The 138291-nt window shown below is 47.2% G+C and overlaps 7 protein-coding genes across 32 annotated transcripts; 4 read left to right on the top strand and 3 right to left on the bottom strand.

Annotated features, from left to right (window-relative positions):
- Window positions 1-33916: 33916 nt before the first annotated feature.
- NYAP1 (neuronal tyrosine phosphorylated phosphoinositide-3-kinase adaptor 1) lies at window positions 33917-42515 on the bottom strand. Of its 3 annotated transcripts, none has more exons than XM_058710635.1 (7): window positions 42121-42242; window positions 40914-41065; window positions 38994-39349; window positions 37005-38522; window positions 35870-36088; window positions 35548-35657; window positions 33917-34966 (listed from the first exon to the last, which is right to left on the bottom strand). In XM_058710635.1, the coding sequence occupies exons 2-7, from the start codon at window positions 40979-40981 to the stop codon at window positions 34709-34711; spliced, it is 2529 nt and encodes an 842-aa protein (XP_058566618.1). In that variant the 5' UTR covers window positions 40982-41065; window positions 42121-42242; the 3' UTR covers window positions 33917-34708. The 3 variants fall into 3 exon arrangements, with proteins under 3 accessions (XP_058566618.1, XP_058566617.1, XP_058566619.1); XM_058710634.1 differs by lacking the exon at window positions 42121-42242 and adding an exon at window positions 42356-42515 and having other exon boundaries at window positions 33918-34966; XM_058710636.1 differs by lacking the exon at window positions 42121-42242 and adding an exon at window positions 42356-42515 and having other exon boundaries at window positions 33918-34966; window positions 35870-36085.
- A 3502-nt stretch (window positions 42516-46017) lies between these two features.
- Window positions 46018-56523, top strand: TSC22D4 (TSC22 domain family member 4). Its single transcript, XM_058710650.1, has 5 exons — window positions 46018-46523; window positions 46939-47972; window positions 50071-50237; window positions 55398-55446; window positions 55841-56523. The coding sequence occupies exons 2-5, from the start codon at window positions 47211-47213 to the stop codon at window positions 56048-56050; spliced, it is 1188 nt and encodes a 395-aa protein (XP_058566633.1). The 5' UTR covers window positions 46018-46523; window positions 46939-47210; the 3' UTR covers window positions 56051-56523.
- Window positions 56524-56795: 272 nt separating this feature from the next.
- Window positions 56796-76285, top strand: SPACDR (sperm acrosome developmental regulator). Of its 12 annotated transcripts, none has more exons than XM_058710663.1 (10): window positions 56796-57830; window positions 58012-58335; window positions 61479-62562; window positions 65907-66035; window positions 68137-68351; window positions 69661-69789; window positions 72249-72403; window positions 73164-73264; window positions 73806-74608; window positions 76101-76285. In XM_058710663.1, the coding sequence occupies exons 1-3, from the start codon at window positions 57777-57779 to the stop codon at window positions 61710-61712; spliced, it is 612 nt and encodes a 203-aa protein (XP_058566646.1). In that variant the 5' UTR covers window positions 56796-57776; the 3' UTR covers window positions 61713-62562; window positions 65907-66035; window positions 68137-68351; window positions 69661-69789; window positions 72249-72403; window positions 73164-73264; window positions 73806-74608; window positions 76101-76285. The 12 variants fall into 12 exon arrangements, with proteins under 12 accessions (XP_058566646.1, XP_058566639.1, XP_058566641.1 ...); XM_058710656.1 differs by having other exon boundaries at window positions 72249-72469; XM_058710658.1 differs by having other exon boundaries at window positions 72252-73264.
- A 2386-nt stretch (window positions 76286-78671) lies between these two features.
- Window positions 78672-79897, top strand: PPP1R35 (protein phosphatase 1 regulatory subunit 35). Its single transcript, XM_058710654.1, has 4 exons — window positions 78672-79011; window positions 79092-79344; window positions 79423-79559; window positions 79646-79897. Exons 1-4 carry the CDS (start codon window positions 78775-78777, stop codon window positions 79817-79819), a joined length of 801 nt encoding a protein of 266 aa, XP_058566637.1. The 5' UTR covers window positions 78672-78774; the 3' UTR covers window positions 79820-79897.
- Window positions 79898-80713: 816 nt separating this feature from the next.
- Window positions 80714-86550, bottom strand: MEPCE (methylphosphate capping enzyme). The gene is made up of 4 exons (XM_058710637.1): window positions 83605-86550; window positions 81744-81962; window positions 81439-81565; window positions 80714-81315 (listed from the first exon to the last, which is right to left on the bottom strand). The coding sequence occupies exons 1-4, from the start codon at window positions 85252-85254 to the stop codon at window positions 81263-81265; spliced, it is 2049 nt and encodes a 682-aa protein (XP_058566620.1). The 5' UTR covers window positions 85255-86550; the 3' UTR covers window positions 80714-81262.
- A 128-nt stretch (window positions 86551-86678) lies between these two features.
- On the top strand, window positions 86679-119074 carry ZCWPW1 (zinc finger CW-type and PWWP domain containing 1). 11 transcript variants are annotated; one of them, XM_058710641.1, is made up of 20 exons: window positions 86681-87205; window positions 88693-88739; window positions 89759-89806; window positions 93706-93764; window positions 94514-94737; window positions 95157-95235; window positions 96086-96173; window positions 96683-96840; window positions 97022-97144; window positions 104345-104461; window positions 105204-105324; window positions 106084-106159; window positions 106582-106686; window positions 106769-106852; window positions 107849-107932; window positions 108778-108844; window positions 109283-109383; window positions 117329-117389; window positions 117919-118053; window positions 118582-119074. In XM_058710641.1, exons 4-20 carry the CDS (start codon window positions 93737-93739, stop codon window positions 118908-118910), a joined length of 1980 nt encoding a protein of 659 aa, XP_058566624.1. In that variant the 5' UTR covers window positions 86681-87205; window positions 88693-88739; window positions 89759-89806; window positions 93706-93736; the 3' UTR covers window positions 118911-119074. The 11 variants fall into 11 exon arrangements, with proteins under 11 accessions (XP_058566626.1, XP_058566632.1, XP_058566624.1 ...); XM_058710643.1 differs by lacking the exon at window positions 88693-88739 and having other exon boundaries at window positions 86679-87205; window positions 97025-97144; XM_058710639.1 differs by lacking the exon at window positions 88693-88739.
- Window positions 119075-119592: 518 nt separating this feature from the next.
- On the bottom strand, window positions 119593-137460 carry PILRA (paired immunoglobin like type 2 receptor alpha). 3 transcript variants are annotated; one of them, XM_058710651.1, is made up of 7 exons: window positions 137005-137452; window positions 136295-136684; window positions 125164-125358; window positions 120950-120980; window positions 120381-120430; window positions 120121-120152; window positions 119593-119951 (listed from the first exon to the last, which is right to left on the bottom strand). In XM_058710651.1, the coding sequence occupies exons 1-7, from the start codon at window positions 137057-137059 to the stop codon at window positions 119814-119816; spliced, it is 891 nt and encodes a 296-aa protein (XP_058566634.1). In that variant the 5' UTR covers window positions 137060-137452; the 3' UTR covers window positions 119593-119813. The 3 variants fall into 3 exon arrangements, with proteins under 3 accessions (XP_058566634.1, XP_058566636.1, XP_058566635.1); XM_058710653.1 differs by lacking the exon at window positions 120121-120152 and having other exon boundaries at window positions 119813-119951; window positions 137005-137457; XM_058710652.1 differs by lacking the exon at window positions 119593-119951 and having other exon boundaries at window positions 120124-120237; window positions 137005-137460.
- Between the last annotated feature and the right edge of the window lie 831 nt (window positions 137461-138291).

Below are 138291 nucleotides of genomic sequence, written 5' to 3'. Positions count from 1 at the left end.
ACATCCCTTCGGTCAGAATTTGGTCACATGGCTATTCCTAGCTGCAAGGGAAGCTAGAAAATGTAAAAATAGAGACTTTATTTTGGATGATCTTATGCCCAGCTAAAACCTCTATTACTATGGAAAAATAGAAGACAGACATGGGTGGAATGAGTCGCAGTTTCTGCTACACAGTCTTGAATGTTTACTGAGCACTCTTTCTCAGAAGTTACTGGTAGAGTATACTACTGAAGTGAAGGGATTAAGCAAGAAGGAAGAAGACTTGGGATCCATGAATGAAGATATCCAACACCAGAAAGGTAAAGGGAATCCCAAGGGTGCTGGTGAAGGGCGATTGCAAGACAACAGCTGTGCGGAGGCCTACACAGCAGCCAGACCAGAGTGGAGAAGGTCAGAAGGTTGTAGGAAGGATTTCTTTAGGACAATGAAACTGATAGAAGACTTAATAATTTCCCTTCACCTGTCAGGCACAGCAACACACCTTTATTTCTGTGACAGTCTACTCCATATGTTTGAAAATAATGAAAAGACATTTATACATCAGGGGTTCCGTTAAGAATAAATACCTAGAAAACTATGCAAACAAAAAAGACAAGGCAATTATTAACTCCAAGGAAAACAAATGGAAAAATAATAACATTATAACATATGGCTCAATCGTGAATAGATTTACATAGCTATAAAAATATAACTCTAAATATCTTTCTAACTACATAACAAATGTATATTCAGAGGATAGTGACAGGGGAAGTGTGTGTGTGTGTGTGTGTGTGTGTGTGTGTGTGACTAGGAAATGAAAGCTAGATCTTACTGTACACAGTGCTAAATTAATAGATCATGGGAAAACTGAAAAATATCAGTAATTCAAAATATAACCAATTATTTGGAAATTTGGAGATAAATACCAGATACCAAAATAATCATCTGTAACAACTAAAAAAGTGCTTACTTCTGAGGAGCTAGAAATAGAGAAGGATTAAAAGAGGTCTTCTTTTTTTTTTCCTTTTTTTTTTTAATTTGAGAGAGAGAGAGAGAGAGAGAGAGAAAAGGAGTGGGGAAGAGGGGCAGAGAGAGAAAGAGAGAGAACCTCCAGCAGGCTCCATGTTCAGCACAGAGCCCGATGAGGGGCTTGATTCCACAACACTGGGAACATGACCTGAGCTGAAATCAAGAGTGGGATGCTCAACTGACTCAGCCACCCAAGTGCCCCTATTTTTTTCTAACAAGCCTTTGGAAGTATTTAACTTTTTAAATTATGTACATGTCAAACTTTATTAAAAATAAAAATATTAAAAATAAAGAAAAGGCAATTAGATTCTCTTTCTTGGGGTTTTCAGGTGAGAAATGTGGAATCAGATGGAAGGAGACCAACACTAACTGGGGTGGTAGACAGTGGGTAAGCCACATAAACCATCTGGGATAGAAGTAAATCCATAAATTCCTATTCCTAGAGTTTTTCTGGATCCAGAACTTCCTTGAGTTTCAACCTGCACTAAGCCTGACCCCACTATAGCCTCAGACCGAGGATAGTTGGTCTGTCTCAACTATTTCCCTTACTTGAACTCCACTGAGTGAATGTTTCTTTCTTGCAGTAGAAAAAGTCGTGTTAGAATAGAGGTATGTGCTGCTTTCAAAACTCCTTATTAGTTGAAAGGGTATAAAATGTAGCAACTTGCTCTTTATTTCCTCCCCCTTCCCTTCACTTCAAAGGAGATATTCCACTGTGCTTTATTCCAGTGGTCTAAGAAATTCACTAATATGGCAGGTCCTCGTATTTCTTTGGGTTTCACCTCACACCCCCATTGCCTTCATGTCTCAGCAGGATACCAAAAGATTCATGCTACTTCCTAATGTTCAAGGCCAATCAGGATGATATCAATGTAGTAGCTTAAGGTGACATTCATGGAGGAGTAAATTAGTGTGATCAACCATCCCTGTTGACCAGTGGTTTCCTGGGATTTTCAGACCATCACATGCCCACTGGAGAGCTGGTCACCCTAGATCAAGTGGACTAGGTCCCTGTGAAGATATGCTGGTACACCTGCCAGCTGCCGGATGGTGTGGGTAAACAGAAACAGAAAGAATACTTTTATCATATATCAATATACCTAATGAAGCTTGAGGTAACCCTCCATTATTTTTCAAGTCCTGTTAATCTTTGCTAGGAACCAATCTGGAGAACTGAATGATTTCAAAGCAGCCTTCCTGCAAGGCTTCCGTCCTCCTCTTTAAGGAGATCTGGGGTAATAACTGACTCAGGGATGGTTTTATGGCCAGAAGGCCTGTGACTCTGTAGCATGCTGGCTTGAGTTACATCTTTGTTCATTGAACTAAGGATTATTTTGCTGTACAAACCGAGTAGAACCCAGGCCTGCCTATCTGTTCTGTTCCTGCCAACACTTTAAGCAGAAGCCAAAACCTCAACTCAGTGTGTTAGGCTGAATTACCACACCTACTTGGCTTTTGCTTTTTTGTGGCCACAGTTAGGGGTGATATTCAAAATATTTAGCAGCTGGTTACCACATGGTCACCAGTCAATTAGAAGACTTTAGCACTAAGTCAGATTCCTGGAGGCCAACAGCTGTGCTGGATGTTAACCCTTTAGTTGATGGATGAGAGGGAGGTTTGGTGGCCTGGAGTCAGGTAGATGGGGGTGAGGCATCAAGGGACTCTAGGTAGCAATTTACCAACTGATAAGAAAGCATTTCGTATTTCAACAACCTGTATGGCCATTGGCAGAATGTCAGGTTGGCTTTAGCAAAGAACAGAGACTGGATGGTCCACCCACTTTACTTTAAGACCTGCCTCCCCTTGGGTCTAACCACCTAGTTTCTTCCTTTCCCAGTGTTATCAGTAATTTCATTTTTGTTAAAAGCCTTTCTTCCTGTTCCTGGCTGGAGCAACTATTACCGTGACCTGCCCCTTGCTCACATTCCCCATCTGTCATCCCCAAAAGAGATGTTGTTACTTAGTTTTTCATCAGTAGTGAATTTTTCTGAAGAAGATGAGGTGTAGGTGGGGGAGGCAGCCACAGCAGTGGTAACACACTGTCATTCCTTTCTCCTTCAGTCTTTGGTATTTATTCATCTACAATGTGCCAAGAACCATTAGCCTCTTCAGTGTCAGCTTGACAAAGTATAATCAGCCAAAATGTATGCAGGAAGAGAAGGAAAATGGGGGTGAGGGAAGGAACGGAGACAGAGACAGAGAAATGAAGGAAGAAGGAAATAAAGTAACAGTCTACCGTCCTTTATTTATTCCATCTTCCTTGATTATGAACCCACAGGCTTCAAGTCCACATAGTCACTCTTGCAACAGCTCCTTAGAAAATTCCTTCAATTCTTTTTGCCTATAATTCCTCTTTTCCCTGCTCAGATTTTGCACACCATCCTTGGTTTCATGGTATTTCCAAACTCCTATGACCAGATGTTCCTCATTATGAGGTGACTCATCACATTTGCTTGGTAATCATGAATGCAGTAGAAATTATTTGGAGGGGCCCAGGAGACTGGGGAGCTCCATCCTCTCAAGATATTGCTATTCCAACTGCCAAGATTTTGGTCTTTGATAATCAAGAGCTTGATTTTAACCATAGAAACCCAGCACAGTTGTGAACTTAACAAATGCAGTAATTTGGCAATTTACTGTATCCCTTTTTATTGTAAAATATTTGGCAGAAAATTTTTGTGGTAACATATTTGAAGGCATACAAAGAATACATATTACACATATTAACTATTGTGTGTAAAAATAAATGAACACTGGTAAACCCACCACTCAAGAAATAGAAGATAATCAATATTCACTTTAGGGATCTAATTTTCAGTGGTTTCCAACCACTGGCTCATAGTAAAAGATATTTCTTGTTGCAGGGCCACAAACTGGCCTTGAATGTTGTTATGTACAGGTGTTCTGAGACTAATATTTGTTTCTTTCTTTTTTTTTTAATTTTTTATACATTTATTTATTTTTATTTTTGAGAGACACAGAGAGACAGAGCACAAGTGGGGGATGGGCAGAGAGGGAAGGAGACACAGAATCCAAAGCAGGCTCTAGGCTCTGAGCTGTCAGCACAGAGCCCGACACGGGGCTCGAACTCACAAACCGCAAGATCATGACCTGAGCCAAAGCCAGAAGCTCAACCGACTGAGCCACCTAGGCACCCCTATTTGTTCCTTTCTTGATGCAAATCACCTAATGCTGTAAAAAATGTCCATTTAATCCTACAGCCTTTATACTCCTTATTCTTTTAGAATGTTTAGCAAGCAGTGGTTCTCAAATGTTGATGTACTTTAGGATCAACTAGGGAGATCTGAAAAATCCTGATGCCCTAGGCCTGCCCCAGAAAAATTAAACCAGAATCTCTGGGGATGCAATCCAGGCACCCAGGCTTTTAAAAGTACTTCAGGTGATTTTATGTGCTCTAAAGGAATGGCAATAAAGTCCACCAAAGCTTTACTTTCAATGGGTGTAGCATCTGAATACCAAGACTTTAGTAACTGTTTTATCAATCGATGGACTTCTAACTTCCCCTGCAGGGATGTTGAGATCATCTCTTCCTTTTTCTCCACTCAATTATTACAGAAGTTTCTATATCTCCTCTGAAATTCTGTTGTTTGCGACTCTACTCCTGGAATAAAATTCAGTATTTGTTAGGGTAGTTTGGTATTTTGTTTGCAAGAAATGGGGCTAACTCTGAAATTTTAGGGGAAAAAAGGGTGTGGGCATATTGTAAGGATATATGTGGGCTGGAATTGGAAATCAGAGTCTGAGGTTGGGCTGGGGGCTGATTACTGTCTCTTCTGTCTCTCATGGCCCACATAGCCTCTCTCATGTCATCCTTTTCTCTCTCATTTTCACCTCCCTAAGCAGTGAGAATCTCATTAATTTGGCTATTTTTAGACTCAGATTCTCTGTTAGCCAGCCCTTAGTCCAATCATCTGTGGACAGGGTCCACTTAGGATCACTCAAAGCCCAAGGCTTCGAGTAAAAGGGAAATAGCATGAAAATAGCAAAAGAGAAAGATAAAGTAACCATACTAACATCAGACAAAAGGGATTTTAAGCGAAAAAATTGGGGCACCTGGGTGGCTCAGTCAGTTGAACGTCCAACTCTTGGGTTCAGCTCAGGTCATGATCTCATGGTTCGAGAGATTGAGCCCTGCGTCAGGCTCCATGCTAATTGCACAGAGCTTACTTGGGATTCTCTGTTCCTCTCTCTGTGTCGCTCTGTCTTGCTTATGCTTTCTCTCTCTCAAAATAAATACACTTTAAAAAAAGAAAATACAAAATGTTATTAGAGATAAAAGGGTCATTTTATAATGATAAAAGGATTAATCCATCAGAAAGATATAACAATTATAAACATATATGCAACTAACAATAGAGACCCAACATACATGAAGTAAAACTGGCAGAATCAAAGGGAGAAACAGATAATTCAATAAAATAGTAGGAGATTTCAGTACCTCTCTTTCAATAATGGGGAGAACTACTAGGCAAAAGATCAACAAAGAAATAGAAGATGTGTTGGGGTGCCTGGGTGGCTCAGTTGGTTATGCGTCCGACTTTGGCTCAGGTTATGATCTCATGGTTCGTGAGTTCAAGCCCCACCTCAGGCTCGGTGCTGACAGCTCAGAGCCTGGACCCTGCTTTGGATTCTGTGTCTCCTCCTCTCTCTGCCCCTCCCTTGTTCATGCTCAGTCTCTCTCTCAAAAATAAAAAAACATTTAAAAAAAAGGAAGAAATACAAGATGTGGACAATGGTATAAACTAACTAGACCCAACAAACATCTATAGAATATTCCACCCACCAACTGCAGAATGTATATTCTTCTTAAGTGCACTTGGAACATTCTGCAGGATATGTTAGGCCATAAAAAAAATCTCAATTAATTTAAAAAGATTGAAATCATACAAAGCATGTTCTTCAACTTTAATAAAATGAAATTAGGAATCAACAATAGAAAAAAATGGGGAAATTCACAAATATGTAGAAATTAAACCACACAGTCATAAATAGTCCCGGGTCAAAAAAGAAATCATAAATGAAATTAAAAAGTATTTTGAGATGAATGAAAATGAACAACATACCAGAACTTAGGAGATGCACCCAAAGCAGTACTCAGCAAGGGAAATTTATAGTTGTTAATGCCTACTTTACAAAAGGAGAAAGACTTCAAATCAGTAGTCAATCTTTCACCTTAAGACACTGGTAAAAGAAGAGCAAACTAAGCCTAAAGCAGGAAGAAGGAAGGGAATGATGAAGATTAGAGTGAAAATTAATGAGCTAGGGGATAGGAAAAAAGTAGAGAAAATCAATAAAACCAAAATCTTGAAATCAAAATTTACTTATTTGAAAAGATCAACAAAATTGACAAACCTTTAGCTAGACTGAGTTAAAAAAAAAAAAAGACTCAAATTAACTAAAACCAGGAATGAAAGAGAGGTATTACTACTGGCCTTTCCAAAAATAGTTGAGGGGGAGGGATTATAAGGGAATACTATAAACAATTACATGCCAATAACTTAGATAACTTATATGAAATAGATTCCTAGAAACACACAAACCATGGAAACTGACTCAAGAAAAAAAATATAAAGTCTGAATAGATCTATAATTGGAGATTGAATTACAAAACAAAACAAACAATACATAAAGAAAAGCCCAGCCCATTTGTCTTCACTGATGAATTCTACCAACATTAAAGAATAATTAATACCAATTCTTTACAGACTCTCTTCCAAAAAATAGAGTAGGAAAGAATGCTTCCCAACTCATTCTATGAGGCTAGTATTGCCCTGATACCAAAACCAGACAAAGACATCAAAGAAAAGAAAACATATAGACCAATATGAATATGGACACAAAAATCATCAACAAATTATGAGCAAACTGAACCCAGAAACATATAAAAAGGATTATATACCATGGCTGAGTGGGATTTATCTCTGTAATGCTTGATCAGCTTAACATTCAGAAGTCAATTAATGTAATGCTCCTTATCACTAGGATAAAACCAAAAAACCATATGATCATCTCAATAGATACAGAAAAAGCATTTGATAGAACCCAACACCTCTTCATGATAAAAACATTAAACAACTAGGACTAAGGGAACTTCTGCAATCTAATAAAGGGAATCTACAGAAAACCTACAGTAAAGATCACACTTAACAGTGAAAGATGGAATGCTTTCTCCTTAAGATCAGGAAGAAGACAAGGATGTCCTCTCTCACTACTTCTATTAGACATTGTACTGGAAGTCCAGCCAGTGCAATTAGGCAAGAAAATTAAATAAAAGGCATCTAGATTGGAAAGGAAGAAGTAAAACTATTTCTATTCACAAATAACATGATCTCATATATAGACACTCCTTAGGAATCCACTAAAAAAAAAAATCATTAAAACATGAGTTCCCTTGGTGTTGGGGAAATCCCTTGATTTCGGCTCAGGTCATGATTTCACAGTTCTTGAGTTCAAGCCCCACGTCAAGCTCTGTTTGAGCCCAATGTTGGGTGTAGAGGTTACTTAAAATCTTTTTTAAAAAAATCTTAAAATATTTAAAAAATCTTAAAAATCTTAAAAAAATAAGAATGTGAGTTCAGCAAGGCTGTAGGATACAAGACCAAAAATCAATTTTATTTTTATACATTAGCAATGAACAGTCTGAAAGTGAAATTAAGAGAACTCAACTTACAATAGTATCAAAAATAGGGGTGCCTGGGTGGCTCAGTCAGTTAAGTGGCCGACTTCAGCTCAGGTCATGGTCTCATGGTTCGTGAGTTCAAGCCCTGCATTGGGCTCTCTGCTGTCAGCTCAGAGCCTGCTCGGATCCTTTGTCCCCCTCTCTCACTGCCCCTCCCCCGCTGGTTCTCTCTCTGTCTCTCTCTCTCAAAATAAATAAATAAACTTTAAAAAACACAACAAAAAAACGCCACAATAGTATCAAATATAATAAAATACTTAGGAATAAATTTAACAAAAGAAGTGTAAAATGTATACTCTGAAAACTACAAAGAACATTGTTGAAAAAAATGAAAGAAAAGTGAAATAAGTGGAAAGACATCCTCTATTAATGGGTTGGGAGATTAATATTATTAGGATGGCGATACCTCCCAATTCTTCCCGATGGCAATAATATTATTAGGATGGCAATACTTCCCGATTCAGCGCAATTCCTATAGAAATCCCAGGTGGATTCTTTGCAGATATTGACAACCTGATCCTAAAATTCATACGGGAATTCAAGGGACTCAGAAGATCCAGAAAAATCTTGGAATAGAAGAACAAAGTTGGAGGACTCACATTTTCTGATTTCAAAATTTATGACAAATCTAAGCAATATCATGTGGTACTGGCATAAGGATAGACATACAGATCAATGGAATAGAATTGAAAGTCCAGAAATAAACCCTTATATTTTTGGTAAATTCATTTTTAACAAGGATGCCAAGAAAACCAAATAGGGAAAGAATAGTCTTTTCAACAAACATTAATGGGACAACTAGATATCTACACGTGAAAGAATGCAGTTGGATTCCTAACTCACACCATACACAAAAATTAATTCAAAATGGACCAAAGATCTAAATGTAAGAGTTAAAACTGTAAAACACCTAGAAGAAAATATAGGCATATATCTTTGTGACCTTACATTTGGGAAAGCTTTCTTAGGTATGACACCAAAAGCATAAGCAAACAAAGAAAAAATAAATTGGGCTTCATCAAAATTAAAAACTTTTGTGTTTCAAAGGACATCATCAAAAAGAAAAAGACTGGGTACTTTGTTGTCTCAGTCAGTGGAGCATGTGACTCTTGATCCCCATGCTGAGTGTGGAGATTACTTAAAAATAAAATCTTTGGGGCACCTGGATGGCTCAGTCGTTGAGCACCCGACTCTTGATTTCGGCTCAGGTCATGATTTCACAGTTCTTGAGTTCAAGCCCCACGTCAGGCTCTGTGCTGACAGTGTAGAGCCTGCTTGGAATTCTCCATCTCCCTCTGTCTCTCTGCTCCTCCCCCATTCATGCTGTCTCTCACTCTCTCTCAAAATAAATAAATAAACCTTTTTTAAAAATTAAAAAGGGGTGCCTGGGTGGCTCAGTCAGTTGGGCATCCGACTTCGGCTCAGGTCATGATCTCACAGTTTGTGGGTTTGAGCCCCACATGGGGCTTTGTGCTGACAGCTCAGAGCCTGGAGCCTGTTTCAGATTCTGTGTCTCCCTCTCTCTCTGCCCCTCCCCTACTTGTGCTCTGTCTCTCTCTGTCTCAAAAATAAATAAACATTAAAAAAATTTTTTTAAATAATAATAAAAATTAAAAAAATAAAATCTTCAAAAAAAAAAAAAAGGCAAAAGACAGCACACAGAATGGGAGAATATTTTTTCCAAGTCACGTATCTGATAAATGGTTTGTATCTGGAATATATAAAGAACTATTACAATTCAATATTCTAAGAGAAATAACCTAATTAAAAATGAGCAAAGGATCTGAATAGACATTTCTCTAAAGAAGATATACAAATGGCCAATAAGCACATAAAAAGATGCTTAACATCATTAGTCATTAGAGAGATGCAAATAAAAACCCCTAATTAATGAGATACCCCTCCACACCCAGTAGGACAACTATAATTTAAAAAAAGGTTGGGGCGCCTGGGTGGCTCAGTCGGTTAAACGTCCGACTTTGACTCAGGTCACGATCTCGCGGTCCGTGAGTTCGAGCCCCGCATCGGGCTCTGGGCTGATGGCTTGGAGCCTGCAGCCTGCTTCTGATTCTGTGTCTCCCTCTCTCTCTGCCCCTCCCCCGTTCATGCTCTTTCTCTCTCTGTCTCAAAAATAAATAAACGTTACAAAAAAATTAAAAAAATAAAAATAAAAAAGGTAGAGAATAAGTATTGGTGAGGATGCAGAGAAATGGGAACCCTCCTACCTGCCTAGTGGGAATGTAAAATGGTGCAGCTGCTTTGGATAAAGTCTGGCAGTTAGTTACTCAAATAGGACTCAGCAATTTCACTTCTAGGTATATACCCATAAGAATTGAAAACATATGTCCACTCAGAAATGTGTATGTGAATGTTCATAGCAACATTATGCATGACAATCAAAAAGTGGGTGAAATAGATAAAGGGGATTAAGAGTACACTTACTGTGGACACTGAATTATGTATAGAATTGCTGAATCATTATATTATACACCTGAAACTAATATAACACTGTATGTTAAATGTACTCAATTTAAAAAAAAAGTGGCAGGGGCCTGGGTGGCTCAGTTGGTCAAGTGTCCAACTCTTGATTTCGGCTCAAAGTCATGATCTTACAGTTTGTGAGTTCAAGCCCTGCATCGGGCTGCATCCTGGCAGAGGGGATTCTCTCTCTCTCCTTCTCTCTGTCTCTGCCCTTCCCCACTTGTGCTTTCTCTCTCTCTCTTAAAATAAACAAACTTAAAAAAAAGTAGAAACAATCCAAATTTCCATCAACTGATGAACAGGTAAACAAAGTGCGGTATATCCATACAATGGGGTATTATTTGACACTATGGATGACCCTGGAAAACATGCTAAGTGAAAGAATCCAGGCACAAAAAAGACCACTCGTATGATTTCATTTATATGAAATGTCAGAATAGATAAATCTGCAGAGACAGAAAGTAAATGAGTAGTTGTCTAGGACTGGGAAGAATAGCAACATTGGGGGGGTGACAGCAAAAAGGTGTGGGATTTCTTTGGGAGATTATAAAAATGTTCTAAAGCTGATTGTGTTATGGCTGCACAACTCTGAATATACTAAAAACCTCTGAAATGTATACCTTAAATGAGTGAATTGTATAGTATGCAAATTTTAGTTTAATTTAATTTTGTTTTATTGGGGCAGGGGGACAGAGGGAGAAAGAGGATCTCAAGCAGGCTCCACACCCAGCACAGAGCCCAATGACGGGATCTATCCCACAACTCTGGGATCATGACCTGAGCCGAAATCAAGAATCAGATGCCTAACAGACTGAGCCACCCACGTGCCCTGTATAGTGTATGAATTATATGTTTTTAATGTGAATTATATCTTGATAAAGGTGATAAATATATATGTATATTATATAAAGGTTATATAATTTCTTTAGCAGTGTAGACTGTATAAGTGGAAGGCATGAAGATTTATAGCCTGCCTTGGACCAGAGGCCAAGATGGGCAATACTAAGCCAAGGCAGTGGCAGTTGAGGTGGTAAAGTCAATAGCAGGGGATTTGGTGCACATGGAGACTGAAGGGAAGGTCCAGCAAGAATCTCCCCCCAACTCTCCATGTTCAATTAGTTACCAGTCCTGCTGACCCCTAACAGATCTCCCTGTTGCCTATCTCTTTCCCTGCTGTAGACTGAATTTGTGTCCCTCCAAAACTTGTAAGTTGAAATCCTAACCCCCAGTGGGATGGTGGTTGCAGATGGGGCCTTTGGGAGGTGGGCCCTTTTAGAAGAGCCCTCATGAATGTGATAGTGCCCTAAAAGAGGCCCCAGAGGGGCACTTGGGTGGCTCAGTCAGTTAGATGTCTGACTTTTGATTTCGGCTCAGATCATGAGCTCACAGTTCATGAGATGGAGCCGTGTGCAGAGCTGCTTGGGATTCTCTCTCTCCCTCTCTCTCTGCCCCTACCCCCTCTCAAAAATGAATAAATAAACATTAAAAAAAAAAAAAGAGGCCCCAAGAGAGCTCCCTTGTCCCTTCTGCCACGTGAAGACAGTGAGAAAACAGCTGTCTATTAACCAGGAAGTGGGTTCTCACTAGACACCAAATCTGCCAGCACCTTGATCTTGGACTTTTTAGTTTCCAGAACTGTGAGAAATAAATGTCTGTTGTATATAACCACCCTTCCCCCCGCATCTACTGTATTCTGTTATAACAGTGCAACTAAGACCCTCCATTCTATCCATCTTCTAAATCACCACGAGTTTCCTCCCTAGAACTCAGATCTGATTGTGTTACTTTTTTTCTCAAGATCTTTCAAATAATGTGAACCCAGTTTATCTCACACAGCTCTCCCACAACCCCCGCCCCCAGCATGCGAGCACTTGCACAGACACATACACTCATCCTTCATTACAGCCACAGGGAACCATGTGTCTTCTTTGATCTTGCCACATCTCTCCTTTGCTCACCCCGTTCCCTCCAGCTGGAATGTCCCTCCGCCTCCACATCTACAACAAGGGCTGGAATTATCTCCATTCTTCAAGACCTGATTATAATTCCACCAACTTGACGTAAACTTTTTTTTTTTTTTTTTTTACTCCCCACTCTTGGAGCATGATATCTGGTAGAGGAGATAAACAGGACAATTGAGTTCTGTACTACAATGTGATAATATTCTGGCTGCTGTGTGCACAGTGTCCTAGAAGGACAGGGGAGGAAGGCAGAACTATTTAGTCCGTTGAAAGATTGAAAATTCCACACTCAAGTTGACTCACCAGTCTGGGGTCTTAGAACTCGTGAGGAGACACTGATCTTACCCTAATGGGTACCTTTCTACTAATCGGCTGTTTTCTTATGAGCAGAAGCTATGTTTTTGATTTCTGTATCTACAAGCACCTAGTAGGGGTCCTGGCCAAAAGTCTTGACAATCAGTCTTTAGACAAGACTTAACAAATGAGAAGCGTTGTCTAACTCACCTCGGAGGAGGGGCAGGAAGTACTTCTAAATACTTCTAAGTACTAAGAAGTACTTAGAAGAAGTAACACATGAGTTGAATCCTGGAACAAGGGTAGAGTTGAACTGGAGAGGTTAGGGGAAGAAAGGGGCTCCGAGTAGAGAAAAATTGAACAATGTCATGGAGGTGAGAAACTTGCCTCCCTTGGAGAGTTGGAAGGAAGTCGGCAGCCCGGAACTAGAGGTTTTGGAAAAGAAGGCAGAGAGAGAAAGCTGAAAAGGGCCAGATCATGAGGTCTGTGAATGCCATGTTGATGAATTTGAAATTGATGTAAAAAGCAGTAGGGACCTCCTCAAGGGTTTTGTGAGAGACGACTGGATGGGTGAAAGTGATGTTAAGGAGACAGAATCTAAATCTATAGATTCCAACGTATTTGGAGGACGCTCCCTTCTTAAAGTTTCAATTTAATTTGGTTTTGAAAAATAAGCAATATGGCCACACCATTCAAAATCAAAAAGATCTAAGGAGATATTGTGAAAAATCTCTCTCCCTAATTTCCAGACTGTGTGGTCCACAGCTGTACCTCTGCTCCCTTATCTGGGAGAAATCAAGTGTACCAGAGCTCCAGTTTGGCATATACAGGCATATCTCATTTTATAGTTCTTTGCTTTATTGTGCTTTGCAGATAGTATATTTTTCACAGATTGAAGATGTATGGTCACCCCGTGTTGAGCAAGTCTATCGGTGCCACTTTTCCAGCAGCATCTGCTCACTCCATGCCTCTGCATCACATTTTGTTAGTTCTTGGACTATTTCAAACTTTTTCATTATTATTCTATTTGTCAGGGTCGTCTGTGATCAGTGATTATGACTCACTGAAAGCTCCAATGACGGTTATAGCATTTTTTAGCAATAATGTATTTGTGTTTTTATTTTTTTTTAAATGTTTATTTATTTTGAGAGAGAGAGAGAACACGAGCAGAGAAGGGGAGAGAGAGAATCTGAAGCAGGCTCCACGCTATCAGCTCAGAGCCCGACATAGGGCTGGATCCCACAAGGGCTGGATCCCACAAACCATGTGCAGACGACCTGAGCTGAAATTGAGTTGGATGCTTAACCGACTGAGCTATCCAGGCATCCCAGCAATAAGTATTTTTATTTTTTTATTTATTTATTTATTTTTTTTTTTAATTTTTTTTCAACGTTTTTTTATTTATTTTTGGGACAGAGAGAGACAGAGCATGAACGGGGGAGGGGCAGAGAGAGAGGGAGACACAGAATCCGAAACAGGCTCCAGGCTCCGAGCCATCAGCCCAGAGCCTGACGCGGGGCTCGAACTCACGGACCGCGAGATCGTGACCTGGCTGAAGTCGGACGCTTAACCGACTGCGCCACCCAGGCGCCCCAATAAGTATTTTTAAATTAAGGTATATACATTGTTTTTAAAGACATAATGCTCTTGCACACTTAAGAGACTACAGTATAGTATAAACATAACTTTTATACGCATTGGGAAACCAAAAATTCACTTGAGCCACTTTATTGCAATATTTGGTTTACTGCAATGGTCTGGAACCAAACCCGCAATATCTCTGAAGTATGCCTGTATACAACGTGTAGCCCACTGCTTTTTCAACTGGCTTTTTTCATTAACAATGTATCTTGGAGGGGCGCCTGACTGGCCCAGTTGTGACTCTTGATCACAGGGTCGTGAGTTCAAGTCCCATGTTGGGCATGGAGCCTACTTAAAAATAATAAAATAAAATCCCTTAAAAAACAAACAAGCAAAAACAAAACAAAACAAAGCAAAAAAAAAAAAAAAACCCCAACGTATCTGAAATCTTTCCATATCAGTCCCTAAAGAGCTTCTTTGTTTTTTTTATTTTATTTTATTTTATTTTTAAATTTTTTTCAACGTTTTTAATTTATTTTTGGGACAGAGAGAGACAGAGCATGAACGGGGGGGGGGGGGGGGGGCAGAGAGAGAGGGAGACACAGAATCGGAAGCAGGCTCCAGGCTCTGAGCCATCAGCCCAGAGCCCGACGCGGGGCTCGAGCTCACGGACCGCGAGATCGTGACCTGGCTGAAGTCGGACGCTTAACTGACTGCGCCACCCAGGCGCCCCAACTTCTTTGTTTTTTTAACATTTATTCATTTTTTGAGAGACAGAGTGTGAGTGTGGGAGGTGCAGAGAGAGAGGGAGACACAGAATCTGAAGCAGGCTCCAAGGTGTCAGCACAGAGCCTGATGTGGGGCTCGAACTCACAAACTCGAGATCATGACTGTCTCAATCCATGACTAAGAGAATTTGATGCACTATTGAAGTTTTATGTCCCTGACTTAAATTTTTTTTGTCCTAGCTTTCACTCCTATTCTCAACCCAAACATTAAAAAAAATTGAGATATAATATTATAAATATATATAAATATAATAGATTTATATTTTATATATAAGTATTATATATAAATATAATAGATTTATATTTTTATATAATATATAAATATATAATAGATTTATATATAATATAAATATAATAGATTTATATTTCATATTATATATATATATATATATATGTCGAGATATAATTAACATACCATAAAATTCACCATCTTAAATGGTGGTACATCTTAAATTGTGGTAAATGAATGTACAATTCAGTGGTTTTGAGTATATTCCCAGTGTTATGCAACCATCATTACCGTCTAATTCCAGAACATTTTCATCACCAGAAAGAAATTCTGTACCCATTAGCAGTCATTCCCCATGTGTCCCTTCTTCCTATCCCCTAGTAATCACTAATCTACTTGTCTACATTCTTTCCATATAGATTTGCAAGTTCTAGATATTTCATATAAATGGAATCATACAATATGTGATCTCTTGTGTCTGGCTTCTTTCACACAGCATGCTGTTTTCAAGGTTCATCCATATTGTACCTTCACTGTTATGGTTGTACAGTATTCCATGGTATGGATATATCACATTCCGTTTTTTGTTTTTTTTTTCTTCAGGCATCTGCCGAAGAACATTTGAATTGTCTCTACTTTTTGGATATTATGAATAATGCTTCTATGAACACTCATGGATACATTTTGTGTGGACATATGCTTATAATCCTTTTGGCCTGGGAGTGTAATCATTGGGTGATATGGTAACTCTACACTCAATTCTTTGAGGAACTGCCAAATTGTTTTTCATAACCACATCCATATTTACACTAAGAAAATAATATTTAAAATATTGGAAGCCACTGATTTTTTGGGGAAGAAAATCAGAAATCATATTACTCAGAAATAACACAATTTAGGGCCGCCTAGGTGATTCAGTCGGTTGAGCATCTGACTCTTGATTTCAGGTCAGGTCATGATCCCAGGGTCATGGGATGGAGCCTGAGTTGGGCTCCACCTGCTTAAGTTTCTCTCTCTCTTTCACCCTCTGTTCTTCCCCACCGCTCTCTTTCTCTCTCTAAAATAATTTTTTAAAAGTAACACAATTTAGAGACTGAGTCAATATGGAGGTACGCTCATGTTTCCATTGTCTCCCTCCCGAAACCCCACTAAAATGATAGTAAACAATTTTCTTTTTTTTTTTTTTTATCTTTAAGAGCCTTAATGTCCATCAAATAAACAATTTTCTTTTAAGACATAAACCCCTCACAGACAAAGAAAACAGAAAGGAGAAAAAGGCAACAAAATGTTTCGAAGTTAAAAAGTGAAAGGACAGTGGTTACTGGTCACAGTAACTGGTCTCTGATCACAGCAGACCATAGAAAGCTGAGACCTAAGCCAGCTGTGGGGGAGCCCAGGAGAAAGCTGACTGGCATCACAGTACCCCAGAAAGAAAAAAACCCCTTTTTTTTAAAAAATTTTTAAATGTTTATTTATTTTTTTTTTTAAATTTTTTTTTTTCAACGTTTTTTATTTATTTTTGGGACAGAGAGAGACAGAGCATGAACGGGGGAGGGGCAGAGAGAGAGGGAGACACAGAATCAGAAACAGGCTCCAGGCTCCGGGCCATCGGCCCAGAGCCTGACGCGGGGCTCGAACTCACGGACCGCGAGATCGTGACCTGGCTGAAGTCGGACGCTTAACCGACTGCGCCACCCAGGCGCCCCAAATGTTTATTTATTTTTGAGAGAGACAGAGCGTGAGCAGAGGAGGGGCAGAGAGAGGGAGACACAGAATCTGAAGCAGGCTTCAGGCTCTGAGCTGTCAGCACAGAGCTTGACGCAGGGCTTGAAGCCACAAACAGTGAGATCATGACTTGAGCTGAAGTCGGACATTCAACCGACTGAGCCACCAGGTGCCCCCAGAAGGGCTCCCTTGTTAGAGATACCAGTCATTCCTGAAAGTGGGAGTGCAAATGGGGGTGAACAAAGAGATCAAATAAAAGTTTATAAGAAATTTGTACATGCATACTCATAGCATTATTCACGATAGCCAAAAGATAGAAGCAACCCAAATATCCATCAACAGATAATGGATAAATAAAATGCAGTACATACATACAATGAAATATTATTCAGCCTTAAAAAGGAAGAAGATTCTGACACCTGCTACAGCGTGGATGAACCTTGAGGATACTATTAGTGAAATAAGCCCAAAGGACCAATACTGCATGATTCCTAGAGTAGTCAAATAGAGACAAAAAGTGGGGTGACTGGGTGGCTCAGTCGGTTAAGCGTCTGACTTCGGCTCAGGTCATGATCTCGCAGTTCGTGAGTTCAAGCCCCATGTTGGGCTCTGTACTGACAGCTCAGAGCCTGGAGCCTGCTTCGGATTCTGTGTCCCTCTCTCTCTCTGCCCCTCCCTAGCTCACACTGTCTCTCTCTCTCTCTTTTTCTCAAAAATAAACATTAAAAAAAAAATAGAGATGAAAAGTAAAATGGTGGTTGCAGAGAGGGGGAAGGGGGAGTTGCTGTTTATTGGGTACAGTTTCCCTTTTGCAAGGTGAGGAGTTCTGGAGATTGGTTGCACAATAGTGTGAATGTACTTGACCCTACTGAACTGTACACTTAAAGATGGTCAGGATGATAGATTTTATATTAAGTACATTTTGCCACAATTAAAATAAAGTTGGTAAAGATTCTCCGCTCCCCTTCACCACTCTGAGCAAGATAACAGTTTCTCCCCAAGTCCAAGCTTAAGATGTGATATTGACTTTCTGGGGAGGTTTAAACAAGAGGAACTCTTGGCTTGAGGATGTAACACAGCAGAGGGCAGGGGGCGTAACAGGGCAAGTGAGACTTCCAGCCAGCCCCTCTCCCTCTGTTCACCTTTCTAACTGCTGGAAGCCAGAATTATGACTTCCTCTTCCCCCACTCTCCACTGATGATTGATGGAGTTCTCTCTAGAGTAACCAACTTGCTCAAGAGAAGGACCTTCAGATACTGATAATATAAATAGAGAGTTGAAGGTCACACCAGCCTGTGACATGAAAGATAGAAACCAAAGCAACAAAGAGAAAAAATGACCTTGGAAGAAGCTGGAGTAGAAAACCTCAAAGAAAGAAAAATTAATGTTGCTGGTTTTTGGATAGATAAGATTAGATATTTCATCCTTGAAGAATACAGAAGACTGTTAAAAAAGGAACATTCAGAACCAAAAAAAAAGGCTCTTAAAAATTTTAAATAGGGTATTGAAAATGAAAAATTCAGTAGAAGGATTGGTAAGAAAAGGTGGAAAAACCCCCTGGATAGTAGAACAAATGGCAAAGATATAAAAAATAAGAGAGAAAAAAATAAGAAAATTCAAGAATCCATTTAGGAGATTGATCCAACATCAAAAAACAATAGTTTTAAAGAGTAAATTAGATGGGAAGAAATTATCCAAAAATAAAATAAAATAACTCTAGGAAAATTGCCAGAATCAAAGAAACTTAGGTTCTAGGTGGAGAGATCCCATGCCCCATATGTATTTAATACAATTAAAATAAATCTATATTAAGACAAAGAAATCTTGAAATTTCAGAGCACATAAGCCAAATCAAAGATCCTGCAAGTGTATAGAGAGAAATAATAGGGAATCAGAATGACTTCAGACTTCTCAACATTATTGAAAAGTAGAAGAACTATTTTATTTTATTTTATTTTATTTTATTATTGAAAAGTAAAAGAACAGTTTTTGTGTGTTTATTTATTATTTTTTTATTATTATTATTTTTAATATATGAAATTTATTGTCAAATTGGTTTCCATACAAAAAGAACAGTTTTTAAAAAGAAAGAAAAGTAGAGGCATTTGTCTGGCTTGATTGAAGAGTGTGTGACTCTTGATCTCAGTGTTGTGAGTTCAAACCCTACATTGGGTGTAGAGATTACTTAAATAAATAAAACTTAAAAAAGAAAGACAATAAAGCAATGCCTTCAAAACTCTGAGGAAATATACATACATCAAATCATTATGTTGTATACCTAAAACTCATACAATGTTCTATGTCAATTATAGCTCAATATTTTTTAATGTTTATTTATTTTTGAGAGAGAGAGAGAGACAGAGTGTGAGCTGGGGAAGGGACAGAGAGAGAGAGACACACACAGAATTGGAAGCAGGCTCCAGGCTCTGAGAGCATGGGGCTCTGGCTCACAAGTGGTGAGATCATGACTCGAGTGGAAGTCAGACACTTAACCGACTAAGCCACCCAGGCGCCCCAATTATAGCTCAATTTTTTTTTAATTTTTTTTAACGTTTATTTATTTTTGAGACAGAGAGAGACAGAGCATGAACGGGGGAGGGTCAGAGAGCGGGAGACACAGAATCTGAAACAGGCTCCAGGCTCTGAGCTGTCAGCACAGAGCCCGACGCGGGGCTCGAACTCACGGACCGCGAGATCATGACCTGAGCCGAAGTCGGCTGCCCAACCGACTGAGCCACCCAGGCGCCCCTATAGCTCAATTTTTAAAAAGCAAACCTTCCATGGAGAAGCACAATATTAGTTTTAGCATATTTTTGTTGAAAAACTATTGTTTAAAGAGACTGATTACTAAATTAAAAAAAAAAAAATTCTGAGGAAAGATGATTGCGCACCAAGAATTCTGTCAATCCAAACTGTCAATCCACTTAGGGTAGGACAGTTTCAGGTATGTGAAATCTAAAAAAAAAAAAAAAATCTCCCTGGTGCACTTTCCTAGGAAGGGTATGGGCTTCCATAAATTGAAGGACTAATCCAAGAAAGAGGAACCGTGGACTCAGGATTAGGAGCAGGGAGAGAGGTAACGGGTGTCCCAGGGTGAGAGCTGTGTCGCAGCAGACAGACAGGCCTTCCTTCTAGAGTGTAACAGGAAGATGAAGAGCTGTAGGACAAAGGTCTCCAAGAAAAAGCTTAAGCTGATGGATCACCTGCTGGGGACTGAATTCCTGTTAGGTTCCTAGAAAGCAGACAAACAAAAACTTGAGACAATTAACTCTAGGGAAAGAAAAGTCCAAGAAAGAAAATACAACCATAGTCTATGACATGGCTCAGGTTAAATAATATGTATATAATAATATTATTACGAACACTGAATTCTTCTCTGATTAAAAACTAGGATATGACTTTTTTTGGAAGATTTTATTTTTAAGTAATCTCTACACCCAACATGGGGCTTGAACTCACAACCTGACAAGCATTGAATGCTCCATCCACTGAGCCAGCTGGGCACCCGAGGGTGTAACTTTTTCAGGGAGGAAGAGGAAGAGTTGTATTTGGGGATGGAAGTATAAGAGTTAAATTCTCATTTTCTGTTTTATGAAATTGTACAGAAAGCTGAAAAAAATCAAGAAATGGCTGTACAAGCATGTTACTGAGAAACAAGGAGGTACATATCAGTAGAAATGGCTGAAAGACTTGAAAACGATTAAATCTGAGAAGCGGGTCCAGAGTGTAATGAGGTGAGCTTGCTTTTCTTCAGTCTTTTACTCTTTGACTTTTAAAATCCTGTGCATGTCTGACTTGATAAAGATAAAAACAAATTAATTCAGTAAAAGGGCAGGGGAAGGAACAATAAAATGGAAGAGAAATTTAGGTGGAAGGATAGAACATTCTGTCCGTTTGCATTTTAAATTAGGGGCAGGGCACATCAAACTATTTAATATGTGCAATGAATAGTAAAAAAATGTACTTAGGATTTATATGAGACCAATTATAAAGCAAAGACTGGGAGAGACCGATGGTGAGAGAGAGTTTGTGAAAGAGGAAGAAAGAAAGGAAGAAAGAAAGAAAGAAAGAAAGAAAGAAAGAAAGAAAGAAAGAAAGAAAGAAAGAAAGACGAAGGGCAGGGAGAAAGAGAAAACAACACCAAGACACAGAAAGACAGATGGAAACACGAAAAGACAAACCTAGGTACACACATGCAAAGTGACAACGTGGAGAGACATTACAGGAAGAAATCCACAGATACACATGGGAGTGTATACACCCGTGTGCGCATGGGGGTATACACTCCCATGTGTGCGCACACAATCAAGTAATGATGGAGACTCAAATCTTCATAGATGACATCTCGAGCTTTTGTAGAATATCCTAGAATGAGCTTATCACCACTGAACATCACCCCCCCCACCACACACACAATGGAACTAACCCTCCTCTGCTTTCAAGACTCAATTGAAATCTCCCCTCTTGTTCAGAGTCTTGTCAGACACACTACTCTGGGGCCATTGCTCTGTCTCTGTTTCTTCAAGAAAAAGAATGTCTTGTCTTATCACTCATTTGGGGAAAAAAATTCATAGATGGCCTTGTGACATTCTTACATAGCCATATTAAGCTGTTGCTGTTTCTGTCTTGAACTGCTGTGTAGCTTTCCAATGTTCATTGTTGCACACTGGGGACAGGAGAACTGAGCCTTACTCATTCTGAAGAATCTTCCATTGGCCCAGCTTTGAGGGAGACTCTAGATTTGAATTCTTTCTCTGCCATTCACTTGCTGTGTGGCTTTGGGCAAATTACTTGACTTCTCTGTGCATCAGAGTCCTTATCTGTAAAGTAGAGCTACTATGAGCTTGAATAAGATTGCCAATAACCTACCATATTTGACCAACAAAAATGGCAATTTTACACAGCTCAACCTAACAAAACCGCTGCCTCTCAGGTGACATGAGGATTAAATGCAGTCTTCTGCATTGTACGCCAGGAGCATCCTGCTACGTGAAAACTAGACCTGGGAGTGAGTCACTCAGACCTTGTACAACAAAGGCAATACCCTTGGAAGGCAGAGCAACCAAACAGAAAGAGCCTGGATTATCCTGGATCATCTAGGTCCGCTGTGGACTGATTATGTCTAGATGCTTATATAATCAAGAGTTAACCTCCCTTTTCGGTTCAGCCATTGTTGTTTGGGTCTTTTGAAGCACTTAAACTGATATCCTAATGAATGAGCGGTGTGTGTGAGGGAGAAAGGAACCAGGTACTTCTGCAAAGAGATTTCTGGATGGGATGGCATTGACTGAGATGAGCAGTCCAAGTCACGATGGGTGGTTTGGGGGGACATGTTGTTTTTGAGGTGGGCCTAGGGGGAAACTGCGCTGTTCCTCTGGAGCCCAGGAGAGAAGTTGGAAATATTAGTTTGGAAATTGCACGTGTATATACAATTACAATTACTGTAACCATGGGGAAAGTGTGCTCATCCTGGGAAGACACGTAGATACAGAAAAAAAGGATTCTATTTGCCAAGTGTATCAGGAAATGGTGAGGACACTGATACTCATGCCTATTATGACCACTGACAACACACTTCTCCATGTGCCAGGCAAGCCCTGAGCTAAACACTTCAAGTGGGTCATTTTTATCCTCAGGATAACCCCTTTGGTGGATTTTATTAGTCCAATTTACTGATGAGAAAACCAAGGCTTAGAAGGCAGAGCTGGGATTTGAACCCATGTCCGATCAACTTCAAAGTCTGTGTTTCTAACCGTTACTCCATAAATCTAAACATAAACATAGTTTTTTTAAACTTATGTTCGCAGGTATATAGAGTTGTCAAAATTAATCATACTGTAGACTTCAGGTGCATGCATTTTATTGTATATAAATTATGTCAATAAAGCTGACTTTTAAAAGTAGAAATGTGATTTTAGAGCTTGCATTGTGCCTGCCATCAGGGTCAATAGCCAATGGTTAACAAAAAAATAATGTAAACTTCAAGTGCCAGTCAAATGATGAAGGTTGGAACTTTAGGAAGGTTTTGTGTAATTCCTCATCCCTAACAGTCTGAATTAGAAATATGAAATCTTGGGGTGCCTGGGTGGTTCAGTCGGTTGGGCGTCCGACTTTAGCTCAGGTCATGATCTCACAATTAATTCGTGGGTTCTAGCCCCACGTCGGGCTCTATGCTGACAGCCTGAAGCCTGCTTCGGATTCTGTATCTCCTCCCCTCCCCCCTCCCGCTCTCTGCCCCTCCCCTTCTTGCACTCTGTCTCTCAAAAATGAATAAATGTTAAAAAAAAGAAGAAAAGAAATATGAAGTCTTACTGGCACACTCAAAAACAAAAACACACAGATTTGTGAACGGAATAAAGATGTTAGATTTTACAATAGAAATCTCAAGGTACCATGTTCTTTCTCTCTCTATATATATTTGTATACGTATAGATAATATATACTTTCTATTTATTATTATATAATATATGCTTTTAATTTATGATTATATAATACATATATAATTTAATATAAAATATATATTATTTTTTCAATAAGCTCTACACCCAATGTGGGGCTTGAACTCAAGAGCCCAATATGAAGAGTCACATTCTCCACCTACTGAGGTAGCCAGGCACCCCTGTCAAAGTACCATGTTCAAAGTGTCAAGATACTCTAACTCAAGGCTTCTTGACCTCAAAAGTCAAGGTTTATCAACCTCAATGCTATTGACAGTTCAGACCAGATGCTTCTTTGTTGAGAGGGGCCGTCCTGTGCATTGTAGGAAGTTTAGCAGCATTTCTGGCCTCTACCTGCTAGATGTCAGGGGCAACCACATCCTCAGTTGTGACAACAAATAATATTGCCTGATGTCCTCTAGGGGGCAAAATCGCCAAGTGGAGAACCATGCTCTATCTAACTACTGATTAGCACACCACCGGAGTGGTAGAGTTTTCTCTTGGGTTGCAATACCAGCAGGGTTGGGGACTCGTGTCCACTGGGCCCACCTAGTGGATGCACCAAGCATCCCTAGGTCACTTTCTAGCCAACTGGGTTCATCCCACTCACCCTTGTGGGAGGGGCTGCTGCTTGCCTCCTTAGCAGGGCACTTCCATCACTGAGCCCTGTCAGTCCTCCTCTCCGTGCACCCGGTCCAGTGGTTCTGTGCTGCCTCCTCATCTGCACCTCCAGGAGCAATGGCTGGCCTCCTTGCTGTCCTCTTGTACCCTCCTCCACCCCCAACACTGTAAATTCTCAGTGGTCCCCCCCTTCTGAGTATAAAGAGCGGTGGTCTGTTGGTGGACAGGGCAATGCCCCCTGCCTCTCCTTCAGAATGGCAAAGGAAGGGAAATGCTCCATCCACGGCAGAAGGTGTGGGCTGGGGGGCAAGTCTCTTTCAGAGCAATGATGGAGGGTGGCAAGGTTAGGTGGAAAAGAGGTGGACGACTCACATCCACACCCCAGGAGAGAATTTTAGAAGCTGACTGTCCCTCCCCAGGTCTGATTTGTTGTCAGGGACCCCCTCCCACCCTGAGCATGTGGGTTTTTCCCCTTAAAAAGTTCCTGTTAGAACCACCTTTATTCCCTTACCATAGGGCCTCCTAGCTGGGAGAGATAGACCGAAAAATGGAGAGGGAGGGGAATACTTTTCCCCCATTGACTTTCTCACTCAGCCCCAACCTCAAAATGGGGGGGAGGGGGTATGTTCTTCACTTTTAGATTTACATATCTCTAAGTAGACCAACCATGACAGTTTTATGACCCAAATACAAGAACACATTTTATGTTACTCAACGAACAAAATGACTTCAGATCTTAACGGGCAGGGAAATCAATAACACATATAATTAAAAATTTCCCTCTAGCTTCTAATTTTTCCAGAAGGTTTCCCCTCATTACTCTGAAATTTCTGGAATGTGTACATTGCACCGTCCCACCCATCCCTGGGCTTTAAGGCAGGAATGTCACACACAATCAGCATAAGGTCACCACTTGGTCAGTGGAAATTTTTTTAGATGGCGGTGACACCATGTCTGGTGCTTCCTGCCCAGGGTTTCTGACTCACAGCCATTTTTTGGTGGCAGAAAATTGCCCTGGGGCAGATGAGTCCCCAGCCAACATGCTCCTCACTGCATCCTAGGGGCAGTTTGGAGATGGCAGAGGACCAATGGAAACTAGAGCATCAGAATGGTCTGCCACTCTGAAGGCACATGCATTACGGGCACCTGGGTCTGACTAACAAGGGACAAGAGGCCCCAATCCCCAGGACTTGTAAACTGTAGAGGTACCTAGAGGAGGCATCCAAGCATATGCAGGGAGTGTGGCATTCTTTAATATAAATGGCCCGGGCTATCTTACAAGTCAGAGTTATGGGAGCAAAAGAAGCAAAGAAAATGTGACAAATTAGAAGGGAGGAAGAACCATAACAACCAGACGCAACTCCCAGGTCTGGATAGAATCTACTTCGATAATTCACACGTTCAAGCCTTAACCTCTGATGTGATAGCATTTGGAAGTAAGACTTTTGAGAAGTGATTAGGTTCAGGTGAGGTCATGAGGGTAGGACCCTAATGATGCGATGAGTGTTCTCTTAAAAGGAGAAAGAGGGGCGCCTGAGTGGCTCAGTCAGTTGAGTGACTCCTGATTTTGCCTCAGGTCATGATCTCACAGTTCATGACATCAAGCCCCACATCTCGCTCTGTGCTGACAGTGTGGATCCTGCTTGGGATTTTCTCTCTCCCTCTCCCTGCCCCTCCCTCCATCTCCCAACTCATGCGCTCTCGCGCACGTGCGCTCTCTCTCTCTCTCTCTCAAAAAAAAAAAAAAAAAAAAGGTTAAAAAGAGAGAGAGAAATCAGACCCTCCCCCTACTTTGTTCTCTCACTCTCTTGCTCTCTCACTCTTTGATATGTATGGATACAGCAAGAAGGTGGCTGTCTGCATGCTAGGAAGAGGACTTTGACCAAGAACCAAATTGGCCAACACGTAGATCTTGGATTTCCCAGCCTCTAGAGCCCTGAGAAATCAACATCTGTTGTTTGAGCCAACTAGTCTATGGCATTTTGTTATGGCAGCCACGTTAAGACACCAGAACACTTTGGGGCACAATTAGGAAAATGTATATATGGCCTGGGTACTAGATAAGATGAAAATCTATTGATACGGAGAGGTGGAGACCACGAATGGGGAAAAGCAGCTTTCAAAACAGCATGTGCAGGATGATCTTGTTTTGTTAAAAAACATATGCATAGAAAAAAATCCTGTAACATTATACAGCTGTTAAATGGTAACCTCTGGGTGGTGGAAATATGATGTTTTATTTTTGCTTTTCAGTATTTGATAACTTTCTACAATGAATATTGCTTCATAAAAATAAAAGGTTATTTTTAATTGGAGAGAGAATAAGTTCTGGGAGGGGTTTCCTAGAACATTGGCTCCCAACCCTCATTTTTTTCAGAGGAAAATTTTTGACTTATCACATTGACTTAACACACACACACACACACACACACACACACACACACACACACAAACACGACTTTTTATGTGGAAACTTTCAAATAGACCCAAGTGCAGACAGAACATTCATCCAGCCTAACAATGATCACCTCATGACCATTCTTGTTTTGTCTTTTCTGGCATGTACTTTCTCCATTTCCGTTCTATTTTGAAGCAAATTCCAGACCCCAAAGATTATCCCATTAATATTTCAGGATTATCTCTCTTAGGACTCTAAAAATATATAACTGCAATACACCAGCACACTTAAAAAGTTAATAATAATTCCTTAATATCATCAAAAATCCCAAGTGGTCATTTTCCCAATTGTCTCATAAATGCAAGGAGCAAGTGTTTGTTTGTTTATTTATTTGTTTAGGGTTTTTTTTTGTTTTTCTTGGGTTTTTTTGTTGTTGTTTTGTTTTGTTTTTTTTAAGTTTGTTTGATTGAACCAGGATCCAAATAGGGTCCATAGATTGCAATGGGAGACATGTCTTTTTTAGTTTCTTATAATCTACAGCTTGCTTCTCCATCTCTTTATTCCCCTGGTAATATATTTGTTAAAGAACCCAGGTAGCTTGCCCTGAGGCGTTTCCCACAGTCTCAATTTTGTTGATTGCATTTTATGGTGTTCAACGCGTTCCTGTCTCCTCTGTTTTTCCCATAATTGATGGTGGCATCTACAGGCTTTGATCATATCTCTAGGCTAAGTTTTGGGGGGGTGTGGGTGAGAACACTTCATAGGTGATGGCACATTCTTTTATCAGGAGGCATGTAAAGTCTGGTTGTCTCTTATGTGATATGGGATGTTGTCTGTTGTTGAAACTCAACATTAAAACTTGGGATCCATTACTTCATGGTGATATTCTAAATCTAAAATTCTGTCTTCATTTATTAGCTGGGATATTTCTGTATAGAGAAGCTTTATAATTCAAAATAATGAATTGATTCTCTAACACCCTCCAAAGGTGAGAAATTTTTTTGTGTCAGTACGAGCTAATGAATTTAACCCTATTTGTCTTTCATTCCATTGTAGTTTTTACCCTTCTTGATGCTCAAATTATCCTATCCTTTGACCATTGGGAGCCTTTTCAAATTTGCTCCCAGGTCTTTTTGACATGACCCTAGCTACCTTTGATAGAAATCTCTCTTCGAGCTGAAATATGATCTCAGTAGGCAATATGGACCATGAGAAATAAGGTAGAGTATTATTCCTGAAGTCCTTCTTTTCTCTCCCCTGGAGTTTTAATGTGTTACCTCTCCAGTGGGGGGTCTCTCCATGCAGCTCCTGTCTCCCTCTTGACTTGAATGCTCCCGGCCCCTCTCACCTCTGGCTGGCTGTACTGTCCTAGAGTTCCCTGCTGTGCTGGGTCTCAAAGGGTAGAAAGTCAGTGTTGGAAATGCCTTTGTGACTCCTGGAGGGGACATGTAGTCCCAGGTGAGTCCACGTGAGTTTTACCAGGTATCGGGCAGGCAGGGCTGGGTCTGGGCTGACTACCCAGGGTGCGTTCATCCTTCTATCCTTCATGTGAAATTTATATAGTGCCAGCACAGCATAAGTTCTTGAAACTGCTGACTCTTCACAGGTCTCCAATCTTAGGTAGTGTAAGGACTCACATCAGCCTCAAGCACCTGCCGTAGCTTGAGCCCTTCCTACCCTAACTCTGTTGGTTCTTGCCCCTTCCTCCAGCTCTGCTGATGTTCTGATCTCTGTCCCTACCCCTCAAGGAGGCGCATGCTATCTGAAAGCAAGAAACTTGGCTTTGAGTGCTGATCTGGGATTTGAAGACTCACATGCCAGCTCCATGAGGCTGATGCTTCATGCCTGCCTCTGCCTCTTGTTACTGAGCACAACTCCCTCACCTTCATCTTTCTTGAACACCTAAAACTACTTATTTTTTTTTAATGATAAATATATTTTCTGATTTCAGAATGGAGATATACACATAAAACTTCAAGCAATACAAATTTTTATTTTTTTGTTTATTTTTGAGAGACAGAGAGAGAGAGAGAGAGAGAGAGAGAGAGGTGAGTGGGAGACGGGCAGGAAGAGAGGGAGACACAGAATCCGAAGCAGGCTTCAGGCTCTGAGCTGTCAGCACAGAGACTGATGCGGGGCTCAAGCCCACAAACCGTGAGATCCTGACCTGAGCCAAAGTTGGGTGTTTAACCTACTGAGCCATCCAGGCACCCCTAAGCAATACAAATTTTTAAAAAGTAAATTAAGCCCCCTATCTTCTCAGACCTCAAATAATCACCATCAACTATTTAATGTATCTTCTTCCAGATCTACACAAAAATTTACAAATGATTTTTCTAAAAATTTGCAACTTATGAATAATTTTTTCTTTATTCACTTACTAATTTATTGTGAACTTTCTTGTGTCTAGAACATCAATATCTTCTGCATTCTAGTTAACAGCTTCATATTCCATTGTTACCATAAGTTAGTCCATGCCATACTGATGAAATTGGGGTTGTTTCCAATTTTTTATCATTTCAAACAATGCTGCAGTTAGCACGCTTGTGCATTTAGCTTTGAATGCTTGTGTAACTATTTCCATAGGATAAATTCCTAGAAATGGAATCTGAGTCAAAACTATGGATACTTAGAGGCATCTGCATGGCTCAGTTGGTAACGCGTCCGACGATTTCAGCTCAGGTCATGATCTCACCGGGGTGAGATCAAGCCCTGAGTTGAGCTCCGCACTGAGCATGGAGCCTGCTTGGGATTCTCTCTCTCTCCCTCTCTCTCTCTACCCCTCTCCTGCTGGTGCTCTTTCTCTCTCTCTCAAAAACAAAAACCAAAAACAAACCAAAAAACCCCAACTATGTACATTTAAAATTTTGGGGTGCCTGTGTGGCTCAGTTGGTTAAACATCCAATTTCAGTTCAGGTCATGATCTCACGGTTCGTGGGTTTGAGCCCTGCATTGGGCTCTGTGCTGACAGCTCAGAGCCTGGAGCCTGCTTCAGATTCTGCGTCTCCCTCTCTTTCTGCTCCTCCTCTCTCAAAAATAAATAAACATTTTTTAAAAATTAAAAATAAAAATTACCACTGAGATGCCCTCCAGAAATGAGCCCCAGGTCTGGCTCTGTGCTGACAGCTCGGAGCCTGGAGCCTGCTTCGGATTCTGTGTCTCCCTCTCTCTCTGCCCCTCCCCTGGCTCACACTCTGACTCTCTCTCTCTCAAACATAAACATTACAAAAAAAATTTTTTTTCATTTAGATTTCAATAAATAGTATTAAACTGACCACCAGAAAAGCTGTATTTATGTTTACACAACGAGTGCTTGTTTTCTGCATAACAACCGGAGTGATGCTATGAATTTTCTTCAGTTTTGTCTGACAGGCAAAAAATATTTGATTATTGCTCTATTTTGCATCATATACTGTTATAGTTGCACATGTGTGTTGGTAATTTTTGTGCCTTTGGTGAATTATCTGCTCGTGTCCTCTGTTTGGGTTGTTTTTTCCTTTTCTTATCAACTCACACATCTTTCTCACATACTGAATCAATCTGTTTCATGTGTTAGAAATCTTTTCCCATGGGGTGCCTGGCTGGCTCAGTCGGTATAACTCATGGCTCTTCATTTTGGTGTTGGGAATTTGAGCTCCACATTGGGTGTAGAGATTACTTACTAATAAAATCTTTTAAAAATTGTTTATAAAATTTAAATTTTTAAGTTTTATTTCACCTCATTTTTTAAATGTTTATTTATTTTGAGAGAGAGAAAGCACAGCAGGGGAGGGACAGAGAAAGAGGGAGAGAGAAAATCCCAAACAGGGTCCGTGCTGTCAGCACAGAGACCTATGTGGGGCTCGATCCCCCGAACCATGAGATCATGATCAATAGTCCATCGCTCAACTGACTGAGCCACCCAGGCGCCCTATAAATAAAATCTTAAAAAAAAAAAAAAAAAAGAAAAAAAAAAAAGAAATCTTTTCCCAGTTGAATATTTGTAGCTTAGTTTTGCCAGATAGAAGTTTTAGTTGAGAACGTGTTTGAACTTAAAAGTCTTTCAGTTTGTTTCTGGTTTTCATGCCATTTAAAATTTTTTTTTCAACGTTTTTTATTTATTTTTGGGACAGAGAGAGACAGAACATGAACGGGGGAGGGGCAGAGAGAGAGAGGGAGACACAGAATCGGAAACAGGCTCCAGGCTCCGAGCCATCAGTCCAGAGCCTGACGCGGGGCTCGAACTCACGGACCGCGAGATCGTGACCTGGCTGAAGTCGGACGCTTAACCAACTGCGCCACCTAGGCGCCCCTTTCATGCCATTTTAGAAAGACCTCCTCATCCCAAGGTTATAAGAATGTTCATCCACTTTTTGCTTTTAATGTTTTGTTTTTATATTTAAATCTTTTGGCATAATGAACGAAATAGAAATCCAGCTTCTCCCATTCTCCCTTGAGTAGCTAATTGCTCAAGAAACAACCACTAGGGGCACGTGGGTGGCTCAGTGGGTTAAGCATCCGACTTCGCCTTGGGTCATGATCTCACAGTTCTTGGGTTCTAGCCCCGCTTTGGGCTCTGTGCTGACAGCTCAGAGCCTGGAGCCTGTTTCAGATTCCGTGTCTCTCTCTCTCTCCCCCTCCCCTACTCATTCTCTGTCTCTGTCTCTCAAAAATAAATAAACATTTAAAAAAGTTTAAAAAAACACCCCTGAATAATCTTTTCCCCCATCCTTAAAATACCACCTTTATCATATATATGCTAAATTCTCATGTGCATTTGGAGCTATTTCTGGATTCTATTCTGATGGGTGTGCCAGTCCTGTACCAATCTCAGTACACTGTGCTTTTATTTCCACTTTTAATATTTGGTAGGCCAGGTTCCCCTGTTACTTATGTTTCAGAATGTTCCAGTTTTTCTCATTATCATTCTGGATGAACTTTTGCATTGTTTTGTCAAGTTTCTCAACTTATCCTTTTGGAATTTAGACACTGCATTGAATTTATGGGTTTAGGGAAAACTGACATCTTTTATATTGCGGTCTTTTCACTGACAACAAGTTATTGCTCTGCTTATGCAAATATTCCTGGTTTAAGTAACTCAAAGGACTTTAGTTTTATTTATTTAAAAAATTTTTTTAATGTTTCTTTATTTTTGAGAAAGAGAGAGTGCAAATGGGGGAGGGGCAGAGAGAGAGGGAGACACAGAATCTGAAGCAGGCTCCAGGCTCTGCTGTCAGCACAAAGCCTGACACGGGGCTCAAACTCGCAAACTGTGAGATCATGACCTGAGCCGAAGTCAGACGCTCGACTGACTGAGACACCCAGGCATCCCAGGACTTTAGTTTGATTGATTGATCAAATATAAGTTCTGCACATTTCTTATTAAAGCTACTCCAAGATATTTTATGATTTTGGTTGCTCTTATAAGCAGGCTGTTTACTTACATTAATTTTCTAACTAATTATTAAAAAGGTATTGAGGGGTTCCTGGGTGTCTCAGCCAGTTGAGTGTCCAACTCTTGATTTCAGCTCAGGTTGTGGTCCCAAGGTCATGGGATTGAGCCCTGCATCAGGCTCCATGATGAGTGTAGAGACTGCTTGGGATTCTCTCTCTCTCTCTCTCTCTCTCTCTCTCTCTCTCTCTCTCTCTCTGTCTCTCAATCTCTCTCTCCCTCTGGCCCTCTCCCTGGCTTGCCCTCTCTCTCTCTCTGAGATTAAAAAAAAAATTTTTTTTTAAGGTATTGGAAATCGTGACATTTCTGTCCACATGGATGGGCCTTGAGGGCATTAGTCAGACAGAAAGGCAAATACTCTATGATCTCACTCACATGTTGAATCTAAAACAGCAACAAAAAAACCAACAAAACTCACAAACATAGAGAACAGGTTGGTGGTTGCCAGAGGTGGTTATTGGCCGGGTGGGCAAAATGAATGAAGATGGTAAAGAGTACAAACTTCCAGTTACAAGGTAAGTAAGTCCTGGAGTTGTAATGTACGGCATAGTGACTATAGTTAACAAGACTGCATTGTATCTTTCAAAGTTGCTAAGAGGGTCAGTCTTAAAAGTTCTCATCACAAGAAAAAGAAATTGTAACTGTGTAGTGATGGAGGTTAACTACACTTACTGTGATGATCGTTTCACAATATATATTCACAATATTCACAATATATATCTAGATCAAATCATTATGTCGGACGCCTGAAACTAATACAATGTTATATGTTGATATATGTCAATTTAGGAAATAAATAAAAATGTAAAAAGCTATTGCCTGTTCATATTTTCTTCTTAACGCTTATCTTCATCCACACTCTCCTGTATAAAACTCAGTCTCAGCCCTGAGTATTATTTCTATATTGATGACTCCTACTATCTACAGTTGTCTCGTCTCTCCCAAACTATTGTCATTTCTTCTCTAAGTCGGTGTTTCCCAAATTCCAAAATTTCTCATACCCTGTCATAATTTGCCATATTCTGTATATCATACCTGTACCATTATTTAACATTCTTCTTTAAACCAACTCATTAGAAATAAATTTAGCCTCATCTTGTGCAACAATACCCATGAAATAACAAATACTTTCATGTGCCTGGTTATAATTTCTCTAATAGGAATGAAAATAAATAGAAAACTGTTAAAGCTTTTTAAAAAAAATGTTCTTCTTGGGGTGTCTGGCTGACTCAGTCGGTAGAGCATGTGACTCTCGATCTTGGGGTTGTGAGTTCAAGCCCCACATTGGGTGTAGAGATTACTTAAAAATAAAATCTTTTTTTTTTTTTAAAGAAAAAAAAATGTTCATCTTCAGATTGCTTAAAAACATCTCTTGTGCCATCCACCACACTGTTCTAGCTGGTAACAAACCTTTCAGCCTGGATATTAACCATTGCTTCCAATCCAAAATTCTTCCCTCAAAAGAATCTTGCTTTGCTCTGTCAAGGAGCTCCAAACTTGGGCTTCAAGGATCCCCCCTTTGGCTCCTTCATTCCCCAGCAGGGGCTGTTCTTTCAGCTGCATCACTTCTTATCCTCTCCCGTGATTGCTTCTTGAGGCTGGGCATCTTGCTTTGATGCCCATCTCTCCGAACCATCTTCATCATGGTTGACTCATTGCCCGTTGCGTTATTTACACACATTGCCTGCCCCACCTCCATCTCCTACTCTTCTGCAGGTAATCATACTGTGACCTTGGGACGGTCCCTCCTCCCCCTGCTCATCCAAACCTTACCTGTCCTTTTAGGCCCACTTTCCAGGAAGCCTTAGATTACTCTAGCCACTCCCAGCCCCCTTACTGCTGTAGCACTGTCCGGTGTTGTCCCAGGTGTCTCCTCCCCCTTAGTAGACTAGAAGCTGCTTGAGGGCAAGCTTCAGTCTGAATATTCCTTCTGTATGAGTGTATTGCCAAACACATATCAGATGCTGGCTCAGTAAATGCTTGCTGAATCACAGCATGGTGGCATTCCCAAAGACTTACCTCAAACTCCACCTCTCCCTGTTACTTGCCACAGCCACTCACCCCTCCCTGCACCACCTCCAACTCCCACCAACCATGGGGCAAGAGGGAAAAGATACAGGTGTAAGAAAAGCGGAGCACACTGAAATAGAAGAAGCCAGTTCTAGGATCGTTAGTCTTTTAATATATTATTCTGAAAAGAAAGGAATTAAAAAAAAGTTCCTGACATCTCTTCTGATTTTTTAAAATTTAAATAAATACCCTACCCACCCCCCACCCGCTAAAATGTCCCTCCTTCCCCATCATCCCGCCCATCCCTGGTGCTAGACCCTCACCCCAGAGCTAAATAAGATGCCTGTTTCACAGCAGGCCACACTCACTACCAAATTCTGGCCATTGGTAAGTACTGTAATGAGTCTGCGGCCCTCAGCTCACCGGAGCCCCTCCCTCCCTTCTCTCACTGGGCTCCCCACTCCAGACTGATCCCCAGCTTGGGGGTGGGCGCGGATGGTGGGGCCTTCAGGCATTGGGGAGAGCGCCAACTTGGTTCCCTTTAATTGCCCACCATTGTCTGCTCCCTGCCCAGGAGTAGGTCAGAAGGGCCCAGAATTGCCCTCCCAACTAAAATAAATAATGAAATAAATACCCCCTCCCCACTCCCGGCTCTTATAAAAGAGCCCCTCTACCTCACACTCTAGCCCCGTCCTTCACTTGACCCGCCCTCCTTCCTCCCTTCCCTTCCCTCCTCCCCCACGCTGACTTCTGGCTTGGCCTTTGCCCTCTCAGGAGGAGGAGTCTACCTCGCCCGGCTGGGAGAGCAGCGGAGGCCCTCACTTCCAACCTCAAACAAACCCTCCTCCCCCAAATCTCAGGGGGCGCGGCTGGCGCCCCAAGCCCGGTGGGCCTGGCGCACTCCCCGTCTCCGGGGGTTAGGGTGGAAGGCAGGGGTTCTCCCTGGCTTTCTCTCACCTGGTCCTTCAAGTGTCCCTCTTTCAAGGCAAGTCTCTGGCACCCCCGCCCCGCTCCCCAGTCCGGTGCCCCGGCCTCCCGGCCTCCTCAGATGGCAGTGTCCCAGAGGACCGTGTGCTGCCGGCGGCAGGGTGGGGTGCCGGACTTGCGGGGCTCGGGCCCCCGCCGCCAGCTGGGGAGGATGGGCATGCTCTCCTGCTTGCAGAGGCCTCGGTCGGGGCGGTGGCGGGCCTTGATCTCCTTGCACACGCAGCGCTTGCGCTCTATCACCTCCAGCAGCTTGCCATCGCGCTCACGGGCAGGCTGAGGCGGTAGGGGCAGCGGCAGCGGCAGCGCGGGGTGGGTCTGTGCCCCTTCCTCCCGCCGCCGGCCCGCGACGAGGGGAGAAAGGAATAAGGGGGGGGGGTCAAGGACCTCGGAGTGACCAGGTCCTGTCCCCCACTGCAAAGACCGATGCCTTTTCCCAGAAACAAGTTCATGTCATGCCCCCCAAGGCCTCTGTCCTCTCCCCTCTAGCTGGGGGTGGGGAGTGGGTGACAGGAACCCAGCCCTTGCACCCTTGGCCTCACAGGGTACCGGCCAGGCTGGGCCTGTCTCACCCTGAGGAATGAGCACCTTTAACAAACTGCAGAATGCATTTTTTGAGTTGGTCCCGCCCCATCCCACCCCAAGGAGACACCTTTTCCTAAATGCACAGAGGGACACTGCAGGCCAGTGGTGGCCCTGCCAGGCTGTCCATCTGATTAATACAGGCTCTTCCCAGGATCACTGCCTCCCCCCCCCCCACCCCAACTCTCCTCTGAACTCCTATTAGACTGTGCCAGCCCCAGGCTGACCTCCTACTTTTCTTTCCATACGCAGGCTTTCTTCTCTACCTGCTCCTTCACAAATAAAAGAAAACCCAACTCCATCCTCCTCCTCCTCACCTGGCTTGGGGCATCCCTAGGCTGGCTGCAGGGCCGGGGTGTGTGGAGCGCGGCCTGCCGGACTCCAGAGGTGGAGGCGGAGCGCCCCAGGCGGTAGCCTCCCGTGAAGTCTGAGGTGGAAAATGAGAAGTGAGGAGGGGTCGGGGCCTCCAGGTTCCCTTCCCGAAGTTCCCAGAGGGCAGCCCCTTCCAGGCTGCCCAGGACTCAGCAGAGGAGGAAAGGGAATTGACATGTGGTGGTAAAATGGAGGGCCCGGGGCATGGACCCAGAAAGATTTCCCCCATCCGGCCCCATCTGTGTCCGGGTGTGGGAAGGGTGTCACCTCCATTGCGGTGGCAGGCAGGAAACGTCTGGCAGGGTATGGGCAGCGCCGTGCGGCTCCCTCCTCGGTCCCCTCCATGGTGGATCCTGGCCAGCAGGCCCTCTGCCCCCTGACTCCTCACCGGGATCCCTGATGCCATAGGGCCCCTGTCCTCACGCTCCACCTTGCCTGGACCCTCGGCACTGCCGTTCCAGGCCCGGGCACCATCCTCGAGCTCTGCTGGGATGACAAGGGGAGCTCAGTGCCTACACATGAGAAGGGTCTTGCTGTCCCCCCAGCAACACACACCATGGCATGCAGGGACCAGAAGTAACTGCCCCTTTGGAAGTCACAGCTGGGAAGGCAGGGACGCTACCTCACACTGCCCACACACACACACACACACACACACACACACACACACACACACGAGGGACCCCATTACTGCCACTTTCCTCTCCACCCACTGGTACCATCCCTGGGCTGAGAATCAGATATTTGCTCTTGTCAAACCCTTTTCTGTGGTCAAAGGGGACTCCCCTGGCCCAGCTTTAGCCCCAGAGCCCCTCCTGGCCTGATAGGGCCAGAATGACCACCATCTGAAACAGAGACCAGGAGCCCTGGTCTTCCCCAGGAGGGGGAGATCCCAAATCCTGAGCCAGGAAGTGGGAAGGGGGAGGTTGTTGGGGGAAGGGCTGCAAGTGAACTAAGCTCAGCTCGGAGAGGAGGCCTGGCAGAGCATTGCGTTGCCAGGCAACGGTAGGGGCCTCCCTCTCCTCTCCCTCCTGTCTGGATGGGTTGCCATGGCAACAGCTGGGAGGCAGCTGTGTTTAGCCCTTCGTGTGCGCACACTCACAAACACACACCCCTGCAGCCTAGCAAAGGGCAGGGCAGGGAGTAGAGCAGGACCGGGCAGGAGGCTACTCTTGGGGCCAGATTCCAGCCCCTTCCCATTGCAGATCTTCCTTGCCCCTCCAGTGCACATGTGGGGACCCCCTCCCCTCAGTCTCTTGCATGCCCTTATTCTCTGGTCTCCTTGAAAACTTCCCACTTCAGGACAATGGGTTGTGGCTTCCAAATAACCCTTCCAACACTTCCCTGAAATCATCACGGGCATCCCCAGTCCCCCACCCCCAAATTCCTACCCCTCACTCACTGTCCAGCTCTTTTGCCTTCCTCCCTCCATACAGGACCTTCCTCTGTAGAGCCCAGCCTGCCCCAAATGTCGTGGCGCCCATCTCCTCTTCTTCCTCCTCTGGTGTCCCTGCACTGGCGATGACATGGGCGCAGGAGATGCTGGCAAAGGCACCCCCATCGGTCCCTTGCTCCTGAAGCTGGATCTTGACCATGGGGGATGGGGCCCCCATTCCACAGCCCTTATTCAGCACCCCCCCAGCCTTGAGGCTCTCATAGGCAGGGGGTCTCTTGAGCCCAGCTGCTGCAGCTGGGTAGGTCCAGAGGGGAGTCAGGGGGCCTGCGGTTGGGTCCGGAAGGCTGTGCGGGGAGGCCAGGCAGCCACGATGGTGGAGGACCCCAGCTGCTGCGCCCATGGCCCCGCTGTGGGGGCTGGACTTCCCAGGCACTGGGGGCCTCGAGCTGGTGCACAGCATCCCATGGAGGACTGAGATCTCCTTCTCCGTCTTTGGCTCCCCAGCACCCAGGGGCGGACCAGCTGGCAGGACGGAGTGCGTGGTCACCTTGACCGCCGAGTACACCATGGTGTAAGACACAGCCTTGTCCTTGGGGGGGCCAGGGAGCAAGGCGGCTGGGGCAGGAGGGGCTGCCGGCGCCCCTGCCGCCTTGGGGCAGATCATGCTGTGGGAGTTGGGGAGCTCCCGCTCCCCCCGGGGCTGGCCAGAGCCCTGGGGTGGCAACGGTGTTGAGTGGCTCCGGGCCCGGCCTGAGGGTCCCAGCAGCAGCAGGTTGGCAGCAGGAGGCGGAGGCGGCGGGGGAGGCGTCTCCCGCTCCCGGGCAGGCACTTGGGGAGCTGGGGTGGAGCCCGCTGGCTCCTTCGAGTGGCAGAGGACCGGTAGCCTTGAGACCCCATCGCCAGGGGTTCGGGAAGCAGGCTTGGCTTGGGGGAAGGCCAGGAGCGGAGGACGGTGTTGGAGGAGGTTGGGGAAGGGTGGGGGGATGTCACAAGGAGTGGTCTTGGTAGGTGTCCCATCCCTCCGGCTTGGGAGGGCTGAAGCTGGCCGGCGGTGGGTGTGGGGCTGCAGGGCCTGAGGCTGGTGTGGCGAGGAGGTTGCGGTCAATGGAGGGGCCCCATTGGCCCGGCCTTCCCCTGCCTCCTCGGGCAGTGGGTACTTCATCTCCTCGTATATAGCCTCGCTCTCCTCCGAGTCCGAGTCGGCACCAGCTGGAGGGGTCGGGCCTCTACCCCCGAGAGGGGGCCCAGTCAGGCCCCCTCCACTTCGCCCTCCTCCCCTGAAGACATCCCCCACCATCTCAATGTACACGGGCTCCTCTTCCTGGGCACCCACCTCAGGGTCCCCAGCTATGCAGGACCCCCTACTGAGGCGCTGAAGGGGCAGATTCCCCCCTCGAGGAGAGGGAGCTGAGGGGCAGGACTCATCAAAGGAGACAGAGAGCTGAGTGTTGGGGCTTCGCCTGGGCTTCTGTGGAGGAACCTTCCGGCTGGACTCTCGGCCCTCTGGGGTTGGCTTCTGTGAGCCTGGGCAGAATGGGAAAGAGAAAAATAAACTGGGCTCTTATTGGGGGAAGGAGATGGGCAGACCCCCTCTCATCTCTTACCCCATCTGCAAGGACATATCTGCCTCTTTATTTCCCCCACGTTCCTCAACTGAAAGCACATAGGTTCCTTTGCTACCAGCCAGCTCTATCATCCTTCCAATGAACTCCCTGGAATCTGCAGCTCCCACCCTAAATTCTGTTCCACCTTCACGTGTCCCTTCCAGGCCACCCCCTCCCCAGGAATGGGCTTTTCAGGGAGCTTCCCCTACCCTTGAATGGTTCATCTCAGGCCCTTCCAAAAAGAAACAACCCTCCCCCCACTCCCTCTGAGAATGGAACCTTCCATTCCCTTGGTTCTTCCCTGAATGGACCCTCCCCTGTAGGCCTCTCTTGGCCTGGAATGGATCCTCCCAGCTCCCCCAGCTCCCGGGAAGGGTTGGGGGTATCTCACCTGCTTTCTTGCCTGGGGGCATGTCTGCCCCCGACCCTGCCATGCTGAGCTTGGTGCTAGGATGTCTCCGGGGCTTGGCAGGGGGTCTTCGGGCACTGCTGTCCTCTGTGAGACCCCCACCTCCTCCCCCAGGCCCAGCCCCAACACTGTCCATGCTGCCCACTGAATGGCAAGAGAGTGAGCGTGGGGCCATGGCGCTGCGGCAGGGGTGGGGGGTGTGCTCCTGGGAGGCTGGCATTGTCATGAAGCCCATCCTGAGGGAGCGGCGCAGCGAGGCGATGTCCCGCACGCGGACCCCAGGCCCTGGGCCGGCCCCGGGCCCCGCGGAGCCTGCAGGGGCCACCTCCTTACTGGAGCTGGAGAGAGAAAGATGGAACAAAGGTTGGGCCTCAGGCCTGGGCCTCCCCCTCCTCTACCCTAAGAGGGGTGTGCAACCCTGTGGCCTCCAAGGAGGAGGAGGAGGAGGAGGAGGAGGAGCCTCGAGGAGAAGGAAGAGGAGGAAGGGGCCTGGGGTGGGGATGGGAGGCTGCCCGAAGGTCCAGGGCACTAAACTAGAAACGTCAGGCAGAATCCCTAGGCTTTAAAAAAGACAAGGAGATTGGGGAGGAGAGGCGAGCAGGGATGAGAGAAGGGATGAGTATGTGTGCAGAGGAGTATCGCTGGAGCTGTGTGATCCCAGCCTGGGCATATCTGGCACACGGCACTCGTGTGGACGGCTTCATGCACAGGTAGAGAGATGCACACGCAGGCAGCACAGCCCTGTCTGGCACATACACCTGCCATCACGGCCCTGCTCCTCCCAGGCTCACGCTGGCCCACACCTGGTCTCTGGCCTCCCGTCACGTCCGGCTACCACGGCCTGTGCTCCCACACCACACCGCGCCTCCATTCCCAGATGAGGGCCGTACAGCCGCATCAGCCTCCTCCTGCTGATCCTTTTCCTCCCTTCCCCTCTCTCTTCCTCTCCCTCGGTGCTGTCCTTTCTGTCAACCTCCCAGGCTCACCTCCATTCCCTTTGACTGTCCCTGAGCTTCTGTGTGAGTGAAGGGAGGGGCGGCTGGCGGGGAAAAGGGGAGAGCCACTGTGGGGTGGGCTCTCATTAAGGCCCTGTCTACTAACCCTTCATTAGGGAGAGATCGCTGTAGTCATAGCTCTGATTAATCTAATTAACAAAAAGAATTAAACTCCACAGTTTCATGGAGGGAGAAGGGAGCAGGGAGGTGGCTCTGACTCAGGCTCCAAGAGGCTGTGCAGTCAATGGGAATGAAGAGAGAGGGGAGCGAGAGCGGAGAGGCCAGGATCCAGGTCCCTGGGAGGGCAAGGAGAGAGGGCAAGCAGGGAGAGGTCCCCAGCCCTGGCTCTTCTGCAGGACCCAGCCTTCAAGTCTCCTACCACACACACACACACACACACACACACACACACACACACAGACACACACACAAAACCCTGTCGCTTGGCCCCCTCATCTTCCCCAGCAGAGGAGGCTGGGAGGGAGGCAAATGGATCTTCTCTGGTGCCCCTCAAATGACTCAGTCCCTGGACCATGAGGGTAGCAGGGTCTGCCCCTACCAAGGTCAGGTGACAGGGGCGCCTGGAGCCAGCCCCACATAGACAGAAAGGAGACTACAGGCCAGAGGTGAGTCAGGAAGGGGTGACTCGGGCCTCCAGGGGTGGGGAAGAGCCAACAGGGTGCTCCTGAGCCAGAAGCCCCCCATGAGGCCAGGATGAGGGCTGGAGCCAGGAGCAGGGTGGGGACAGGGTGTATGCAATGCCAGCAATTCTGTACTGAGCATAGACTCTAAGATCAGACTCATGACGAGGCTGTTGGAGCCAGGAAGGGCAGAGGGATGTGGTCCAGCCACCGGGGAAGCAGAGGTGTGGGACAGCCCAGAGGGCAATCTGGGTCCGCAGCCTTACCTCCTCTTGGCCTCCTCCTCCTTGTGCTGCCTCCACTCCAGCTTGGTTTTTCGGTAGAGGAGGTTCATGTCGTGGGGCAGGAGGTGGGGGCTGGGGGGCCCTGCTCAGCGCCACCAGGCCCGGGGGGCGGCCCTCCCTGGGTCCCGGATCCACTTGGTGGAGATGAGAAGGAAAAAAAGGAAGATGTGGGGTGGGTGGGGGCCAGGAATGAATGAGAGAGAGAGAGAGAGAGAGAGAGAGAGAGAGAGAGAGAGAGAGAAGCGGAGATGTGACTTGGGTCCTCAGAGAGTGGAAAACAGATGGAAGCACAGAAAACCCAACACTGCCTCTAGGACCCGTAGACAGACAGACATAGGAGGACATGTGTACACAGAGTCACACACCCTGACAAAGATGTCCAGAGCCACAAACACACATTCTGGAGAGATCAGCTCGACACAGATTCCCATCCTGTAAATACATCCTGATCTACCACACAGACAGGCCCCACAAATGCACAGCAACCCCACAGCCACACAAACACACATTCAGACACACAAACCACCAGGCCACAGAACCCATATCTACAAACAGAGGACCAGACACATAGATCGGCATGGGTAAACACAACCTAGCATCAGGCAGACACACACAGACATAAACACCCCCGACACACCCACAGCACACAGAGCCCTCCAGACACACACAGATCGGCTACACAGAACTGGACATACCTACAGACAAGGAGTTATACTGGGGCCTATTTGCGTACATCGCACCCCACAGGGGAAGGGGGGACAGTCTGAATCCCCACCCCGTCTTGGGCCCCGAGGCAGGGGGTGTCATGAGGGCAGGGTGGGGATGCTGGGGAAGGGGTGGGGGCACTCCAAGTTGGGTATCTACAATACTACCCAAACATCTATTTCCATTCCCTGCGGGCAGGTTCCCCCTTCCGGTCCTCTGCCTGGGCCCGGGCCTCGGTCCACCCCTATTCCTGCAACACTGGCCCCTCGGTGACCGTCTCCACCTCTCTCCATGATGGCCCAAATCACCTTCTTCCTCCTCCAGGATCTGGGAGGCTCCCGGCTTCCCTCTTCCAGTCCCTGCCCTCAATCCCACCCGCGGGGTCTCTAGTCTGGCCCCACAGCTACCTTCTGAGCTGCGGCCTCCATACCTGCTTTGGTTTCCCTCCCCCCAAACACACTCTCCTTTTCACCGTCGGCCTCACCTCTCCTCCTAGGCGCCCCTCCTCACTGCCGTCCTCTCCCTTCCCTGTTTGTTCCAAACCTGGCGGCTTCATTCCCCTCTCCATCCAAGGGCCCCAGGTTCCCGGGCACCCCTCCCCTTCCCCTTGTCCTGCTACCCTGGGTTTCTCCGTCTCTCGCCCCGCCAATCCTCACTACTCCCTGTCCCCCCATCAAACCTCCCCGCACCAAGGCTCCCCAATTTCCACATCACCGTACCTGGCCTGCCGGGCGCCGGCCCCCCCATGCCGGGCTCCGCCCGGAGCAGGAGGAGGGAGGAGGAGAGACAGAGAGAGACCGGGGGGAGCCGAGCTGGGCCCTGCCGCAGAGACAGCCCCGCCTCCGGGTCCGCCCCCAGACCCGCCCCCGGCCCCAAACCCACCCTTCCACACCCTCCAAGGACGGAGTGGGAGCGGCCGCGCCGCGCTGCGCCGCCAGGCTGGGGTGGGAGGCACGGGGGACGCCGAGCCCGCGGAGGCTGCGGGGGGGACTCGGAGAAAGGGCGCGGGGCGCGGGGGACCTGGCGCCGGCCCGCCCCCGCTTTGAGGCGTCCTCTCTTCGTCGCCCCTCTGCCCCTGCACGGCCGGGCGGTGTTTGGTTCGGTGTCCAAAGCCCCGGCGGAGCAAAGTGGGGCGCAGCGCGTAGCGGCGCCCCCCGGTGGCAGCCCGGGTCCTGCACCCCCGCGCGTACCCCGTGCGCGCTCGGCGCTTCCCGGGTGCGCACCCCGCGTCGGGCCGGGGCGAGGCTGCGGCTGCGGGGCCCTGAGTGCAGTGGGGTGACGAGGCCGGCAGGGGGTGCCGCTTTCCAGGCCGAGGGGCTCGGAGAGTAGCGAGCCCGACCCTCCGAGTCTCTGCCCAGCAGGGGGCGGGCTCCCTTGGCTGCACCCCATCTTCCTGCCGCCCCCTCCCCCCACAGGTGCGGGGAGGGCACCGGGGCTGACTCGCCTATCCCTGAAGACTCCCGGGCGCCCGGACCTCGTTTCACCGCCTGAGCTCAAAGGCTTACTCCAGTCCGCCCCCGGAGCCCAAATCATCCTTCTCCAGTAACTTTTGACTCGGCAGCGGCGCCCGCCAGGTCCTGGGTGCCCCAGGGGTCGACCTTTGACTGGGACCACCGTAGCAACGGTCCGGGTGCGGACGAGGCGGCCGTTCAGGGTCGCGAGCTCGCGCCCACTTCCTCAGTCCCCCATCATATTTCTCTTCAGCTCGGAGGAATGCTCCCTCGGAAATCCCTTTGCCAACACATTAGCTGCAAGAAGACCTGGGTTCTACCCCTAAGTGGCTGAAAAAGGGACCCCCGAAAGATATCCACCCCTAATTTCCGGAACGTGTGCACGTTACCTTATATGGCAGATCTTTGCAGATGTGCTGTGTGGCTTTGGGCAAATCACACAACCTCTCTGAAAGATGCCTCATCTCATATTTACCTCCATAAAGTTGTTGGGGCAGCAAAAGAATTAATACAAGGAGCTTTTTTTTTTTTTTTCTTTTTTTTTTTTTTTTTTTTTTTTAATTTTTTTTTCAACATTTTTTATTTATTTTTGGGACAGAGAGAGACAGAGCATGAACGGGGGAGGGGCAGAGAGAGAGGGAGACACAGAAACGGAAACAGGCTCCAGGCTCCGAGCCATCAGCCCAGAGCCCGACGCGGGGCTCGAACTCACGGACCGCGAGATCGTGACCTGGCTGAAGTCGGACGCTTAACCGACTTTGCCACCCAGGCGCCCCAATACAAGGAGCTTTGTAAGTCGTAAAATACATTAAAGGGCTATTATTGCCCCCCCCCCCCAAAAGGTAACCCATTAAAATACATAACAGCCCTTTCACATTGACACCTTAGTGTGAATGAGTTTTTATGTATTCATGCAATAAACACTTGGCGCCGGGACCAGCAATGTCCCAGGGCCTGTAGACGCGGAGGAGTCCAAGTTGAGGCTGAGTGTCTGAGTTGGTAGGACGGGGAGCGTCCAAAGATAAATTTTGAATAGTTTGTAGCGAGTCAGCGCTGAAGGAAGGAGGATCTGGGGGCGGAGCAGCAGGGCGGTGTTCTGAATATTGCCAAAGGGGAGAGAGTTGAGGAGTGGGGGGTTTGTGTGGGCGGCTGCTTCCTGGACCTCAGGACTTGGGAGGACCTGGGACCTGGCTGTGGTAGCTATTGTTACCATGGAGGGATAGAGGCAGGGTGCAGATGCATTTTAATAAAGAAATACAGAATAAATATATAAACGTGGAGGCAGGAGGCATTATTTTTTTTCCCTAACCCTGAAGAGTGGTTAAAAATTTCCATGAGCTAAAGCTGAAGAAGAAGGGGATGTGTCAGCCAGTCCTAGTCTCCATGCCATCAAATACTAGCTCCGAGGCCTAGGGCAGATAACCGAATGCCTAGGAGCCCCAGTTACCTCCGCAGAAACACTGGAGCTAAACCCTGCAGCTCAGCCCAGGACTGTTTTGAAAATCCATGAGATAACTATGTAAAGCCGGCCAATATGAGGAATTTTTAATGTGCTCAAGAATAGTTCTATTTGACCAAAATGAATCAGAATCCATTTCCTAATGAGCCCAAGAGTGAAGGCAGTTGTGGCCTTTAGACACTGCTTTTGCTCGGATGGTTGATTGAGGGTGCCAAAAAAGAGAAAATGGCGGTTGGGGGGGGGTATTTTTTCACACCGAGCGAGCACTCAGTAAACCCTTCAAGCCTGTGTGAGGATTCTCCATGGCAAAGGAGGGAGGGGATGGGAGAGGTGGGGTGCTTTAGGTCCCCTGGGTTTGTCTTCAGGTGCATCTGTGTGGGTGGCTGTGTGTGCATACGCACACATGTATATGTGACCAGGGTTGGAGAGAAAGTGCAAGTCCAAGTGGGCACCTTTCTGAGCACATCTTTGTTTCTCCACGTGAGGGCCAGACAAGGGCACACCTGAGTGTGCAGAATGTCCCAGCTGCACCACTGACAGCCTTTCTGAACCTCCAGGGTCTCAATATCCACATCCAAAAAGAGGAATACTACGGTGCCTGGGGTTTGGTTCAAATACTCCAGCACAATGCAACAAAAGATATTGGGAGTATAGATGAGCAAAGGTTGGCTGTGAGTTGATCATTGTGGAAATTGCATGATGGGTACCTGGGACTTTATCACATTCTCTCTACTTGGGGGCATGTTTGCAGATTGTCATAATAATCCACTTTTTAAAATAAGGACAGGGGCGCCTGGGTGGCGCAGTCGGTTAAGCGTCCGACTTCAGCCAGGTCACGATCTCGCGGTCCGTGAGTTCGAGCCCCGCGTCGGGCTCTGGGCTGACGGCTCGGAGCCTGGAGCCTGTTTCCGATTCTGTGTCTCCCTCTCTCTCTGCCCCTCCCCCGTTCATGCTCTGTCTCTCTCTGTCCCAAAAATAAATAAAAATAAAATAAATAAATAAATAAAATAAAATAAAATAAGGACAGAGAAGGGTAACGGGACCTTCCTCATACCGTTACTGTAGAAACCAGTAAAGATACATTAACAGCTGCAGCAGCACCCAAACACTGACTGGGTGCTCATGGGGTGGCACCCAGTAGAGTCCCGGGTAAATTCCTTCCCACTCTTCTGTGGATCGGTAGGCCAATGGCAGCAAGTGCCTACAAGTAAGGGAATCCCTGGCCTACCCGCAAGCTCCTCCCCTTTCTCTCCGCCCTCCACAGCCCCTCCCTCCGAGGAAGCGCTGGGCTACGGCCCAGCAGGTGTGGGGTTAAGCCGGTTCTGGGGGCCCCGGGAGCAGCAGCCGCCGCCGCCGCCGCCGCAGCAGCAACTCCACCAGCAGCGGTGCTGGCAGGCCTGGCCCCGGGCCAGCTGGCCAGGAGCCCCAGGAGGCAGTGAGGGCGGAGGAAGGGGAGGAAGAGGGGAAGGAGGAGGAGGAGGAGGAGGAGAGGAGCAGTCAGCAGGCCCGAGGAGGCAGGACTTCCTGGTGTGGGGGTTGTCAACAGCCCAGAAAGAGAAAGGCAGAGAGACAGAACCGACCGGAGCCGAGAAGCGAAGAGAGACCCAGCCGGGCCACGCGGAGGAGTTTTGGGAGACCCACTCGCCCCAACCACCCAGGCGGCTCCACCTGGAGGATCGGGGGCGGGGGGCGGGGGGGGCAGAGCCGCCTCTTCCCGCACCGGTCTGGACACCCTTGGGGCTTCAGAGGCCGCGCCTGGGTTCCACCAAGGAGGCGGGGGATCCTTCTTTTCCGGAGAGCAAACTTTTTACTGAGATGCCTTGTGGGGCAAAGTGCGGTCCCCGAAGAGAACTGGACAGCCTTTGATTCCCGCCTGCGCCCCCCGCGCTGCTGGGGCCAAGAGGCCCCAGGGGAAGGACAACCCGACATCTTAGGCGGCCGGGACCCCCGGCCCAGCTCGGTGGCCGAGGCCGAGAGGTATGGCTCTGGGCTGGGCGGGGCGCTGGGGCAGCGGGGCAGGGCCTGCCCCAGGGATGGGGGAGCTGGGGTGCGGGGGCCCGGACACCCGGCAGAGGCCTCCCAGCGGCGGGGCCAGGCTGAAAAACTGCTTCACCCCTGCTCAACCAAGGCCCTGGAGCCCCCCGCCCTCGGGTAACTGGGTCTTGCGAGTTTGAATCCCAGGGAAGAAATGCCCAACTTTGGGTCTGGGCTGCCTCTTCCAACTCTGTGGAACGGCTGGGATCTCCTGGTCTCTTTCGTCTCTGTCTCTTTGTCTCTGGGTCTCTGGCGGTTTCCCCTTCCTCCCCCATTCTGCTCCCCAGAGAGGAAGCCCCAGAGGTGGCCTGCCCACAGCTTTCTCACAGTCTCTCTCTCTCTCTCTCTCTTTTTCCAGTTTGCAAACTCAGCTCTGGAGTTGGGCAGCGCCAGTGGCAGGAAAAACCTGCCCCTGCCCCCACCTCCTGCCGCCTCCCCTGCCCTGTGCTCCCTTCACCAACCCAGCACCCCCAGTTCCTGCAGGGCCCTCCGGCCATGTCGGACCCAGATGTCCCCAGGGGCCCTGATGCCCCCGCCATGTGGCCCCCCTGTTCCAGGGGTGCCTGAGCCCCTTCGAGGAGCCCCAGCTGCACTCCCGCCCACCTTCGCCGAGTCCTACCCCCAGGGACCATGAGTGGGGGCAAGAAGAAGAGTAGTTTCCAAATCACCAGCGTCACCACGGACTATGAGGGCCCAGGGAGCCCAGGGGGTTCTGAGCCCCCTGCCTTGCCCACCCCCACTGGGCCCCCACCCCGCCTGCCTAATGGGGAGCCCAACCCTGAGCAGGGGGGCAAGAGCACCCCCCGGAATGGCTCCCCACCGCCTGGGGCCCCTGCCTCCCGTTTCCGGGTGGTAAAGCTGCCCCACGGCCTGGGAGAGCCTTACCGCCGAGGCCGTTGGACGTGTGTGGATGTTTACGAGAGAGACCTGGAGCCCCCAGGCTTTGGCCGGCTCCTGGAGGGAATTCGAGGGGCCTCAGGAGGCACTGGGGGCAGATCTCTGGATTCCAGGTTGGAGCTGGCCAGCTTGGGCCTGGGTGCCCCAACTCCACAGCCAGGCCTGTCTCAGGGCCCCACCTCCTGGCTCCGTCCGCCCCCCACCTCCCCTGGACCTCAGGCCCGCTCCTTAACCGGGGGGCTGGGCCAGCTGGCAATGCCTGGCAAGGCCAAGGTGGAGACACCCCCACTGTCAGCCTCCCCACCCCAGCAGCGCCCCCCAGAGCCCCGGACTGGGGATAGCGCGGGCCCATCCCGGGCTGCCACGCCCCTGCCATCCCTGAGGGTGGAAGCGGAGGCTGGGGGCTCAGCAACAGGGACCCCTCCCCTGTCCCGGTCAAAGGATGGAGCCCTGCGGCTAAGGATGGAGTTGGTCACTCCAGAGGAGATGGGGCAGGTAAGAGCTGGGTTCTGGGGTGCGGGAGACACCTGAGGGGTGGTGCTTGCCCATCTCAGCCTGGGCCTTCCTGCCTCCACCTCCATGCCACCCTCTCCCCACCTGTCTGTCCCATCAGGTAGCCTCTCTTTTCTCTTCCTGCCCTTTCCCTGGGAAGCCCATCCTTCTCCCCACACAGCCTTTCTTTTCTTTCTCAGGCTCCTTCTTCCCCTACATTCTGCACCTTCTTTCTTTCTCTTTAGCCTTTAATTTGTTACCTTTGGCCCAGGTCTCCGTTTCCTAATAGCCCAGTCCTGTCTCTCCATCACAGAGATGTGGCCTCCTCACTTTGGCCCTTACCTTCTGTCTTGGTTTCACCCCTTCTGGCTTCAGGCATTGAGGGTGGAGGTCCTAGGTGGGGCTGGGTGCTTGGGCCTCTGGGAGCTGCCGAGGTTGGCAGGGAGGGGTAGAAAGTGGTCATCCCACTGTCTCCCTGGCTGACTTGTGTGTCTTGGGACCCTGCATCTAGGCCTCTCCACTACTGATAACTGGGGTGGCCACTGGGGAATGGGAGAAAAGCAGGAAGCAGCCCAGAGAGAGTTAAATCCTTTGCTCTTTCTGCTTCCTGTCTCCAAAAGAGGAACAAGTCTGGGCTGGGGGGCAGGATGCTTGGGTCTCTGGGGTGGGGGTGGGCAGCCAGGGGTGTGGGGGATGGATGTGTCTGTCCTGAAGGAGAAAATAACACCTTGGACTGCAGAAGAAAAGGCAGGGAGTGTGAGAATGAGAACTTTTCCCCCTTCCTGGCCTTGGGCACAAACCACAGTATAAAAATAACCTGGGACTGGATGTCTGGGCCCTGTCAGGACCGGTCAGGACCGGCTCCCCCACCCCCTCCTGGCCTCAAGCTCACATCTCTCATGCTGCGCCCCCTACTTTTCTTGAGTCAGTTCTTACTCCAGGGGAGAAGATGCTGTTTCCTTTACTGGTCCCTGTCCCCATGCTGTTTCAAAGCAAGTCCCCTTTGCCCCAGTCCCTCTGTCATTAAGCCCTGGCCAAGCTTCCCTTGGACCTGCAGACCCTGCCCATCTGTCCTTAGTGCCCCCAGACCCCTCTCCTCAACCCACATCCTGTGTGCACGTGCCCCGAAGTCTGGCTCCCCTCTCTCAGGAGGAAGGCTGGGAGAGGGCGGGGGAACACCACCTGGGCCCCCTTCCTCTGCTCTGTCCTTCTAACCACTCTGGACTCTCTGTTCTTGGCTTTTCCGAGAAGCAGGGGCCTCCTGGGGCCTCACAGAGGCGTCTTGTTCCTGTGGCCCCCGCCCTTTTGCAGCCACCCCCAGCGCCTGTTGGGCTGTGTGGGTCCATGCCCAGGCTCCACCTCCCCCCCCCCATCTCCGCAACCTAACCGCTCCCCCCACCCCCAGGGCCCAGTGCAGGAGCAGAACCTCACCTGAATCTGAGAAGTTTGAGAGTAGAGACTAGAAAAGATGGGGGGGGGGGGGGGCGGGGGGAGGACCAGTTTCTGAGGATTCATTCATTCTACAAATAGTTATTGAACAAACTATAAGCTCTACCCTCTAGAGCTTACCTTTTAGTAGCAGGGAGGCAAAAATACTTTAACTTCAGATACTATTAGGTGCTATAAAAAAACAAACAAACAAAAAAACACACATAGAACAGTTCAGTGGAATTCACTAGTCCAGTGATGGGGAACTGCCTCTCTGAGGAAGTGCCATTTGAGTTGCTTTAGTAAGTCAGATGACAGAAGGCCCAGACACTCTCTGACTAGCCTCCGATTGGGGGGTCCTGGTTCAGCTGGTGGAAGGGTACTGGAGTGCCTGTCAGACCCCCTCTCTAGTATTCTAGTACCCCGTGAGCCACTTTTTGGAAGCTGCTCACACCCAGTCTTAGTGATGCACACTGTTTCCCTTGCCTCTGATACCTGCCTAATGCCTCCACCAGACCTGGGCGTGAGAGAAGGGCTTTGGGTCAGGTCTCCTGGGTCCTCGGAAGAGAACGGATGTATGTGGGGAGAGATGAGGAAGACTACTAGGCAAGCTGTAAGGTGGCCGGTTCTTTTCTTGCGCTTGATGTGATGATTCCTACCTCTCTGCCTCCAGGTGCCCCCACTCGACTCTCGCCCCGGCTCCCCAGCCCTTTACTTGTTCCCCGATGCCAGTCTGGTTCACAAGTCTCCAGACCCCTTTGGAGCAGCAGCAGCCCAGAGCCTCAGCCTGGCCCGCTCCATGCTGGCCATCAGTGGCCACCTGGACAGCGATGATGATAGGTAGGTGGGCTCTGGATCTCCACCCAGCACCTGGGCCAACTGCATGAAACTGCCTGGTAGGTGTCCTTCCCCCAAGTTGAACTTGGAGAGGACCTCTTCAACAGTGAAACCTGGCCTGGGCACAACCACTGGGCAAAGTTGATTTGGGACCCACTCCCTCTCTGTGGAGAGAGCTGGGTGGGACTCCCTGGCTTAGGATTGTCAAATCATAGACTTTTTTTTAGAGTTTGAAGGGAGTCATTGTTGTCAAATTCCAGAGCTCTTGCAGATTTAGCGATCATTTGGCCAACCCTAAGAATTTACTGGCAAGTGCGCTGGAGAGGCAAATAGGGAGTGGGTCTCCTCCGGGTTCCCACCTCCTTCTCCCTACTGAGGAGAATGGAACGCCAGCCTTTGGAGGTAACATCCTTAGACACTGTGTACACTACTTTAGGATCCTAGGGGTTCTAGTGCCAAGAAAGCACGTCCCTGAGGTTCTGCTCTCTGCACTCGGAACACCAGGAGGGCTGAGTCCTCCCTGCAGCCACCAAGCCAGAGCCTGGAGAGGATGGCTGTGGGGCACAGGGGAGGCACAGGAGAGCAGGATCTGCAGGAGTTTGCCCTTCAGGGGAGAATGTGCGTCCAGTTTGGCGGCACGGTGGGCAGAACTTCCTGTTTCGAGGGCCAGGTTTCAACATAGGAATGTCAGCAAGCTGAAAAGGGAGGAACGAAATTGCGAGTCAGATAGGCACGCAGCTCCCTTCTGGCTGGGGACTGATAGAAAGGCTTGGGAGTCACCACTTTTATTTTGGAGGGAGGAGTGGGACTTCCTGTTTGAGGCTCTGGGGGGAGGGACTTCCTGTTTGGAAGGAAATAAGGGGTGGGGCTTAGCCTTGAGTTTTATGGGTGATGGGGAGACCTCTTCTAGAAGGGAGTCTCTCCTGCCTGCTTGCGTCTTTCATGGCGCCATCCCACCCCGAATCAGGGACTAAGTCTCACCAAAGAAAAGGGCTTGTAGCCTTGGGGAGAGGCGGGAGGCAGAGAGGAAAGAGAAGGGGTGGCCAGGAGCCAGTGGGATGGAGGGCGAGGGGCCTGGTGGTGGCTCCTCCAGAGTGAGGGACACAGTGGGGCAGGGCATTGCTGCTTCTGGGCTCCCCCGCTCTCAGGAATGTGTGAGGTGAGGTGTGAGGTTGGCCAGGGCCGGGGAGTCACCTGCCCCCATGGCTGCTATTCTCAGAGCTTCCCACCCTTATTCCCTCCCACTGGGAGGTTCCCTGGCATGAGGGCTCCCTGTCCTTCCCCACCCATGTTGATTTCAGAGCCAACCTCCTACTTCTCCTTCTTAGAGGGCTCTGCCTCCAGGAGTGTCCTCAGCTCTATTCTTTTGGCTTGTCCCTCCCTCCCTCTGTCCCACTCCCTCCCCACACCCCAGTCTGACCGGTCAGGCACCCAGGCTTCACTTTATCCTGCTCCACTCCAAGCCTCTGGGGCTCTGGCCCAGCCCAGCCCCTCTCCTGCCCCACCCTGCTGGGCCAGTAGGATTGGGTTGGGCCATTCCCCTTGGTCCCCTGGGATGAGCCATGTGGCCCCCACCTCACCTCTGTGGTGTGCCCAGAGCTGGCAGGAGAACAGGGTCTGAGTGGCATGGAACCTCCCTTTCAAAGAGAAAGTGGGCTGGGGAGTTGAGTGCCTGGATCTCAGATGGGGAATGGGGGATGCCTGCCAATCTCAGAATCTGGGGATGGGAGAACAGAGGGTGCCTGGTGAATTCAGACTGCTCATGTACTGCTGGGTGGCAAGAACCATCGTGTCCACAACAGGGCCTGGCAGTTGGAAGGTACTTGAATAAGTGGATAGATGGATAAATAGTTGGGTGGATGAGGGAAAGTGTGGGTAGATGGCCAGCATGGGGATTCCAGGCATTATAGAGAATGAATCCCAGGGACTTGGGAAAGAAAAAGTACATTTATTTATCTAGTGCCTCCGCTGGGTCAGGTGCTACCTCTCACCTCACTAAAGCAACCCCATGATCCCCACTTTCCAGATGAAGAAACTGAGACTCAGAGAAGAAAGGTTTTAGAAACCTGCTCAAGGTCACCAAGCTAGTAAGTGACAGGACTGCATTCGGAGCCTGGGTCTGACCCCAAAGCCACATTCTCCACTCTCCTACTGGGATGCCTATGTCCCAAGAGAAGAGGAGGAGGCAGCCCTCTCTAGGATGCCCTTTCTCTCCAGGACAGAGGCAGGGACAGCTCTCCCAAGCTGGGCAAGGAGCCAACCCCCCTGCCCCCCCCCCCCCCACACACACACTCTGGCCTGGCCCCACCCCAAAGGCACCACAGATCCGGGAGGGAGTATACAGAGGGCAGCCGGATGCCACTTTGTTGGCCTCAGGCCCATCCCCTGCGGGCTCCTCCGAACATAGCTAGGGAGTAGAGCTGGCCCTTGTCCCCAGAATCAGAACCTTTCCACCTCTTCCAGGTGTCCTGCTTCTTCATCTGGTCCTCATTTTGAGGATGTTTCATTTGACCTTCAAAAAGGAAGACCAGCCTCTAGGGCTGTCCTTGCCCCAAGACCCAAGGGTCCCACAGAGCCAGAGTCCCCAGTTGTGCATACCATGCATGCACAACCCCAGGGGGCGCCACTCACATTTGAAATCACTGTCAAAACTTGGAAGTCATGTGAGTTTTCTGAAAGATGGCACTAAGTGTCTTGAAAAGGGGGGCATTTTGTTCTAATTCACACGGTCGCCTTTTGGGTTTGCGGTGGGGGCTGATCCCACCCAGCTAACTTCAAGCTTCCTGGTCCTGGCCCTGCCCAGGGATTCCGGCACAGTGCCTGCAGCTTGCTTGCTCTGGGCGCTCTCAAGGGGAGCGTTTGGGTTGCCGGCCAGAGTCCTGGTCCCTTGAAGTATTAACGTTAGAATGTGACAGTGGAAAGTGCTGTCAAAAATTCTCCGGCACTAGACAAACAGGAGATAGTCATCTATCAGCCAACAAATGTTTATTGTGGTATTATTCCTTTATTTCTGGCAAGAACAAACAACTTACTTGGCATCTTTACCTGAGTGTCCGCCAAGCAAGGCCAGGGTTCCTATTCCTGTGAATCTTCCCCTCTTTGGTCTCTGTGTGTCTTGTGTGTACTGGGGAGGGGGGCAGGGGGCGGTGACCTGTGGTGGCCCAGGCTCCACCCAGGTGTCTCAGATTGAAATAGCTTTAAAATTGCCACGGCTCTCCAGCTGGCTGGCTCACCCTCCACTCTTAAACTTGTCCTGTCCCCCCAACCCCAGGAGTCCCTGGTGTCCTTCGCCCATCCCACCCTGTCCTGCTCTCTCAGGCCCTGTCACCCCCTTGGTTACTCCACCTGTCAGCGCCTTCTGCACCCAGAGCTTGGACAGGAAATGGAAAATTCCCAACTCCCTTGTGCTCCCTTCCTGGCTGCAGGGCCTCATCCAAGGGTCACCTTGAATTGAGTGCTAATTCCCCCCACAGGGAAGTGAGTTGGAACCGACCATCAGGAGAAAGGGGAAAGGGCTTGCAACCGGAGCACAGGAGTGCAGGATGCCGCATGTTGAGATCACCCACTCTGAGGGGGGCAAAGCTGAGGGCTGGAGGACAGGACCATGGGTGATCCTGCAGCACAAGGGGGGGCGGGCCTGGGTGTAGAGGTGGCCCCAGGGCTGAGGTGGCTGAGGGAGAGGTTGGTCAGGTGCGGGTCATGAGCTAGGGCATGAAGCAGGAGGCTGAGACCCAAGTGGTGACAAGAGGGAGACTTGGGGGATAGGGCGAGGCCGAAAGGCTTGTGCAGACTCTTGGCCTCCCTTGGCCTCAGAGGGGCAAGACTTGCTTGAGGGATCCTGAGGCCGGCCCTGGAACCGTTCGGCCGGGCCTGAGTCGACCTCTGGTGGCCGCTTAACAAACTGCAGCCAGGCCTGCTCTCCCCTATCATTGGCTCCCAAGGGCCTTCAAAACGCTTGCTCCAGTTCTCCATGTCCCATCTCCAGCCTCACTTTCCCACCTCCCCTCAAGTCTTTGTTCCCTCCAAGACCCCAGACCCGAGACCCCGGTTCCAGATCCATAGGCTGTGCTTGTTTATCAGGGCTCTGTTTTCATTGCTTTGGTAACCTTTCCATTCTTCTCCCTCAGAGACCTTCTGGCCAGGCCCCAGGGTCACCCATGATGTGGGCTTTGTGTCTGGAGCAGGGGGTGCTTACAAGTCCAAGGAAGATGACAAGTTAATCCGAAACACCACACCACCCACCCCCATCCCAGCAGAGTGGAGCTGAGGGCTTGAGGGAGACCAGTGTTAGTTCAGAGGGGATGGGATGGGTGGAGAAGTGGGGACGTCTCCCTAGGCCAGGCTGTCCCTCACCCTTCACACCCCTCTCTGACCCAAGCCTCAGGCCCCAGAGTCCCTCCCCCGACCCAGCCCACCAGCTGACTTCCCTCAGCCTGCCCCCTTCCCTCTGCTCTGGGATTGGTGCCAGGGTGAGAAGGGGACATTGGCACTGACCGTGTCTGGGAATTCCCGCCCACCATGGAGGTTGGTGGGAGGGGGTCCCCGTGTCCCTGAGGAGCCAATAGCAGCCAGGCTTTGCCCTGGGGGGCGGTGTATATCTTTCAGACCAGCACCCCCTAGGCACTGTCTCCTTTCCGCCTGCCTGGCACCAGCCAGACCCCGCTCTGCCCCGGGGGGCTCTGAGCCCCCCAGGCAGTCCATCTGATACAGCCCTCTCCCTCTGGGGGTTGCCTAAAGCCCTTTCCCTTGGGAATGGCCCAGCCAGGCATCTCTGTCAAGTCCCTGGTGTCATCGTATGAGACCCGAGTGGTGGGGATGGCTCCAGGGCCTCCCCGGAAAAGGGGCTGTGTCTCCTCTCCTTGCTCTCCTCGGGGAGCATCCCCCATCCGAGGGGCATCTGCACCCCCACCTCACCGGGGCCTGGGGGGGCCTGGACAGCGGCCCTCACCCCGCCGGGGGATGGACAAAACCCTCCTCTCCCTGATTCTCTACTGTCACAGGTACAGACAGGGGTGTGGGTGGGAGGCTGCAGTGAATGGGGCTTGTGGAGGAGGCCAGAGCCTGCTCTGAGAAGGACCTGGAGGGCAGCTGGCTGCGGTGTCCAGGCACCTGGTTTGGCACCTGCTCTTGCCCCTCACCTCTCATCTCCCTGTGTCTCCCCAGCGGCTCCGGAAGCCTGGTTGGCATTGACAACAAGATCGAACAAGCCATGGTAAGAGAAGCCATCTTGGTCCCAGGTGGTCCCAGCTCATGTCCTGCTGCCCGTCCTCTGCTGTCCTCATTAGGGAATACTAACTCCCAGCTCCTCATCTGACTCCCAGCTGGGTTCCCTTGGGTTCTTCACCCCCTCCTGTCTCCACCTGAACTCCTGATTTCCCTTGGTCTCTGACCCAGCCCCCATCTCTGTCTTTAAGCCCTAACTTTGTCTCTGTCCCCTCTTTCCACTCAGTGCCCCCCGCCTTCCCCACCGCTTCCCTGCTTTGCTGCTTCTCCTGTGGTCCTTCATCATTTGGGAGCAGGGGCATCTCTCACACCCAGACCCTGGAGGCACTGGGCAATTGGGGTGGCCTGGGACCCCTGACCTTTTGCCTGTCCCGGGCCCCCAGGACTTGGTGAAGTCCCACCTCATGTTTGCGGTCCGGGAGGAGGTGGAGGTGCTGAAGGAGCAGATCCGAGACCTGGCCGAGCGGAATGCCGCGCTGGAGCAGGAGAATGGACTGCTGCGTGCCCTGGCCAGCCCCGAGCAGCTGGCCCAGCTGCCTTCCTCGGGGGTCCCGCGGCTTGGGCCCCCTGCGCCCAATGGGCCCTCCGTCTGAGCCTCCCTTCCCTCACAATGTGCCTTTGGGGGCTCCCACAGCTGCCAGGCCTTGTGCCAGCTGCCTGCCCCCTCTTCCTATGCAGCTTTAATGCCTCCTGATCCCTGGGGATGGGAGTTGAAGGCTCAGAATTGGCCTGTCCCCGCCCCCCACAACTCTTCCTCAATCTCCCCCTAGTGCCCAGGGACTGAGCTGCGGCATCTCCAGGCCTTGAAGGAGGAGGGAGGGCTTCAGGATGGGGTGTTAGATGGAGCCCTCCTCCCTCCCGAGGTGTCAGTGTTCTGGGACCCCTGGCAGTAGATGGCTGGGGGCGTTGGAGTCTCCCTGGCAGACACCCCATCCCCACCTCACTCCCTCAAAGTACCCCCTCTCCTCTGCCCAGGGGAGGGCATATGGACAGTCTGCGAGTTCTGGGATTCAGGTTGTTATTAAAATAATAATTATAATTAAAAAAAAATCCGAAGAAACTTGAATCTGGAGGTTGGCATCTCGTTGCTTGTGTCCAGATGGGGCCTGCAGTGGCATTTCCACTCGTGGGGGAAAGACTGAGGCCGTGGGCTCCCTTAGAGATCTTGTGCAGACTGGGAAGGTTTGAATGTGGCTCAGACAGAGTGGTCCGGAAAAAGAGTTGTGGAAGGGGGTGAGGGGAGGGTGGGGAAGCCAGTGGCCTGGGTCCTGGGAAGGGGCAGGCAGGCAAGACAGAGGGAGTGGAGGGGGGAGGAGGGGGGCGTCAGCCCACGTGCTGGGGGGGGGCAGGGAAACAATGAGGCCTTTGGTAATTGTGCAGGATCCACCCCCAGCTTCCCAGCGTGTCCCCTCTGAGGGCTGGATCCCGGTGGTGGCTTGGGGGCGGGGCCGGGGGCCCTGAATGGGCCCCTTGTCTCAGCGCTGGGTGTGGGCCAGGCTCCCCGGGCACACGGTGCCCTCGCCAGGCCTGGCTGGCCTCTGTGGCTTCCACCCCCAGCTGGCTGAGGACGGGCCCTGTGGGTGAGCAGGCCCCTCCCTGAGAGCCTGGGCTGGGCTCCCATCCCAGGCTGCAGAGACAGGTAGAGAGAAGGACCCCATCTAGTGGGGAAGGGGGAGAAGCAGCAGCCAACTGTCTCAGAGCACCCTGACCCCAGACTAAAGGGGACCTGTGGAAGGAGAGTGGGACACTGGAGGCCGACCCAGGTTGGACTTTCCACCCTTTGGCTCCCTGCATTTATGACCTTGGGCAGGTTCTTTGTTTTTTTCTGAATCTCAGCTTCCCTACGGGTAAAATGGCTCTGACAGTAATACCTACTGGAGGGTTGCTGTGATGATTGCATGACATCATACCTGGGAAATGCCCAGTGAGTATCAGGTGCTCAATAAATGTTAGCTTCCCTTCCCTGGACCTGGGGGAAGGAGAACTGAGGGCTCCGGGATTGGTTCCGGGGATCCTGGAAGGGCCTCGAGGGGTGGGGTCAGGGGTAGGTAGGCTCTCACAATGGGCTAGAACTCTGCCTTCCTCTGAGTTCTCATCCACTTTGACTCCTCTCCCTGTCTCAGGGAGGGGAGGAAAGGCTTAGGATGAGTTGTCGGTGAAAGTTTTCCCCCTAGATTCTCCATTTCTTTCTTCTTGGCTGCACTTGAAGCTTCTAAGAGACCCCTTAGGTGGTGGCCACTGGCCTGCAGCCTGGTCCCCTCCACCCTTTGTACCAAATGCTTGTCCTGCCCCCTACTTGGTGCTTGTGTATTGGGAGAAATGGCGGTGGTTATGAGGTTCTTCCGATGGATTTGGCGAAAGATTACTTGCTGGGTGAGTTTCAGAGAATGCTCCATCCTCATGACATGCTGGGGTTGGAGGTGCTGCTCCTGGAGGTCACGGGAACCCATCTGGGGAGGAGGCCGGGACACCTACTGCCCCTTTCCTTCTGTGCTTGCCTTTCTGCCGACCACTGTGCCCCTCTTGTCTTTCCTCTCCCTGTCTTGGTTCTTAGGTTTTCTTCTGGAAACAAAAAGCTAAGTCAACCTTCTTGGAACACCATGATTCCCAGAAAAGTGTATTGAAGGTGGAGAAGACTCCCAAGGTGGTTGAGACTTTCAAGTTGGTTGAGCCCTGCAAAGAGGCTAAGATTTCCAAGATGGAGGAGTCCCCCGAGGTGGCTGATGCCTGCAAGTTGGCCAAAGCAACAGATAGGGCTAAGGTGGAGCCGGGTCATAGGGCCCGATCCCTGCTGCAGCTGCCCCGGACAGCTGTCAAGTCTGTCTCCATGCTCATGGTCTCGGCCCTGCAGAGCAGCTGGCAAATGTGCAGCTGGAAGGTTAGCACCATATTTCCCTGGTTCCCAGTGGTCCTCCCACCCTCCCAGAGCCCCTATGATTCATTTCTCCCTCCCATCACTTGTTCAGCATTTATTTTGTGTGCCTTTCCTAAGTGCCAGGCACTGAGGCAGGCAACCGAGGATACAGGGTGAACAGGACTAAGGGAGCCAAGGGAGCTACAGACAAGGTCATAGGCATTGGGGGTTCAGTGTCTTAAGGGTGTGACATGGGAGGTCAGTGGTCTGCGGGAGCCCAGGGAAGGGACATCTCATCCAGACCTGGGAAGTCAAGGAAGGCCTTCCTAGAAGAAGAGAGGGTGAAACTGAGGCCTGAAGGATTGGGCCTGCCTCAGGTGGGTTGAGGAGGGAGTGGGGGGAGCATTCCATGAAGACAGAATAGCAAGTGGGCTGGGGTAGGGAGGTGCTGGCCCAAGGTGATGGGTATGGGCAATCCTAGGGCCAAGGGCCAACTTGTGCAAGGCAGAGTGAGTGGCCATCTGTGGAGTTTGGCTTTGACCCTAAGAGCAATGGGAGTCCTTGTACGATCAGATTTTAATTTAGAAAGCTTGCCTGCTGTCATATGTGGTAGCTATTCTGGAAACGGTTGGATAGTTTCTTATGAAACTGAACATGTAATTATCTTATGCCAAGCAATTGTACTCTTGGGCATTTATTCTAGATAAATGAAACTATGTGCACACAAAAATCTCTACATGAAATGTTCCTAGCAGCTTTATTTATAACAGCCCAAACTAACCCCAGTGTCCTTCACTGGGTGAACGGTTAAACTGTGATATATCCATACTGTGGACTACTTCTCAGCCATAAAAAGAAATAAATTATTGAAGTAGATGAGTCTCAGGAATTAGTCTGAGTGAAAACAACCAATCCCCAAAGGTTATAGCTATACTGTATAATTCTATTTGTATTATATGTCACTCTTGAAATAACAAATTGTAGAAATGAAGACTCGATTCCTGGTTTAGTGCTTGCCAGAGATTAGGGTTTGGCGGGGGCGGGGGGCGGGGGGGGGGCGGAGGTGGCAGGGAGGTAGGTTGTTTATAAAATGGCAACATGAGGAATTCTTGTGATGATAGAAATGTTCTGTATGTTGACTGTGGCAGTTCGATAGGTGAACCTGTGTATGGGAGATAAAATCAGGTAGAATTCAACACACACACACACACACACACACACACACACACAAATGAGTACAAGCAACAGGTGGGGGAGCAGGTGTGTGAATAAGATCAGTGGACTATGGATGTCAGTATCCTGACTATGATACTATACTGTGGTTTCGCAGGATTTTAATATTAGGGCAAACTGGGTAAAGAATATTATGAGGACTCTGGTATTTCTTGCAATTGCATGTGACTATAATTATCTCAAAGTCAGAAACTTAATTTTAAAGAGGGAAGTGCCTGTGGGCACCTGGGTGGTGCAGTTGGTTAAGCATCCAACTCTTGATTTTGGCTCATGTCACGATGTCATATTTTGTGAAATGGAGCCCTGCATTGGGGTCTGAATTGATAGTGTGGTGCCTGCTTGGGATTCTCTCTCCCTCTCTCTGTCTGCCCCTCATCCCCCAATAAATAAATAAAATATTAAAAAATAAAAAATAATAGAAAGGGAAGTGTCTAGATCACTACCAAACCAATTTATTTTGGCCTTGAATGAAGTATTACAGCATTTAATAATAATAATAATAATAATAATAATAATAATAAAAATAATAATAAAGTTCACTTGGCTGCCCTGTGGAGAGAGCAGGTCAGAAAAGGACTAGAGGAGAGGCAGGATATTTAAGAGGTAGAACTGTTGGGATACCTGGGTGGCTCAGTCAGTTAAGTGTCTGACTTTGGCTCAGGTCATGATCTCGTGGTTCTTTTTTTTTTTTTTTTTTTTTTAATTTTTTTTTTTCAACGTTTTTTATTTATTTTTGGGACAGAGAGAGACAGAGCATGAACGGGGGAGGGGCAGAGAGAGAGGGAGACACAGAATCGGAAACAGGCTCCAGGCTCCGAGCCATCAGCCCAGAGCCTGACGCGGGGCTCGAACTCACGGACCGCGAGATCGTGACCTGGCTGAAGTCGGACGCTTAACCGACTGCGCCACCCAGGCGCCCCATGATCTCGTGGTTCTTGAGTTCAAGCCCTGCATTGGGCTGTCTGCTGTCAGCACAGAGCCTGCTTCGGATCCTCTGTCTCCCTCTCTCTGCCCCTCCTCTGCCTTGTACATGCTCTCTCTCTCTCTCTGTCTCTCTCTCTCTCAAAAATAAACATTAAAGATTTTTTTGGGGGGGAGCACCTGGGTGGCTCAGTCGGTTGGGTGTCCAACTTCCACTCAGGTCATGATCTCACGGCTTGTGAGTTCGAGCCGGGCATCGGGCTCTGTGCTGACAGCTCGGAGCCTGGAGCCTGCTTCAGATTCTGGGTCTAACCACCCCCCCCCCCCCCCAACGCTCTGTCCCTCCCCCACTCATGCTCTGTCTCTCTCTGTCTCTCAAAAATAAACAAACATTAAAAAAAATTAAAAAACAATTTTTTTAAGAGGTAGAATTGTTGCACCAGCTGGTTGACTGGATGATGGTGAAGGGAGAGAGACAGAAGTCAGAGCAGGCTGGAGCCATTCCCTGGGATGGAGAATGAAGGAGCAAGGAGTTTAGGGCATTGGGACAAGATGAGTTGAGATGCCAGTAGGACATCTGCACAGAGGTATCTAGGAGGCAGTGGGATATACAGGCCTGGAGGTGAGGAGGGAGCTCTGGACTGGAGATAGAGATCGGGTGCCATTCTGACCTTCATTTGAACACAATCCCCATGAAGCCCTAGTGAGGACTCCAAGGTGAGTCAGACATGGTCCCTGTCTTTCAGGAGCTCACATTGTAGTGTAGAAGGCAGACAGGTGCACAGAACAAATAGTGTACGAAATGCCACAAGATGGGCCAAACATAAGGGTGGAGACAAAGACCATCCAATGCAGTCTGGGAAGGCTTCCTGAAGGAGGCAGTGCCTGAGCGAGGTCCGATGGAGGAGGTGGAACTGTTTACTGGCAGGCGGTTGCTGTTTATCTGGCGGTGCTTCCACCAGCGGTTTCTCCCTAGACCAAGCTACTTATGCACATTTCTCTCTCTTTCATAGTCATCTGTGAGTTCTACCTCCATTTCCTCCCAAACGAGGTCTGGGTCCCCAGTGGATACGTCGGAAGCTGAGATGCTGCGGGAAGTGTACCTGATACTGTGGGTCATTCGGAGACAACTGCGACAGCTGGCCCGCAGGCAGGAGAGGCGGAGGCGGCGCCACATCCGGGCCCACACTGGCTCCCAGCCTGACACGGCTCAGGGCCTGAAACAGGATGCCCGGAGTCCCCTTTAGGGGGGAACCCCACATCCTCAAAAAGCCCCACCTCAGTCTTAGGTAAGGTTGATAGGAGAGGTTAGGACAGCAGGCCAGGAGTTGTGTGTGAGAAGTTTTCATACTGTCACCTCTCTCATCGGGAGCCTAAGCCCAGGTGTGGGGTCCCACTTATTCCCCTTCATTCCATTTATTCAATTTGTAAAAAAAAAAAAAAAAAAAAAAAAAAAAATTATCAAAAGTTGGGAAATAAATATCAGATATTTCTGAGTAAATGGAGAGTGTGTTTGTGGATAGCCAGAAGCAATGAGGGGAACTCAGAGGGGGCACCTCAGGTCCTGCCCCAAATATGCAAGGGAGAAATTTGTGGGCTTGGGGGAGCTTTGGGGGGGATCAACACATCCAGGCCCTAGGCCCAAACCTACCTCCAGGGGCTGAATTGCCTTTGGCAACCCTGCCAGGCCGGGAGTGCAGCACCCTTTACAGAGACACGCCACTTCGCATCCGGTCCTGAGCCCATGCTCTCCCGGGCAATCTTACAAGATGGGTGTTTTGCAGAGGTTAAGTGGCTTGTGTAAAGCCGGAGGGCAAAGATCTGCTGGAAACTGCCGGCTCCAACGGCCAGCGCACTGACGAGCCCCTCTGGCGCTCGAGGGCTCCGCCGCAGCGAGGGAGCCGGACAAGCGACGGTGGGGAAGGCACGCAGGCCCAGCTGGCCGCGCCCCTGCCGAGAGCGGCGCAAAACTACACCTCCCAGGGTTCCCAGCGGCGCCAAGGGCGGGGGCGGAGGCGCGGGGACGCAGGGGAGACCGGGGTGGGGGGGTGCGGCGGCTGGGCAAAGGCGCCCCAGGGCCGAGAGTCCTGCTTCCCGGTAGGGTGTCAGCCTGGCGCCCCGGGGCGAACGGCCCGGCGGGAGGCCGAGGCGGTTGGAGGAGGCTTGGGGGGGGGGGGTGGCGGGAGGCAAGAGGAAGGAGACCGTGGAACCGCAGGTCCCCTCTCGGACTTAGTCCGCCCTTTTGCTGGTCCACGCGGAGGCGCAGAGGTGGCTCCCCAAGGAAAAGCAGGGATATGTCACAAGTCTGCAAAATTAGGGGATTTCAGTGTTCACGGGCCTTGGGGGTGGCTTGGCGAAGGAGGAAGGGATGACAGCAGAGGCCCCGGGGCGGGGTGGTAGGGGGGAAGGGGAGGAGGAGGGAGGGTGCGGCTGGCTGTGTTGCTGGGCCTTGCTCACGTAGTGGTTAGTCGTGAATAGGCGGTGGGCGTGAGCAAAGCGGGGATTGGGGGATAGGGGGTGGGCGGGGGTAATGAGGAGCAACCGGGAGGGTTGCTGGAAGTGCCCAATTCACTAGAAGAGTCAGCAAACTACTCCCCTCACCGCTTCCCGATCCCTCACTGCTCTGGAGGAGTTGGGCCCCCTTGCTGGGAATCCGGGGCATCTTTCCCAAAAGTCGGGAACTGCACCTGGCTGCCCAGTCCTATAGCCCTGCTACCCTGAGCCTATTAGCTGTCCACCGCACCTCAACCTTTACAGCCACAGTGATACCAGCCACCACTTATTAAGTACCTATGGCAATTATTTTTTATGTCCTGTTCTAAGTAATTCTCATAGCAGCTTTATGATGAGGTATTATTGCTTCCGTTTTTTGTAAGAGAAACCAGGGACAGAAGGGTCATGTTTAATAAGATCATGCCGCTTTCATTGATCCAATTAATGAGTCCAGCTCAGAGGGGACATGTAACATACATGTTAAACATACACACACATACCTGTTACACTGCAGGCGTTCAGTGCATTAAGTGACTTCACTGGGAATCTGTCTTGAGTTTAGTTAGCACGAAGTCAAAACCTGTTTTCAGGTGTGGCCTCAAAACGGGCTGATACACAGTGGCTCATTTCTGGAGCTTTCAATTACCAATTATTCCTCACATCTCCCTATGTGCCAGGAACCATTCTGGGCCTGAATGGCATTGGTACAGGGTCTGTGTCCAGAGGTTGGAATGGTTGCCTCACTGTTTAAGATTCAGGATCAGCCCCTCCAAGTCCTCTTCCTACTGGGGACCTTAAGGTTTCAGTGAGAGGGTGGTGGAGCAGGGTTAAGGGTGCCCCTGAAGGTCACTGGCAAATAGCCTTGCAAGTAGCTACAGGCCCAGGAGCCATTCCAGCCTTGAGCCTGTGGGCTTGTGGGAAGGAATACTGCTCTCATTTTTCTTTGGCTTCTTTAACATCCTGGGAGTGGGAGGGGAGGAAAGGAAGAAGGTGAGTTCAGCCAGCAGCCAAGGGAGCTGTTTGCACCTCCCACCACTCTCTCCCTCCCCAGACATGATGGAGTCCTGTCTTGACTTGGCCAAACAGGGGAACAGAGACTTGCTTGAGAGAAAGGGGCGGGATGGAAGACAAGTCCACAGAACTTGCTTTTCCCAGATGTCTCAGTGCACCCAAGTGGCTTCCTTCCTCCAAATCCTAAATAATCCAGCCTAGAGCCGTGGAGAGGAACTTCCCAATGGGGAGGGAAGCAGAAGTAATCTCCTGGGGGTAGTGATTTGTGGGGAAGGATGCTTACTCACCCCAGCCTGGCAAAAAGAAGTGTGGGACAGAGTGACCTCCACAGAAATCTGCCTCCTGATGACAGTCTTGTGAAAAACTCCCACCTTGGACACCCTCCCCTCCCATCCCCATCAGACCCCAGGCCCTTCTCCTCCATCAAATCTGTTCCACCCCATGAGGCAGATGTGGTAGGACTAGGGATAGTCTGAGTTGGGACCACCGTCCTTCTTTCTTTTCAAAGCTTACCCATCCTATTAGAAGGGCGCTGGGAATTTGGGCAGCAAAATGAGAGTGCTGGTCCCACATGCCCTTGCTCTCTGCCCCATCTCCCCTTCTCCTCCGAGATCATCGGATTTCCTAAAGATTCCAAATCTTTTGTCCGGCTCCACCACACAGCAAAACGTGTCACACCCCTGCAGAAACCTTCCGGTAGTTTCCAATCATTCTTGGAAGAAAATCCAAACTGTTCCCTTTGTCTAAAATGCCCTTCTCTCAGATCTTGGCACGGTGGGCTCCTTGCCAGTCTGGATTCTGTACAAATGTCACCACGTCTTCAGGAACCCTTTCCCTGACAACCTAGAGATCAGGTGAGACCCACCATTTGGCCATCTTCTGCCTTTCACCATGCTTTATCTTTACCTAGTACTTAACAGTATCTGAAATTATATTTATTTACCAGTGTACTTGCGAGGCAGCTGTGAAATGCATGGGAAGTGGTTTAAACTAACACTTCCTGGATGTGTAACCTTGGGTGAATCTGTTAACCTCTCTGAGCCTTGGTTTCCTCATCTGTAAAATGGGGAAAGCAGTTGTACCTGTATCACAGGGTTGTCATGAAGATCCAGGAAGTGATGCTCAGCACAGTATAAGGACTCAATAAATGTAGGCTGTTATTATTATAACAGTTAAGAGTGACAGTGTACGGTTACTATCCCCATGGCCCAAAACTGTACTGAATAAAACAGAAAGTAAACCTTCACCTATTATGTGGGAAGCACACTCCCACCAGCTGTCTTGTGGGCGCCATGCCATTTTGGAAATGACCAAGAATGCCATGTGCAGCGAGTACCAGGAAGAGCACTTGATAGAGAGTCAAAAGCCATTGGTTCTGGACTCGGTGTTGCTACCACTTCACCGCAGGACTTGGGCTGGTCACCTTACTTCACTGGGCCTCAGGCTCTTCCAAGAAAATAATGGATTGAACCAACTGATTGCTGTGCTCCCTGCCAGCTTCCAGGGGTTCTGCTTTGAGTCCTGTGCCCTCTTTATCCACCACATAGCCTTCAGGGTTGGGGAGACACATGGTGCCTTCAACTTCCCTCAACCTTGTTTCCTAACAGGCCAAAGCTGCCGCGAAGAGAGTTGAACCCAGGGAAAACATTCTTGGTTTAAACCTTTGAACCCAGAGACAAAAGTCTCAGCCCTGGACACCAGATCTTCTTTTCACCCACGTCACTCTCCCTGCTTCACCCTCATCCGCTGTCATATCTGAGCCCTGAGGAGGGAGAGCCAGCCCTCACTTCCCCTACAGGCACGAAGGCTTTGGCCTCAGTTATTCTCAGACATGCAGACAGGGTGTGTGTGTAGCTGCATGTACACAGATGTGTGTGCCTGTATGTACTTGCGGGTATCTGTAGCTATATTTTCACTTGTTTCCATTTTTCCCTCAGGAGCGGCAAGACTGAGATTAACTGAAGGAGAAGACTGTACATCCCAGGGCTGAAAATGCTGTCTGCCCCTTGCTGGAGCTGTCTATCTGCCCCGTGGGGTCATTCTGGGGTGCTGGGAATGGCCTAAGGGTAGGAATCTCCTCTTCCCTTCTTAGACCTCTTTGTTTCACGAGTTGAGCCCTCCTGTCCCACACCTGTCTGCCCACCTCACCTGGGATGCTGTATCCCTGCGAAAGCTGAGTCATGGCCTGTTTCCCTTTCCCTCAGTGCCTCCTGCAGTGAGTGGCTGTAGAGGGGCGGGTTTTGCAAGACAGGCTCAATGTTTTGTGTTGAAGGAGTCTGTGCAAGGGCACAACTGAGGTGTGACAGTGGCTGGCCCAAGCTGGGACAGATGAGGCCCTAAGAAGGCTGGTCCCCAGGATGCAGGGGCAGGTCTGTACTACCCTTCTCTGGCTTTCTCTCTGCCTCTACATTTACCCATGTGGTAAAAATAGGCCCAGCTGTTCTTCCTTTATTTATATGCTCCGACAGGTTTTTCGGCTGGGTTATGGGTCCTTTCTAGAGGCCCACAGAGTTTAATATCGAATTTAAGAGCCTTCACTCTGGAGCCAGACTACCAGGTTTTAAGTCCTGGCTCTACCACTTACCAGCTGTATGGCCTTGGGCAAGTTACTTGACCTCTCTGTGTCTCAGTCACCTCATCTGCAAAATGGAGGTAATGTAGGAATGTTGTGAGGATTTAATGAATTAATGCACAGAAAAATCTTAGAATAGTACTTGCCACATAGTATGTGCCGAATACGTTTGTTTTTATTATTATTTCTTATTGATATCTAGAAGCTCTTTATATATCAAGGGCATTAAGCCTTTCTGTGATATGAGTTGCAAATGTTTTAACACAATCCTCTTTTTTAACTTTTTATTTTGAAAGAATGTGGATTCACATGCAGTCATCAGAAATAATATAATATTGAGTGCCTATATACCATTTATTCAGCTCTCCCACATAGAGGTGGCACTTTTTAAAAAATTACTTGACATGTATTTAATTTCTTTTAAGATTTTTTTTTTCAACGTTTTTTATTTATTTTTGGGACAGAGAGAGACAGAGCATGAACGGGGGAGGGGCAGAGAGAGAGGGAGACACAGAATCGAAACAGGCTCCAGGCTCCGAGCCGTCAGCCCAGAGCCTGACGTGGGGCTCGAACTCACGGACCGCGAGATCGCGACCTGGCTGAAGTCGGACGCTTAACCGACTGCGCCACCCAGGCGCCCCTAATTTCTTAAAGTTTATTCATTATCGATGTGAGATCTTATAGTATTTGTCTTTCTCTGACTTATTTCACTTAGCACAATGACCTTAAAGTCCATCCATGGTGTCACAAATGGCGGGATTTCCTTTCTTTCGGTGGAATAATATTCCATCATATATATTGGATGAAATCCAATCCCCTTACCTCAGCTGGTCCATCAGTGAGCTTCAGGTTTCTTCCATGTCTTGACTATCGTAATGTTATGATGGGGGTGCCTGGGTGGCTCAGTTAAACATCCGACTCTTAGTTTTGACTCAGGTCATGATCTCACGGTTGGTGAGTTCAAGGCCCGCATCAGGCTCTGCTCTGACAGCATGGAGCCTACTTGGGATTCTCTCTCTGCCCCTCCCCTGCTCGCTTTCTCTCTCTCAAAATAAATAAATAAACATGAAAAAAATAATGTTATGATGAACATGGGGGTGCAGATACCTTTTTGAGTTAGTGTTTTTGTTTCTTCTTCAGATAAATCTCCAGAAGTGGGATTGCTGGATCACATGGTAGTTCTATTTTTAATTTTTGAGAAACCTCCATACCATTTGCCATAGTGGCTCCACCAAGTGACATTCCCACCAGCAGTGCACAAGTGTTGTGTTTTCTCCACACCCTCACCAACACTTATAATCTCTTGTCTTTTTAAAAATGTGTTTGGGGCGCCTGGGTGGCACAGTCGGTTAAGCGTCCGACTTCAGCCAGGTCACGATCTCGCGGTCCGTGAGTTCGAGCCCCGCGTCAGGCTCTGGGCTGACGGCTCGGAGCCTGGAGCCTGTTTCCGATTCTGTGTCTCCCTCTCTCTCTGCCCCTCCCCTGTTCATGCTCTGTCTCTCTCTGTCCCAAAAATAAATAAAAAACGTTGAAAAAAAAAATTAAAAAAAATAAAATAAAATAAAAATGTGTTTTAATGTTTATTTATTTTTCAGAGAGACAAAGAGAAACAGAGTGTGAGTGGGGGAGGGGCAGAGAGAGAGAGGGAGACAGAATCCAAAGCAGGCTCCAGGCTCTGAGCTGTCAGCACAGAGCCCGACACAGGGCTCCAACTCATGGACTGAGAAATCATGACCTGAACTGAAGTTGGACGCTTAACTGAGCCACCCAGGAACCCCTCTTGTCTTTTTGGTGGCAGACATTCTAACAGGTATGAGCTTATTTACTCTTATTTTTCACCAAACAAATACAGTTTTGAAATTTTATATGGGGTTAGAGAGATCTTTGCGGTGTAACTTGGAGTACGTCGTCTCTTCATGTAAGTCCTTTTCAGGGTGTCCTGTAGCCCTTAGAATGAAATCCAATCCCCTTACCTCAGCTCCTGGCGGTGGTCCCTGTCCATGTGCCTGACCTCCTCTCTCTGGGTTTCCCCTTGCTGTCACTTCCAGTGTGCTTGGTTGGTTTCCATTTATTTCCTCCTGCCCCTGGGCCTTTGCAGATGCTGATTCTTCAGTTTTGAAAGTTGTTCCCCCACATTCTTCACCTGGCTTGCTCCCATTCCCCCTTCAGAGCTTCTCTCCCCCTCCCTCAGAGAAGCCTTCCCTGAGTCCCCGCCCCCTCCCTGGGCAGTGTCCCAGGGTCCCAGGCTTACCTTAGCACAGTGCCCCTCACGCAGAGGTGTTCAATGGATGTTTGGGGTAGGGAAGGCTGACTCATTGGGTATGCACTACTTGGTCCTGGCCTGTCCACTCGATGGGCTTCAGGGTTCAGACTCACTCCCTTTGGGGTCCTGCCTTTGGCTCCCTGACTCTGCTCCCCTCCCCAAGAAAACCTTTAAGACCCAGAAGCAAGCAGGGAGAAACACAAAGCCTGGGGCTGGAAGAGAGAGCCAGGGGAGATTAAGCACTGTCCAGACGGGTTGTTGACTCCTTGTCTCGGGTCTACCCCACAGAAAGTGGGGGTTCAGAGGTGACCGGGGAGAAGCCCGGTGTGAATAGACAGGAATTGGGAGTCACAGGTGAGAACTCTCCTCGTCCCTAACAGCCTACTCAGATTTGTTTTTTCCCTCACCACACTGTCCTTTACCTGCTCTCCTCTCCACCCCATCCACAGCTGTGGCTCCACTTGTGTGTCCCTGCCCCTGAGGACAGGCTGCCACCCAGGACTTATTGGGGCAATACCTCCAGGCAGTACCGACAGGTGCCGGGGCACCTGTGCGGCACTGCCTCTCCTTTCTCCTCTCTGATGGCCCTGACTCCATCCTTTTCTGTGTCCTTCCCTCCTCCCATTCCCTGGTGAATGTCCAGGAGGCTCTGGAACCAATCAGGGAGAAGTCAGGACCTTCCACTCTCGATGTGAGCGGGAGCAAAGGAAGTAGGGGTCAGCACCACACAAGGTGGCTTCTCAGTCCCTTCCTCATGAACTCTCTGAGCAGAGAACCTGGCACCCAGCAAAATCAGTCCCCTGAACCCAGGGCAGTGTGGGAACGGGACTCAAAGCCCTCTCCTGTACCTTTTCAGGCTTCACGGAGTGCCGGGGTTGACTTCTAGAGACAAGCAAAACCCTCAGGGGGCAGATAATTAGCAGTGCACAAGAGATACAGCCAACTCAGAAAAACCCATCCTTCCTGGCTGTGTGACCTTGAGCAAGTGAGTTAACCTGTCTGAATCTTACTTTCCTTATCTGGAAAATACAGTAAATACTTAATGTCACACGGCTGCATGAATGTGAAGTGCCTTGCACAGGGCTTGATACATGGTGAATTGGCAGCAGGTGAATAGGTCTTCTAAACACACCAGAGAAGTGGTTCTCAGGGTGTGGTGCTAGACCAGCTGTACTAGCCGCACCCTGAAAATGGGTAGAAATGTAGACTCTCAGGCCCTACCCCAGACCCACTGAATCAGAATCTCTGAGGGCGGGGCCCACCGATCTGTTTTAACAAGACAGAAGTTTGAGAACCACTGCCATATTGAGCGGGAATGCAGACTATTAGATTCCGAAGCTTTCAGACACATCAGAATCACCTGGGAACTCGTTAAAAATACAGATTCTGGGGCACCTGGTGACTCAGTCTGTTGAGTGGGCAACTTCAGCTCAGGACGTGATCTCCTGGTTCCTGAGTTTGAGCCCCACATGGGGCTCACTGTTGTCAGCACAGAGCTCGCTTCAGATCCTCTGTGTCCCACCAACCCCCCGCCTGTCTGCCCCTCCTCTGCTTGTGAGGGGCAAAATAAATAAACATTGTGGTGCCTGGGTGGCTCAGTCAGTTAAGCATCTGACTTCAACCCAGGTCATGATCTCACGGTTTGTGAGTTGGAGCCCTGCCTTGGGCTGTGCTGACAGCCTGGAGCCTGCTTCAGATTTTATGTCTCCCTCTCTCTTTCTGCCCCTCCCCCGCTCTCTCTCTCTCTCTCTCTCTCTCGTTCTCTCAAAAATAAATAAACATTAACTTTTCTAAATAAACATTAAAAAGGAGAAAAATAATACAGATCCCTGGCCTCAAAGCCAGGATTGAAATGAGGCCTGGGAATTCTATTTTAACCTGAGATGGGTTGGATGGGGGGGCCATGCACCAGAAGCTGCCCTGGGGAAAGGTCATGGAAGGCCCCTTGGGTAGTTGAAGGCTCCAGCCGGGGGTCCTGGGGACTTCCTTTGGGTGGGAAAGGTGATATAAAGCTGGAAACTGAAGGAATTTGCACTTTACCCTGAAGTCACTGAGGAAAGGATAGGAAGGGTACACAATGAAGGCAGTGCGTGCCAAACCTGGCCACCGGCCCAAGCCCGTGACGTCACCCCACAACCCCTGAGGCCCTGGCCGCCCCGGGGGTCTCTGCCGCCTCCTCCCTCGGTCCAACTGGTGTAGGTGCGGGGAGACCCGGCCCCAGGGCACCAAGCTCCGGGTGGGATGTCCGGGTGGGACGACAGCGCGGCACCACGCCGGCCGCCGCCGAGCTGGGGGACCTGCGCGATCCGCCACCTCGCTCTCCTGAGCTCCAGGTGGCGCTGGCGTGCGCGGACGCCCGATCCGCCCAGGCTTTGCCACCGCCCTCTCGCCGCGCCTCTCTCGGCCCCAGGGTAGGAGCTGGCAGCGGCCTGGAGGGGCGGCGGCCACGGCGGCGGAGGGGCGGGAGGGCCTCCTGGCAGTGTCCGCGAACAGGGAGGCGTCCCTGTGTGAGCCTCAGACCCGAGCCCCTGCCCCTCCTCGCCGCGGCCCCTACGGAGCCCCTGCCCTGTGTCCTCGGGGTCCGCCCACCGTGGTAACTTCGGCCGTTGGACACTGGTTCCACCGGACAGTTAATTTCTAGTTAAAACAATTCCGGGCTTGGGTTGAGCGTCTTGAGGCTTGATTTCGGCTCAGGTCTTGATCCCAGGGTTCTGGGATCGAGCCCCTCGCTCCAACCCCCCACCCCTCCACACCCCCAGCTCTCTCTCTCTCTCTCTCTCTCTCTCTCTCTCTCTCTCTCGTGCGCGCGCGCGCGCTCTCAAATAAAGCCAAAACAACAACACAACACACACACACACACACACACACAGACACACACCCCTTCTCAACAAGCTAGTGAAACCTGTCCCCTGCCCGGGAACAGCTAGCCTTTCTCACCCTCTTGCTCTACTGTTCTTGCTGCCATGTCCACCATCACCGGAGCTCGCACTTCATGCCTAACAGAGCTTTGCATCCATCACCTCATTTAGTCCTGAAGGCAGACCGTCTCTTAGGCCCTAAGGCCATCACTGCTGGTTTCCAAATCAGTAAATTGTGGTTTAGAGGAGTTCAGTAACACCTCTAAGATCCCACAGTTAGTGATATTGGATGTCACTGATCACTGCTTTCCCCATTTCCCTGACTGAACCTAGGGGCCCCTCCTCCTTCTCTCTCGAGGAGCCCCCTCCTCTGTCCTCCAGGGCCAACGGTTACTGTTGTGTAGGTTGTGCACTGCACAACTCTACAATCAACAGACATGTATGGAACCATTAGGGCAATTTTTCACCACATAGCAGTAAAGGGCTTCAGGAAAGGGGCACATTTTTCTAATTTGCACAAAATTGCCTTGTGGGCTGCCCCAGTGTCCCTGCACCATCTCTCCAAGTTTGTTCCTCCTCTTCCCAGCAGGTGCATCTGCCATCCTACACCGAATTTGGCTTTCTACAGGACCATGGAGGTCTTCATAGAGCCTGGCCCAAGGGATCTACTCTCTTCTGATGGATAGTGCTCTGTGACATGACCTGATGCTGCTCCTCAGTGGGACCTGTACCTGTTAACAAGTACATGCTTACATGTGTGTGTGTTGCGGGTCACCTCATCGGCCAAAGCATAACTACCCCTTGCAGGTGAGAGTGTCTTGTAAGCAAGATGAGATTTTCCTGGTGGGATTTCTGGGGAGTACAGGACAAGTGGATGAGCCCTATGAACCAGGCATGTTGATCCTCCAAGCTGATATTATAAGAGCTATAAAGAGGACTCCCCCCACCCTCCCAGAACCACACTGGGCACCCTGCAGATTTGAGGGTGGGCAGAGAAGATCTGGAGAGGATGGATATGGTCTCAGGAACATCCAGCTCACTGCATGGATGCCTCCAGCGTCAAGTGGGGCAGAGATGATGCTGGGAGTGGAGTGATAGAAGCTGGCCTAGGATCTAGAGAAGAGGAAGAGAAGGATATGGAGGACCAGTCTCTTGGAAGTGGAGGAGGGGAGAGATATCTAGGCTGCATTGGGTAAGGGGGAACACCCTGAGCTGGGACCACTGGCCTGAAGGTAGAGAAGGAAGAGGAGATTTTGATCAGATTGGGGAACCCTGGTCTTGGTGCCCAATGTCCCAGCTTAGCTTCGGGCCATGGTGGGGCTCTCTTGGAATGATGGCTTCCCATTCCAGGGCTTCTCCTGTTCCTCCATTTGACCTGTGCCCTGTGTTACCTCAGCTCCTTGCTCGCTGGATGACTCCCAAAGCACGGAGCTTGCTCCTGGCAGGAGATCTGACCTGCTCCACCACTCCAGCTCTCACTGCACCCACTTTATGCTTCTAGGGTTTTCTCTTTTGCCAAGAAGCAGTTGATCTCCAGCATCCATCCTCAGACCTGCCACTTTTAAGTTGCATCAGGATACTCACTGCTTCCTGCGGTGCCTGGTAGGCCTGGCTGGTTGGACACATCTATCCAGTCATCCTGAATTGCCACTGCTGGCTGGGGGTTGGCTGGGGAGACTGCCATGGCTGGTGGGGAGGGGAGATGCTAGAGTCCTGGGGAGAAGTGAGAGTCTTGGGAAGGAGAGAGGAAGGGGCTGGTTGCAGGAGATGCCAAGGGGAGGGGACCATCCCCTGGGTGGTGGCAAAAGACTGAACCCTGGGTGGTGGCAAAAGACTGAACTGTGTGTGTGTGTGTGTGTGTGTGTGTGTGTGTGTGTGGTGTTTGGGGGAGGGGATGTACTGCCTGGAACAGAAGCTGCTCAGAGATCAACTAATATAGTACCTCCACCTTTAATAATGAGAAGACTAAGGCCTAAAGAGGAAAGAGATGGTGTTGCTGGAGGGGGTGGGGGTGGGGGGGAGTCCTTTGGCTTCTGGACCCAGGCTCAGTCCTCTCTGGGATGTGAGTCCCTCCTATTCCTCTCTCTGTCCCCAAGCGTGGACTATGGACCTGGGGCAGCAGATGTGATATCTGTGCCCACAGGCACATCTTTGGCGACAGCAGTGTGGAAGGCCTCTTTCTCTGCCAAGTTCACTTCCTGCTGGACTACCTGGTTCCTGCTTGTGGCCCCTCAATCCCTCCAGCCTAGAACCAACCCAATTCCAGATCTTTGCTCAGCTCATTGGTGCCAGAGCAACACGCCTTTCTTCAGCCTAGGATGCAGATAGGAAATGTGCTGGGCATTTGGGGGTTTTCTTGGGGTAAGGACTGATACAGTGCATGGCAGAGAGGAGCTTGTCAGGGGTGGGGTGTGGGGGCTGGGTCCTAATTCCTAGGGCTCTGCTAGAAGCCCAGGTTTTGGTCTCCTAAAACTCAGTGTCTAAGGCCTCAGTTTCTTGAGCACGCTTCCTGGTTGCCATGGTTGCCTGATACTTTGGACATGATCAGTGACCAGCTGTGTGGCCACTCCCTGGACCTTGAGATGTTGGAGGCCGTTGGATGGGCATTGCTGGACAGAGACCCTCACCATTAACTTCTTCACACAAGACTTCCCCTAATGGCCCCTCCCTCTGTGCTGATATGGCCCCCATCCCTTTCCCTACATGGAGGGACCCCAGTGAGTCATTCCTCTATAATGCCAACACCAGGCTTCCCTCCCCAGTGCCTCCAATACACCACCTGTCTCCCGCGTCCCACTCTTCCTCCTCCTGTCTTTACCTGTTTCCCTTGGTAACTCTCTGGAGCCTGGGGAAGCCTTCTCAGGACAAGATGGTCCTTCATGACCAGATCCTTCTCACCAAGGGGCCTCCAATCTCAGCCCTCCAAGGGATCGGGATGCTGCCAAGGTGAGAGTGTGGGTGAGATCCTGGGGAACACGGTGACCCAAGCCCGAGGTGCTGCCCAGACTTTTCCCCCAACTGTATTAGTTTTCTGGGGCTGCCATAACAAGTTACCACACACTCAGTGCCTTAAAACAACATAAATTCATTCTCTCATGGTTCTGGAGGTCAGAAGTCTGAAATTAGTTTCCCTGAGCCAAAATCAAGGTGCAAGGAGTGCTGTGCTCCCTCCAGAGGCTCTGGAGGAGAATCCATTCTTTGCTTTCGTCCAGCCTCTGGTGGCCACTCTGATCTCTCTCACATTGTCTCCTCTTTGCTGCCTCCCTCTTTTAAGGAGACTTGGGATTGGGCCTCATGTCTCTGGGAGGTCATTATTCAGCCTCCTACACCACCCTTCACCCAAATGCACACACTCACAGTTGTTGATCACTTGGTCTAGGAGCTGTGGAAATCAGCCAGGAAAGGAGTTGAGAAGTAGGAGAGGGCCCAGGACTAGCCCTAGGCCAAAGGCTCAGTAGCTTCTGGGTGGGCCTACCTGGGAGTGGGAGGGGGGAGCAGCAAAGTCTGGGGGGAACTGCCACATTTCTCCCCAAGTTGTACATCCCAAATAGTATTTGCCCAAAGACCTCTTTTATGCCACCTGCCCCACTTGCAGGTTGGGAAGCACTAGGGGTTATGGGTAAGAGCCTGGGTAGTCAGGCCCTGGGGCCGAGGTAGGCTGAGACATCACCACTTACCAGTTGTGGTTCTCAAAATGTGGGCTAGGGCCAGCAGCATTAACATCATCTGGGAGTTTATTAGAAATGCAATTTCTTGGGGGGAGTGCCTGGGTGGCTCAGTTGGTTAAGCATCCAACTTCGGCTCAGGTCATGATCTCATGGTTTGTGGGTTCAAGCCTCGTGTCAGGCTCTGTGCTGACAGCTCAGAGCCTGGAGCCTGCTTCAGATTCTGTGTCTCCCTCTCTCTCTGCCCCTTCTTGGCTCATGCTCTGTCTCTCTCTCTCTCAAAAACATATAAACATTAAAAAAAATAATAAAATAAAAATTTTTAAAGTTCAATTTCTTGGGCCATACTACAGACCTACTGGATCAGAAACTCTTTGCTGGAGCCTGGCATTCTGTGTTTTAACATGCCATCCAGGAGATTTTGATGCATTTTTAAAAATGTTCATTTATTTTTGAGAGAGGAGGGGCAGAAACAGAGGGAGACACAGAATCTGAAGCAGGCTCTAGGCTCTGAGCTGTCAGCACAGAGCCCAACGTGGGGCTCAAACCCACAAACCGTGAGATCATGAGCTGAGCTGAAGTCAGATGCTTAACCGACTGAGCCACCCAGGCACCCCAGCTTTTATTATTATTTTTTTGGCTCAGCATAACCTAGCTAATTCATCCAAGTTGTTGTGTACCAATAGTATGTTCCTTTTGATTGCTGAGTGGCATTCTATAGTATGGATATACGATAGTTTAACATTTATTTGTTTGTTTGTTTATTTATTTAGGCTGATAGCAGACAGCCCAATGTGGGGCCGAATTCATGAACCGGGAGATCACGACCTGAGACGAAGTTGGTCACTTAACCAACCGAGCCCCCCAGGCACCTCCGTAATTTAACTATTTACCTGGTGAAGGACATTTGGGTTGTTTCAAGTTCTTGGCTATTATGAATAAAGCTGCTATAACCATGTATATGAGTTTTGAAGTGCTCAGGGCTATGGAATTAGCTACCACATTCTGGGGGCCATGGGTGCTTACTGGGTCCATCATTGTTTCTAACGGCTTTTCAGTGGACAGAACTAGGATACGCTTTTCAATTTAAACTACAATACACCAGGGGTTCATAAGATACTTCCTAAATTCAATATGGCAGAGAATTTGCATGACATCATTGATTTTATATATGTATCTCTTTTCTACTAGGTGAAAATTCCAGTTCTGATACTGTTAACATAGGTATGTTTTGTCCTACACATTTTTACCTATTTCCCACATGACTACTGAATATAACTTAAGGTTTTAGGGCAGGTGTTTTTTTTTTTTTTTTTTTTTTTTTTTAATGGCAGTTAATTTTGTCCTTAGGGTAGATCTTTGGGATGTACAGTTAAATTTATGTGTTTTCAAGTCATTCAGAAAAGTTCCCTTCCGTATTAAGTTAGGCCACCATGTAGAAACACATTTAGGTTCATTTATTTCATTTTACTTTCAACTTTTAGGGATTTTTAAAAAATATTTTTTATTCTTTGAGAGAAAGAGAGCGAGCATGAGCAGGGGAGGGGCAGAGAGAGATGGGGACAGAGGATCCAAAGCAGGCTCTGTGCTGACAGTGGAGAGCCGGATGCGGGGCTTAAACTCACTAACTGTTACATCATGACCTGAGCTGGAATCAAGAGTCTGACCTTAAGGGACTGAGCCACCCAGATGCCCCATAGGGGCTGAGTTTTAAAAATTAATTTTTGTCATATAGCTATGGAAAACATAGGCTTCAAAGTCAAACACACAAAACAAAGTATATCAAAGTCTAGCCTCTTTTGCTTTCATTTTGTTCACTCCTTCTTACAAAGTTTTTGAGTTATATTTCCACTTTAAAAAAAACGCAGGAATTTACATTTGTACCTCCCCACTCCCTGTCACAAATGAATAGTAGAGGAATTTGTATACTTTCCTGCTGAAGACAGAATAGCCTCTAGTGTTTCACCCCTGAGATCCTCAGAAACATTTTTTTCTTTCTTTTTTTTTTAATGCACGTAGCTATCTATGCCTTCTTCCACAGCAGTTTTCAGTACGATAAAGCACGTGAAAACACTCAAACTGCAAAGTGGCAGACAAACGTGCCTGTTGACGGAGTAATAACCCATCTGGGGAGAACCTCAAGAGTCATGAGCCCAACTTAGCACATTTCACACAAGACAAAAGAGGCTCACAGAACTGAGAGGACCTGCCCCAAGGAACACAGGAAACGGGCAAGCGATCTAGTCTCCTGCCCTGCAATCCCCCGAGCCTTTTTTTTTTTTTCTTTTTAAAAACTGTACTCAACATACAGGTAACTATTTTTATTTATTTTTTATTTAAGAGAGAGAGAGAGAGAGAGAGAGAGAGAGAGAGAGAGAGACTGTGCGCGAGGAGGGGAGAGGGGCAGAGGGAGAGAGAGAGAATCTCAAGCAGCTTCACACTCAGCGGAGAGCCCCACCCCTGCTGGATCCCACAACCGTAGGATCATGACCTGGGTCGAAATCAAGAGTGGGTCGCGCCCCTACAGACACCAATTTTATTTTTTTTTTCAACTTTTTTTTTTTTAAATTTATTTTTGGGACAGAGAGAGACAAAGCATGAACGGGGGAGGGGCAGAGAGAGAGGGAGACACAGAATCGGAAACAGGCTCCAGGCTCCGAGCCATCAGCCCAGAGCCTGACGCGGGGCTCGAACTCACGGACCGCGAGATCGTGACCTGGTTGAAGTCGGACGCTTAACCGACTGCGCCACCCAGGCGCCCCCAGACACCAATTTTAAAGAGACGAATATTTTAGAGAGCCCTCGAAGGGGAAAAAGTCACAAACGGCTGCAAGGCTGAACGAGGCAGTTCTTGCCGAGGCAACCATGAACGCCCAGAGTCCCGGGAAGAAGCCGGGTCTGGGGGGTCAGAGAGCTTCTCCCTCACTCATACTGGGAAGCTCCCGTCGCAGTTGGCAGGCGACGAAACACACGGAGATGCCGTGAAGGGACCGAGTAGGGAGGGCCGACGTGAGGGCGCCTGACCGTTCAGTTAAAGCTGTCCCATTTGGCATAAAAAACTTGACACACGCACACTCCGGCTTCGAGCAGAAGTCAGATCAAGACTGCAGGAAAAAGACGCCACATCCAGGTTTCCAAAGAAGAAATGGTCCTCGTGAGGACCCGTAGGGCCTCCACGGGCTCCAGCTCCGAAACTTTGGCTTAGGGGTGGGGCCGAGGTTTTGTGGGCGGAAGGCCTCGGGGAGACAGGGAGGGGGAGTAACGGAAATGACGCTTAGAAGAGCCGACGGGGTGGGGCAGGGGCTGGTCTTCCCACCCCGTTTGGGTAGGGGCAAGCGGTTTCCGGTAGCGACGTCTGGAAGGGGAGGGGCGGGGGAGAGGGGCGGTGAGTTTGTGTTCTGTGACCCCTGGCCTCCAGAGACCTTGCACTCTGGTAGCCAGACCAAGATGATGGGCTGTGAGGAGCCAGGGCTGGAATTGGTCGAAGGGGAGGAGGCCGTGGCGGCCCCAGGGCCACCCCCGGAACCCCGCGCCCCGGAGCCCAGAGCCCCTGTTCCCGAGCCTGGCCTGGATTTGAGCCTGAGCCTGAGCCCGCGGTCCGAGACCCCCGAACGGCCGACCTGCAGCCCTGGGCGGCGGAAGGGGCGGGCGGACCGGCGGGGCGGGGCCCACAAGGGGCGGCAGGTGAGCTGGAGGAAGGCCTGCCCGCCGGCCCGCAGACGAGCCCGCGCCCACCTCTTCACCGCCCCACTCTCTGCTCCCAGGTACGCTTTCGCTTGGCACCGCTCTCCCCTGTGCGGTCCGAGCCGCTGCTGGCCGCCGCCGCACCCAGCGAGAAGCTCTCGGCGCCGCAGGACCTGGGGGCGCCCGCGCAGCAGAGCAGCCTGGCGTTGAGTCTCGAGTTGCAGGCCGCGCGGGCTGCAGCCGAGGGCCAGTTCGATGCCGCGAAGGCCGTGGAGGAACAGCTGAGAAAGTCGTTCCAGACCCGCTGCGGCCTGGAGGAGAGCGTGGCCGAGGGTGAGAGAGAGACGGCCGGCGGGGCGCGGGAGTGGGGTTGAGAGGCGCCGCTCACCTCCGCTCCCCCTGCGGTCTCAGGGCTGAACGTGCCGCGCTCCAAGCGGCTCTTCCGAGACCTGGTGAGCCTGCAGGTGCCGGAGGAACAGGTTCTGAACGCGGCGCTGAGGGAGAAACTGGCGCTCCTACCACCGCAGGCCCGAGCCCCGCCCCCAAAGGTGAGGGACCTGGGCTTGAGGTTCGGCCTTGTGCCCTCCTCCCCTTCCCGAGTGTAACCTCACTTTGGGCTCCCAATTCCCAACAGGAGCCACCTGGGCCAGGGCCTGACATGACCATCCTTTGTGACCCAGAAACATTATTTTATGAGTCTCCACACCTGACCGTGGACGGTCTGCCTCCTCTGCGTCTCCAACTCCGGCCCCGCCCTTCAGAAGATACCTTCCTCATGCACCGGACACTGAGGCGATGGGAAGCCTAGACGTGAAGGCTCCCGGGATTGCTAGTTCGTATATTTGTGTTAAAACCTTTTTCAGAATAAAGTGGCTTTGCTAACAAATGGGACTCTTCTTGGGAGCCTTAAAATGAGGTCAAGCCTCAGGTTGGAAGCGGTCTGGAAGTCAAGTTTTTGGTCTTTTAGGAACTTGGTAGTGCTAGCAAGTTAACACTGTCCCACCCTCCCCACCCCCTTCAGTCGCAGACACTGCATTTGTTCCTTTGTGCTACTTATTTCGGGTCACTTTAACATGTGGGTCTCAGTCTGTAACCCTTTAGGGAGGCCTTCTTCCCTAAAGGCTCAAGGAGCCTGCAAGGCAACTAGCCATTCACACCCAGTTATTTAAATTAATTCCTTGCTTCTGCCTCTTAGAGCCTTCTCAGCTTGTTTCACCACATCCACGAGTGCTCAGTAGTTGTTGAATGAATATTCCAAGTTCCAGAAACAGCTTGACAAGCTAAAGAGCTTCATGTTAAATTGCCTATTCATCTAGTTGCACATTACAAAACAGGTGGGTGGGTAATCCTGGAGCAGGTGGGCAGTCTGGTCCATACTGCCTTTTTTCTAGTTCTACTTCAACTCCACTGTTCATTCTTCCTAAGTTGTAAATTTGCCTCTGTCCAAAGCTCCCACAAAATAATTTTTGTCAGTGAGATTTTTTGGGGAGGGGAGATGGCCTCTTTTCTCAATTTCCACTTAAGAATTCATATTATACCCCTTCTTCCAGACTAGAGTTCTGTGTGTGGATGTCACTAGCATTCAACACTCACTGAAAACTCTGTCCTCTTCCTTGTGACTCTAGTTTGGGCAGAGGAAGCACAGGTTCTACTGGGTGGCACCATCCCTTCCCCACCAGCTAGAAAGTGCCAGAAACCAGTGTGGGGGCCACTGCCCTGAACATCAATTTATTGTGCTGTTCTTACATTCCAGACCCAACCCCCTCTCCCAATGGGGGTCAGCAGAGGGAACGATTTTCACAGTACCTGCATGCTTCCCTGCCAAACTTCCCCCTCTTAACCCTCAGTCCATCTATCTGTGGTCCACTGAAACGCAGCTAGGGACAAGGGCTGAGGAGAAATGGGAATCTCCTTTGGAGAACAGAAGGAAGAGGCTAGAGAACTTGATACCCCCCACCTCCCACACCCGAGGAGAACAGGTCAGCAAACAGTCCATGCCATCCAGCCCAGTAAGCTGGGGGGTGGTGGGGAAGGGTGGAGATGAAGATGTCGGTAACTCCAGCACGGATGGGCTTGCTGCAGAGGTGGAGGGAGGAGGCTGGGCAGCAACATAGGAGAAGCTTTCTTTGCAGATCCGAGAAAGGAAACGATTTTTGGAGCCAGAAAGGAAAGACCTTGGGGTACTTTCCTTTTCCCCCAGGTCCTTAAGAGCAGTGGGTAGCTTCTTCACACTTTCTGTTCAGGGGGCCACTTAGTGGCTGGGGGAACGGGCCTTGTGGAACAGGTACACAGAACGCTGGAAGCCTGAGGAGAGAGTACGCAATTAGCAGGGGTTGGCAGGACTTCAAGACTCCACAGGGTCTGTAGCTTTCTTTCAGGGCCAGCCTCGACATCCCTCCCCATTCTCACCAAATCAGCCAACCTTACCTCTGGAGGTGTTGTGGGGTGTAGCCACAAGCTCATAGCTGCAGAAGCCCACCTCTGGGGAGGTCAGGTAGGAAGTGAACTGCTCTGGCCTCAGCTGGATTCGATAGTAGTTCTTATAGATTGTTTCCTAGGGAGAAGGGCAGGGGACCACTTCAGTTTGCTGGCTTTTCCCTGGCGTGGAATGATGCCCACCCAGGGGGCCTATTCACCTTGTTCAGAAAGTACTTCTCTTTCTGCTTCCTTGAGGCCTTTCTTGTCTCAACTAAAGGAAGGATATCCCAATTTCCACCAAAATCCCAACTCACCGAGAGAGTCTTTCTCTTGCCATAAGATGACCAAGGTTGGGGTTCTAAGACCAGGATGCCCCCAGGACGTAGATGCCGGTAGATCCTGCGAAACATGCGCTTTAGCCCCTCATCTCCCCAATTCAGGTGCACCCACTTGGTGAGGCTGAGGCAGAGCACGACATCATACTCGGGTGTTTGGGCCTCCACCAGCTCATCTCGATCCAGGACATAGTTACCCTGAGGGCAAGAATTGGGAGCAAGGTCAACAGAGGCAATAAAAGAACCACTGCCCCCACACAACCCACCCTGTAGCCTCTAAGACAGAAAGTCCTACAGCCTCACCTTAGCCCTTGGCCACAATCTTCTCTGACACTTGTGAGACTAACTCCCAAATGGTGCCCTCTTTGAGTCTCATTTTCTTTTTTTCTTTTTGTAAAGTTTATTTATTTTGAGAGAGAAAGGGAGGGAGGGAGAGAGAGAGAGAGCGAGCAGGGAGGGGCAGAGAGAGAGAGGGAGAGAGAGAATCACAAGCAGGTTCTGCACTGCCAGCACAGAGCCCAACACGGGGCTTGAACTCACAAACTGTGAGATCATGACCTGAGCCAAATTCCAGAGTCAGACTTTGACTGAGCCACCCAGGCACCGCCCCCCTCCCCAAGCTTTTTTTTTTTTTCTTCTTTAACTTTAGGTAGGCTTCACGTCCAACATGCGGCTTGAACTCACAACCTGGAGACCAAGAGTCCCATGCTGTATCGACTGAGCCAGCTTGGGGGCCCCAAGTCTCATTTTCTTGCTTTCCACCCTCCTGCCCTTTTCTGTTGGTGGTAAGCCAAACATAAAAAAGGAGCCTGAATAATTTTAAACTGAGCAAATTACCCACAAGGTCTCCAAAACTGGTGTGAAACTTCACAGAAAAAACACAGGTTCTCTGGAGACTCCATCCAGTACTTATTCCCACCCCACAAACATTGATCTGGGAGACCACTCAAGTCAGCTGAGTGACTCAACGTTGCAAAAGGACCTAACTCAGGTTTGAAAGGGAACCTGTAGTTCCTTCCCTGTAGTTGAAGCTGGCAGAGTTCCAGGCCTGTTTCCTTTCTCTGAGAGAAGTGAAGAGCCCCATCCCTTAGGAAACCTTTTCTAGATGATAAGCTCATCCACACCCTCTGCAAAGTCCATTCTTGCAGGCTTAACCCAACACACTGCCAACTGTTCCTGCAGACGGCCTAACTGGAATGTTTTATGGAGAGCTACGTGCAGTCAGGAGACAGACACTGAAGACACAATACCCCCCTCCTCCTGCAGAGGACTTTGACTCTTCCCCATTCCACCATCTAGGGTCAACATGAGATGATCTAAGGCCAAGACACTTAGGGTCCTGATCACCAACACTCTTCAACCAAATCTGGATCTAAGTCCCTCTCAAAATATTAGTCAGCCACTACCCTCCTCCTCCTCCCACCCCAAGACATTCCATGTCTGACACCTATCCCTTCATGCACCTTCATTCAGTGGGTTGGAGAGCAAACTTTCGGTCTGGACCAAATCTTCTACTAGTGAGCATTGGCAATAGCCCTCAGGGGAAAGTGGACTGGTCTGGATTACAGGCCAGGCCGGGAGCAGGGCAAAAGGAGTCAGACCCCATCTTGGGGCCAGCAGTCATGACAAAGGAGCCCAGGTAGAGCCCCCAGCTTTCCAGATTATAGGAAAGTGCCACTCGGCAGAGGCAGTCACAGATTCAGACCCCTCTCTTGATCTGGTTCTCCCAGCAAGGAGTGCATGCAAAATCCCTCTGGGTCATAACTTTCCTCTGTTTTGTTCCTATTTAATCTCATCTTCACTCCTGGCCCCTATCCCAAGAGCCTTCAGACCCCCTTACCGTGACGAAGACAACATTGTTGGGGAAGACTGATGTGTCTGCTCCATCCAAGGGCACTTGGGGTGCAGCAATGGGACCCCGGCTAGCTGTCAGTGAGGCTGGGAAGCAGCTTCTCTTTCGGACGGTTGTGGTCCCTTCCTCACTCTCTGCCCCTGGGTCCCCCTCAGAAGTCTGGGGTGGCAGACGCAGCTCCTCTGACAGGTAGTGTCGGATGTTTTGGCGGGCAGAGTGGATGAGCCGGGAATCGATATCCAGGCCCACCATGAGCGATGGGCCCCACTTACAGGCAATGCTCAGGGTCAGGTGGCCCACATTGCAGCCCAGATCTAGGACGTCCCGACCCCGAAACCACTCAGGCTTCAACACTCGCAGGCGCCCATCCTCACAGGAAGGATTGCGGTAACCATAGTACTTGCAATAATTCCCATACTGGAACTTGCACTGTTGCTTTTTGAAGATTGCTGCAGGTAGTGGGTAGAGGTGGTGGTGGTGGCGGCCTCCCCCACTCCCCCGGCCCTTTTCCTTGGGAACCTGGCCTCCACCCCTGGCCCCTGCCTCTGACTTGCTGGAAGTCCTGCGACGTTTGCGATGTCGTGAAGAGGAAGACGGGGGTGCAGAGGTAACTGAGGCAGCTGGAGGGGCTGAAAGGGAGCCTGAGGGACCCTGTAGGGCAGATGGAAGGGGAGACACGACCTCATCCCTGCAGTTGATGGCTGTGTTGAGTTCATAGGGCTGGGGGGCATCCCGGTTCTGGCCCCTATGCCGCTGCTGCTGTGTGGCGCCCTCCCCATGAAGTGAGGGAGTGAGGGGGGCTGTGGGAAGTACAGAGTGGCTATCATTCCCTCCAGATGCCTGCTGTTGCTGGTGGTGCTGTCCCCGGTGTCTATGCCGCTTCCGACCAGTCTTGAGTGGCGATGCAAGTACTACCTGGGCCTCATCAGTGCAAGTATTGAGACTGAGCGGGTCAGTAATATCTTTGGGGATGAGGATCTCCACTGGATCTCGCCCCTTGGCCGGAAGTGGAGATGACTTAGGGGTCTCTGCATTGAGTGCGCGGCTCACTTCCTCATCCAGGAGACTATTCAGGTTCAGTGGATCAAAGATATTGCCTCCCAGGAGAAAGTTGGAGGGTAACACAGAATCACAGTCCGAATTAACCCGCCTGCGCCTCTTGAAGGCTGGATGTTTGAAGCCTCCACCACCCCCCCCTACATTACAACTATTTCTCCTTTTGCCCCCACCTCCCCCAGGGGGCCGGTGGGGCTGATAGCCATTACGGGGCCGAGGAGGGGCAGGGGGACCCAGTTCTGTTCCGCCCCCTCCCCGTCGCTCCTCCCCGACGTCAGGGGGAGCGGCTCGCCCGTGGGGATCGGACAAGCGGGCCTCCCCGTGCGACTGCGCCTGGGGGCTGTCCCCTCGATGCTGCTGCGACTGGCCTCCCCGAGTGGATGCAGCCCCAGAAGCCGGGGCCCCCGCCGAATGAGCGCGCGGGCCCGGCCCACGCTGCGTCCCGCCGCAGAGCTCCCCGGAGGCGGCCTCTCGGTGCGGTTGCACCGTGGGGCCGCCCCCTCCGCCCGACTCATCTTTGAGCGGCGGCGGCGGCGGGGCCGGCACCAGAAACGGCTCCTTCTCCGCCGCCATCTCGATCATTTCCTCCCCTTATTCCGTCCCAGGCGAGGGCAACGAAGAGGGGACTAGGGGGCTTAACCCCCTCCCTAGAGCCCGCTCTCTTCCCCCCCCTTCCCCGAGTGCGCGCGCAGCTCTGCTCTTCTCGCCTGGTCTCGCGCCTCCCCCGAAGCGCGCCCCACTCGCCCGCGAGACCAAAACAAGATGCCCGCGAGAACCGAACAACTCGAGGAGTCAACCGCGCGTGCGCCGAGCTCTTTCTCCTCTACCACTACCCGCTTCGCCGCGAGCGCGCACTGCTAGAGCGCGTTCCTCTTGCCCCTGAACCACGCATGCGCACTCCGCCACCACCCTGGTTGCGCGCGCATCAGAGTACGAACCAACTTAACGGCTCTGGGAGTTTAAATATAGCCCACCTCAGCCCTCCCCAAAGCCCACCACCCCAAATTGACACCCTACTTCCCTTCGCAGCTATGTCCGTCCCTACTGATATCCTTTGTCTCTGCCGCGCGATCCCACCCACCGTAGGCGGGGGACGGGGAGCTGGTGTGAAAAGGTCTCCTTGACACCCGACCCTTGTTCCTGAGGAATGAGTCTCAGCGGTCTCCGCCCGGCTCTAAACCCAGCAACCTCCCTACCCCGCCTCCTTCCTCCCCCTGGCGGGCAGCGCCTGCGCACACCCTTTGGGCTTGCGCGGGTAGAAACAGCACGTGCTGGAGATGACACCCCGCCCTCCACCCTAGAGGCGGGAACTGTTACGTCGCTTCCTCAGATTTGGTTCACGCAAGCGCGTCAGCACGACCCGAAGGGGCGTGGCCAAGAGAGCGGGGCGGACCTCATGAATTATTCATATTTGGTCCCCCCCACCCCTCCCCCGCCTACCTACTTAGAAAGGCTTCCGAGGGAACGGAGGGGTAAACCTAAAAGTAGAGGAAGAGAAGGAGAGGAGCGTACAGACGGCTTTCCTACAAACTGTCCTCAGCGAAATACAATAAGTCATTGTAACTCACCCCCCTGAGAAATATTCTCTGCTGAACTGAAAAGAAAAAAAAAAAAAGGGCACTAAAACAGCCGATGTTGTCCAACTTCCTCTTCCCCCGAAACGGCCGAGTCGTTCTCTCGCTCCTCCGCCTTCCCCAATCGCGATCACCTGAGGACACCACGCCCTCCTTTTCGCCTCCACACTTAACAGCCCTGGCACCAACACCCCCTCCCACCACCCAACGCCTGTGTGCGATCCCCCAGCCCTCGGACTGCGACCCGACGCCCACCACGGCCACCAATAGCAGTACACCCCCAACTACCACCGCCACCTCGCACGCAGGCCTTCCCAAGCACACGGTGTCTTCGTGCAGCCTTATATAAAAACGAGTGTGGGCGGGGAAGAGGGTTGGTCTGCTTTGGGCCCCCTGCCTCGGCCAATGGGGAAGAAGCTATTCGGCGCCCTTTCCACAGGTTGCGCGTTCTCCCTGCCGCCAGGGCTTAGGGAGCGGGTCCTGGTGGCAGAGAAGGCGGGAGAGGCGAGAGTGGGCTTGCGGATAGTCTCAACTAAAATATCAATATAGGGCGTGGAGGAAACTAAAAGTTAGATTAGGAATCAAGAAACGAAAGGAGGAAGGAAAAGGCAGTATGGGACAGACAGAAAAGTTAGTAAACGGAAGATGTGCTTCACGAACGATCAGGCGCTGCTCCCGTCGCCTAAGAAAGTGAGGCCACCGAGGATTATGGGATTTGTAGTTTTACGTGTCATTTGGTTGGAAGATGGCGGAAATGACAGCTGCGCAAACGCAGAAGCAGCTTCAGCTGCGCTTGCGCTTCAGTCCCCGGACCACTCCCCTGGGGTGGGAACGGTGCTTGTGCGTGGCCTCGCGCCTTTCCTTGTTGGCGGGAAAACTGAGCCGAGGTTGGGGGGCTTGCAGAACTGCTGCAGTGGCTCACTCTGCTCCTCGTCTTTAGGCCCTCCTTGCTCCAGAAGGTAGCTGGCTCTTCTCTGGTTGTAGATGAAAGGGCTGGGCTCTGCTAGTCCTCTGTCTCCTGAGGAGAAGTTTTCTGTTGAGGGCGACAACGAACTCTTACCCCTCCTTAGCATCTCCACCCCCCCGCCCGCAAACCTACCCTCAACAAACAAAAGTAATCCAATATCCTGGAGGGCAAGGACGGAGTGAGCGGGAATGAGGATTCTGGTGCTTCCTCCAGGGGTGGGGGTGCGGGCGCAGGCGGCAAGCTGAGGGAAATAATCTCCTGGGGCGGGGTGTTCTTGAGGTGGAAGAGAAGCTAGAAAGGTACTGTTTTACCCATTGAGGGGAATCAAGGACTTTTGACTCTGGTAACTCCGATATTAATTGCTGCCCTTAAGAGAGAATTGGTGAGAGAAAAGAGGGAAAATGGGGATCACCAAGAGTTCTAACCGCTGGTTTGAAAGGCGGAGTTAGAGTTTCAGACCTTGGCACCCATGTGAGGGGAGATGGAGCAGGGATTTAGGGGTTCCTGGGAATGTGAAAACAACACACAAAGGCGGATGTGAGGTGGCTAAGGGGCACCTGTGGAAGTGTTGCCGTCGGCAGACAGCAAGGTTTAGAATATCAGCACTCAGGAAAGAAAGCCTGTGTTTTGGTGCGTAGTGGCCATATCTTTGTGCTTCCTTGCCCTTTGAACTAATAAGCTTTAGTTCACCATGAATTTATTTTTTAAAGAGCTTATTTATTTTGAGAGAGGGCATGCGTGGGCGCACGTGTGGGGGAGGGGCAGAGAGGGAGAGAGAATCCCAAGCAGGCTTGAGGTGAGGATGGGGAGGTGGGGTGGAGGGTGTTTGAATCTCATGAGCTGTGAGGTCATGACCTAAGCCTAAATCTAGAGAGGGGGGCTTAACTGACTGAGCGACCCAGGCACCCCCCCCCCCCCCCATTAATTTATTGATAGGATTCTGTACAAGGTTTAGTTCAGGTAGTTACCACAGCAAATATCTTGTTATGTTAGGTATGGGTAGTGAAAGTAGCTGGAATCCTGTTTTTACACTCTTGTGAAATCATGCTCGCTGAGGAAGAAAAAAAAGGAAAGGCGGGGGAAGGAAATAAACTCTATGGTTCTTAATGGTGGCATGAGTTGCCTGACTAGTTCAGTTGATAAGAGTATGAGACCCTTAATGGTGGCATGAAAGTAAGCAGGAGTCCACGTGCCATTAGACATTAATGCCAAAAGGAAATCAGACTCAGCATAAAGGAGATTAAAAACAATTTTTTTTATGTTTATATTTGAGAGAGACAGAGCATGAGTGGGGGAAGGGCAGAGAGAGACAGAGACACAGAATCTGAAGCAGGCTCCAGGTTCCAAGCTGTCAGCAACAAGCCTGAGGCAGGGCTCAAAACCCATGAACCTCAAGATCATGAACTAGAGTTGGAAGCCTAACTGACTAAGCCACCCAGGCGCCCAAGCATAAAGGAGATTTTAAATATAGTTTTCTAGGTTCGTGGAGTCTGTGTGGACTGTGTGTCTGAGGACAATTCTAACAGGTTTGTTTTTATTCTCTTCAACCAAGGAGTCCAGGAACAATATAAAGAGGGAATAACTGGGTAGTTAAGAGAGAGAAATTTGTGAACACATTCTAAGTGGGGGGAGGGGGATTAATGGTTTTGGGAAAATATTGACAAGACTGAATTGTTGTTTAGCTAGATCAGTTCTCAAGCTTATTGGTCTCAGAACCCTCTTGTGTTCTTAAAAGTTACAAAGGACTCCAAAGATTGGTTAATAGCTATGTATCTTTTATTTATGTTGATATTAACATATTAGAATAAACGGGGAAAATTTTAAATTATTTTAAAATCATAAGTTATAATTAATAGTAAATGATAATGATATGTTGACCTAAATAACTTTATGGAAAACATATTTTTCCTAAATGAAAGAAAATTTAGTGCAAAGAATGGTGGTGTTTTACAGTTTTGCAAGTCTCTTTCATGTCTGGCTAATAGAAGACAGCTGGATTTTCATCTGTTTCTGATTTCAGTCTGTTATGATATCTTGTTTTGGTTGAAATGTATGAGAAAATCCAGCCTAATACAGATAAGCAGTTGGAACAGGGAGGGGGGCCCCCAGAGGTCTTTGGATCACATTTTGAAAACTGCTGAAGGAGATGATTTCAACTTAAAATCACCGATGGCTTTCAGTGTTCTAAGCGAAAGAAAACTTACTCTTTTTTGGAACACCTCATTCGCCTTACCTTTGTTCCCTTCATTCATTATTTCTAAGTTCTTTTTCTGTTCTTATTCATCCTCCTTTCTTATGTTGAGTGGTGGATCTGACTTATGGAACGTTCTTTTACTTTCATACTTAAAACTTTATTGAATTTTCTCCCTCTCTGTTTCATTTGAAGTAAAAACAAAAACAAAACCCCTCAAATGTTCTAGAGCCCCCAGTTATTTAGTAGCTAGTCAGAATGAAAGTTGGTGGTATTTTGTGTGCTTATTAACTGTCTGGTTTTAAAAATATTTCTCTCTCTTTGTGCTTTGTTTTAATATTCCTTATGTGGAAGGAGAAAATTCATCTGGAACAGAGGACCAGAGACTTGAGTTGTCATAAAGTGAGTGACTCCTGGCTTTTCCTTCTCTATTAACCAGGTTAGAGATTTTCTTTAAAAGTAATGTTCTTCATCACATCCTCCACTCTAGATTAAGGGGAACTATTATGTATCACTGCTTATAGATTTACTTTATTTTGTTAAGGATCCATGATTTTATCCAGTTGGTTGGAGCTCCAGTAACACACTTTGGCCTAGAGAGGTCAGTATAGGTTTAGATAATGATTTGAACCTAAATACTGGAAAATTTTTGCATTTTTAGGTGGATCAAAACACTCTATTTAAGGAATTTGGAATTTAAAAAAAAAAATCACTTTTGAAGTGGTAATATAGGCATGTTACAAAATTCTAGAGATATAGAAGGGGGTGTATTAAAAAGCACCCCCAGCCACCCAGTCCTACTCCCTAGAGGTTAGTGTCTTGTGTATTCTTCCATAGATAGTTTGTGGATAAGTTTAAGCATATTAGGTAGATATGCATTTAAAAAAATCAAATTTTGTCATTTCAAATACGCTAATTTTCATTTTGCTTTTCCCCTTTTAGTATAGCTCATCTTGTAATTTATATTACCTTCATAGGGACTTCTCATGATCTTTTTTAGAATTCTGGAGTCTGGAAGAAAATGTATTTGTCATTTTTGATCAAATTAATATTCATTTTCAGCCTAATTGTATTCAGTTTTTAGCTTCTATTTAGAATTATCAGAAAGAAGACCAATTTGCTGCAGTGTTTCTTCCTCAATATCCCACATGCCTTTTTTCCTAGAGTAAATAGACTTAGGGGGTTGGTGGTAATGAGTTAAGATGGAAACAATGAAAAAAATATGTTGCCCTCAATATATAGGAAAGGTAGTTGCTGCAGAACAGCACATCTGAATTATTCACATTTATAGAAGTAAGACAAGGAACAAAAAATATCAAAAGATAGTTTGAAAATACATTTAGCCATGCTGTGGACACACTAAGTCAAGCCCCCAGTACCTTTTGAATTCACCTTGGGATCTAGAGAGAGGAACTCTATACCCTGAGCAACCAAATGTTCACTATAATTTGGTCATTTGAAGGTCTTAAGTTTTTCACCTTTAAAGGGACATAGATAGATAGATAGATAGATAGATATCTCATATATAAGATCCATTTTATGCTACTTTTGTGTCTGTTTATAATGGGAGATGATAGAGTTGGAAGACTGAGTTTCAGGTCCAGGGTCTTCAAATTACTCAAAACCAACAGCCAGAAATAAGATCATTGAGAAGAATAGATGTGTTATTAGTAGAATTTAGAGGCAAAAGTCTGGGTTCATCCTGTCTCTATCATGTATTAACACTGAGGCTTTGGGAAAATCACTTAACTGCTTTTTGCCTATTTTTTTTATCTGTAAAAAGATGAATTGGCATTTTATGACCTCTGAGGACCCTCCCAGAGGTACAATGCTTGTTATAATTGTTATAAAAATAAGAATGGCTTATATGCTTTAAGCCTAAAGAAAACTGGGTAGAAGAGTTATAAGAAGTTTAAGCTGATAAAACAAACATATTTTCCTTCTAATTAGTAGAAATAGTATCAATAGTGGAAGTGTAAACTGGAAAAAAATGTATAAATTATTGCAACTTCACAAGAGGAATCTTGGAACTCTGCTGGGCCACGAATGGCTCATAACTGTGTGGAGACAAATCTCTTCAGCCTTTTGTGTGACTAGATGTCTCCCCATTCCCAACCCTCAGTTGTCTATCATTGTGAAAGGCCTGGTCCTTAAATCCAAAGTATCTGGAAACAGAATTTTCTGTGTATTTCAATGTGTACTTTTAATGTGTGCTTTCCACATGTGCTATAATATCAAAATGGTTGTGAAGCACTGGATTAGACTCTTGGGATATAGCATACCATAGTTAATAGCGTAAACTTTATTTTTAAAAAAAATTTTTTTTTCAATGTTTTTTATTTATTTTTGGGACAGAGAGACACAGAGCATGAACGGGGGAGGGGCAGAGAGAGAGGGAGACACAGAATTGGAAACAGGCTCCAGGCTCCGAGCTATCAGCACAGAGCCCGACGCGGGGCTCGAACTCACAGACGCGAGATCGTGACCTAGCTGAAGTCGGCCGCTTAACCGACTGCGCCACCCAGGCGCCCCAATAGCGTAAACTTTAAAATCAGGAGGGTTCAGGGGCGCCTGGGTGGTTCAGTCTGTTAAGTGTCTGACTTTGGCTCAGGTCATGATCTCACGGTTCGTGGGTTCAAGCCCCGCATCAGACTCTGTGCTGACAGCTCAGAGCCTGGAGCCTGCTTTGGATTCTATGTCTCCCTCTCTGACCCTCCCCCGTTCATACTCTGTCTCTCTCTGTCTCAAAAATAAATAAACGTTAAAAAAATTAAAAAATAAAATAAAATCAGGAAGGCTCAAATCCTGAATTACTATTTATCAGTTACCTATTATCTCTAAGTCCCTCTAAGCCTAAATTTCTCCAAGTGTAAAAAAGTACCTATCTCATAGATTTACTGGGAGAATTAAGTGAGATGACATATGTAAAGGATAAAGAATATGGTTGATGCTCAGTAAGTGTCACCTATTATTATTAGTCACGATTTTGATGGTGATAATGAAGCATACTGATGTAGCATAGAACATCTGCAAGTAGATAGATAGTTTCAGGATATAGAGTGGAAAGTATTAGATGCCTATGACTAGCTTCTCTGGGGATGGCTGCTGGTTACCAAATATTTCTGAGCCTTGAATAGGGATTGCTAGAATCTAGCACATTGGAAAATTTATTGGACTAGAAGATCTAAGTAAAGATTATAGTGATGTTAAAAAGGGGGTTAAAAAGGGGGTTCTTTATGCATAGGGACCTCTGAATTAGGTCAGAGAATTGCCAGATTATTTGTGTTTTAAGTATTTAGGAAAACCTTGTGAGATGAGTTTATCCTTTTGAAGAACACTCTCACTTTTTAACTCTCAGGACTGTTCATACTCTTGCTGCTGCTGCTACTACTACTACTACTACTACTACTACTACTTTTTATACTTCCATCTATTAAAAACAGGCCCAAAACTCAGTTGGTTATGTTAAGCCCATGTCACCAAACCAAGACTAAACAGTTTTGGCTCTCCCAGAAATAGAATTTTGGTTTATAGTCAATCAGGAATCACTTGATCAGCACTATTTAGGTAATCTGCCTAATAGACCCCTATCATCTCCTATAGGAAAGTAAACTTGCAATAGGTAATTTGCTTGTTTGCCTAGTGTAACTTCCTTGTTCCAGCTCCCTTCTGCCTGTAAAAACTCTTTCATAGAAAAAAAATTTTTTTTAAATGTTTATTTTTGAGACAGAGCATGAGCGGGGGAAGGGCAGAGAGAGAGGGAGACACAGAATCTGAAGCAGGCTCCAGGCTCTAAGCTGTGAGCACAGGGCCCAATATGGGGCTCTAACCCACGAACCACGAGATCATGACCTGAGCCGAAGTCGGATGCTTAACCGACTGAGCCACCCAGGCACCCCTAAAAGTCTTTCATTTTGTACAGCTCCTCAGAGTTTTTTCTATCTGTTAGATCAAATGCTTCCCAATTCATGAATCACTGAATGAAGCCAATAAGATCTTCAACATTTATTCAGTGAATTTTTTTTAACATATCACTACCACTACTGACAAGTGCCGGCCTTACGTTGGACATGACTCTAGGCACTTAAAACATGAAGGAATGTTGCTAATCTTTAAAACAGTAACTCTCATTATCCCCTGGCATGTGATTGGCACTGCTGAGGAGGTAAAAGTACAAGAGGGCAGAAAATGTAGTACAGCAGTCCCAGGTAAAGATCCTAAGCCCAACAAGACAGAGAGAGAAGAAAGTTTAAAATCAAGTTCAATCAAAGTCACAGCAGTTAATTTCTTTTTTCTAACAGAGGCACAAAGAAAGTGTAGCTTCTGAGCTAAATGATGGCAACGTTGCAGAGTAAAGAAGGTGAGTCAAGGATGAGGGAGATTCATTTTTTTGTACATTTCCCTCATTTTTTCCTTCTTTCTCAGTCCCTGGTAATGTAGATACACTTCCCACCAAAGGGAAGCTCAGTCTATATATATTTGGTATACACTTTGTTAAAGTTACTACTTTTCTAGAAACTTTGAGTGAAATATATACAACTTAGAAGCAGTCTAGCTCAAGAAATATATGAATTCATAGGGAGACAAAAGACATTTAAATATCTATAATACAAATTTGAATGTGATAAATGCCAGCAGAGAAGTATTAAATGTTATGGAAGCTCAGAAGAAAGAGATACTGTTTATACCTGGGAGGATCAGTGTAATTTTCATTGCACTAGTTTTGTTTTTTTTTTTTTTCTTACAACTTCCTGATTTTCTGTAAAATTTTCTTTAAAGTTAAATGAACAAATTTTTAAAATTTCACATTTGAATAATTCAGCTTTCTGTATGTTTATATTTGTCACCTTTTAATTACTCAGTAGTTCGTAAACTTGGCTGAATAATCTAGGTGGCCTTGCAAAATGACAGATTCCTCAGCCTCACTCCCAACTGTTTATTTAGAATTTAAGGGGTGGGGTGGGGTGGGAAAGGAGAGGCCTAGTAATCTGATTTTGTTAAAAGCTCTCTCCAGGTAATTCTGATATGGCCAGTCAATGGGCAGTGCAGACACTTTCTGTGCTAGACTCTATGTTTCATAAATCCATTTGATGATCAAATTTCTTTCAGAACATGGGAAGGGGTCAAAGAAAACCTTCGCCCCACCTGTACAAAAAATGCATAGCCTGATGTGCTATAGCCCTAACTCACCCAAGGAGGAGATCCTGGGGATCAGTTCCTCAAAGGACAGGTTAGAGAAGAAGGAGGAGAAAGCAATCACAGAAAATGGTCCAAGCAGTGGCCAGGAGAAAAAAGGAAAGGCTCAAGACAAGCAAGCAGAGAAGAAAGAAAAGGTATCAGTCTCATTGATGGGTTCTAGTGGGACAGTTTCTTCTAGACATCCAGTCTAGACAGTCTTTTCATGTAGGGGAACTTTACCCTGTACTTTAAGTTTTTTTATTCCTTTATTGGGTGTTCTATTTTCTTAAAGAGGTGAAAAATGTTTTGAAGAAAGCCTTTAGCTGGAAATAATAGGTGGGTAGGGATTGAGGTGGAATGGAGGTGAAAGTAAATGTGGTCAGAGGCTTTATAAAATTTTCCTTTTCTTTGATTCCTTTATTCCCAGGAAATCTGAGACAGAGTTTATAGAATCCTTAGGGACAATACCTTCATGCTCTCAGCCTTGTGAACTTACTGGCTGATCTAAAGGCTGGTCAGAGAGGAGACCTGGGAAAAGATGAATGGTTTTCCTTCTCTGCCCTTATCTCTGCAGGAAAAATTAAGTCTCACCAATGCAGAATTTGAGGAGATTGTCCAGACTGTGCTACGGAAGTCCCTCCAGGAGTGTTTGGGTATGGCTTATAGTGAGAGAAAAAGAGTTTCAGTTAGACAAACTGTTATCTGAAGGGGTAGAGTAAATTGACAGCTTTTCTCCTTCCCTCCAGTTTCCTATAAGTAAGGAAATATTAGATGTCTTTGAAATATTTTTAAATATTTCATCTATCAACAGGACTATAGCGAAACTACCTTATGGGGTACAGACTTCTAGAAAAATAGATTAAGTTGAAATAGATTACGTTGACTTCAGAATATAAATACAGTCTCAGATAGTTTTTTTAAGTGTAACTTAAATTCACTTTCACATGTTTACAATATACTTAGAAAAGATAAATTGTATTTACTAGATTTGAAGAACTTAGTTTCCATCTACCCTTGTGTATTTGTTTCCAATACTTTTTTAACATATGCTCAGGGATTTGATTTTTGGAACAAAGAACTCTACAGTGTACACCCTGAGGATTTTGCCATATGTCCTGAGGCTAAGGAGAATAGTCTGATGTTTTCGGCTATTCTTAGGTGTACTTCTATTCCAAGAGAAAGTTTGAGGAACAAATGGTCTAAAACACATTACATAAGATTTCTTTTATGTACACAAAATAAAATTGACATTACTTGGCTATCCTGGAGCAAGGCGGATCAATCTGGAAAGACTTGCCAAAAGATACAGATTTGTAGTTTTTCCTGAGAATTTTAAGGCTTAAAGGTCTATGATCGGACAAAACTCCAAAGATGGACTCTTTTAGGCATCATTTTAATGGAAGGTTGCAGTTTAGAAATAATGGAGTCATTATTTTCTTTAATTGTGTCTCTGCTTATAGTATTTTGTTTTGGGAGAGATGGGATCTAGCCTTGATTTTTCAGAGACTTCCTGTGCCCAGCCCATAAGATGTGCCCAATTAGACAAGGAACCAGGAATTGCTTCTTCTACTGATAATGATAATGCTGATGGGTAAGTTTATCCCAGTGAGGCAAGTTGATCACAGGGTAGACTTAGCATTGGTAAATGGTTATCTATCTAGTCATTTTCTTTATATTTTATTTTATTTTTGAGAGAGAAAGAGAGAGCGTGAGCAGGGGAGGGGCAGAGGGAGAGGGAAACACAGAATCCGAAGCAGGCTCCAGGCTCTGAACTGTCAGCACAGAGCTGGATGCGGGGCCCAATCCCACAAGCCATGAGATCATGACCTGAGGTGAAGTAAGACACTTAACTGACAGCCACCCAGGTGATCCAAGTCTATCTAGTCATTTTCGTATCTCTATGGATTTCTCTCAGCTCAGGACAGATACCTGTTTGAACTGGGAAGAGTAGGCAAATAGATGGATAAGATGGCCTCTGGAGGCTGTGGAGAGCCTAGGATTTTTCTGTACTCCTGACTTTTATCCTTGGGTTTTTTCAAACAAAGGTATGACAAATGGCTCCTTTTTGCCTTTTCATTAAAAAGAAAATCTTATTTTCAGAGAGAAGGTAATGGTACCTCATATTCTAGAGATTTCAGCCACTAAGGAAGCTGGAGTAACCTCTGTGATAGAGACACCTAAGCCAGGCCAGCCAGATCCTCCACCTTCTGAGAAGAAATTCAATAGATTCTCCTTAAGCAAAGGAAAGAAAGGAGCCCGTAAGTATAGTCAGATATACTTTGACATCTGGCTCAAGTACTTATTCCACAAAATTAGGGAATGGGACAGTGGGCAGGCTGAAAATTTTCGACCCAGGTCTTGAAACTATTAGATTATGATCCTTCTTCCTCCTTTCACTGGCCCTCACTATCTATAGAATGTTTTGTTTTATCTTCCCAGAAGATGAGAAAATGGAGAAAGCCCAAAGTGGACGTGAGCCCAGACAGAAAGCTCAACTGAAAAAAACAGTTCAAAATCATTCTCAGATCAGAAACCAACAAAAAGGAGAAGTCAGTGGTTTTGGTGAGTTCAGCATGATTTGGAAAACCTACCTGGGTTTGAAAATTGGAGATGGAGGACAGAGGCAAGGGTTAGGTTGCTAGAGGGAATTCTGCAAACACAATAATTTATCTCTCACAGCTACTTGTAAGAGATACACTGCTGTGAAAGAGAAGGCTTTCATTTATTCAGTTATTTAGTCATATAATCCATAGTTGTTGGATGCCTACTGTGTACCAGGCATTTTAGGATGTGCTGAGTAAATGTAGAATAAATTAATATATGCCTGCTGGAAGGGAAATAGGCTTGTGAGGAAGGCAAAAAAGAAAGCTACAAGGTCGGAGTAGACTTGAAAAAGTTTCCAAGAAAGGATACTACTTTTTTCTTTTTTGATTTAACTTTATTTTTTATTTTTTAAAATTTACATCCAAATTAGTTAGTATATAGAGAAGCAACAAGAAAAGATACTACTTGAGCCATGTGTTGAAAGTATCATTTAGTAGGGTGAACTGAGGTGGGGATGAAGGTCAGAGTGATATTTATTGGCAGAGTTATGGAGGAGAGCTAATGATTGTAGCTTTTAGGTACCTTGCGGGGGATAGAATGTTGTAGGGGGAGATAAGGTTATAGGCATGCAAGGGCCAGATCACAAAAGGCCTTACATGCCAGGCTAAGGAATTTGAATTTTATTTTAAAGGCAAAGAGGAACCATTGACCTCTTTAGGGGAAAGTTGGTAAGATTTGTATTTTAGAAAGCTCACTGTGCCACTGGCATGGGAGATGGATTAGTGGGAGCATGACTAGACCCACAGAAATAGTGATCTAAACAAGGAAGATAGGCAGTAACAGTGAAGAGGAAGAGACACATTTGAGATCTTTAGGAGGAAAGATCAGTATGATATGGTTACCAGTGGGATCTGAGGATGATCCTGTTTTCTGACCTAAGTGCTTGAAAGAACCATTATTTGAAATGGAGAATATAGAAGAAAGGGCACATTTTCAGACAGTGAATTAGCTTTGGACAAGTTAGAGGGTCTGTGATGAGCTTTTGCATCTAAGAAAGAGGTCTGGGCTGGAAATACAGGTTTGGGAATCATCTGCATCAGTAAGAATGGATGAAATTTTCTAAGAGGAGGGTGTGGAGTGCAAAGAGAAGAGCAATGAATAGAAAACCCATAATGTTTAGGGGAAACATAATGTTTAGGGTTAAGCAGAGGAAGAGCTGCACAGGAAGAAAACTAAGAACTAAGAGAAAACTCAGAAAGGTAGAATCTAGGAGAGTATGGCATCACAGATGCCAGGGGAGGAGAGAATGTCAAGAAAGAGGGAGTGTTTAGCCTTGTGCTGCTACAGAGACATCAAAGAGGGTAAAAATTTGAAAATGCTCAACGATATTACAGTTAGGAAGTCATGAAAAGTCAGAAAGACGGGACACGGTATTTGAAGCAGGCTCCAATCTCTGAAGTGTCAGCACAGAGCCTGATGCAGGGCTTGAACTCACAAACGGCAAGATTGTGACCTGAACTGAAGTCAAATGCTTAACCAACTGAGCCACCCAGGCGCCCCTAATTTATTTTATATTTTAATGTTTATTTATTTTTGAGAGAGATTGAGTGAGGGAGGGGCAGAGAGAAAGGGGGACAGAGGATCCAAAGCGGGCTCTGCGCTGACAGCAGAGAATCTGATGCGGGGCTCAAAGTCATGAACCGTGAGATCATGGCCTGAGCCAAAGTCAGATGCTTAACCACTTAACCGACTGAGCTACCCAGGTACCCCTTTAAGCTTTCTTTAAAAAAAAAAAAAAAAAAAAAAAAGGGACTTGGCCTGTGTGTCATGAGCATATGAATAAGTTGAGGGAAAATTATTTATAAAGGAGGAGAGAGTAAAGGGAATGAGAAGAGAGCCAGAGGGTTTATTCTTACTCAAAAAGGACACCTTAGCCTTTGGCATTGGATGGAGGACAGATAAACATGGATATAGATTTATTTATTCTTTTAACAATAGTTATTAATACCTTATGTTCTATTCCAGGCATTGTGCTAGGTACTGGAAATATAGTGGTGAAAAAAATAGATAATCCTTCCTTTCATAGAATTTACCATTTTAGTGTTTCAGGTGATAAACAAATATAGAAAATAACCATGGTAATATGGGGAAATTTTAAAGTGTTTTTCTTTTAAATTTTATTTATTTTGAGAGAGAGAGAGGGGGGGGAGAGAGAGTCCCAAGCAGAGAATCTCTGTACTACCAGCACAGAGCTCGAATTCACAGTGAGATCATGACCTGAGCCAAAACCAAGAATTGGATGCTTAATTGACTGAGTCACCCAGCTGCCCCAGTATTGGGAAATTTTAAAATGAGAAATAAAATATATTAGACAATATGTTAGTAAGCTTAAAATTTTGAAAATAAATACACTTAACAATCTGGGGGGAAACAGGCTTGCACCAAAAACAGGCTTGTGCATACTTGAAAGAAAACTCTAGGAAGACTATGTAGACATCACACAAGATAGTCCAAGGCAATAAACTACTTTGTGTGTTATAATAACTTGGTAACATAAGGAGCCAGAGATGTACATCTAATTTGGGAATTGGGCGGCCTGGGTGATGCCATTCCATCTCTTGCACCTCTTGGTATGAGGGCAAGGATTGGATTTTTCACTGGGAGATGGAAAGTCCACTCCTTTGGCAGTGCTTGTTGAGTCGAATGTGATTGTCGTGAATGTGTAAGCCTCTTGCTATAAATGAACCACTCTTCCTGTTTCTTACAGTTGTCAGGGAGAGATGAGTCCTCCCACAGTAGGAAATAGAAGGGGCGGTATCTGATAAAAACAATCAGTTTGGGGGAAGTGAAGGAAAAGAATGGAATGTCATGGCAGGAAATAACAGAGACCTAATCAAGATTGGGCCAGTCAGGGAACACACTTGTAAGGAAATGACATTTAAGCTGAAATCTGAAGGAGGAGTAGGATGCGGAGAAAGAATTTGGGAAGGTGCAGTTTGGCATATTCCAGGTTTTGAAAGGAAGCCAGTATGATTGGAGTTCAGAGATCAAGGGGAAGTAAGGCAAGAAAGTGGCTCTGGATTAATGTACAAAGTAAGAATTTTAAGTGCATTGGGAGCCACTGAGGAGGGGTTTTTGTTTTTGTTTTTAATGTTTATTCATTTTTTAGAGAAAGAGAGTGAGTAGGGGAGGGGCAGGGAGAGAGGGGACAGAGGATACAAAGCAGGCACTGTGCTGACAGCAGCAAGCCTGGTGTGGGGGTCAAACTCACAGACCATGGCCTGAGCCGAAGTTGGACACTTAACCAACTAAACCATCCAGGTGCTCCGAGTGGGGCTGACATCATCAAATTAATGTTCTAAAAGACTCCCTTTGTGATTAATTGAAAAATGAAGTATGTAGTGACAAGAGTAGACAAGTGAGTCCTAGGATTAGATACTTTGGTGGCTTAGATGAGGATGTTGAAAGTGGAAACAGAAGTGGATGGTTTTAAGATATGTTTTGTATGTAAACTTGTCAGAACTTGGTAATGAATTGGATATGGGGGGAGGTGAGAGAGAGGCAAGAATATGTTAAGATGATCAGTTTCTGGCTTGAGCAGTTACTTGAGAGGGGTGAGGAAAAGTAGAGAAAGAACAAATTTGTGAGATAAGATCAAGCACTTGGGTTTGGGCCCATTGGGTTTGAGCTCTTTGTGACACATCCAAATGGTGATTTCAAAGAGTAAAGTGGCTGTAGGAATCTGGAACTCAGAACAAAAGCTAGATGTATCATTCATCTGTATGTGGTCAGACATGAAGATGGGTTTCAAACCTATAGGAGTGGGTGAGTTTGCTTCAGGAAAAGTGTAGCATGGGGAACTAAGGCCGTGACTGGGCTTTGGAACCCCAGGGTTTAGAGACGGAATGGAGAATGAGGAAGGAGCTGCCAGAAAGATGGGGGGAGCAGGGAAATGAAGAAGGGGGAGATCATAGAACCCAAGGAAACTGGTGTTAACTGAAATACTTGTAGTTTGTCTGTGACATCAGTTTTCATTATCATAGAACTGTGTCATGAGCCTCAAGCAGTTTTCTGGAGCACATCATCCTCTCTTCTAAGTTGTTTGAGGGGAAACTTTATTTTATTTATGTTTATTTCTTTATTTATTTTGGGAGAGAGAGTGTGTGTGTACGTGCAGGAGTGCAGAGGAGAGGCAGAGAGACAGGGAGAGAGAGAATCCCAAGCAGACTCGGATTAGTGCAGAGCAGGAGGTGGGGCTCAATGTCATGAACCATGAGATCATGACCTGAGCAGAAATCAAGAGTCTGACGCTTAACCGACTGAGCCACCCAGGAGCCCATGAAAGGAAACTTCAAAGAATTGTGTGTTCTTTTATTGGAAATTTTATCTCAAGCCACAAATCCTTAGTTCTACATCATTAGGATTCGTTTTTCCTATTCATTTTCTCAAGAATATTCATTCTTTTCACAACCAACCATTTATTTTATTGATCTGTGTTTACTTTTATGGTCTCTGGCCCCTTTTCCCACTCTTTTTTTCTAGTCTTGGTAGATCACCTCTATAAACATCAAAAACAGTTACTGGGAGCTGTTTTTTGTTTTGTTTTGTTTTGTTTTGTTTTGTTTTGTTTTTTGGACAGTGTTGTTTTGCTTTTAAGTATACAAAGTTTCCAGACTTATATTTGTCATATCAAAGATACAAGATGCCAGCATATAGTGACCAGAAGAAAACCAGGTAGGAAGCCAGTACAGAAGCTTCCAGTGGACCTGGGCCAGTTTGGCCAGTGCAGAGTCCTGCTGCCACTTGTCTGTCCATTGGTCCAGAGGCAGGGCTGGTGGGTGGCTTGGTGGCCGCCCTCACAGGAGGCCTGTGCATGAGTCAGGTCCCATGGGGGCTCTCTTGGGTAGCCCAGCGCATTAGCTTCCAACTCTGAATCATAGTATTTCTGTCTTGGTCCTTGATCAACTTTCTCTGGTTGCTGAGGCAGATGGTACAGATCTGTTTGGGCTGGATGTTCTTGCCATCTCGGGTTGGGGCAGCAGCGTAGAAGAAGGCAGGCCTGGAGTGACACACTTGGCTGCCGGTTGCTGCAGCCCTCGCCTATGAGCAGCCTGGGAGGTGCGGGTCTCCGTGGCCCCCAGTGGCAGCTGTGGTGCTGCACGCATGTATGCATCCCGGGCTGGACAGCTGTCTTTTCAGACTAATGTATCACTCTCAACCAGTACTTTTTTCTTCAAAATAAAGTAATTCAAAACCTTAAATATGAGATACTTTGAAAGGACCCAAATGTAAGTCAGCTGCTTCTCTGAAGGATGATTTCAGTGGAATGGAGGGCATCCCTTATGTTCAGGCATTTAAGGTAAAACTTGACAGCGGGAGAGTGAACTTACGTGGAGAAACATGTTGGTTGGTGTTGTTAATTATGATCCTAGGGTGTATACCTATGTGCATGGTTATGCTCTGCTTCTTTAGCAATGCTCAGTTTCTATGAATGTAGGCACAGAAAAGGTAGCATGTGTTCATTCTGGGTTGTGTTTGCCGAGCTGAGTGGGAGGAAAAGTGGAGGGCAAGAGAGTTGAAGATGTCTGCACTAGAATCTAAGGAGTCAAACCTGAGTAAGAACAGAGTGAAGAAAGGAGGTTGCCACTAGACTGGCAGGAAGTTAGAGGCCAGTAGATTGGTGACCTGGGTAAAGTGAAAGTTGCTATAAGGGTCTTTGAGCAAGTGAGATGGGAGACCATGCATTTTCATCAGAGAGGAATGTTTGGATCAGTGCTTCAGGGGAGTGTATGGTTCCTAAGGATGAGTGGATGGGGCATGCAGGAGGGGGAGTGCACCACTGAAGTGGAGTGCGTTACTGAGGTGGCATAGAGGAAAAGGTCAAGGAACTCAGAGAATGGGGTGCTTTTTGAGTTACTCCTGTGAAAACAGTGGCTGTCTGGAATGAGGGCAGGAGGTGGAAGGAGGAGGAGAAGGCTGAACCAGATGCCAGCATCTTTCCAAGGGAGATGAGAGGGTGGCATAGTCCCATGGCATAGATCTCAAGGGAGGGAGGGTTTTTATGGGAAGGATAGTAAAGGTCTGGAAGTGGTGATGAGGAGTAAGGATGATGTTGACCCCACTCTCTGGCCTGGGGTGTGTGAGAGGGAACAGACTCCACTTAGAGAGCTGTGGGTGGGGTGGAGTTGGGCAGGGGCAGTGTCATTGGTGCATCACCAGGTTTCAAAAAGCAGGTGGATGTTCAGAAAAGTTGAAGATATGTGGACTTTTTGCTGCTCTTGTCTAGAATTCCAAAGAACATAGTGGAAAGGTTTGGGATGGAGAGAGGGGAGGCTGTGAGGAAAATTGGGTCAACTTAGAAGATGTTGGTGGGGATAATGGTTTGGAAGGTAATAGATAAAAGGAATGCTTGGCCTTTGATCAAGGCCTGAAGTCAATAGTTGATTGAGTTGATAGACTTATCTCTGTCTTTTGGAGGAGGGTAATCTCAGGACTGTTGGTTCCAAAGACTGCTACCAATCACTGCAGTGATTTGGTGACAGGTAAATCAGTTGAGATTCAGATAGGAACTCTGGATGTTGTACACGAAAGATGCTGGTTAGCCCTTCAAAAGAACTTTCCAGTAGTGACAGGCCAGTGGAGAACGAGGCACGAGCCAGAAAGATGCCAGCCAACCTTTTCAAGAACTGTTAATACATTGGGGTGCCAGGGTGGCGCATCAGTTAAGTATCCAATTCTTGGTTTCGGCTCAGGTCATGATCTCATGGTTTGTGGGTTTGAGCCTTGCATCGGACTCTATGCTGGCAGCACAGAGTCTGCTTAGAATTCTCTGTCTCCCTCTCTCTCTGCCCCTCCCCTGCTCACTCTCTCTCAATAAACAAACAAACAAACAAGCAAACAAACAAACATTAAAAAAAAGAACTGTCAATATGGGAAACACTTGCTTTTTCCCCTGGGGGGAAGGAGAGATGATAGTATGGTATAGGAGAAAGATTGAGATGTGAGACCTGGGATCCAAGTTCAGCTCTGCCACTGAGTTAGATTGATCTTCAGCAAGTCAATTATCTTCTCTGAGCTTAGTTTTCCCACTTATAAATCTAGGATTAGACTATTTGACCCCTAAGGCTCTATGATTTTAGTGAAGGTATATCGATTTTAGTTGGACTGAAGAAGGAAGAGCATATTTTTGTCTCACTTTTTTTTTTTTTTCTGTTGCAGGTCAGTGTCTCGTCTGGGTCCAGTGTTCCTCCCCAAACTGTGAGAAGTGGAGGCGGCTTTGTGGGAACATTGACCCCTCAGTGCTTCCAGATAATTGGTCCTGTGATCAGAATACAGGTAGAATGGACTGGAGAGTTTTTTGTTTGTTTGTTTTTATTGTTCTTTCCTTTCTTTCTCTGTATGTATCCCTTAGATTAAATATGTCATAGATGTAGTTATAATCCCAGGGGTCCTTGTAGTGTTTGGGAGAGAGGAAGGGATCTTCCTTGTCATATCAAGATGAATCTGGCATAATGGGCTAGAAGAAGACACCCTGAAGAGTTATATTGTGGGAAGGGCCTGGAATCTAAACGTACATTCTAAGTGGATTCCATCTTCTTCAGCATTAGTCTGACCCTGCTGGTCCTGATTAGGTTATTGGTGTTGGGTTGGTGGATAAGAAGGGATATGGGATCCATGGGGAAAAGTGGGTGAGAGAGACAGCCAGTGGTTTAGAATTCTAAAATGTTTGAAACCACTTGGAAGAGTATGATGATCTAACCCAGCCCAGTTATTTTAAGGATGAGGTAACAGAGTCTCAGAGAAATTGCTGTCATGATGTTATGTAGATGGAAGCAGGGTCAAATAATGTGGGTCAGGCAGAAGTTTGGAATCTCTTTCTGTAACATACATGGAGGCAGCACTCTTATTCTAGCTGTAGCTGCATTTCCTCCATGGGTCTTTGTTCTTTGTCCATACCTGTCTCCCAGTGCCCTTTTGGTCCCACCTGGTGCATACTCTTGTCCTCTCTCCTGCCCTCGTCTAGATTTTTACCTGATGAGGTTCTTTCCTTCCCTTCATTCCTTCTCTTTTTTGGCAGACTTGAAGTATAATCGCTGTGACATCCCTGAGGAGTCCTGGATAGGGCATGAGAGTGATGTGGCCTATGCCTCCTACATTCCAGGATCTATCATCTGGGCCAAGCAATATGGTTATCCTTGGTAGGGCACCATGGCATAGCGCATCCTTCATGAACTTGGGAGTGGTAGATTCAAGCAAAGAGGGAAAGAAATAGAAAGCATTTATAATGGAAATGGTACCTGCCTTAGAAAGAACATGGGATGAGGGAAAAGATAAAGTACCAATCTGGGAGGCTTTGAAAGAACGTGTTTTCTAAAGGTTTCACAGTGGAGGTGGTATCTCCCTGGAAAAAAGCATCTGACAATTCTACTCTGGGTGGGCAAGAAAAAGGAAGGTGGCTTTATGGAATTTTTAAAACATTGAGATATGAGAGATATATAAAGTAGAGAGGACAAAGAAGGGTGGGATAGTTTCTTCTTTGGAGATGTCCTAGTCAGAAGAATTTTTCTCAGGGTTGATGGAAAGCCTAGGTTAAGATACTCTTACTAGAGGGCGCCTGGGTGGCTCAGTTGGTCAAGCATTTGACTCTTGATCTCAGGGTCTTGAGTTCATACCCCACATTGGGGTCCATGCTAAGCATGGAGCCTACTGGAAAAAAAATATATATACTCTTACTTGGAAGATTCTGAGCTTCTTTGTATACTGATAGAAGTCACTTTAGTCATTTGGTAGTGACTACTGGGGGAGATCACCAAGGGTGGAGGTCTATTTTTAAGATCCTTTGTTTGCAAAACATATTGCTCTTTTATATACATGTGTATTGGTGAATTGGTGTTCTGTTACTCTAAACCATGTAAACCCTTCCTCTTCTGTTCCCTATACCCATCTGTCTTCTCCAGGTGGCCAGGCATGGTAGAATCTGATCCTGACCTGGGGGAATATTTTCTTTTTGCTTCTCATCTTGATTCCCTGCCGGTGAGTTTTCCTGGCTTAGGGTATGTAGGTGCTTGGGCCAAAATAATGAACAAATCCATCCTAATAGATGTGCAGAGTTAGAAACATAGACATAGCCAGAAGACATGAGTAGAAACCGACACTTAGCTAGAGTGACAAACACAGAAACAAGTACCCACATATAGAATACAAACTTGTATCTAATTAAATATTTAGTCATTACCAGGACATTTATGATTGTGATAAATATGCTTTGGTTGGGATTCTTGATGTCAGGATGGAAGAACAGCAGTCTGAGGTGGGTGGGACAGGTTTATGGCATCAGATGAAGCCCAACACCTCTTTCCTTGTGAATCCTCAGTTCTTCCTCCACCTTTTTGGGTTGGAGGGCCAAAGCAAAGAGAAGGACTAGGGGCCATATGAGAACCATTTTTCTATTTCAGTCTAAGTACCATGTGACATTTTTTGGAGAGACAGTTTCTCGTGCTTGGATCCCAGTTAACATGCTGAAGAACTTCCAGGAGCTGTCCCTGGAGCTAGCTGGAGTGGTAAGCAGCCCTTGGTGGTCAGTTGTGGTACAGGTAACTTGAAAACTAAATCTACCCTTTATTAAACCTGATTTTGTTCCAGGAGAAGCTGTGTTGGGAGAAAGTCCCATGTCTGACCAAGTGTGCAAGGGTGAGGTTATTCATGAGGGACTCTTCTTTCTATCAGGTTTGCAGCAGGATAATGACTTTTCATAGTCTCCTTCCTTACCTGCAGGAGGGGGGCCTTCCTGAAGACTGTGGTTTTCTACAGTTTAGCCAAGGCAGGTGTGGCAGAAATGAGGACAGGTTAACTCAGATTTCTCAGTCTTGGTACTATTGACATTTTGGGACAGATAATTCTTTGTTGTGGAAGTCTGTCCTATATATTTTAGGATGTTTAACAGCATCTCTGGTCTTTACTGGTGTCTAGCCAAGGGGTGCTACTGCCCTTGGACTCAGTCGTGACAACCAAAAACATTGTCTCTAGACATTGCTAAGTATCTTCTGGGAGGCAAAACCTCTCCTGGTTGAGAAACTAAAAATATTAATTAAAAATATTTCCTCCCTGTAATCACTTTGGATTCAGTCAGCCTTAAAAATGAGCAGAGGGTTACCTGGGTGTCTCAGTCAGTTGAGCATCTGACTCTTGATTTTGTCTCAGGTCATGAACTCATGGTTCATGGGTTTGAGCCCCCACTTGGGCTCTGTGCTGTGAGGATGGAGCCTGTTTGGGATTTTCTCTCTCCCTCTCTTTCTGCCCCTCCTCTGTGCTCTCTCTCTCTCAATAAATAAACTTAAAAAAAAAAAAAAAAGAAATGAGAAGAGGCCTACCAGCTCTGGGGCTTTTGAAAATCAGGCAGTGAGTATTAAATCAAGCAGCTGGATCTGAAGAAACATGTGAGAAGCTCAAAAGTGGAATTACCTGAGTTCCTTTAATCTTGCCTTTTCACATTTCCATGAGATTTACTTTGGAGAGGCCACCAAAATGTTGGTTGACAATATTGCTAGGAATTGGTGAAAAGTGTGTTGGGTGATAAAGGGAGATTATGTCTCTAAGCTCAAAAGATTAAGAATAGGAGTATCATGTCAATATCAGGAGCCAGAAAAGATCATGTCTGGTGAATAGCAGTCTGTTGGAATTATTTCTCTACTATTTATCATTGACTCTAATCTTCTCTTTCAGAAAAAGTGCAGGAACAAGGATTGCAGTCAGAAACTGGGAGTGGCCCTGATGATGGCTCAGGAGGCAGAACAGATCAGTATTCAGGTGGGAGAGTGTTCAGACTACATACCTGCTCCTCTTTGGGACCTGGGACACAAAGCAAACCATGTACTGTCTACTAAAGAAAAGTGGCTTGTCCTTCCCCATCATCCAGTCTTAGTCTTAGAACTAGTCTTTTCTTTCCAGGACAGATTACTTTAGCTCCTTAAATCATTTATTCTTTTTCCTACCCTTGGGCAAATGGGATCTTCTCTCATCCTACATAGAGACAGTTTGTAGTAGGGGGCATCCTACCTCCATATTTAACTTTAGATCTCAGATGTATGAGTCTTAACCTCTCTTTTATGCAGTGTTTACCCTCAAATTCTGCCTTTGGGTGTGCAGTGGAGAATGACAATTATAAGTAAACTGGAAAAAGAGATTATTATAAGAATATATTGCAGCATATAATTATATAACATAATGTAAATATATAATATAAAAATAATGTTATAATGTATTATAGTTAATCTTCGTAAAAATTTAGATAAACAGAATATGAAATTTTAAGTGAAAATGGTATGGAATATGAATATAAAGTATGTAACTAAAGTCTTTTTTTTTTTAGCATTTATTTATTTATTTTGAGAGAGAGAGAGCTCAAGCAGGAGAGGGGCAGAGATAGAGGAAAAGAGAAAGAATTCTAAGCAGGCTCCGGGCTGTGTGCTATCAGCACGGAGCCGGACATGGGGCTCAAGCCCACAAACTGTGAGATCTTGCCAAAGTCAAGAGTCAGATGCTTAACCAACTGAGTCACCCAGGCACCCCCATAACTAAAGTCTTGAAGACAGAGGGGAAAAGTCATCCTTGGGAGAATAGTGGATGATGCTTTTGTTTCTTGGTTCCCTCAGGAACGGGTTAACTTGTTTGGTTTCCGGAGCCGATACAATGGATCTGACAATAGTCGGGAAGGAAAAGGTAGGATCAGTAAGAGGATAAGGATTAGTGAGGGAGGTGGGGAGAGGATGTAGAGAGGGAGATGGTCCTTCATGAGGGCAGAACTGAAACTTCATTTTATATCCGATATCATCCATCTAGTTCTGGATTCTAATAGGAGGCTCTCCATGAATGCCATTGACCCAAGTATCTGGGAGGGAGGGATGGATGGATAAATGGATGGGTGAAGAGAAGAATGGAGAGAAAAAGAGGATGGGGAGGGAGGGCACATGTTAAAGAGTGGTGGGTGTTTGGAAAAGGTGGGAACCATGATAACCTAGGGCCGTGTTTTGTGGAAGAAATGCCACTGGGACATGAGAGGCAGAGTTAGAAGACTGCTTCTCTGGGATCAGCTCCATTAACTCATCATCTAATTTATTGGATAAATTCTTTAGCCTTTCTTTCCTATTCCTGTTCTAGACATAACGCTTACTGGGGCTAACAGCCCAGATTCCCACGTGGAGAAAGAAGGGGAAGAGGCCGTGTTGGAGGAGGTAGAGGAGGAGGAAGAAGAGGAAAAAGTAAGAGTGATCTTAGGGATTCCTTTTAGGAGATTCCTGTAGGACGTCTGGTTAGCATGGATTTATATTTACTATGGAACCATCCTATTCCTGCCTCAGGGTGGACCTGACTAGCTGGTCTTATCTTCTAGGGGTCTTCAGGGAAGGAGACCCTCTTTTTTTCTCAGTTATTCTCTCTAATGTCTCACATTTCTAGCAATTTATTTCTTGATTATCATCCCAGTTCCTAATGTAGTTTTTGGTTCTTACTAGAGCAATTTCAGAGAATAGCAGGGTGCCTCTGTTTACACTCTCTTCTCCCCTGTGTACACACTTAAGATATTCATTCACTTGTTTCCTTTGGGTATTTTCAAGCATATGAAATATAGGTTTTTTAAAAATATTTAAAGACTTTTTTAAGAGTGGTTTTAGGTTCACAGTAAAATTGAGAGGAAAGTACAGAGTTTCCATACCCTGTCTCCATACATGCATAGCCTTTCCCATTATCAACATCCACCAGAGTCATGCATTTGTTTCCAATTGATGAACTGACATTGGCACATTGTAATCAACCAAAGTCCATAGTTTACATTAGGGTTTACTCTGGTGTTGTTATAGTCTGAGTTTGGACAAATATATAATGATACATATACATCATTATAATAGTATCATACAGAGTATTTTCACTGCTCTAAAAATCCTGTGTGCTCTACTTATTCATCCCTCACCCCGCAACCCCTGACAACCACTGGTCTTTTTATTGTCTCCATAGTTTTGCCCACTCCAGAACATCATATAGTTGGAATTATGTAGTATGTACCCCTTTTCAGACTGGCTTCTGAGAAATATGCATTTAAGTTTCCTTCATGTATTTCATGGCTTGATAGCTAGTTGTGTGTGTATATATACATAATATATATACCTATTTACATATACATATTTTATATATATATATATATATTTATTTATTTATTTATTTATTTTTTTTTTTGCTGAATTTTTCCATTTTCTGGATGTATCACATTTATTTATCCATTCACTTACTGAAGGATATCTTGGTTGCTTCCAAATTTGGACAATTATGAATAAAGCTGCTATGAACAGCTGCTTAACAGGTTTTTGTGAGAACAAGTTTTCAACTCCTTTGAGTAAATAGCAAGGAGCTTGATTACTGGATTGTATGGTAAGAATATGTTTACTTTTGTAAGAAAACACCAAACTGTCTTCCAAAGTGGCTATACCATTTTGCATTCCCACCAGCATTGAATGAGATTTCCTGTTGTTCCACATCCTTGCTAGTATTTGGTATTGTCAGTGTTCCAGATTTTAGCCATTCTAATAGGTGTGTACTGGTATTCATTGTTGTTTTAATTTACGTTTCCCTGATGACATATGATCTGGAGCATCTTTTCATATTCTTACTAGCCATCTGTATATTTTTTTTGGTGAGTTGTCCATTAAAGTGTTTGGTCCATTTTTTAAATTGGGTTGTTTATTTTATTTTTTTTAGTTTTAGGAGTTCTTTGTATATTTTAGATAACAGTCCTTTATCAGGTGTATCTTCTACCAATCAGCCGATTAATTATTTATTTCATGGATCATGCCTTTAGTGTTATATATAAAAAGTCATTGTCAGGGTGCCTGGGTGGCTTGGTCGATTGAGCGTCTGACTTTGGCTCAGGTCATGATCTCACGGTTTGTGGGTTTGAGCCCATGTTGAGCTTTGTGCTGATAGCACAGAGCCTGCTTCAGATTCTCTGTCTCCCTCTTTTTCTGCCCCTTGCATGTTGTCTCTCTTAAAAATGAATAAACGTTAAAAAAAAAAGTCATTGTCATACCAAAGGTCATCTAGGTTTTCTATGTTATCTTCTAGGAGTTTTATAGTTTTACATTTTACACTTAGATCTATACTACATTTTGAGTTAATTTTTGTGAAAGGTGTAAGGTTTATATCTAGATTCACTTTTTTGTGTGTGCATGTCTAGTTGTTCCACCATATTTGTTGAAAAGACTCATTGCGGGGCGCCTGGGTGGCTCAGTCGGTTGGACATCTGACTTCGGCTCAGGTCACGATCTCGCAGTCCATGAGTTCGAGCCCCGCGTCGGGCTCTGGGCTGACGGCTCAGAGCCTGGAGCCTGCTTCCGATTCTGTGTCTCCCTCTCTCTCTGTCCCTCCCCCATTCATGTTCTGTCTCTCTCTGTCTCAAAAATAAATAAACGTTAAAAAAAATTAAAAAGAAAAAAAAGAAAAGACTCATTGCCTTTGCTCTTTTGTCAAAGATCAGCTGACTGTTTTTTTAGTTTATTTTTATTTTTTAATTTTTTAATGTTTATTTATTCTTTGAGAGAGAGAGAGAGAGAGACAGAGCAAGCAGGGGAGGGGTGGAGAGAGGGAGACACAGAATCTGAAGCAGGCTCCAGGCTCTGAGCTGTCAGCACAGAGCCTGACACGGGGCTCAAACTTAGAGACCATGAGATCATGACCTGAGCCGAAGTCGGTCACTCAACCAACTGAGCCACCCAGGCGCCCAAGCTGACTGTTTTTATGTGGGTTTATTTTTTGGGCTCTCTATTCTGTCCCATTGACCTATTTGTTCTTTTGCCAATTCCACAGTCCTGATTACTATAGCTTTATAGTAAGTCTTGAAGTTGCCTAAGGTCAGTCCTCCAGCTTTGTTGGCTATTCTGGGTCTTTTGCCTTTCTACATAACTGTAGAATCAGTTTGTTGATATCTACAAAATAGCTTGCTTGGATTTTGTTTGGAATTGCATTGATCCTATTAGATTAAGCTGGGAAAAACGAACACTAAACAATATTGAGTCTTCCTATCTACAGATGTGGAATATCTGTTTATTTAGTTCTTTGATTTTATTCATCAGAATTTTGTAGTTTTACTCATATAGATCTTGTACATATTTTGTTGAATTTATATGTAAGTATTTAATTTTTTCGGTGCTAATAAAAATGGTATTGTGTTTTTAAATATCAAATTCCACGTGTCCATTGTTGGTATATAAGAAAGTGATTAACTTTTGTATATTAACCTGTATCCTGCAACCTTGCTGTAAACACTTAATAGCTGTGGAGTTTCTGTCAATTCTCTTGGGTTTTCTGTATTGGCAATTATGTTATCGGCAAACAAAGACAGTTTTACAGTTGACCCTTGAATAGCACAGGTTTGAACTATGGAGGTCCACTTATGTGTGGATTTTTTTCAGCAAATACACTGGAGTACTGTAAATGTATTTTCTCTTCCTTATGGTTTTAATATTTTCTTTTTTTTACCTTTACTCTAAGAATACAGTATATAATATATATAATGGACAAAATACATGTGAATTATCTGTTATTAGTAAGTCAAAAGTAGGCTACTAGTGCTTAAATTTTGGGGGAGCCCAAGTTATACACAGATTTTCCACTGTGCAAAGGGTCAGCACTCCTAACCCCTGCATTGTTTAAGGGTCAACTGTATTTATTCCTTCCCAGTATCTATACCTTTTATTTCTTTTTGTCTTACTGCTTTAGGTAGAACTTCCAATATGATGTTGAAAAGGTGTGATGAGAAGGGACATCCTTGCCTTCTTCCTGATCTTTGTGGGAAAGTTTCTAGTTTCTCAGCATTAAGTATAATGTTAGTTGTAGGTTTTTTGGTAGATGTTCTTTATCAATTTGAGGAAGTTACTCTCTTTTCCTAGTTTACTGAGAGTTTTTACCATGCATGGGTGTTGGATTTTGTCAAATGCTTTTTCTGTATCTATTGATATGATTATGTGATTTTTCTTTTTTAGCCTATTGATATGATGGATTACATTAATTGATTTTCTTTCTTTTTTTTTTTTTTTTAATGTTTATTTATTTTTGAGACAGAGAGAGACAGAGCATGAATGGGGGAGGGTCAGAGAGAGAGGGAGACACAGAATCTGAAGCATGCTCCAGGCTCTGAGCTGTCAGCACAGAGCCCAATGCGGGGCTCGAACTCACAGACCGTGAGATCATGACCTGAGCCGAAGTCGGACACTTAACCGACTGAGCCACCCAGGCGCCCCTACATTAATTGATTTTCAAATGTTAAACCAGTCTTGCATACCTTGAATAAATTCCACTTGTTCATGGTGTATAATTGTTTATACATTGTTGGATTCAATTTACTAATATTTTTGGCCATCACTATGGAGTATTTTTGCATCTCTTTTCATAAGAGATATTGCTCTGTAGTTTTTTTTTTCTCATAATGTCTTTGTTTTGATGTTCAGGTAATGGTGGCCTCATAGAATGAGTTAGGAAGTATTCTCTCTTCTCCTTTTCTCTGAAAGAGATTATAGAGAATTGGCAGAATTTCTTCCCTAAATGTTTGGTAGAATTTACCAGTGAACCCATGGGCATGGTGCTTTCTGTCTTAGAAGGATAACTACTAATTACTGATTCAATTTTGTTAATAGATACAGACCCTATTCAGATTGTTTCTTCTTGTGTGAGTTTAGGCAGATTGTCTTTTAAGGAATTGGTCCATTTCTTCTTGGTTATCAAATTTGTTTGAAAACAATTATTCAGTAGTGCCTGGGTAGCTTAGTTGGTTAAGTGTCCGACTTGGCTCAGGTCATGATCTCGTGGTTCATGAGTTTGAGCCCTGCATTGGGCTCTGTGCTGACAGCTCAGGCCCTGAAGCCTGGTACACATTCTCTGTCTCTCTTCCCCTCCCCTGCTTGTGCTCTGTCTCTGTCTCTCTCTCTCTCAAAAATAAATAAACATTAAAAGAATTTTTTAATAAAAAAAAGAAAAGAATTGGGGCGCCTGGGTGGCGCAGTCGGTTAAGCGTCCAACTTCAGCCAGGTCACGATCTCGCGGTCCGTGAGTTCGAGCCCCGCGTCAGGCTCTGGGCTGATGGCTCGGAGCCTGGAGCCTGTTTCCGATTCTGTGTCTCCCTCTCTCTCTGCCCCTCCCCCGTTCATGCTCTGTCTCTCTCTGTCCCAAAAAAAATAAATAAAAAATGTTGAAATAAAAAAAAAAAAAAAAAAGAAAAGAATTATTCATAGTATTCCTTTATTATCCTTTTAATGTCCTTGGACTCTGTAGTGATGACCTCCTTTTTATTTTCTGATTTTAGTCATTTGTTTCCTCTCTTTTTCTTAGTTAGCTTGGCTGGAGGCTTACCAATTTTATTGATCTTTTCCGAGAACCAGGTTTTTGTTTCATTCGTTTTCTCTACTAATTTCCTGTTATTAATTTCATCAATTTCTACTCCAGTTCTTATTATTTCTTTTCTTTTGCTCACTTTGGATTTAACTTGTTCTTCTTTTTCTAGTTTCCGAAGGTTCAAACTTAGACTGTTGATTTTAGATCTTTCTTCTTTTCTAATAAATGTGTTCAGTGCTAAATTTCCCTCTCAGTACTGCTTTCTGTGTATCCCACAAATTTTGATAAATTGTGTTTTCCTTTTCATTTAGTTCATATTTTAAATTTCACTTAGTTCAATATTTTAAAATTTCTCTTGAGATTTCTTCTTTGAGCTATGTGTTATATAGAAGTATGCTATTTAATCTCCATGTATTTGGAAATTTTTTGGTTATCTTTCTGTTATTGATTTCTAGTTAAAGTCCGTTATGGTCCAGGAGCAGACATTGAATGATTTCTATTCTTTTAAATATATTAAGTGTTATTTTATGGCTCAGAATGTGGTCAATCTTGGCGAATGCTACATGTGAACTTGAGAAGAATATGTATTCTGCTGTTGTTAAAGTACTTGGAGAATTGACCTCTTTATCATTATGTAATGCCCTTTTTATCCCTGATAACTTTCCTTGTCTTGAAGTCTGCTCTGTTTGAAATTAGCATAGCTACTCCTGCTTTCTTTTGATTAGTGCTAGCATGGTGTATTTTTCTGTTTACTTTTATAATCTCTCTCTCTCTCTCTCTCTCTCTATATATATATATATATATATATATATAGCTTTATGTTTAAAATTTTTTTAATGTTTTATTTATTTTTGAGACAGAGAGAGACAGAGCATGAGCAGGGGAGAGGCAGAGAGAGAGTGAGACACAGAATCCAAAGCAGGCTTCAGGCTCTGAGCTGTCAGCACAGAGCTCGACGCAGGGCTTGAACCCACAAACTGTGAGATCATGACCTGAGACAAAGTCGGACGCTTAACCAGCTGAGCCACCTAGGCGCCCCTATAGCTTTATGTTTAAAGTAGACTTCCTGAGGACAACATATGGCTGGGTCTTGTTTTTTAATCCTGATAATCTGTGTCTTTTAATTGGTGCTTTTAGACTATTGACATTCACAGTAATTATTAACATAGTTGGATTAATATCTGTAATATTCGTTACTGTTTTCTATTTGTTGCCCTTGTTCTTTCTTCCTATTTTTGTCTTCCACTCTGTTTCTGCCCTAAGTGGTTTTAATCGAGCACCTTATATAATTCCATTTTCTCCCCTTCCTTAGCATATCAGGTGAGGTGTTCTTTTCCTTTGGCTTCTTTCAGGGCTTTTTCTTTTTTTAAGTTATTAAATTCCAGTTAGTTAACATACAGTGTAATATTAGTTTCAGGTACACATTATTATACTCAGCACTTCTGTACATCACTTGGTGCTCATCACAACAAGTGCACCTTAATCCTCAAGGCTTTTTCTTTATCTCTGATTTTCTGTAGTTTGAAAATAATATGCTTAGGTATAGTTGTTGGGCATTTATCCTTCTTGGTGTTCTCTGAGCTTCCTGAATCTGTGGTTTGGTGTCTGACGTTAATTTGAGAAACTTCTCAGTCATTTTTGTTTTCAATATTTCTTGGGTTTCTTGCTTTTTTTATTATTATTATTTTTTTACATTTATTTATTTTTGAGAAACAGAGTGAGACAAAGCACGAGTGGGGGAGGGGCAGGGAGAGAAGGAGACACAGAATCCGAAGCAGGCTCCATGCTCTGAGCAAGCAGTCAGCACAGAGCCTGATGTGGGGCTCGAACCCACAAACTGTGAGATCATGACCGAGCCAAAGTCGGAGGCTCAACCGACTGAGCCACCCAGGTGCCCCGGGTTTCTTTCTTTTTTTCTTCTCTGGTATTCCCACTGTGCATATATTATGCATTTTATAGTTGTCTCACAATTCTTGGATATGCTGTTCTTTTTTTTTTTTTTCATTCTTTGTTCCCTTTGCTTTTCAGCTTTGAAGGTTTCTGTTGAGATATCCTCAAGTGCAGAGATTCTTTCCTTGTCTGTGTTCCATCTACTAATAAACCCATCAAAGGCATTTTTTTTCATTTCTATTACAGCATTTTTTAAAGTTTATTTATTTATTTTGAGAGAGAGAGAGAACAAGCGAACGAGCAGGGGAGGGGCATAGAGGGGGTGGGAAGAGAGAATCCCAAACAGGCTCTGTGCTGTCAACACAGAGCCCGACATGGGGCTTAATTCCATGAACCATGAGATCATTACATGAGCCAAAAACAAGAGTTGGACACTTAACTGACTAAGCCACCCATGTGCCCCTAATTTACCAGGCCATGCTAATGGCCTAGCTTTATTTCCTTCTCTTGTACATAAAGCCTTGTACTGACTAATATCAAATAGAATGGGAAGAATGAACATTAAAAAAATTTTTTTTTTAAAGTTTATTTTTGAGGGACAGAGCACAAGCAGGGGAGGGGCAGAGAGAGAGAGAGGGAGACACAGAATCTGAAGCAGGCTTGAGGCTCTGGGCTGTCACACAGAGCCCAACTCAGGGGTCAAACTCACAAACCATGAGAACATGACCTGAACTGAAGTTGGATGCTTAACTGACTGAGCCACCCAGGCACCCTGGGAAAGATGAACATTTTTATCTTGTCATTGATTTAAACAGTATCAGGCTCACAGAATCCAATTTGATTTCCCTTACCCCACCCATCATTTCTGTAGCATCCCACTCTATTAAAAACACAATTATGTGACTTAATTTATATTTTCTTATTTTTCTCTCCCATTTTCAGGACTCAACTTTGCCCAGTCCCAAGCCAGCCAAAATTCAGACAAAAAAACCCAAGGGAAGAGGTAAGCAAGCCAGCTGGGAACAGGTATGTGCTACCATTAAGGCAGGGCAGAAATAGACAATGGGAAGGGTCTGCAGGTCACAGGATCTTACTGCCTGTCTCAGCTTTAAAATCTGCAAAAATGGTCAAGGCTCCTACTGTGTCATCAGGGAAGCTGTCCTCTGCCAAGTGAGTACATCTCCTCGCTTCTGTGCACTGATTATAAAATATTAGATTAAAGGTGGAATGAATGTCTTATATTCTTAGCCAAGAAGGATGGCTTCCTGGAGAAGGCAGTCTATGAGGAAAAATGTAAAGAGAAGAAGATCCAGAACAAACAAAAAAACAACAACAAGAGAGACAGAGAGAGAGACAGAGAGAGGAGAAATATTTGGGGAAAAGGAAGGAACCAAAAAAAACTCACTAGATTGAGAATGAGCAGAGGATGTGGGGCACAGACTAACTGTGGGAAGTCTATGGACCCTTGCCGAGCTGTCATTTAGAGAGAAATAAACAAATGTCCTTCATGGTTGTTGGTGGGGGTGATGCAGGCATAGCAGATGGACGAGATGGGATCCTGCAAAGGAAGACAACGAAGAGATCTCTGGGAAATGAATCTGCAGCAACGCCTGTACGCATAATGGGAAGGAAAGAAGGACACAGGAATTCAGAGCCTGACCAGCCAGGTAAGGCTGAAGTCCTGGGAAAAACTATGGGAAATGAGGTTCAAGTCTGTGTCTCCCTTCCCTGGATCGTTTCTTAACTTTATAGCTTTTTGTTACTTTTAAAAAGAACAAGAATTAAGCATCTCAGATGGTAGAGTGCAGTACACACTGTAGAAACATAATGGTTATTGGTTTGATTTGATCCAAGCATAGGAGAATGGTGAGGAGGGGGGAACAGACATTTATCGAGTATTGCTGTGGGCTGGCTAGATAGACATTTGCTGGCTCCCTTGAATCTTTCAATATCTCTGTGACTGGACATTTGCCATTTTAGAGATAAGGGGATTGAGGCCCAAAGGGTTTATAATTTGCTGAAGACCCATGACAAGCATATGACTAGCATATGGCTAGAATCCAGGTCTTTCTGACTTCAAAGCCCATTTTATTTCTATTGAGAAAGATCATATTTCCTAGAGATATTTTTGTAAATAGGAATGTAGGGGTTTGACTTGTAAAAAGCCAGGACAGATGGCCTAATAGGGCTCTCAGTTTTATCACTTTTTCATCCAGGCCCTAAGAAAAAATTTAAAGCTCCCCAAAGCAAAGCTGCAGGAACCAACTTCCCTGAGGACAAAGAAGCTAGGATGGAGCCAAAGGGCCCGACCCCACCAGCTCATCTTGGGGCTTGTCCCATGGTGGGGAAAGAAGGCTCAAAGTGTCCTCAGGAGGCTGGAAGCGTCCCCCATGACAATGAAGCCTCCAGTGACCTGGACCTGGAGCAACTCCTGGAAGATGTTGGAGAAGAGCCGGAGCAGCTGGAGGAGCCACAGTGTGGAGATGACCCTGGGGAGTTCACCACGACCTTCTTTGAGGAATAGCTGTGTGCTCCTGCCTCACCTGCTTCCACAGGAGCAGCAGAGAGAGCCCCTCAGAGGGTCCCTGAGAAGCTACTAAGTGTGGGGTTTGTTCCTCAGCTACAGGTCAATTGGCTAAAGTCACGGCTCTGCAGTTTATGTGTTAATAAAACAGGTTACCGGCTTAAGTGGTTCCATTCGTCTCTAACCACATGCTTCCCTTGGCTTCTCTCCCCCCCCCCCCCCCCCCGGTCCCTGTGGCATGTCCCTGTTTCTGGTGGGAGGCCGGCACAGTACAGGGATCTGGGAAGGCAGTGAGACCCAAGTCCTGGGAGGAGGCCGTCGAGAAGGGCAGGTCTGGGTCCAGACCTGGCTCAGCCACTTACTAGGTGTGTGGCCTTGAGAAAAGCACTAACCATTCTGGGTCTTCTCTTCACGCCTCCGGTGAGTGCATCCAGGACTGTATAAGGTTGTTGGTGATGTTTACATGAGTGATGCACTTAACGCGGTACATGTTATGGTAGCAGAAGTAGAATGGTTAGATAAGGGGGCGGAGTCTGGGCTCTGGGCTGGCTGCCAGTGTTTGGGGTCCCCCGCCTGGCCTGAAGGCGGTCACTGAACACCAGCACTGGAGGAGGGATCTCGGGTGTGAGCTACTTTTACAGCTCATTTTTGGCGAGAAGGAAAAGACAGAAGATGCCATCAGTTTCTCCTTAGGTGCCTTCAGGCAAATCCTACTAGTACTTTTATTTTTGTGGGCAAGGGTTGGGAAGTTGAAGAGGGAATGGAAGCAGATGGCTCTGTTTCTCTCTGGTCCTTGGTGGCCTTCCACACCCACTGGCTTTTGTCTGTGTCTGGCCAGGGTTATTACTAGAAGCTGTGACCTTCTGTGCAGCTTAGTCTCAGGGAGTCCCCATTCAGTCCTGCTCACTGGGCCTTTACGATAGAATACAGGGTCTCCTGCGGGCTCTCCTTGGGAGGGGTGCAGGGAGGGACTGCCGGTGACGAGGAGCTGGAGAGGGTGAGGGAGGCATAGAGGATGCCACCGTCATCCTGGGCTTCACCCTGGTGAGAATGAAGAATAAGGGCGTGAGTGGAAGGGGAGCTGTCCCCAACTTAGAGCGGTAACCCCGTAACTGAGTGCCCCACCAACACCACAGTTCCTCTATTCCATCTACCCCACCTTCTCCAAACTTCTTTTTAATTCCTTTAGGCTCTAGTCTGGGCTGCTTACCTTGGGGTCCAGCTTGGGCTCTGTTTTTTGTCCTAGAAAAATTCAAGGTGTGCTGGGGTCAGGTGGCATGTCAGCCAGGGCAGAGAGATGCGCGGGGGCCTTGGGGAGTGAGATCATCTGCTAGGTCAAGACCAGGGTCAGGCCAGAGGGATGGGTGGGACAGGGAAAGAGGAGAATGCTGAGGCAGGTGTGTGGGCAGGGGGTGTGTGAGGAAGGGCAGACCAAGGTGGAGAGAGGGGAGTGTCACAGTAAGAATTTACCTGTAATCCCGATGTTCTCATACTTCTCCTCAGTGTTTTGGACCGATTCCCTGTGTGCGAAGGAGAGGGCGGGAAGTGCATTAGAGGCTGGGCAGAAGTGGGTTCAAACCTCTGTGGGAGCTCTGCAACCCCCTGACACTCAGGTGAGCCAAGGTTTGAGGCTCTCAGGAGGCCTGGGAGAAGATTGAGAGGCAGTTAGCCGTGTAGCCAGTAGAGGTCCTGAGATTCCCTTGAAGATAGATCATCCCGGAGAAGCGGCTTTGTTGGAAGAGCCATCAGAAGTGTGGTGATGGTCGGTGCCCAGGTGGGAAGGGAGAGAGGGGAGGGAAGGGGCTGGGAGAAAGAAAGAATGGAATAGGGAAGATGGGCTGGAGGAAAGGGGAGGATGAAGAAGAGAGCTTTGGAGGGAGGGAAAGAGGGAGAAGGCCTGGTGGTGGAGGAGAGAGAGGTGAGGCTAGAAGCTGAGGAGGGAAGTGGCTCTGAGAAAAGAGGTGCCCACTGGAAGGTGAGGAGGAGAGCTGCTGTCCCCATAAGGACCTTCCTGTTTCCCAAACAGGACAAGGACTCACCCGGCTACGGTTCTGGCTTTAGTCTGCAGACCTGTAGGGGAACAGCAGCATGTCAGGGTGCCATCCACAGAAGGCATCTCTCCTCCCTGCCTTCCTGCTCTGTGTGCTCTGAGACCACCCCTAGAGACGTCAGGGCAGCGGAACAGCTCTGTTGGACCCACCTGGGACTCTTGAGTGGCACCTGCTGGCACTCTGAGGCTGCCCAACCCTGTTCCATGGTAGTCCTCAACACTAAATCAAGAGAATCGCTCTTGCCTGCGCGCGCTCTCTCTCTCTCTCTCTCTCTCTCTCTCTCTCTCTCTCACCCTTTCCCTTTGCTTCCTTTCCCCTTCCTTGAATTCCTCACCCATCCCTCCACCTGCTCCTTCCACTGCTGAGCCCTGGCCCACCCACCTCCTCCTCCCCCTCCTTTGGCCCTTATCATAGACTCACAGCTCTCTCATGCCCTGATACACTGGCTTTCCATGTTTCTCTCCCCTCTCCTGAACCTCATGGCTGGAATCTGTGTCTGCGCTGCAGCCAGTTTCTCTCCACCCTCTGCCACTGAAACCTCTGCTGTCCCCCTGCCACCATCTCCCCTCCTGTCCTTCTGAGTCTGTCTACAGCATTTCCCAAGGATCAGCCCCTGGTTCACAGACATCCTCTCCACCACCCAACACTATCCTGGGAGGTCCCATCATCGACAGGGACAGCCCTCTGAACACATGGGACTCCTATGTCCCCCCCAACTCTAGTGACCTCCACTCCACTCAGCCATACCCTGGACTCCTTTTTATCCCTGGGATTGAGAACTCTGAAATATTAAATGCCAGCATCATTTTTATACTACAACTTTCTTTCCTTCCAGCTCTCTTTTACCATCAGCCTGTTTGGTATATCTGTGTTTTGACCCTCTGATAATCCACTTTCTTTTGGGCTGTCCAAGCTCCCTGATGATCCTCTACTCTCTACTCCTGCCCTTTCACTAGCTCCTTGACTGCCTGTATTCCCCTATCCTTATGCCACACTTAGCTGACACAGCTCTAATTCTGGATGTGGCTGATGGCAGAGAATGCTATTTGCTTACCTGATATCCATTCATTTCTTACTTTTTTTTTTTTTTTTTTTTTTTTAAATTTTTTTTTAACGTTTATTTATTTTTGGGACAGAGAGAGACAGAGCATGAACGGGGGAGGGGCAGAGAGAGAGGGAGACACAGAATCGGAAGCAGGCTCCAGGCTCTGAGCCATCAGCCCAGAGCCCGACGCGGGGCTCGAACTCACGAACCGCGAGATCGTGACCTGAGCCGAAGTCGGACGCTCAACCGACTGAGCCACCCGGGCGCCCCCATTTCTTACTTTTTAAAAAATATTTTATTTTTAAGTAATCTCTATACCCAACGTGGGGCTCAAACTCACAACCCCGAGATCAAGAGTCACATGCTGTAGTGACTGAGCCAACCAGGTGCCCCACCATTCATTTCTTCTTACTTAGTTACAGAACGTTGATTTTATTTGGGGTGGCAGTATGCTGCCCTACTGATAGATGTGGGACACAGGAGTACATCCTAGCCAGTAAGATTCAAAGGGAAGTTGGAGGTAAGATTTTCAGGAAGCCTCTTTAAAAGGAGGACAGACAGCTGTGGCATCGTCTTTTTTTCCTTCCTTCCTCCTGTTTCCTGTCTGGGTTCAAAAATAATGGCTGGAGTCTGAGCAGCCATCTTGGATCATGAGGCAACCTTCAGGATAAAAGCCAGTGGCCAGGACAGTGAGCAGGAAAATAGAAGTCTGAGTGCCTAAGGACAATGGCCTCTGCTATCTGTTTCCTCATCCTTTTATATAAGGGAAAACAATAAACTCAGTCTTATTTAAGCCCTGTTACTTTTGGTCTCTGGTGCCAGCAGGTGAACATAACTCCTAATGAACAAGTCCCAGAGGGTTCTAACCTGCATGAGGAAAAACATGCGGCGATGCTTTTACACAGTTTATGGCTTCTCATCTGAGTTGAATTCTTAAATACTGTCTTCCATTTCCTCAATGACTATGTCACATTTTTCTTCATCTCTAACCCTCTTCCTGACTCTAGAGACAACCACTGTGATTTTTCCTCTGCAGAATTAAAAACAATTCCTATACCTTTGAGTTTATCAATGTTTTTATTCATGGCTTTTATGTTTATGTCATATATAGGGAGATCATCAACACTCCGTGGTTATAAAATAGTCTCACATGCTTTCTTCTGGTGCTAGGGTTCTTCCCCCCACATTTAACTCTTTGATTGATCTCCATGGAATTTATTTTGGTGCAAATTATGAGATAATATTATTTTCTCAGATGGCTGTTCAATTGTTCCATCACCATGTATTGAATTATTCATCTTTCCCCATTGATTAGAAATGCCAGATTTTAACCTACTAAATTCCTGAATATATTTTGACCTGTTTTGTCCTGCCTATATTTGGGCTTTTCTCTTTTAATACATTGGTTTATCTGTGTATGAATATGACAGCATCGAATCATTTTAGTTATTGCAGCTTAATAATTACAGGTGCTAGTGCTCACATAGTCCTTATTCTGTGCCAGAATCTGTTCTCAATGAATTACATTTAATTGTCGTGACAACCCCCAGGGTGAGTACTATTATTATTCTCATTTTACCGATGAGTAAGTTGAGGCACAGAGTAATACAACCACTGCACCAGAGTTTCCCCAGCCAGGATTTGAGGGCAGGCAGTCTAGATTCTATGCTGCTCACCTCTGTGCTTTAATATCTGATAGGGCTAATCTCCTCTCACTGAAATCTTTCTCTAGAGGAATTTCAAATTAGTATTGGAGGGTGTTGGGGTGTAAATAATTAATGTCTCTAGCCCTGTCCTCTCTGTTAGCTATAAATGCATACATCCAAATTTCTGATGAACCTCTAGGCCCAGATGCCACACAGGTATGTCTAACATGTCCCAAGCTAAAGAATCAGTATTCCCCACCCCCCCCCCCCCAACCCTCCGCCCCCAAACACGGTCTTTGACCTCTTGTATTCTCTAATTTGCTTGGTGGTTTCATCCAAGTTCTTCCCACTCCCTTGCCCCTGCACCAGCCTGATCACCAAATCCTACTGATTTTCTCTCTTGAACTCTTCCAGAGTCTGGCTCTATCCCTCCACCTACACTGTTACTGCCTTAGATTGGCCTGGCCCACCTCTGGCGCCTCCATCCCGGATGTATCTGGATGGAGAACTGCTTCATGTTGCCTCTAGGAGCAGAGGCTCTTGGGTGTGATTTACGAGGTTCTTCTCCCATCTCTAGCCTCCTCCACTGCATGGAGCTGCTTAGAGTTCTCCCACTGCTTTCCCGTACCTGCAGGGACAGTGACATCTTCACCACCCTCACCACTTGCCTGGCTAATTCTCTTATACTCTTTGAGACTTTCTGTAGTGTCACTTCCTATGGGAAGTTCTCCATGATTCCCCTCCTCTGTCCTAGACTACCACAGCTCTTTCCAAATGAGGCAGTCACCTCCTTTCCTCTCCCTCTGCCACTGAGTTCCTTGAAAGCACGACCCACACTTTATTTACACTTGTATCTCCAATTATAAGCCAGACCCTGCAAGATAAGCCCTCAACCAATGCTTGCTGAGCTGAGCCAACTTCCTTTCCCTTCTGCTCTCTCCTTACTCTTCCAAGAGCTGACCCTCCCCTCCCCGTGAATCAAAAGATGAAGATTAGGGGCGCCTGGGTGGCTCAGTCCGTTGAGCGTCCGACTTCGGCTCAGGTCACGATCTTGCAGTCCATGGGTTCGAGCCCCGTGTCGGGCTCTGGGCTGATGGCTCAGAGCCTGGAGCCTGCTTCCAATTCTGTGTCTCCCTCTCTCTCTGCCCCTCCCCCGTTCATGCTCTGTCTCTCTCTGTCTCAAAAATAAATAAACGTTAAAAAAAATTTAAAAAAAACAAAAGATGAAGATTGATGATAAATGATTAAGTCAAGAGACAAAAATTAGAAAATGATCAGATTTGTGGGGCAGGACTGGTCTGGAGCAATGGTTCTCAAACTGGATCACACATAGACACCACTTGTTGAGATCTTTAAAAATGCAGATTCCCAAACCCAGACCTCAAGGCCATCAGGGATCTGCATTTTTAAATGCAGGATGACCTGGGGTCATTCTGATACTGGTGGGTTCTGGGAAACATTCAGTCGGGAAACTTGGGGACAAGTTGGAGGCGTAGCCCAGAACCACTTACCTTCGCTTCTCTTCCACCTGAGGAAGACAATCAGTCCCAAAACTGCTATTATGAGCACAACACCAGCCAGTGCCACCCCGACTGCAGCTCCCACACTCAGGGGTGAAGATGCTGAGCTCCCATTGTTCTCTACGACATTGAGGTCAGCTGTGATGGTGGCTGCGGTGGTGGTGCCCTTGGTGGTCGCCTGGGCAGCTGAGAAGACACGAGAATTTAGCAGATTCTCCTCTGGAGGCTTGAGGTATTTGGATGAAACTGTTACATCTCATTCCCTAGTTTGGGGAATATTAAGGGTGGGGAGGAACTCCAAGAAGAAATTAAAAACATGAATGGAATAGTCAATTCCTTAGAAAAAGTACCAAAACCAGAAAGAAGCCAGCCCTAAGAAAACTCAGAGGAAAAAATTAATGAAACCTACGTAGGAATAAATTTATTAGGAAACAGGACAACAGAGAGAATAATAAGTGCAGGGAGTGGTTATTTAGGGGAAAAACAAACAACAAAAAACAAGAAAGAAATAAAACAGACAAGACTCTTGCAAACCTAACAAGAGTTTGTTGAAATCATTTGTGAGTGTATGCTCATTATAGGTTGATAAACTTAAAAAAAACTCTGAATTGGATGATTTTCTGAAACAAACAAAAATTTCTGAAAATGGAGTTAAGAAGTAAGACACTTTCACTGATAGGTAAACAAAGAAGTGAGGACTCTTGGGGCACTGGCCTGGCTCAATCAGAAGAGCAGGTGACTCTTGGTCTCTAGGTCATGAGTTTGAGCTCCACACTGGGGGTAAAGATTACTAAACAAAGTAAATAAACTTAAAAAAAAAAAAAAAAAGGAAATGAGAGCCCTATTAAAAACTACCTATCATAAAGATTCCAAGCTCAGGAGGCTTTATGGGTAAATTCTTTTTTTTTTTTTTAATTTTTTTAAATGTTTATTTTTGAGAGAGACAGACAGACAGATAGGACTGTGAGCAGGGGAAGGGCAGAGAGAGAGGGAGGCACAGATCCGAAGCAGGCTCCAGGCTCCCAGCTGTCAGCACAGAGCCTGATGTGGGGTTTGAACTCTCAGACCGTGAGATCACGACCTGAGCTGAAGTCAGATGCTTAACCAACTGAGCCACCCAGCTGCCCCTATGGGTAAATTCTTGTGAAAATTTAAAGAACAAATAATTCCCAGATGGATTCTAGAACACAGGGAAATATGGGAAAGAGGCAATTCTAATTCATTTCATAAAATGATAACATAACCCTGATGCTAATTTATCTCTCTATCTATCTATCTATATTTTTTAATGCAGGTTAAAACAACAAAAGGCTGGGTTTTTTACCGATCTGAGTGGAGGAAAATACCCAGTAATTGAGCAGTGGAAGGATAGGTGGGTACAACCTTTGGGAGTGCCTTTGTAAAGTGTAACATACCCAGGTGTGCCCTTTGACCCAGTGCTTTCAATGCTAGAAATTTATCCTGTGGAAATGCTGGGCAAGTGTTCAAAGGCCTGTATTTAGGGGTGTTCCTTGCAGCTTTGGGATGCCCCAACAAGCTAAACATCTTTATTTATTTTTTTACTTGTTTTATTTTTTATTTTTAAGAATTTATATCCAAACTAGTTAGCATATAGTGCAACGATTTCAGGAGTAGATTCCTTAGTGCCCCTTACCCATTTAGCCCATCCCCCCTCCCACAACGCCTCCGGTACCCCTCAGTTTGTTCTCCATATTTATGAGTCTCTTCTGTTTTGTCCCCCTCCTTGTTTTTATATTATTTTTATTTCCCTTCCCTTATGTTCATCTGTTTTGTCTCTTAAAGTCCTCATATGAGTGAAGTCATATGATTTTTGTCTTTCTCTGACTAATTTCACTTAGCATAATGCCCTCCAGTTCCACCCACGTAGTTGCAAATGGCAAGATTTCATTCTTTTTGATTGACAAGTAATACTCCATTGTATATATAGACCACATTTTCTTTATCCATTCATCCATAGATGGACATTTGGGCTCTTTCCATACTTTGGCTATTGTTGATAGTGCTGCTATAAACATCGGGGTGCATGTGTCCCTTCAAAATAGCACACCTGTATTCTGTGGATAAATGCCTAGTAGTGCAATTGCTGGGTGGTAGGGTAGTTCTATTTTTAGTTTTTTGAGGAACCTCCATACTGTTTTCCAGAGTGGCTGCACCAGCTTGCATTCCCACTAAACTTCTTTAAATAGGACACTGAGTAAGTAGATACATTGTGATACATTATGGCATGGAGACACTCTGTGGCCTTTGTGTGTGTGTGTGTGTGTGTGTGTGTGTGTGTGTGTGTGTGTGTGTGTTTGTTCATTTTTGGGTGAGAATGCAAGCAGGGAGTGCAGGGAGAAGGGGACAGAGTATCTGAAGCGGGCTCTGACCTGATAGCAGCGACCCCAATGTGGGGCCTGAACCCAGGAATCAAACCATGAGATCATGACCTGAGCCGAAATCAAGAGCCAGACACTTCACTGACTGAGCCACTCTTGCACCTCCCTGCAGCCTTTAAAAAAAAAAAAAAAGCGTAACTGTACATGTACTGAACTGGTAAGATAGGGGAATAAAAATAAGTTGTAGAGCAGAATAGTAATGTGGTTTGATTCTATTTGTGTTATGTATCTATATCTGTATCTATATCTGTGAGAGAGGACATTTCCGCAGAAAGAAGTAGTGGCTGGAGAGATAAAGTGCAGAGGGAGGAATAGACTTTTCATTCGACTCCCTTCTGTATTGTTTGAACATTTTTAAAAAGGCAGCATAAGTATTACCAGTACCTTTACTATTTTCAAAATTTAATGTTTATCAAAGTTACATAGGCACGTAAGTTAAAAAGTCCACACATTCCATAGTATATAAAGACAGCAGCCCCTGCATAAGCCTCTCACTCCCTTCCCACTCTACAGAGTCAACTGTTTTAGCACCTTTTAGTGCTAAAACCTTTTAGCTGTTTCTTTTGACATTAACCTTGTATTTCTAAATCACAAGCATACACTGTTGTTACTTGAATGGTTGGAAGTATTGTTGATTTACTTCCTACCATTGAAATCGAGGATTTAGAACTCTCACACCCCTGTTTTCTCCTTTTTACTGGACAGTCCAGCATTCGATGTTCTTTTCATGAGATGGGGTCTTCACTTGGCTTTTGGGACACCATTCTCTTGTGGCTCTTTTCCTGCCTCTCTAGCAGCTGCTTGTTGATTCCTCCTTTTCCCAACCTATAACAGTCATGGGCCCTTCTCAGTTCAGTCCTAGGACCCGCTCTCTATCTACACGCACTTCCCAGATAATTTATCCAGTCCCATGGCATCAACTATCAGCGACAAACTGATCCCACCCAAATTTACATATCCAGGCATCTCTTCCCTGGCTCTCCTGAATCCTGTATCTCACTGCCTACTTACACCTCTGTTTATCTTGTAATGTCTCAAATTACAGAACTCTTGCTTTCCTCCCAAACCTGTTCCTACCGCATGTCCCCCTCTCAGTAAATGGCAATGCCATCCTGTAAGAAGCTCAGGCCAAAAGCCTCAGAGTCACCCTTGCTTCTTCTCTCTTTCTTACCCCCCACATCCCATCATCTGCAAATCCTGTCTGCTCAGTCTTCAAAATATAACCAGCATCTCACCTGCCCTTGTTGTCACCCTTCAGGCACATCACCTCTCACTGGTGTCCCTGCTTGGTGACCTTGCTCATCTTTACAGTCTTATTCTCTATACAACATCTGGAGGGACACTTGTACAATGCACATCAGCACAGCAGGAAACCCTCACTAGACTCATTACACTGAGTAAAAGTTCTTTTCTTGGCTTTCAAAGCCACACTGGACTGGCCCCCCCACTGCCTGTTCTGATCTCACCTGCTGCCACCATCAACCTCTTTATCTGATTCAGCCACACACTTGTCCCACCTCATGGCCTCTGCCCTTGCTGATCCCTCTTGACTGGAACATTCTTCTCCAGACCTCTCCCTGACTTCCTACAGATTTGTGCCTAGGCTGGATTTTTATGCTGGCTTCTCTTAGATCCACTCCCCAGCTCCTCTCCACTTGCTTTGTGCCTTTGGAGGCTGGTCTTGGTGGACTCAATCCATGGGCTCTCTCACCAGCTGGTTCCTAGTCACTAGCCAGTCAGAGTCACCATCCAGAGATGGAAGGAGAGAAGAGGGCAGATCATGGCATAGCCCTTGGTCCCCTGTCTGACAGGTCTTATATTAGGGTTTCAGAGACACAGAACCAATGGGATATAGAAACAGATGTGGAGTTTTGAGGTGTTGGTTCATGTGATTATGATAGCTGAGAAGCCAGAGTTTGCTATCTCTAAACAAAAGGCCCAGGAAAGCTAGTGATGTAGTTCTAGGCCCAGACCTGTGGGTCTGAGAACCAGGGGGACCAGTGAGATTCCAAAGTCCCAAGAACCAAGAGCTCCAAAGTCTGAGAGCAGGAGAAGTGGAGATCCCTGCCCATCCTCTACTTTTTTGTTCCTTTAGTTCTCTCAAGGGTTTGGATGATGCCCACCCACTGCTAGACTCTTCTGGAAATACCATTACAGACTATCCAGAAAGAATGTCTTATCAGATCTCTGAGCATCCTGTAAGCTCACTCAAAACTAACCATCCCAGATATGTTGACTCTATCTCCCCAGAGGCTACAGCTCATCACTGGGTCCCCCTTCTTCCTACTCTGTTCCTCAGTCCTGGGGATGGTCTCAGGGGTCTCCCATCCCTGACTGGTTTCCCCATCCTGTGCCCTACTCTAAACTCTCCCCAGTCATCCTGTTTGAGCGGCTGCTTCCTGCCAGGACTCTGACTAATGTTCCCAGAGGCTTTGATGTTCCGTCTGAATAGAGTAGCACCCTTAGCAACCTTTATCCCTCAGATTCTGCTCCAGTTCCCTCCTTTTCTCTTTTCACCACCAGTGTACGTGCAGAATTAATTTGTTGGCTTTCCCTTGAGTCTTCTTGCTCATCCACACTTATGTACAAAGAGCATTGTTGTACACATGATTTGCTCTTTTTTTTTTTTTTTGCTGCTGTTTCCCCAGTGTCCAGATTAGCACTCGACATATAGTAGGTATTCAGTCAATATTTGTTGAATGAATGCATGAGATAATTTTCTCTTAGAATTTCAAGTCATTCAACCATTGTTTTCCAGCTTCCTCTGTTACTATGGAGACCGCCAAAGCCATTGTGATTCTTGAATCTCCTGCAGCCTGTTTCTTTCCTCCTTGGAAATTTGTTGGATTTTCTTTTTATCCCTGACATTTTGAAATTTCATGTTGTAGTGTCCTGAAGTACGTCTTTTTATTTGTAACCATTTTTCTGGGCTTCTTTGTTCTGGAACATTTCTAGAGTTATCTAGGATATTTTCTTTCAATGGCCTTATCTCTTCTCTGTGTCTGGAACTCCTGTTATTCAGAGGCTGGAGCTCTTGGGCCAATCCTCAGTTTTTCTTATCTTATAGTTTCTGTATTGAAAGGGCGGGCCTAGCCAGCCGACTCCATCTTGTTCTGTGTCCTTCACCTTGACCACACCTCCTCCCCTTGAGTAACCCCCCCCCCCCCACCTGCCTAACAGGACTCGGACCCTTCCCCAGCCAATTGGCTGAGGCTATAGCCATTACCTCACCAACTGCCCCTAGGCCCCAATAAAACCTTTGTCCTTTTGAAACTCGCTGTCTCTCCCCGGTATCTCACTGCTGCGTCAGTGCAGGTAGGGGATTGAGCTCGAGCTAGCTCGAATAAAGGCTCTTTTGCTTTTGCATCGGACTCGGCTCCCTGGTGGTCTTTGGGGATCATGAATTCTGGGCATAACAGTATGACTTTACTATGGCAAATGGAAGAAATGACCACAAACTGGGTGACTTAAAACAATAGAAGTTTAGTTTCTCACAGTTCTGGAGGCCACAGGTCAGTGAGCAAGGTGTCACGGGCCGCAAAACCTCAGGAGGCTCTGGGGGAGAGTCTGTTGCCTACTTCTCCAGTTTCTCGAGGCTGCACCACTGAGTCTCTGCTCTGTGATCATATTGCCTTCTGTGATAGGTTCCCTCCACCTCCCTCTTAGAAGGAGGCTCCTGTTTGCATGTAGGGCCCATCCAGCTAATCCCAGGTTTCTTCACCTCAGAAGTCTTAGCTAAATCGTATCCCTTACCATGGAAGGTAATAATCATTAGTTTTGGGGACTGGGATATGAACACGTCTTTGTGGGGGCCGCTATCCAACCCACCAGTTCCCAAATCTGTGACTCTTTGTCTACCTTCTGTGAGATTTCCGTCAAGTTTTTCTTGCAACTCTTTAACCGAGTTTTCTATATTTGCCGTTATATCTTAAATTTTCAAGAGCTCCTTGTTTGTTTGGAAAGCTCCCTCTGTTATACAGGCTTGCGCTCTCTTAACTTTCTGAGGACGGTAGTTATCTGAGTTTCATTCTTCCTCCATTATTTTGATTTTTTCCAGGAACCCCCTCCCCCCTCTCCCCACTGCATTGGTTTTGCTGTGTATTTCATGGGGGAAGGATTCCTTAAGTGTTGAATGCAATCATATTTTTAAAAAAATTGTTTTTAACATTTATTCATTTTTGAGAGACAGAGAGCATGAGTGGGGGAGGGGCAGAGAGAGAGAGAGAGAGGGAGACACAGAATCCGAAGCAGGCTCCAGGCTCTGAGCTGTCAGCACAGAGCCTGACGCAGGACTTGAACTCACGGACAGCAAGATTATGACCTGAACTGAAGTTGGACGCTTAACTGAATGAGCTACCCAGGCACCCCTGAATGTAATCATATTTTTAAATGGCGTCTCTAGCCTCAGGCATTCCAGGCACAGCAGAGACAAGTGGTCAATCATCAGGACTGGGGGATTCCATGCGAGGCCAAGACCCCATCTTGCTGCCTTGGTTGCCAGTGTGTTGCCATGCTTGGTTGCCACGCTGATTGGTAGCTGTGTATGTGGTCTGGGAGAAAGTGCTTGTTAGCTAGTGGGCTGTAGGATGTTAGGCTTTCTGAATCCTTTCTGAGCCCATCAGATAGATTTCCTAGAGAAAAATCTCCTGATTTCTTGCCCATGGTAGGGTAGGGGATACCAGCTGGGCTATCCTGAGTCCTAGGAGGCATCTAAGGGGGTAAGGCATTTAGGATCTCATCAGTTCACCAAGTCTCCAGTTTTAAAGACTGAACCCTTGCCCCCAGGTATGCCTAGGACTGCCCCCAGAGTCCCTCTGGCCCATTCTTTCTAGAAAGCAAATCTCCAGTCTCTGTTGGGTGGGGAGGGGGTGTAGAAGTTTCCCTGCTTCTTTTTATTGTTTTAAAACTTTTAAATGTTTATTTATTTTTGAGAGAGAGAAAGAGACAGAGTGTGAGTGGGGAGGTGCAGAGAGAGAGGGAGACACAGAATCTGAAGCAGGTTGCTGACAGCGCAGAGCATGACCTGGGGCTCGAACTCGCAGCCTGACCTGGAGCTCAAACTCTCAAACTGAGAAATCATGACCTGAGCTGAAATCAGCTGCTTAACCTACTGAGCCAACCAGCCGCCCCTCCCTGCCTCTTAAATACATTATCACCTAGTCCTCCACCTTTCCAACCCCCTTTTACTCCCACTGTCAGGGGTTCTGGGGTGGCTCTTCCTAAACCGTTGAGGGGTTTTGCAGTGTAAGAATTGCCTTTCTTTTGGCGCTCCCCACTGCCAAGATTATGCCAAGATTAAGATTATGGTTTAGCTCCCCTGGTCTCCTAAGCAGATACATTAGTCTATGTCTTTCCAGCTTCCCAAATATTGTTTTTCACCACATAGCTCACATATTTTTTTGTCCCTGTGGATTTTTGTCTTAAAAAATTCTCTTTGGGGGGCACCTGGGTGGCTCAGTCGGTTAAGCATCCAACTCTTGATTTTGGTTGAGGTCATGATTTCATAGTTGGTGAGATTGAGCCCTGTGTTGGGCTCCATGCTATCAGCATGCTTGGGATTTTCTCTGTCCATTTCTGCCCCTCCCATGCTCTCTCTCTCAAAATAAATCAATGAACTTAAAAAAAATTATCTTGGGGCGCCTGGGTGGCGCAGTCGGTTAAGCGTCCGACTTCAGCCAGGTCACGATCTCGCGGTCCGTGAGTTCGAGCCCCGCGTCGGGCTCTGGGCTGATGGCTCGGAGCCTGGAGCCTGTTTCCGATTCTGTGTCTCCCTCTCTCTCTGCCCCTCCCCCGTTCATGCTCTGTCTCTCTCTGTCCCAAAAATAAAAATTAAAAAAAAAAAAAAAAAAAAATGTTGAAAAAAAAAAAATTATCTTTGCTGTTATTTAGGTAGGGTTTGGTAGGGAGAGGATGTAAACATGCATATAACCCACCGTCTTGGCCAGAATTTGTGCAATATTTTATAGTGAAAATTTAAAAAGATGAATATTCAGAAATAATGTTGCATATTAATAATAAAAATAAAAGATTTAAAGGAAAGCAATATCTCTTGTGAGATATTGACATGGTCTTTAGAAGAACACACCCAAGGTTATTGAGGGCTATAAATAAAACAGGAACCATTTCTGGGTGGAAGATTGTATATTGCACTGACTTCTGTTTTCATCAATTGCTTTCTAGATTTAATGCAATTCCAATGTAAGTGCTACCAATAGGTGTTTTCCTCAGAACCGGGCAAACTTATTCCAACATTTATGTGAAACAATAGGCCAAAACAATAATAAAGTTTTTGAGGAAGTAATGTGGTTCTGATGGAAATAGTCTTGTCAGCCACTGAAACATGACCAAGTTATAATCACTAAAACAGAGTGGTAGTGATATAAGAAAAGACAGAACAGTGAAATGGAGATGACAGACCAGAAAAGATGCTATTCTACAAAAAGCCCGGCCTAGGAGTCAATGGAGAAGAGAAAAATTATCCCATAAATGGGGTTGGGACAATTGATTCATTTCTTGGTATGAAGATCAGTTTAATTCTTCACCTCATACCATATATCAAAATAAATTCTCACTATATTAATGTGTTTTATTGTGAAGTCATATAAAAATCAGAATAAATTAGGGGCACCTGGGTGGCTCAGTTGGTTAAGCATCCTACTTTGGTTCAGGTCATGATTGCAAGGTTCCAGAGTTCAAGCCCAGCATCAGGCTGTGTGCTGACAGCTCAGAGACTGGAGCCTGCTTTGGATTCTGTGCCTCCCTCTCTCTCTGCCCTTCCCTCCATCTGTGTCTCTCTCTCTTAAAAATAAATAAACATTTAAAAAATTAAAAATAAATTAATAATTTAAAAAATCAGAAGAAATTAAAATCTTTTCAGCCCCTAGGGGATATAGGATTTTTTGGCTAAGAAATAAAAGAGAAAATTATAAAGGAGAATACAATGAGATTTGCCTACAAAAGGAAAATATCTGTATATAGAAAATATTGTTAAACTAGCCACAAACTTATCAGTTCTATTTGCTGCAAATATTCCTTTAGGATGATGTCTTTGCATGGTGGCACCTCACTTGGATTAAAAAAACGTTTCTTTTTATTACTTTCCTGTATTTTTTAAAAATATGAGTATAGATATCCAATTAATTGTATTAATTGAAAAATTAATTTACTGATGAAAAACTCATAGTAAATGTGACTGAAGTGAGAAGTGAGGAAAGTTAGGAGGATCAGGGAAGGAGGAAGAGGGGTCTGGGGAGAGCGAAAACCTCTCAAAAAAGGCCATTTAAGGGAATATGGAGGAGGTGCCAGAAATAGAAATCCAACGCTGTCTTGCTAAATTCAGGTTGTGAGCCACTTTCTGTTTGCTCTGAAACCAGCACGGTGGCCAGATGGGACAGTGGTTTACCAAGGGTGGGGTCACGGAGAGTGTCCTTCCACCCAGGAGCAGTGATACGTTGTTAGAATTGTCAGTGCAAGTGATTATAAAGAGCAGACCTGGGGTTTTTCGTTTTTAAGGAATTTTCTACAGATAATATCTACAGACAGTGCATCCCCTAGTGCCTGCTCCTGGGAAGGGCTCCCTCCCCAACTGCTCTGGAGACCGACAAACCTAGGTTCAAGTTCCCAAGGCCTGCTGGGTAACATGGGAAGATCTGCTGCTGTAACACATCCCGTTCCTGGGTTAAAATAGGTGAAGACAGCAATAGGATCAGGTCAGCTGTGAAGCTGAGCAGCTACTAGGTTAAGAGTGGAGGCTCTGGGGTTAAACGGGGTTCAAGTCCTGCCTGCGCCATGCGTGTGGCTTTGGGCAGGCGTTTAGGCTCTTTGAGCCTCAGTTTCCCTATCTGTAACAGGAAGATAAGAGCAGTGCCTACTGTTACTGTGGGGTCGCGGGGAAGGTTGTTAACTAGGGTGACGTACACCTAGTTGTTCAACCTGACACAGTGCATGCACAGTGCACAGTGCACAGCTGCCATATTTCTGCTGTCGATGGCATGTCTCAAAGGCCAGGATGGAGGAGCAAGATCGGAGTGGACAGTGGGGACGGTGCAGGCAGAGGTGGGGACCAGGGGTGGGGGGGGGCAAGGAGGGTAAAGAGGATGGAGGCAGGGGAAGAGGGGGTTGGGAAAGGAGAGGAGGGAAGGGGCTGGGGCAGGGAGCATTGTGGGCCAGTTTCCGAGGAGCAGAGCAGGAGAAGGACGCAGGGGGGACTGGGAAAAGAGGTAATGGGGCGTGGCCAGGGGACAGGGGTCTTGGGTCATAATTGGGTACCTGCTGTGTGTGCTGGGTTGAGCCCGCGACTCTGGGGAGACACAAGACTGGGGGCTGGCAGGGGCTACTCACAGGGACACAGGACAAAGGGAAGGCAGACCACGCCCTGAAGAAGTCAAGTCCACCTGGACAGCGTGGGGTGAGGGGAGGGAGGCAAGACTGGAGGCCCAGCTTGAAGCAAGAAGGGAGGATTCCTGGGCAGCCTGGAAGGTGCTGAGGCTGGGGGAGTGGGGTGGGGACTGGCTCCGGAGGGGGCAGTGAGGGGGATGGGCAAGGAAGGCCAGGCAGCCCAGGTTTGGGGAGATCCAGGAGAAAGAGTAAAGTTGGCAGAGGCCTGGGGAGGGGAGAGGAGTTTGAGAGAAGGGGTAAGCAGGAAGATTGGGGCCTGGGCCAGGCCTGGGGGATGAGGGCACCATGCAGGGTGGGTGTGGTGGCTGCCGGGCAGCTGGACTCACCGTGGGTAATGGTGAGTTTGGTCCCTGGGATGGACTGCCACACCTGTTTGCTGTCTCTTAGCGTTTCCACTTGGACCCGGCAAAAGTACCTATTCTCATCTTCTTTCCGCAGGTTCCGTATACACAGGGTGCCGGAGTTCTGACCCTCTCTCAAGTCCAGGGAGATCCGGTTCTTGTAATCCTTATGGGTAAAACGCTGGGTACTGTTGTAGATGACCTCTCCATGGAAGTCTGTCCGTCTGACGGCTATACTCAGTCTGGGATCCTTGGCTAACTCCCAGCAGTAGAAGTAGGAGAAAGAGATGCAGGTGGAACCACCCTCGAGGGCTGAGAGAGACGCTGGTTGGTTGATCCCAAAGTCAATGTTTGGATTGCATTCTTTTGAGCTGCCTGGAGGAGAGAGAGGAGACTTTGAGCCACTGGGAGAGATGAGGACGATAACCCCAGACCTTCTGGCACCCTCACTCACGGAGCACACCAAGTGTGACAGATGGCAGGACTGGCCCTCTGGCCTGGGTGTCCCCCTTGCCGGGCTTGGGGTAGGGAGGAGGGTGAAGGGTTGGGGAGGACCTGGCACCATGGGACCAGCCCGCTGGAGCTGGGAGGCCTGGCCGGCTACCCCAGCAGACCCCTTCTCCAGCTGCCCAGCCACAGCCCTTCCTGGGGACTCCTGGCCCTCAGGGCAGAGCCAGGGTGTCCTGGACACTCACCAGCCTGCAGAGATGCCGGCAGCAGCAGCAGGGACAGCAGCAGGGACGGACCCATTGCCTCACTCTCCTCCCAGGAGAGGAGAAGCCAAGTAGCTCTGTCAAGGCCAGAGGGCAGGCGCTACAGAGGTGCCTCCTCGGGGAGTCCAGAGGAACGTGGAAAGCGTGGATCAGGTTCCTTCGGAAGAGCAAGGGAGGGTGAGCTTCCCCAAACTCGCGGGCCCCCGGAGTACCCAGCACTTCCTTTATCAATCTGGTTTCTTCTTTTTCTACATTGCAAAAGCGCCTCCCTTGTGGTCAGTGCACAGAGAGCCGTGAGAAAGGCCCCCAACTTCTTTCTTCACATGGAGGGCCATAGTTCATGGCCTTTCTTCACATGGCCATGGTTCATGATTCTTTCTTCACATGGCCACCCCACACCTTGGCCATCTGTGGCCTCTCCTCTTCCATCTCAGCTCCTGGCCACCTCTCCTCAGGAGTCAGTCTCTGTGTCTCCACCTCTCCTTCTCACTGGCTCTCGGCATCTCCTGGCCTCTTTCTGTCGTCCAGGTGAAAGGCTGCAGCAGGACCAGTTTGGCTCTTCCAGCCAGAGGACAGGCAGCCATGAGTCTCTGCCCAGCTAACGCCTCCCCAGAGGAAGGAGGAGGGACCCACTGGTGATCAGATGGCCTCCACCCCAGAACCAGGCACCAAGGACACCCAACTTGCACCTGACCGCTCTCCCTCCCAGCAGGGGCTCCCCTGCCCAGGACCCAGGCGTATCAGGCTCCTTCCCTCCCCTGGTCAGCTCCTTTTGTGCAGTCTCACACCATCCCTGGGGTTAAGAGGTGAGGGTGGGCCTTCTGGAGCCCATGCCTTGACCCACAGGAGGCAAGACTGGATCGGCAGGCCCCTCTGTCCTCCACTCCACAGATGAGGAGACCAAGGGCTCAGAGAAGCCCTGCCTCAGGTCATGTGACTCTCGAGGCAGGTCCAGGACTCAAACTCCAGTCTCGCTGCGTCCACAGAGCCTTCTGCTCCTTCTGGATGCTCCCACCAAGTTGCACCACACAACCTTGGGCCTCGGCTCCCTTCTGGGGGGTAAGCCCCAGGAGGCTGTATTTTTATAATGCCCCTTAGGTCATTCCCTCCACAGCTGTGAGAGCCCTGGCTAATTGGGAGCCTTCCTTGAGCAGGGGGGAAATAAGGCCCAGAGCAGTAATGAGTCACCCTCCGGACGGTCCCTGGACCGTCTCCAATCGAGGGCACTGCCAGCCTGTGACTGCTGGTGGGTGGGGATGAGATACTGGG

This window comes from Neofelis nebulosa, chromosome 18, assembly GCF_028018385.1.
Source record: "Neofelis nebulosa isolate mNeoNeb1 chromosome 18, mNeoNeb1.pri, whole genome shotgun sequence".
Classification (NCBI taxonomy): domain Eukaryota; kingdom Metazoa; phylum Chordata; class Mammalia; order Carnivora; family Felidae; genus Neofelis; species Neofelis nebulosa.
Note: the sequence above shows the minus strand (reverse complement) of the source record. Positions and strands in the feature narration are given on the sequence as shown.

Coding starts and splice junctions, on each gene's coding strand:
- SPACDR (XM_058710660.1), top strand. CDS start 57,777: ATGGCGGTGGTTATGAGGTTCTTCCGATGGATTTGGCGAAAGATTACT. Junction 57,831..58,011: donor GGCGAAAGATTACTTGCTGG/GTGAGTTTCAGA, acceptor CTTGGTTCTTAG/GTTTTCTTCTGGAAACAAAA. Junction 58,336..61,478: donor GGCAAATGTGCAGCTGGAAG/GTTAGCACCATA, acceptor TCTCTTTCATAG/TCATCTGTGAGTTCTACCTC.
- MEPCE (XM_058710637.1), bottom strand. CDS start 85,254: ATGATCGAGATGGCGGCGGAGAAGGAGCCGTTTCTGGTGCCGGCCCCG. Junction 81,963..83,604: donor ACAATGTTGTCTTCGTCACG/GTAAGGGGGTCT, acceptor TCTTGCCCTCAG/GGTAACTATGTCCTGGATCG. Junction 81,566..81,743: donor GCAAGAGAAAGACTCTCTCG/GTGAGTTGGGAT, acceptor CCTTCTCCCTAG/GAAACAATCTATAAGAACTA.
- ZCWPW1 (XM_058710639.1), top strand. CDS start 93,737: ATGATGGCAACGTTGCAGAGTAAAGAAG. Junction 96,174..96,682: donor GATAATGATAATGCTGATGG/GTAAGTTTATCC, acceptor TCTTATTTTCAG/AGAGAAGGTAATGGTACCTC. Junction 109,384..117,328: donor AGGAGGAAGAAGAGGAAAAA/GTAAGAGTGATC, acceptor TCCCATTTTCAG/GACTCAACTTTGCCCAGTCC.
- NYAP1 (XM_058710634.1), bottom strand. CDS start 40,981: ATGAACCTCCTCTACCGAAAAACCAAGCTGGAGTGGAGGCAGCACAAG. Junction 39,350..40,913: donor GAGGAGGAGGCCAAGAGGAG/GTAAGGCTGCGG, acceptor TTCTCTCTCCAG/CTCCAGTAAGGAGGTGGCCC. Junction 38,523..38,993: donor GCCCCCAGGCAAGAAAGCAG/GTGAGATACCCC, acceptor CATTCTGCCCAG/GCTCACAGAAGCCAACCCCA.
- PILRA (XM_058710651.1), bottom strand. CDS start 137,059: ATGGGTCCGTCCCTGCTGCTGTCCCTGCTGCTGCTGCCGGCATCTCTG. Junction 120,431..120,949: donor AAAGCCAGAACCGTAGCCGG/GTGAGTCCTTGT, acceptor CTTCGCACACAG/GGAATCGGTCCAAAACACTG. Junction 119,952..120,120: donor AGCCCAAGCTGGACCCCAAG/GTAAGCAGCCCA, acceptor CATTCTCACCAG/GGTGAAGCCCAGGATGACGG.
- PPP1R35 (XM_058710654.1), top strand. CDS start 78,775: ATGATGGGCTGTGAGGAGCCAGGGCTGGAATTGGTCGAAGGGGAGGAG. Junction 79,012..79,091: donor GGGCCCACAAGGGGCGGCAG/GTGAGCTGGAGG, acceptor CTCTGCTCCCAG/GTACGCTTTCGCTTGGCACC. Junction 79,345..79,422: donor GGAGGAGAGCGTGGCCGAGG/GTGAGAGAGAGA, acceptor CTGCGGTCTCAG/GGCTGAACGTGCCGCGCTCC.
- TSC22D4 (XM_058710650.1), top strand. CDS start 47,211: ATGAGTGGGGGCAAGAAGAAGAGTAGTTTCCAAATCACCAGCGTCACC. Junction 50,238..55,397: donor CTGGACAGCGATGATGATAG/GTAGGTGGGCTC, acceptor GTGTCTCCCCAG/CGGCTCCGGAAGCCTGGTTG. Junction 55,447..55,840: donor ACAAGATCGAACAAGCCATG/GTAAGAGAAGCC, acceptor CCGGGCCCCCAG/GACTTGGTGAAGTCCCACCT.